Source organism: Nicotiana tomentosiformis, chromosome 3 (genome assembly GCF_000390325.3).
Source record: "Nicotiana tomentosiformis chromosome 3, ASM39032v3, whole genome shotgun sequence".
Classification (NCBI taxonomy): domain Eukaryota; kingdom Viridiplantae; phylum Streptophyta; class Magnoliopsida; order Solanales; family Solanaceae; genus Nicotiana; species Nicotiana tomentosiformis.
This window is the reverse complement of record NC_090814.1, coordinates 295,463-418,934: the sequence shown is the minus strand read 5'-3', so window position 1 is coordinate 418,934 and position 123,472 is coordinate 295,463. Positions and strand designations below refer to the sequence as shown.

Sequence of the window (123,472 nt, the reverse complement as noted above, 5' to 3'; positions counted from 1 at the left end):
GAGGGTCTTTCGGAAACAGCCTCTCTACCCCCTTGGAGTAGGGGTAAGGTCTGCGTACACACTACCCTCCTCAGGCCTCACTAGTGGGATTTAACTGGGTTGTTATTGTTGTTGTTGTTGTTGTTGTCCTCTTTCTTATTCGAAAGATAGTGCTTAAAAGCAACATACATTTGCGTTAATTCATTTGTTCATTTACATATTAAATTTATTTAGGGCATATACTTCTACATAATATTAATTTTATACTACCAAAGTGTAACGACCTAACCAGCCGTTTTTTCCTCTAGAACTCTGTTCCCCTAAATAAGACTCCCCGTATGTGCTTTTACTGTTCTATGACTTACGGGGATGCTAGTTCAGGAATTTGAAGGGTTCGGGTTGAAATCGGAACACTTGGTTTCTTAGTTTGACTTTAAAAGGGTAAGCTTGACTTCGATCAACATTTTGAGTAAACGACCCCGGAATCGGGATTTGACGGTTCCAATAAGTTCGTATGATGATTTTGGACTTGGGCGTAAGTTCGAATCGGGTTTTGGACGACCCGGGAGCGTTTCAGCGCTTAATAGTGAAAGCTAGCTATTTGAAGGTTTAAAGTTCTTCAAATTTGGTTTGGAGTAGGTTTTGGAGTAATCGAGGTCCGTTTGGAATTCTGCGCTTGGGAATAGTTCCGTATGGTAATTTAATACTTGCACGCAAAATTTGGTGTAATTCCGAATAATTTAAGTATGTTTCGGCACGTTTGGAGTAAGCTTGAAGAACTTGAAGTTTCTAAGTTGAATCAATTTGGTTTGGGGGTATGATTCTTAGTTTTAATGTTGTTTTATGCGTTCCGAGGGTTTGAGCGAGTCCGTTTTATAATTTTAAACTTGTTGGTATGTTCGGGCGGGGACCCGGGGGCTTCGGGTGTTAATCGGACGAGGCTCAGACCAAGTTTGGACTTAGGAGCAGCAGCTGAAGCTTCCAGCTTCTGGTGCAATCGCACCTGCGCTTGGCTAGCCACAGGTGCGAGCTCGCAGAAGCGAGACACAAGCCGCAGAAGCGGACAAGCATAGGGCAACCCAGTGATCGCAAGAGCGATCCAGGAACCGTACTTGCGAAGGCGCAGGTGCGAAGAATGACATCGCAGAAGCGGCTCAAGCCGCAGGAGCGACACACTTGCCGCAGAAGCGGAAACCCCGTACGCAGAACCGGCCCTCGCTGGGCTTGAGGAACTCCGCAGAAGCGGACATTGCACCGCAGGTGCGGTACTGCAAATGCGGCTCTTCTTTCGCAGGTGCGAAAAACCTGCTAGGCAGAATGTTTTAAAACGGGGTTCAGCCATTTTTGAGCCCATTTTCTTCATTCTTGGGTGATTTTGGAGCTTCTTGAGACGGGTATTCACCTAGCAACTTGGAGGTAAGTTAATTCTACCTATTGTGAGTTAAATACATAGATTATGGATAGATTTTAACATGTAAATTAGTGAAAATTATGGGTTTAGATGAAAAACCTAGGTTTTGATAAAAATGAGATTTTAACCACTAAAATGGTTATGGAATGAGATAAAAATTGTATATTTGAGTTTTTAAGGTTATGGGTGACGATTTCCTCCGTAAATTTCCGAAATCTGGGTACGTGGGTCCGGGGTAAATTTTAGGAATTCTATCAATTTGGGTTAGGTAATTAATCTAATAATTTAATTTCGGATTGTTGAGCATGTATTGATTAAATTATATAATATTTGATTAGTTTCAGATTTTTCGGCACCAAATTGAGGCTTTAGCGCGAAATAGCGACCGAGAAGTGAGCTTTGAGATGAGGTAAGTCTCTTATCTAACCTTGTAAGAGGGAATTTATCCCATAGGTATTGTAAATAAATATTTGTTTCTAACTGTGGGGGCTACGTACGTACGAGGTGACGAGAGTCCGTGCGTAGCTACTAGTTATGCTTATGTCCGGGTAATTTTAGGACTCAATGCATGAATTATTTGAAATTTTTGCACCATACTTGTTAAATTAAAATACCTAAATTATATTAGAACTTGTTAGAGAAATTGTGAAAGGCAGTTAGTGAAATTTGTATTACTTTGTATATAAATCCTTAATCACGTTAAGTCAAATGCTTATAAAGTATCCTTCTCTTCTTGTAGAGCGGACCGAATGCCTCGACAGTAGATAGATGCATCTATGGATCGTGTTGCACGTCCCTCGGCAGTGTACACGTCACTCTGGATCGGGCCGTACAACCTCGGCATCAATCGTGCTTAATAATAATACTTGATATCTTGATATTTTGTTGTGGCTTGTAAGATTACAGCCTTTAAAAGGAATGACTTATTTGGATATTTTATAATTGTGAAAGAATTATTTGCTCTTGCTTGTTGAGAAGATTTAAATTTATTTACACGTCCAGTATTTATTTAAGATTTTATTTGAATAATTATTGACCCATAGTGAGTGTCGAAGTCGACCTCTCGTCACTACTTCTTCGAGATTAGACTTGATACTTACTGGATACACATTGTTTACGTACTCGTGCTATACTTGTTGCACTTTTTGTGCAGGATCTGAGATAGGTGCATCAAGCGGTCCTACCGGTGCGCATCCCCGATATCCCGAGGCCTAGTGATGAGCTGCTTTTTCTGAGCCGTTCCGCAACACCTAGTGTCTCTCTTCGTATTCGTATTCTGTCTATTTTATGTTTAGATGGTATTTAGAATGTTTTATTTATTTAAACCTTTTATTTTCTTGAATCTTGCAAATAAAGAAAGTTTAATTGCTCGGAAACTTATTAAAAGAGGAATAATATGTCTAATTCACTAGTTGGCTTGCGTAGCGGTGATGTTGGGCGCCATCACAACCTATAGGTGAAATTGGGTCATGACAACATGATATCAGAGCACTAGGTTCACGTAGGTCTCACCAGTTTTGAGCAGGCCTAATAGAGTCTTGCGGATCGGTACAGAGACGTCTGTACTTATCTTCAAGAGGCTATAGGGTGTTAGAAAACTACCTTTCTTCATCTCCTATCGTGCAGTTGATGTGGTACTAAGTATCTTTCTCTTATTTTCTCACAGATGGTGAGAACGCACTCTACGGAGGTTCTAGACCAGGGAAGAGCTGCTCCCCCAGTTGCTAGAGGAAGAGGCAGAGGCTGAGGGAGGGCTCCAGCATGTGGTAGGGGACGAGGATGTCCCAGGGTTGCTCCAGCTATGCCACTAGTGGATCTAGCAGAGGATCATATCGTTGAGAAGCAGGGCGAGGTGCCTGCGGCAGAGCCAGCTCTGGTGGATTTCATGTCCGCACCGGGATTCTAGGAGGGCATGGGCCGTATGCTGCGGTTCATGGATACTATGACTCAGGCCGGTTTATTTTCGGCAGACCCAACCAAATCTTAGGCAGGAGGGGGAGCACAAACCCCTACCGCGCAGGCTCATGGGCATGCAACTGCTGTATATCAGACTCAGGGCGCATTACCCGTAGGAGGAGCCCAGCCAGTAGCAGCAGCTACACCTGAGCCCAGATCAGCTGCGGCCGGCGAGCCGCAGAAGCTATTTGACAGATGGACCAGGCTACATCCTCCTGTTTTTGGGGGTGAGCGACATGAGGATACCCAGGACTTCATTGATCAGTGCAGGAACAGACTGCACAACATGAGGATATTAGAGTCCCATGGGGTAGACTTTGCTACTTTTCAGCTGGAAGGAAGGGCCCGTAGATGGTGGTAGTCCTATCTTCTTGGCAGACCAGTAGATTCTCCTCCTATGACTTAGGACAGGGTTCACCTGTATCTTCCTGGATAGGTATATTTCACTCTCCCAGAGGGAAGAGTTGCGGTTTTAGTTCGAGCAGCTCCAGCAGGGTCAGGTGTCAGTGACCGACTATGAGGCGAGATTCTCCGAGTTGTCTCGCCATGCACTTATGATACTTTCTACTGATGCAGAGAGAGCACGGAGGTTTGTTGCAGGTTTGCACACTGGTATTCAGGCTACTATGGTCTGGGAGGTTGAGATGGGGACTTCTTACGAGTTGGTTGTGGAGATAGCTCGAAGGATCGAGGGTGTGCGTTAGCGTAGCCGAGAGCAGGCTACGAGGGATACGCGGTTTCGATATTCGGGAGAGTTCATAGGTGCTCCGGCTGGGGGTAGAGTCAGTTCATGAGAGGTTAGTCCAGCAAGCCCCCATACCCAGCACCACCGCCTCATCGGGGTGCTCCAGTGCGACCTTCTTTCAGTGCTATGCCAGAGAGTTCTTACCGCTCTCCAGCTATTCAGGGTTCCTCCGATGGGTATTCAGGTCATCAGGGCCAGACTTTAGGTCAGCAGCCCACCGTACCGAGAGGTTGTTCCGAGTGCGAAGATCTCAGTCATGTGCGGAGGTTATGCCCCAGGCTTCAGGGTAGGGTAGTGCAGTAGGGTCAGCAACCTATGATTACAACACCAGTTGCTCCACCAGCCGTACGGCTGCCTAGAGGCGGAGGACATATGAGTAGGGGCCGTCCTAGAGGTGGAGGCCAGCCAGGTGGAGGCCAATCAGGTGATGCTTCAGCTCGGTTCTATGCTTTTCCGGCCAGACCAGATGTAGAGGCCTCAGATGCCGTGATCATATGTATTATTTCTGCCAGCGATAGAGATGCCTCAGTATTATTTAATCCAGGGTCTACATATTCATATGTGTCATCTCTATTTTCTCATTTCCTGGGTGTTTCTCGTGAGTCCTTGGATACTCTTGTTTATGTGTCCTCTCCTGTGGGTGATTCTGTTATTGTGGATCGGATCTACCGGTCCTGCATTATTACTTTCTGTGGTTATAAAACTAGAGCAGATCTTCTACTTCTTGAGATGACCGACTTTAAGATTATCCTAGGCATAGACTGGTTATCTCTGTATCATGTCATCCTATATTGCCATGCCAAGACTGTTACCTTGGCGATGCCAGAGCTGCCTAGGTTGGAGTGGAAGGGTTCATCTGTCAGTGCATCTAATCAGGTTATTTCCTTTATGAAGGCTCGACACATGATCGAGAAGGGTTGTTTGGCTTATCTGGCATATGTACGGGACACTACTGCAGAGACTCTGGCGATTGATTCAGTGCCTGTAGTCCAGAAGTTCTCCAATGTATTTCCTTTAGATTTTCCAAGCATGCCACCAAATCGTGATATTGATTTCTGTATCGACTTGGCTCCGGATACCCAGCCTATATCTATCCCACCGTAGCACATAGCTCCAAAAGAGTTAAAGGAGTTAAAAGAGCAGCCTGAGAAGTTACTAGCAAAAGGGTTCATCAGACCGAGTGTGTCGCCTTGGGGTGCACCGATATTATTTGTGAAAAAAAAGGATGGAACTATGCGGATGTGTATTGATTATCGCTAATTGAACAAAGTTACCATTAAGAATAAGTACCCGTTACCGCTTATTGATGATTTGTTTGACCAGTTGTAGGGTGCTAGGGTGTTCTCTAAATCGACTTGAGATCGGGGTACCATCAGTTGAAGATTCGAGATTCGGATGTTCCGAAGACTGCTTTTCGGACTAGGTATGGCCATTATAAGTTTCTGGTAATGTCCTTCGGTTTGACTAATGCCTCAGCGGCGTTTATGGATTTGATGAACAGGATGTTCAGGCCACATATTGATTCGTCTGTCATTGTCTTCATTGATGACATTTTGATCTACTCGCGCAGCAAGGAGGAGCACGAGCAACATATGAGAGTTGTGCTTCAGACCTTGCGGGAACAAAAACTATATGCTAAGTTCTCCAAGTGTGAGTTTTGGCTAGACTCTGTAGCATTCTTGGGGCATATTGTATCGGGCGAGGGTATTAAAGTTGATCCCAAAAAGATCGAGGCAGTTCAGAGTTGGAATCGTCCTACTACGACGACTGAGATCAGGAGTTTCCTGGGGTTAGCAGGTTATTATCGTCGGTTTCTGGAAGGCTTTTCATCTATTGCAGCACCTTTAACTAGGTTAACCTAGAAGGGTGATCCATTCCGATGGTCCGATGATTGTGAGGTGAGCTTTCAGAAGCTCAAGACGGCATTGACTTCAACACCGGTGTTAGTGTTGCCTTCCGGTTCAGGGATGTATACTGTTTATTGCGATGTTTCACGCGTTGGTTTGGGATGTGTATTGATGCAGGAGGGGCGAGTTATTGCATATGCTTCACGTCAGCTGAAGAACCACGAGAAGAATTACCCGGTACATGATTTAGAGTTGGTTGCGATTGTTCACGCTCTTAAAATCTGGAGGCATTATCTTTATGGGGTGTCTTGTGAGGTTTACACTGATCATCGCAGCTTGCAGCATTTGTTCAAACATAGGAATATAAATTTGAGGTAGCGCAGGTGGCTTGAGTTATCAAAAGATTATGATATTACTATCCTTTATCATTTGGGCCAAGCAAACATAGTTGTAGACGCCTTGAGCAGAAAGGCGGAGAGTATGGGTAGTTTAGCCTTCATTACAGTAGAGGAGAGGCCATTAGCTTTGGACATTCAGTCCTTGGCTAACAGACTTGTAAGGCTGGATATTTCAGAGCCCAGGCGAGTTCTTGCATATGTTGCTGCCCAGTCTTCACTATTTGAGCGTATCAAGGCTCGCCAGTTTGATGATCCACACTTGTCGGTTCTTTGAGAGACGGTACTACGGGGTGGTTCCAAGGAGGTTACTATCGGCGAAGATGGTGTTCTGTGACTCCAGGGTCGTCTATGTGTTCTAATGTGGATGGGCTGAGGGAAAAGATCCTAGAGGAGGCACACAGTTCTCGTTATTCTATTCATCCAGGTACTACGAAGATGTATCGCGACCTGAGGCAACATTATTGGTGGCGGCAGATGAAGAAGGACATAGTTGAGTATGTAGCTAGGTGCCTAAATTGCCAGCAAGTTAAGTACGAGCACCAAAGGCCAGGTGGATTACTTCAGCAGATGATTATACCGGAGTGGAAATGGGAGCGCATTACTATGGACTTCGTAGTTGGGTTGCCGCGGACCTTGCGAAAGTTTGATGCGGTTTGGGTCATTGTCGACAGGTTGACCAAGTCGGCACACTTCATTCCGGTTGTGACTACGTATACTTCAGAGAGGTTGGCCCAGATTTATATTCAGGATATAGTTCAGTTGCATGGTGTGCCCATTTTCATCATATCAGATAGAGCCCCTTAGTTTACTTCACATTTCTGGAGAGCAGTACAGAGTGAATTGGGGACCCGTGTAGAGCTCAGCACAATCTTTCATTCGCAGACCGACGGGCAGTCAGAACGGACAGTTCAAATCTTGGAGTATATGCTCAGGGCATGTGTGATTGACTTCAGAGGTCAGTGGGATCGTTTCTTGCCTTTGGCTGAGTTTGCTTATAATAACAATTACCAATCCAGCATTGAGATGGCTCCATTTAAGGCTTTATATGGTCGGCGATGTCGTTCGCCCATAGGATGGTTTGAGCCCGGTGAGGCTAAGTTATATGGTACTGATTTGGTGAAGATTGCCTTGGAAAAGGTATATTTGATTCAGGAGCGACTTTGTACAACACAGTCCAGACAGAAGAGTTACGCGGATCAGAAAGTGCGTGATTTATCATTTATGGTGGGCGAGAAAGTTCTCTTGAAGATTTCACTGATGAAGGGAATCATGAGGTTCGGGAAGAAGGGCAAGTTGAGCCCAAGGTTTATAGGCCCATTTGAGGTGTTGAGACGAGTTGGGGAGGTTGCTTACGAGCTTGCCTTGCCTCCCAGTCAATCGGGAGTTCATCCAGTTTTCCATGTATCTATGCTCCGGAAGTATCATGCCGACCTGTCGCATGTGTTAGACTTCAGCACGGTTCAGCTAGATGAGAGCTTGGGTTATGAGGAGGAGCCAATTGCCATTGTTGATAGAGAGGTTCACCAATTGAGGTTCAAGAGGATTTCCGCGGTAAAAGTTTAGTGGCAGGGCCAACCAGTCAAGGAAGTGACTTGGGAGGCCGAGGAGGACATGCAGAGCAAATATCCACACTTATTTAGCACTCCAGGTATGATTCTAAACCCATTCGAGGATGAATATTTGTTTAAGAGGTGGAGAATGTAACGATCCAACCGGATGTTTTGCCTTCTAGAACCACGTTCCCCTAAATAAGACTCTCTGTATGTGCTTTTACTGTTTTATGACTTGCTGGGATGGCTAGTTCTAGTATTTGAAGGGTTCGGGTTGAAATCAGAACACTTGGTTCCTTAGTTTGGCTTTAAAAGGGTAAGTTTGACTTCGATCAACGTTTTGAGTAAACGACCTCAGAATCGGGATTTGACGGTTCTAATAGGTTCATATGATGATTTTGGACTTGGGCGTATGTTCGAATCAGGTTTTGGACGACCCGGGAGCGTTTCAGCGCTTAATATTGAAAGTTGGCTATTTGAAGGTTTAAAGTTCTTCAAATTTGGTTTGAAGTAGGTTTTGGAGTAATCGAGATCCCTTTGGAATTCCGGGCCTGGGAATAGTTCTGTATGGTGATTTAAGACTTGCACGCAAAATTTGGTGTTATTCCGAGTAATTTAAGTATGTTTCGGCACGTTCGGAGTAAGCTTGAAGAAGTTGAAGTTTCTAAGTTGAATCAATTTGGTTTGGGGTATGATTCTTAGTTTTGATGTTGTTTTATGCGTTCCGAGGGTTCGAGCGAGTCCGTTTTATGATTTCAAACTTGTTATTATGTTCGGGCGGGGCCCCGAGGGACTCGGGTGTTAATCGGACGAGGCTCGGACCAAGTTTGGACTTAGGAGCAGCAGCTGAAGCTTCCATCTTCTGGTGCAATCACACCTGCGCTTGGCCAGCCACAAGTGCGAGCTCGTAGAAGCGAGACACAAGTCGCAGAAGCGGACAAGCATACGGCTGCCCTGTGACCGTAGGAGCCAGCCAGGGACCGCAACTGCGAATGCGCAGGTGCGAAGAATGCCATCACAGAAGCGGCTCAAGCCGAAGGAGCGACACACTCGCCGCAGAAGCGGAAACCCTGTCCGCAGAAGCGGCCCTCGCTGGGCTTGAGGAACTCCGCAGAAGCGGACATTGCACCGCAGGTGCGGTACCGCAAATGCTGCTCTTCTTTCGCAGGTGCGAAAAACCTGCTGGGCAGAATGTTTTAAAACGGGGCTCAACCATTTTTGAGCCCATTTTCTTCATTCTTGGGCGATGTTGGAGCTTTTTGAGAGGGGTGTTCACCTAACAATTTGGAAGTAAGTTAATTCTACCTATTGTGAGTTAAATACATAGATTATGGGTAGATCTTAACATGTAAATTAGTAAAAATTATGGGTTTAGATGAAAAACCTAGGTTTTGATAAAAATGAGATTTTAACCACAAAAATGGTTATGGAATGGGATGAAAATTGTATATTTGAGTTCTTAAGGTTATGGGTGACGATTTTCTCTGAAAATTTCCGAAATTCGAGCACGTGGACCCGGGGTAAATTTTAGAAATTTTATCAATTTGGGTTAGGTAATTAATCTAATAATTTAATTTCAAATTGTTGAGCATGTATTGATTAAATTATATGATATTTGACTAGTTTCAGATTTTTTGGCACCAAATTGAGGCTTTAGCGCGAAATAGCGATCGAGAAGTGATCTTTGAGATACGGTAAGTCTCTTGTCTAACTTTGTAAGAGGAAATTTACCCCATAGGTATTGTAAATAAATATTTGTTTCTAATTGTGGGGGCTACGTACGTACGAGGTGACAAGAGTCCGTGCGTAACTACTAGTTATGCTTATGTCCGGGTAGTTTTAGGACTCAATGCATGAATTATTTGGAATTTTTGCACCATACTTATTAAATTAAAATGCCTAAATTATATTAGAACTTGTTAGAGAAATTGTGAAAGGTAGTTAATGAAATTTATATTACTTTATATATAAATCCTTAATCACGTTAAGTCAAATGCTTATAAAGTATCCTTCTCTTCCTGTGGAGCAGGGCGAATGCCTCGGCAGTAGATAGATGCATCTATGGATCGTGCCGCACGTCCCTTGGCAGTGTACACGTCACTTTGGATCGGGCCGTACGACCTCGGCATCTATCGTGCTTAATAATAATACTTGGTGTCTTGATATTTTGTTGTGGCTTGTAAGATTACAGCCTTTAAAAGGAATGACTTATTGGAAAATTTTATAATTGTGAAAGAATTATTTGCTTCTGCTTGTTGAGAAGATTTAAATTTATTTACACGTCCGATATTTATTTATGATTTTATTTGTATAATTATTGACCCATAGTGAGTGTCGAAGTCGATCTCTCGTCACTACATTTTCAAGATTAGACTTGATACTTACTGGGTATATGTTGTTTACGTACTCATGCTACACTTGCTGTACTTTTTGTGCAGGATCTGAGACAGGTAAATCAGGCGGTCCTACCGGTGCGTATCCTCGATATCCCGAGGCCTAGTGGTGAGCTACTTTTCCTTAGCCGTTCCGCAACACCTAGTGTCTCTCTTCGTATTCGTATTTTGTCTATTTTATGTTTAGACAGTATTTAGAATTTTGTATAATCTACTAGATGCTCATACACTTGTGACACCAGGTCTTGACACACACACACTAGTAGAATTGTGGTATTGAATTATTACTTTGGTTTTATTTATTTAAACTTTTTATTTTCTTGAATCTTGCAAATAAGGAAAGTTTAATTGCTAGAAAACTTATTAAAAGATGAATAATATGTCTAATTCACTAGTTGGCTTGCCTAGCGGTGATGTTGGGCGCAATCACGACCTATAAGTAAAATTGGGTCGTGACAGAAAGATGTTTATTAAAGTTTCATCTACTTAAGAAAGATCCAAAAGGAATATTAAAAATAATAAATAGATAATCAAATAAAATTAAAATTACATAAATTTCATCTTTAAAATATTATAACAAAAACAAAACGTTTAAATTACTAATAATCTTATATTTGAGAAAGAAAACTTATAAAAATGAAATACAAACGTTTTGATTAGCGGGGAAAAAAAAGATTGGCGCCTCTTGCCCTTACAATAAAAAAAATCAAAGAACAATGTTGGCAGCCAGAAAGTCTTTCAACCACACTTTTTCACTTATTTGGTAGAGCCCATAAAATTAATCTCCTATAACTAATTAATCTCACCCATATCCACGTAACAAAATAGTCGATTAGGATTCACAGGTAATAAATTACAAGAATTAATGCCAAACGTCATTTGTTTCACATTCTTTTTATTTCCACATGAATAAACACTACTATTGAGTTTATTGCTCTTTTCTCTGTAAATAAGGTTTTTTCCAACAGAAAATATATTTGGCCACACTAATAATGGTCCAAATGTCTAGAATGGGACATTATGGTAACTTCGCACGACTTTTGAGGGCATAATGGATAATTATGCATTTTTATTTTCCATCTCTACCGGTTAGTAGATTTTTATTTTAATTTAATTTTTTCAGACAATTCTCTCTCATTATTTTAATTGTATTACCTTCCCAAGGCTTCTTTCACATATACACATGCATGGCTACATCATTTTTCATAAAGAACTAAATGCACATACATATACTATACCAAATGAAATACATTGAAATATACACATAGTATACTAGAGGAAATACGTATAAAATTAAACTACTATACTCATCTTGCATTGGTCACTTTCTAACCCTAAACTCTTAAATATATAGTGCTTCACCTAAGAAGCTTTTCCAGCCCCCATTTTTCTATCTTTGTTTTCTCCTTCTTCATCTCTTATATTTCTTTTAGAGTTAAGGGTTAGATTAAGGAATGGGGGACGGAAAGAGGAATAATGCTTCGAAAGTCTATGTTGTATTTCGTGGTAAGAGGCCTGGATTATATAACTCTTGGCATCAGTGTGCTCCTATGGTTACTGGTGTCAAGGGTAGCATCTTCAAGGCTTTCAAATCGTATGATGAAGTCATAGCAGCGTTCAATGAGTTCAGAAAAAGTTGTCAAGCTGATAATATATCGGCATCAAAAGTGTATGTGGTATTTCGTAGTAAAGGGCCCGGATTATACAACTCTTGATGTGAGTGTGCTTCTATGGTTATAGGTTTCAAAGGAAGCATCTTCAAGTCTTACAAATCTTATGATGAAGCCATAGCAGCATTCAATGAATTCTACGAAGAAAATGCTGTCAGTGAAGAACTATCTTCAAGTTCGTTTGTAGATGAAAGTGGTATAAGGATTGAAGGTGACAATGGAGCAAGTGTTATTTCATCTGTGTTGTTAGCTGGAATGTTTGTAGGAATGAAGATATCAGAAAATTATTCAGTTTGATTATTAATAAAACTATTTTTTCCCTTATGAATTGAATATTTTGTCTATATTGTTGGATCTTAATTGAAAAGTTTAGTTCTAAGTGTCAAAGTGTTATCATCTACTGACTAGATGTTAAGTAGTTATAAGCGTTAGATTCATTTTGCACCTGTTTTAAACCTTACTACATCGATTCATGATATTCATCAGATTTTGGACACTGTCTGGAATGTTAGATGAACCTTTCACATTTGTTTGATTCTGAAAAATTGTAGTAATGTCAGATTTTGGACACTGTTTGATTCATCTCTAAAAAAATCCTTCTTTTGACAAGAACTTGGGAAGTTTGCTTCATAAGTACTTCTTCTATTCTCAACTATCTTCAATATTTTTACATATTTCTTGACAATACATTTTTCTACTGTCTAAGGTTGGTGTCATAAGTTCAATGTGCTGTCTTAATTTGACAAAATATTGACCACCTTTAGAGGACTTAATTAATCTTTACAAATGATACTCTTAGTTCTTTCATTGTATTAGGTATAGACGAACAATTACACTTTTGAAGACAATATGACTGTTTTGTTAACTTGAATCAAACGATCATTTAAGTAAAAAAAAAATGATTCAAAGACATAATAATATAGTTTCATTAATATGAGATTTCATAATATCACCAAAACATAATAAGATCAATAAAAATATCACCATAAGGGGTAGACAACTTCATAGACTATTAGAAAAATATCACCATAAGCAAAAGACAACTTGAGAGAAAACTTCATAATGCATGGACTACTCAATATTCTGGGTCACAGAGGGAGACATGGTGGTCTTGGAGGCAGATTTAGTGTCACTAGTAATAACAATAATAGAATTACTCTTAGCTCCAGTCTGGACGGATGGTGTGGGAATATCATCAAGCATGATATAAATTGAAGTTAGCGGATGCTCCTCCAACATGACACTTTTTATGTAATCAATGCTTGAGTCACGAACCGCCCTCTCAAGCAATTCATTAACCTCACACTTTAGCTTAGTAAAGTCACGCTTAAGATCTTGGTACAAAATATTATGACTAACGGGTGAACCATGGAGTGACTATTCAACAACTTTCTTGATCGGAGTCCTATCCATCGTTTTGCTTAGATGTAGTAGTAGTTTCAGTTTGTTTGTTTTATGTAGGGTTAGCATACGAGAAAAATATATAGGTAGAGTTAAAATACTACTCCACTTCCCAGTAGGACTTAAAGTCTCTTTGTAGAGACCCTATGCAACCATTACACTTCCTAGTAGCCACCTCCACTCCTCCATGCAGACATTACACTTTCCAGCAGCCACTTCCACTCCTCCATACATCCATTACACTTCCCAGTAGCCCTTTCCACTCCTCCATGCAACCATTACACTTCCAGTAGTCAAGTTCACTCCTGCATGCACTATTACACTCCTCCATGCAACGATCACTCTCATCCACGACTACAATTAATTATCGAAGCTTGTCTTTATCCATCCGCCTATACAGATTTTGTATAAATTTTTTTTAACTTCTGCCATATAGTGGCAGTGTCCTTTATAGGTTTTATCTCATAGTCTTAACCTTAGATTTATCAGACTTGAGTAATCCATGTAAAGGTTATTTGACCCTTGTTTAGGTTAAGGTTTAGGTTTAGGTTTAGGTTTTGGTTCTCTTTTGGTTTAGGTTCATTTAGGTTTAGGTTTAAGTTTTGGTTTTGGTGGTTGAATTCTAATTAATAACGGATCGGTCTCCAAAATTTTGTATTGTTAAATACAATTTTTGATTTTCCGTGTTGATTTTTCCACTTCTCTATGATCAAATTAATGTCGATTTTCAGACTTTTTTTTAAAGATAAGCTTCCCAATCTTGTTCTTGGTTGTAAAAGGATAGAAAAGAAGAGGGGGACTTGGCCTAAACGATGAATGCTAAATAATATCTTGGTTGTAGTTCTAGTTTAGTTATTTTTTGTACTAAATATATTAAATGATTTTCAGATTAAATAGGCCTTTTTTAATCCAGTAGTCTTCTTAAAATAAATAAATATAACAATAATCATTGAAAAAAATACAAACAATATTATAAGGAACAACCATATTAATCCAGAAACATGTTCTTATAATACTATTTTTATTCATTTGAAGTCACTACATATAACTAAAAGCACATATGACGAGCTAAGCATTAGGTGTTTCTTGCACTTCAACAAAGAAGATCAAAGCCCCTGATGTAGCCTCATCTAGTTCAAAGAGAAGAAAACTTCCTTTCTTCAGATTATTGTCGACAATAAATTATTTTTACCCCTTAACGAGTCTTCTCCGAACAACACCTGTGAGAGCCACAACCCACTCCTTCCCATTACATAGAAGTATTATTTTAACCAAAATAAGAGGAAGATAGTCACAGATACTCTTTGGAAGAAACTGCACGAACATAATGAAAAAAAGGGTTCAGGGTTCATTGCTAGCTGGGATAATCAATTGTTATCAAATCATGAAAATTTATATAAAAAACAATTTATCAGATCATCACTCTTAATGTACGATCTAGGCAAATTCATCCTAAACCATGGATAGAAATCATATTCTATCCATCCATTAGCATTCATGTTTAGAGTATCTATTTTGTTTGGAGAGTTGGAAATGTTGTTTAACACATTAGCTTGTGTTTAAGAGATATATAAAGAGTCAAACATTTTAATTTCCCTCCAATCGTATTTTTACTTTTTCCTTTGTTTCCTCCGAAAATTTTATTTGACATTTTAGTCCAAAAATGTCATCTTGTTTTCCCTCCTAATAAAGAAGCTAGAATACATTTTAGTCCTAAAATTTAATCATGTTTTTCCTCTTATTATGTAACGATCCGACCGGTCGTTTTGAGTATTTGCACTTCGCTTGGTTGTTTGAGGGCATGAGTAGCTCCGTATGATGTATTATGACTTATGTGAATCGTCGGTTTTAGTTTTCAGATTATTCGGAATTGATATGGAAGAAAGATTCTCAGCTAGAAGCTTTAAATTTAAAAGGTTTGACCAAGTTTGACTTTTTAGTATTTGACCCCGGATTGGATTTCTGATGGTTCCGTTAGCTCCGTTGGGTGATTTTGGACTTAGGAGCGCGTCCGGATAATGGTTTGGAGGTCCGTAGTAGAATTTGGCTGGCGAAAGTTGGAATTTTGGAAAGATTGACCGGGAGTGGACTTTTTGATATTGGGGTCGGATTCCGATTTCGAAAGTTAGAGCAGGTCCGTAATGTCAAATGTGACTTGTGTGCAAAATTTGAGGCCTATCAGACGTGATATGATAGTTTTAGGCATCGGTTGTGGAAGTTGAAGTTTTAAAGTTCAATGATTTCGAATTGAGGTGCGTTTCGTCGTTCTGATGTTGTTATGTGTGTTTTGAGGCCTCGAGTAGGTCCGTGTTATGTTATGAGACTTGTTGGTATATTTGGACGGGGTCCCGAGTGGCTCGGGTGAGTTTCGAACGAGGTTCGGACCATTTTCATTCTATGTTGCATTGCTGAGGATTTTCTGGTTCTGGTATGACCGCACCTGCGTAGTGTATAGCGCAGGTGCGGAAACGCAAAAGCGGCAGTGCCATCGCAGAAGCGAGAAAGGGATCTAGACGTGAGGATCACAGGTGCGGGTGTTTGGACGCACTTGCGCATCCGCAGATGCGGTTCAAGTGCACAGAAGCGCGATCGCAGAAGTGGCTTAAGGACCGCAGGTGCAAGGTTTTGCTGAGTGAGGCTGTTTTGCAGAAGCGAGGAATCACCGCAGAAGCGATGGTCGCAGATGCGACAATTTGACCGCAAATGCGGAAAGTGCTGGGCAGAATTATAAAAATTGAGGGTTTTGTTCTTTCTTCATATTTTGAGATGTGGAACTCGGATTAAGGCGATTTTTGAAGCAAATTTCATCACAAGGATTGGGGTAAGTGTTCTCTACTCAGCTTTGATTACATTTCATGAATCTATCTTCATTTTTTGCTATTGGTTGAGGAATTTAAAGAAAAATTGGGGGGTTTGGCCTAAAGTTTCATAATATGAATTTTTGAGTTTTGAACACCGATTTGGAGTTGGATTTGAGTGAAACTAGTATGGTTAGACTTGTAATTGAATGAGTTGTCAGATTTTGGGAGTTTTGTCAAGTTCCGAGGAGCGGGCCCGGGTGTATTTTTGGCCGGATTTGGGATTTGATTTAGGATTCGATCTTTATCATTTAGAATTGTTTCCTTGGGCTCTATTTGATATATTTGAGTTGATTTTGGTTAGTTTTGAGCCGATCGGAGGTCGCTACGCGCGTGATGGCATTCTTAGAGCATCGCTTGGCTTGCTCGGTATTGGAATTGGCTTGTTCGAGGTAAGTAACTCTTCTAATCTTGGAGCTGAGGGTATGAACCCTGAATATATTTATTATGTGAATCGTTGGGAGGTGACGCACATGCTAGGTGACGGGTGTGTGGGCGTGCACCATGTAAATTGTAACATAATTATTTCTGTGGAATTTTTGTTGTTAAATAGTCTTGGCATTTTCCATGCGGCTTTATGTGTTAAAGAAATTGAGCTGAAAAGCATATTAAAAATCATGTTGAGGCTATGTGCCAGTATTATTGGGACCCACAGAGGTCATATTGCTGTGAATTATTTATTTTAAATTAAAAATTCATACTCAGTCATATTCATGTCATTACATATCATATCTCAGTCTCTGTTGTTATTATTGATACATCATATTATCATTTTTGGGCTATTTTCATGACATTGTGAGCCCATGAGAGAGAGACTGGAGAGATTGATGACTGAGCGAGGCTGATGGCCTGATTGTAAGGATTATTATGTGGATCAGGGATGCCCGCCTGCAGCAGGCCTTATAGGCTTTATTATAGCACGTGAGTTGTCCATGCGGATCCAAATATTATTATAGCACGTGAGTTGTCTGTGCAGATCCAGATATTATTATAGCACGTGAGTTGTCTGTGCAACACGCGAGTTGCTCGTGCAGATTATAGCGCTTGAGCTTTAGGATCCCCTCATGAGTCTGAACACCCCCAGTGAGTGCAGGTACCTACTAAGTGTGAGTGCGAGTGCTGAGCGATTGGGAGGATTGAGTGACTGTGAGGACTGAGTGACTGGGAGGACTGAGTGAAATGATACTCTGAGAGTATGCATATGATTTTATCACTGAGTTGCATAGCATTGACATGCACACATGACATACAGGCATAGAGGTGTATTTTTCTCATGTTGTACAGTATCACATCATTCATAATTTCTCACACATGTTGACAGATGGGCATAGTGATACATTTGTTTTACACGGGTTATTTGGAAAGAAAATGAAACATTCCATTTATTTTTGAAAGGATTTGGGTAAATTATTTTTTTCAAACTTATTCATATTTTTGGAAATTTCGGTAAACGATTTGGGGTTTTCACTGATGTACTTGAAAGGAAGAACTATTTTTAGAAATCATGATTTAGATGAACATTTTATTTCTGAGTTACTTATTATATTATTTGCTTTACGTTGTTATGGACTATTGGTTTTGGACCCGACCTTGGTAAAAGCTCGTCACTGCGTTCAACATAAGGTTAAGTTTGTTACTTACTCAGTACATGGGGTCGGTTGTACCGATACTACACTTCTGCACATTGTGTGCAGATGTTGGTTGTTGTTGTTGCTATGCTCGATGGTTGCCGGATTTGAAGATGTATCTGCGTCCCTGTTGTAGCTGCCTCTTGTTCGTGGTAGCCTTAGATTTTTAAAAGCTCTGTTTATGTACTATTCAAACAGACTATGTATTTATTTTATTTCCGCTTGTAAACTCTATTCTTAGAAGCTCATGATTTGTACTACCAGTTCTTGGGGAATGTATAAGATTAATATCTTTATTTACTTAAATTATTTTAATAATTGCTATTGGAATTGGATAATTGAAAGTTGGATTACCTAGTGGGTTGGGTTAGGTGCCATCACGACTAGTTGAATTTTGGGTCATGACATATTATAATTAAGATTAACCAATAAAAATAAATAGAAATATATATTGACTATTATATAAACGGCCAATATGACCTTAATAAATGAAATTATATATTGGCTATGTATAACATAGGCCATATGACTATAACCTTAGTCAATGGACTTATGAATAACTATAGGCCGATACGTATGACCTTAATGAATGAATAAATAATCAATACTACTATGAATCACAATGATGTAATTAGCATAGGCTATATGACTATAACCTTAGTCAATTGACTTATATGGTTGCTATGAATAACTATAGGCTGATACATATGACCATAATGAATGAAATTATATATTGACTATTATATAAACGGTCAATATAAATATGAATCACAACGGTGTAATTAACATAGGCCATATGAATAAATCCTTAGTCAGTAGACTTATATGGTTGCTATAGGCCGATACGTATGACCTTAATGAATGAAATTATATATTGGCTATTATATAAATAATCAATATAACTATGAATCACAATGATGTAATTTGCATAAGCCATATGACTATAACCTTAGTCAATGGACTTATATGGTTGCTATGAATAACTATAGGCCGATACGTATGACCTTAATGAATGAAATTATATATTGGCTATTATATAAACGGTCCATATAACTATGAATCACAACAATGTAATTAACATAGGCCATATGAATAAATCCTTAGTCAATAGACTTATATGGTTGCTATAGGCCGATACGTATGACCTTAATGAATGAAATTATATATTGGCTATTATATAAACAGTCAAATAATTATGAATCGCAATGATGTAATTAGCATAGGTCATATGACTATAACCTTAGTCAATGGACTTATATAGTTGCTATGAATAACTATAGGCCGATACGTATGACCTTAATGAATAAAATTATATATTGGCTATTATATAAACGGTCAATATAACTATGAATCACAACAATGTAATTAACATAGGCCATATGAATAAATCCTTAGTCAATGGACTTATATGGTTGCTATGAATAACTATAGGCCGATACGTATGACCTTAGTGAATGAAATTATATATTGGCTATTATATAAACGGTCAATATAACTATGAATTACAACGATGTAATTAACATAGGCCATATGAATAAATCCTTAGTCAATGGACTTATATGGTTGCTATAGGCCAATATGTATGACATTAATGAATGAAATTATATATTGGCTATTATATAAACGGTCAATATAACTATGAATCACAACGATGTAATTAGCATAGGCCATATTACTATAACCCTAGTCAATGAACTTATATGGTTGCTATGAATAACTATAGGCCGATACGTATGACCTTAATAAATAAAATTATATATTGGCAATTATATAAACGGTCAATATAACTATGAATCACAATGTAATTAACATAGGCCATATGAATAAATTCTTAGTCAATAGCTATTGATTATTAAAAGGGGACTAAATATGCAAAATATATAACTTAATTCATTAATATTTCATAATCAAAATTGCTACTTAGGATTCAAATTTTGGATAAAAATGATGAAATTAGCATTAAAAATGATTTAATTAGCATTCAACCGATGAGATACAAAGCTGTTAAAAGTTGAACGATGGAAAAACTTAAGAGGGAAAATTAGCATTCAAAATTTTTGAAGGGAGTGTTTGAAATATTTTTTTGGACTGGGTTGGCCCCATTTATATATACTCATATACTCAAACCCTAAAGACCTAAAATACACTCACCTACAAACCCTAACTATGTACGCCTCTCCTCTACCAAACGAGCTCTATCTTACTCTTCTACTAATGATAATGAAGAAGATAATCATCCAACATTTGAAGTGGTTATGACTGATTCATACATCAACTACGATGATCTGGTAAATTATTATGTCCTTTAAACATATTTCTTTGAATTTTACGCTAACTTCTTGACTTAAATCCTAACTGAAATTCTTTTACATAATATACTTTTTTTTATACCTTAACTCCAGAAAAATATATGCATCAGTAGTGTATATATATTTTTTCTTGTTTCAGTTTCATATTTTCCAAAAACTTAATAGTAATGTTTTTTTCCTTCTATTTTCAGTATATTCCAAGAAAAATCTTCAAGCATCTTCCTCCAACAGTAGAAACCGCACTTCTTCACTATCGTGGCAAAGAGTGATTTGTATCTTTAAGCGTTAGTGATCGAAGAAGGTTCAAAGTAGGCTGAAAACTTTTTATTTTGGACAATTATGTCAAGCGAGGTTACATAGTCAAATTTGAGTTGGTTGATGCTGCACCACTGTATGTTATCTTCAAAGTTCAAGTGAAGGGAGAAGGAACTTCTGATAATCCGGTTGAAATTGATTAGTTTCTAGGATGTGTTTGTGTTGATTTATCCTTTTATTATCTTTTATTTTTATGTTACTTTAGTTATGGTAGTTGTGCTTTTGATTTTTTGTTGAACTATTGATGTTATAAAATTTCAATCTTCATCACATTGGTCTTCTTTACTATAACAATTTTTTTTAAAGTATTATTCAAAAAACCGAAATGGAATGAACATTATTGGAAGAGTAAATGCTTCATAGGGAAGTTAAATGGTTGGTATGTCATTAATGTGATAGTAAATATGGAGTTTGTATTCAAAGCAAATTTTACACTGATTTTACATTGATGCTAATTTCGAAAAAATTAGGTATTGTATTAAAATAACTTTGGTATCCGAAACTATTAAATACAATGCAACTAACACCAATACAACTTGAAAATCGAAGCAAGCAATTAAATACAATACTTCTACAATACATACACAACGATTGGGAAGAAGAAGAGCAACAGTTAATGCGTCCTCTTCTACTGGGAAGAAGAAGGGTCGCAGGTAAATTAATGAGAAGAAGAAGAGTCGTAGGTAGAACAATTAAGAGAGCAACACTGGATGAAATGCAATACGTGCATCAATACCTAGGGTAGGGTTGAAGGTAGAGGTTAAATATACGGTTACAAAATAGTGGTTGAATGTTGGTTAAATTTTCGGGAAAAAAATGGTTGAATGTAAGGGTTGAAGATAGGGTTTTAAATACCAAGATAGGGGTTGAAGGTAGGGTTTTAAGTTGCAAACTGGATTTTTTTTTGTTTTTAGTAATGTCAAGATGTGAGTATTTTAGTTCTTAGTTTTGTACTGATTTTAATCTTGTCAAGTCTTTCACTTTTGTACTAGTTGCAATGCAACGACCCGACCGGTTATTTTGCTTTCTAGGATACTGTTCCCCTAAATAAGACTTCCCGTACTTGCTTTTACTAATTTATGACTTGCGGGGATGGTTGGTTCAGGATTTGGAAGAGTTTGGGTTAAAATCGGAACACTTGGTTCCTTAAGGTTGGCTTAAATGGTCAAGTTTGACTTCGGTCAACATTTTGAGTAAACGACCTCGGAATCAGGATTTAACGGTTCCAATAGGTTCGTATGATGATTTCAGACTTGAACGTATGTTCCAATTGGGTTTTGGATGACCCAGAGCATTTTGGCGCCTAATAGTGAAAGTTCGTTCTGGAAGAACTTTGGAGTTCTTTAAATTTGGTTTAGAGCGGGTTTTGGTGATATCGAGGTCCAAACAGAATTCTGAGATCGGGAATAGTTCCGTAATATCATTTAAAACTTGCACTCAGAATTTGGTGTCATTCAGAGTAGTATAAGTACGTTTCGTCGCATTTGAAGTAAATTGAAGAACTTGAAGTTCAAGGTTTGATTCAATTTGGTTTCGGGGTATGATTCTTGGTTTCGTTGTTGTTTTTCGCGTTTCGAGAATTCGATCAAGTCCGTATTATGATTACAGACGTGTTACTGCCTTTGGACGGGGTCCCGAGTGGCTCGGGTGAGTTTCGGTCCCCTCGGAGCAATATGCAAGAAACAAGAAATGCCCTGTTCTGGTTTCCTTCTACGCGAACGTGAAAGGACCACCGCATTCACGTAGAAGGAGTTGGGACGGGGGGGGGGGGATGTGCTACACATTCACGATAGCTAGTGCACATTCGCGAAGGTCTGGGCCGGTGACCTTTGCGTTCGCGTGAGGCGACTCGTGTTCGCGTAGAGTAGCTGGGCTGGGGGCCGCTTTGTTCTTCGAGTTCGTGAAGCAACCCTCGAATTCACGAAGGGTAGGCCAAGCTAGCCTCTGCGTTCGCAAGACCTTGGTCACATTCACGATGAAGGGTCCTCGCGTTCGCGAAGAAGGGGAGCAGCTGGGCAGTGAGTTTAAAATCGGGACTTAGGCATTTTTGGGGGCATTTATTACACTCTTGGGCGATTTGGGAGCTCTTAAGGAGGGGATTTCGACCTAGCTTTGTGAGGTAAGTAATTTCTACCTAATGTGAGTTTAATACATAGTTTATGGGTAGATTATAACATGTAAATTAGTGAAAATTATGGGTTTAGAGGAAAACCTAGGTTTTTGATAAAAATGGAGTTTTACCACGAAAATGGTTATGGAACTTAATGAAAATCATATATTTATGTTTCTAAGGTTATGGGTAACAACTTTCTTCGAAAATTTTCGGAATCCGGGCACGTAGGCCCAGGGGTAAATTTTAGGAATCTTGCATTTAGAGTTGGGAAATTACCTAAATAGTAGGGATACAAACTTTTAAGCCTATATTGATTAGTTTCTACACTATTTTGATAGTTTTGGATTGCTCGGCACCAAATTGAGGGTTTGGGCATAAGCTTGGACCGGAAAGTAGGCCTTAAAATGAGGTAAGTCTCTTTTCTAACCTTGTAAGAGGAAAATTTTCCCATAGGTGAACTTAATTAATATATGGTTATTTGTAGGGGCTACGTACGCACGAAGTGACGAGAGTCCGTACATAGCTACTATTCTTATTATGTCCGGGTAGTTCTAGGCTTACACCATGCTTTGGTGGGTACCGTTATCTGAACATAATTGTTTATTTGCATTGAATGGAACTAAGTTGAGGATTTCAAGATTTCAAAGGTTTCAAGTAAATTAATATTTTGAAAAGAATTAAGAAAACTTACGTTATATTTATATTTAACCGCGTCGCAGGTATATTCCGCAAGCGGGGTGACTATTTTCACTACTCTCATGGGAGCGGGCCGTTCGCCTCGGCAGTTTAATAGATGCATCTATGGTTCACGCCGTTCGACCCTCGGCAGTGCACAATTTATATTTTTATGTTGGATCGGGCCGAACGTCCTCGGTAGAATTTATGTGTGATAATAGAAGTGGAAGCCCCTTTTTATAATTGGTATAAATTTACTGTTTTAGAGATCATTTGTTTAAAATAAAGGAAGTATTTTGGTTTCTTAGATATGATGGAAGAACGGTACAGTTATTTCTTATTCTGAGTTTATTGTTAGTTCTGTGTATCATACTTATTTAGAATCACATGTTATTATATTGTTGGCCCTAGTGAGTGTCGAAGTCGACCTCTCGTCACTACTTTTTTGAGGTTAGGCTAGATACTTACTGGGTACATATTTTTATGCACTCACGCTTCTGTACTTGATTGTACAGGATTTGAGGCAGGTGCATCTGGCCACCAGTCCGGCACGTAGACTAATTTTCCAGCTCGAGACTTCCCGGTGAGCTGTCCTTTTGAGCTGTTCTACAGCAGCTGGAGTCTCTCTTATGTTCTTTTATTTTTTGTCTATTTCCTTTCAGACAGTAGGCTAGCATTGTTTTGTATATTCTACTAGATTGCCCACATACTTGTGACACCAGGTTTTGGCATACACACTAGTAGACTTATGATTTTGGTTTGCTCATATGATTACGATTATTACTAATTGCTTTCATTTATTTATGTTAAAATTGAAAAATCCTAAATCTTTTTTTAAATAAGGAAAAAGCTATCGTTTACAAATTTATCTAAGCGGGAAATCACTAGTTGATCAGTGTTGGCTTGCCTAACAACAGTGTTGGGCTCCATCACGGCCTATAATGTAATTGGGTCGTGACAACATGGTATCAGAGCACTAGGTTCACGTTGGTCTCATAAGTTATGGGCAGGCCTAGTAGAGTCTTGCGGATCGGTGTGGAGACGTCCGTACTTATCTTCGAGAGGCTATAGGGTGTTAGGAAACTACTCTTTATTCATATCCTAACGTGCAGTTGATGGTATACTAAGTTTCCTTCTTCTATTCTCTCACAGATAGTGAGGACGCGTACAACAGACGTTTCAGACCCGGGAGGAGCTTCTCCCCCTATTGCTAGAGGCCGAGGCAGAGGCTTGGGGAGGGCACCGGCCCGAGGTAGGGGACGAGGGCGTCCCAGAGCTGCCCCAGTAGCACCACCAGTAGATCCAGTGGAGGATGCCATCATGGAGGAGCAGGGCAAGGTGCATGTTCCTGAGCCAGCCCCGGTAGATTTCATGACAGCATCGGGCTTTCAGGAGGTCATGGGCCGTATGCTGCGGTTCATGGACACTATGACTCAGGCTGGTTTATTTCCAGCAGACCAGCCACATCTCAGGCAGGAGGGGGAGCACAGACCCCTACTGCTCAGGCTCCTGGGCACGTAACTGCAGTATATCAGACTCCGGGTACACTAACTGTGGGTGGGGCCCAGTCAGTTACTGCAGCAGCACATGAGCCTAGACCAGTTGTGGACGGCGATCCGCAGAAGCTACTGGACAGATGGATAGATGGGGGTGAGGGGCATGAGGACCCCCAGGACTTCATTGATCGGTGCATGGACAGACTGCACAACATAAGGATATTGGAGTCCCATGGAGTAGATTTCACCGCTTTCCAGTTGGAGGGCAGGGCCCGTAGATGGTGGCAGTCTTACCTTCTTGGCAGACCAGCGGGTTCTCCTCCCATGACATGGGATCAGTTTACACGGCTTCTATTGGACAAGTATATTCCACCCTTTCAGAGGGAAGAGTAGCGGTGTCAGTTTGAGCAGCTCGAGCAGGGTCAGAAGTCTGTGACCGATTATGAGGCGAGATTTTCTAAGTTGTCTCGCCATGCACTTATGATACTTCCTATGGACGTAGAGAGAGTGCAGATATTTGTTGCAGGGTTACACCCCAGTATTCAGGCTAGCATGGCCAGAGAGGTTGAGATGGGTATTGATTATCATCTAGTCATAGAGATTGCTCGGAGGATTGAGGGCTACCGCTAGAGGGGTAGAGAGCAGATGAAGCAGGACAAGAGGACCCAATTCTCGGGAGAGTTTAGAGGTGCCCCGACTAGGGGTGGAGGTCAGTTTGGGAGGGGTCAGCCTAGCAGGCCCATATATCCAGCACCACCACCACCTCCTCGGGGTGCTCCAACACGACCCTATTTTAGTGCTATGCCAAAGAGTTCTTATCGCTCACCAGTTCATCAGGGTTCCTCCAGTGCTTACTTCAATGTCATGCCAGAGAGTTTATACTGCCAGCCAGCCATCCAGGGTTCTTCTAGTGGGTATTTAGGCCATCAAGGTCAGACTTCAGGACAACAGTCTATGGCACCATAGGGTTGTTATCAGTGTGGGGATCTGGTTCACATGAAGAGATTTTGTCCCAGACTTTAGGGCACGGCAGTATAACAGGGTCATCAGCCTATGATTACAGCACCAACCGTCTGACCGCTTAGAGGCAGAGGACAGGTAGGTAGGGGCCATCCTATAGGTGGAGGCGAGGCATGGGGAGGTCAGCCAGCTATTCTTCAGCAAGGCAGAGGCCCGCCAGTCGGCGCTCCAGCTAGATTCTATGCTTTTTCGGCCAGACCAGATATAGTGGCCTCAGATACCATGATCACAAGTATTATTTCTGTATGCGGTAGGGATGCTTCGATATTATTTGATCCAGGGTCTACCTATTCAAATATGCCATCTCTGTTTGCTCATAACCTGGATATTCCTCGTGAGTCCTTGGGTACTCCTATTTATGTGTCCACTCATGTGGGCGATTTTGTGGTTGTGGATCAGGTCTACCGGTTCTATGTGGTTACATTCTGTGGTTACGAGACTAGAGCGGACCTTCTGTTACTTGATATGATCGACTTTGAGGTCATCCTGGGCATGGACTGGTTATCCCCATATCACACCATCCTTAATTGTCATGCCAAGACTGTTACTTTAGCGATGCCAGAGTTGCCGAGATTGGAGTGGAAGGGTTTCTCTATTAGTACATCTAGTAGGATTATCTCTTTTCTGAAGGCTCGACATCTGGTCGAGAAGGGTTGTCTGGCGTATCTAGCATATCTTCAGGATACCACCGTAGAGTCTTCGACGATTGATTCAGTGCCAGTAGTCCAAGAATTTGCCGATGTGTTTCCTTCTGACCTTCCAAGCATGCCGCCAGATCGTGATATTGATTTCTGTATTGATTTGGCTCCAGGTACCCAGCCTATATCTATCCCCCCGTACCGTATGGCTCCGAAAGAGCTGAAGGAGCTGAAGGAGCAGCTTGAGGAGTTATTGGCAAAGGGGTTTGTCAGACCAAGTGTATCACCTTAGGGTGAACCAGTATTATTTGTGAAGAAGAAAGATGGAACTATGCGGATGTGCATTGATTACCGCCAGTTGAACAAAGTTACCATCAAGAACAAGTACCCGTTGCCGCGTATTGATGATATGTTTGACCAGTTGCAGGGTGCCAGGGTGTTTTCTAAGACCGACTTGAGATCGGGGTAACATCAGTTGAAGATCCGGGACTCAAATGTTCCGACGACTGCCTTCCATATTAGATATGGACATTATGAGTTTCTAGTAATATCCTTTGGCTTGACTAATGCCCTAGCGACATTTATGGATCTGATGAACCGGGTGTTCAGGCCTTATATTAATTCCTTCGTTATTGTCTTCATTGATGCCATCTTGATTTACTCACGTAGCCTGGGGGACCACGAGCAACATTTGAGAGTGGTGCTTCAGACATTGCGAGAATAGAAGCTATATGCCAAGTTCTCCAAGTGTGAGTTTTAGCTAGAGTCAGTGGCATTCTTGGGGCATGTTGTATCAGGATAGGGTATTAAGGTGGATCCCAAGAAGATTGAGGCAGTTTAGAGTTGGCCTCATCCCACTTTGGTGACTGAGATCAGGAGTTTCCTGGGGTTAACAGGTTATTATCGTCGGTTTGTGCAGGGCTTTTCATCCATTGCGGCACCTTTGACTAGATTAACCCAGAAGGGTGCTCCATTCTGTTGGTCCGATAATTGTGAGGCGAGCTTTTAGAAGCTCAAGACAGCTTTGACCACAACACCAGTTCTAGTGTTGCCTTCCGGTTCGAGGATGTATACATTTATTGCGACGCTTCACGCGTTGGCTTGGGTTGTGTCTTGATGTAGGAGGGGCGAGTTATTGCATATGCTTCACGTCAGCTGAAGATTCATGAGAAGAATTACCCTGTGCACGATTTGGAGTTGACCGCGATTGTCCATGCTCTTAAGATATGGAGGCATTATTTGTATGGGGTATCATGTGCGGTTTATACTGATTATTGTAGCTTATAGCATTTGTTCAAGCAAAGGGATCTCAATTTGAGACAGCGTAGATGGCTTAAGTTACTGAAGGATTATGACATCACCATTCTTTATCATCCAGGCAAGGCAAATGTGGTCGCGGATGCCTTAAGCAGGAAGGCAGAGAGTATGGGTAGCTTGGCATTCATTTCAGCAGAGGAGAGGCCACTAGCTTTGGATATTCAGTCCTTGGCTAACAGACTTGTGAGGTTGGACATTTCAGAGCCCAACCGAGTTCTTGCATGTGTTATTGCCCAGTCTTCATTATTGGGGCAAATCAAGGCTCGATAGTTTGATGATCCGCATCTGGCAGTTCTCAGAGAGACGGTACTACAGGGTGGTGCCAAGGATATTTCTATTGGCGAGGATGGTGTTCTGCGAATCCAGGGTCACCTATGTGTTCCTAATGTCGATGGCTTAAGGGAGAGGATTCTAGAGGAGGCACACAGTTCTTGGTATTCTATTCATCCAGGTGCTACGAAGATGTATCGTGACTTGAGACAGCATTATTGGTGGCGGCGGATGAAGAATGACATAGTTGAGAATGTGGCTAGGTGCTTAAATTTCCTGTAGGTTAAGTATGAGCACTAGAGGCCAGGTGGCCTACTTCAGCAGATGACTATACCTGAGTGGAAATGGGAGCGCATTACTATGGACTTTGTAGTTGGATTGCCGCGGACCTTGCGGAAGTTTGATGCAGTTTGGGTCATTGTCGACAGGTTAACCAAGTCATCACACTTTATTTTGCGACTACCTATACTTCAGAGAAGTTGGCCCAGATTTATATTCGGGAGATAGTTTGGTTGAACGATGTGCCTGTTTCCATCATATCAGATAGAGGCCCTCAGTTCACTTCGTATTTCTGAAGAGCCGTACAGAGTGAGTTGGGGACCCGTGTAGAGCTCAGCACAGTATTTCATCCACAAACCGACGGGTAGCCAGAGCGGACAGTTCAGATATTGGAGGACATGCAAAGAGCATGTGTGATTGACTTTGGAGGACAGTGGGATCAGTTCTTGCCTTTGACCGAGTTTGCTTACAATAACAGTTATCAGTCCAGCATCGAGATGGCTCTATTTGAGGCTTTATATGGTCGGCGATGTCGTTCCATCATCGGATGGTTTGAGCCCGGTGATGCTAAGCTATATGGTACTGATTTGGTAAAGGATGCCTTGGAAAAGGTAAAGTTGAACCAGGAGCGACTTCGCACAGCACAGTCCAGACATAAGAGCTAAGCGGATCAGATTGTACGTGATGTATCATTTATGGTCGGCGAGAAGGTTCTCTTGAAAGTATCGCTGATGAAGGGTATTGTGAGATTCGGAAAGTAGGGCAAGTTGAGTCCAAGGTTTATAGGCCCATTTTAGGTGTTGAGGCGAGTTGGGGAGGTTGCTTATGAGCTTGCTTTACCCCCCAGCCTATCAGGGGTTTATCCAAATTTTCACGTGTTTATGCTCCGGAGATACCACGCTGACTTGTCACGTGTGCTAGACTTCAGCACTATTCAGCTAGATGAGAGCTTGGGTTATGAGGAGGAGCCAGTTGCTATCGTTGCTAGATAGGATCGCCAGTTGAGATCCAAGAGGATTTCCCCGGTAAAGATTCAGTGGAGGGGCTAACCAGTCGAGGAGGTGACCTGGGAGTCCGAGGAGGACATGCAGAGCAGATATCCACATTTATTCAGTACTTCAGGTATGAATCTAAACCCGTTCGAGGATGAACGTTTGTTTAAGAGGTGGAGAATGTAACGACCCGATCGATCATTTTGCTGTCTAGAACCCCGTTTCCCTAAATAGGACTTCTCGTACTTTCTTTCACTGATTTATGACTTGTGGGGATGGTTGGTTCGGGATTTGAAAGAGTTTGGGTTGAAATCGGAACACTTGGTTCCTTAAGGTTGGCTTAAAAGGCCAAGTTTGACTTCGGTCAACATTTTGAGTAAACGACCTCGGAATCGGGATATGACGGTTCCAATAGGTTCGTATGATAATTTTGGACTTGGGCGTATGTTCGTATTGGGTTTTGGATGACCCGGGAACGTTTTGGCGCCTAGTAGTGAAAGTTGGTTCTTGAATAACTTTGAAGTTCTTTAAATTTGGTTTAGAGAGGGTTTTGGTGATATCGAGGTCCAAATGGAATTCTGAGACCGGAAATAGTTCCGTAATGTCATTTAAGACTTGCACGCAAAATTTGGTGTCATTCCGAGTGGTATAAGTACGTTTCGTCGCATTGGAAGTAAATTGAAGAACTTGAAGTTCAAGGTTTGATTCAATTTGGTTTTGGGGTACGATTCTTGGTTTCGTTGTTGTTTTTCACATTTTGAGAATTTAAGCAAGTCCGTGTTATGATTACAGACCTGTTAGTGCCTTTGGACGGGGTCCCGAGTAGCTCGGTTGATTTTCGGACCCCTCGGAGCCAGTTCTGGTTTCCTTCTAGGCGAGCGCGAAGGGACCACCGCGTTCGCGTAGAAGGAGTTGGGGTTGGGGGGGAAATGTGCTACGCGTTTGCGATAGCTAGTCCGCATTCACGAAGGTCTGGGGCCGGTGACCTTCGCGTTTACGGGAGGCGACTCGCGTTCGCGTAGAGTAGCTGGGCTGGGCTGGGGGCCGCTTTGTTCTTCGCATTCGCGAAGGGTAGGCCAAGCCAGCCTCAGTGTTCGCGAGACCTTGGTCGCATTCGTGATGAAAGGTCTTCAAAGGGCCTGAGTCAAATGCTTTCGCAAACGCGAGGCCCCTTTTGCGTTCGCGAAGAAGGGGAGCAGCTGGGCAGTAAGTTTAAAATCGGGACTTAGGCATTTTTGGGGGCATTTATTACACTCTTGGGCAATTTGGGAGCTCTTAAGGAGAGGATTTCGACCTAGCTCTGTGAGGTAAGTAATTTCTACCTAATGTGAGTTTAATACATAGTTTATGGGTAGATTATAACATGTAAATAAGTGAAAATCATGGGTTTAGAGGAAAACCTAGGTTTTTGATAAAAATGGAGCTTTACCACGAAAATGGTTATGGAACTTAATGAAAATCATATATTTATGTTTCTAAGGTTATGGGTAACAACTTTTTTCGAAAATTTTCGGAATCCGGGCACGTGGGCCCGGGGGTAAATTTTAGGAATCTTGCAGTTAGAGTTGGGAAATTACCTAAATAGTAGGGATACAAACTTTTAAGCCTATATTGATTAGTTTCTACACTATTTGGATAGTTTTGGATTGCTCCGCACCAAATTGAGGGTTTGGGCATAAGCTTGGACCGGAAAGTAGGCCTTAAAACGAGGTAAGTCTCTTTTCTAACCTTGTAAGAGGGAAATTTCCCCATAGGTGAACTTAATTAATATATGGTTATTTGTGGGGGCTACGTACGCACGAAGTGACGAGAGTCCGTACGTAGCTACTATTCTTGTTATGTCCGGGTAGTTCTAGGCTTGCACCATGCTTTGGTGGGTACCGTTATCCGAACATAATTATTTAATTGCATTGAATGGAACTAAGTTTAGGATTTCATGATTTCAAAGGTTTCAAGTAAATTAATATTTTGAAAAGAATTAAGAAAACTTACATTATATTTATATTTAACCGCGTCGCATGTATATTCCGCGAGCGGGGTGACTATTTCCATTACTCTCATGGGAGCGGGCCGTTCGCCTCGGCAGTTTAATAGATGCATCTATGGTTCGCGCCGTTCGACCCTCGGCAGTACACAGTTTACATTTTTATGTTGGATCGAGCCGAACGTCCTCGGTGGAATTTGTGTGTGATAATAGAAGTGGAAGCCCCCTTTTATAATTGGTATAAATTTACTGTTTTAGAGATCATTTGTTTAAAATAAAGGAAGTATTTTGGTTTCTTAGATATGATGGAAGAACGGTACATTTATTTCTTGTTTTGAGTTTATTGTTAGTTCTGTGTATCATACTTATTTAGAATCACATGTTATTATATTGTTGGCCCTAGTGAGTGTCGAAGTCGACCTCTCGTCACTACTTTTTTGAGGTTAGGCTAGATACTTACTGGGTACATATTTTTATGCACTCACGCTTCTGTACTTGATTGAACAGGATTTGAGGCAGGTGCATCTGGCCACCAGTCCGACGCGTAGACTAATTTTTCAGCTCGAGACTTCCTGGTGAGCTGTCCTTTTGAGCAGTTCTGCAGCAGCTGGAGTCTCTCTTATGTTCTTTTATTTTCTGTCTATTTCCTTTCAGACAGTAGGCTAGCATTATTTTGTATATTCTACTAGATTGCCCACATACTTGTGACACCAGGTCTTGGCACACACACTAGTAGACTTATAGTTTTGGTTTGCTCATATGATTAAGATTAGTACTAATTGCTTCCATTTATGTTAAAATTGAAAAATACTAAATCTTTTTTTTTAAATAAGGAAAAAGCTATCGTTTACAAACTTATCTAAGCGGAAAATCACTAGTTGATTAGTGTTGGCTTGCCTAAAAATGGTGTTGGGCGCAATCACGGCCTATAATGGAATTGGGTCATGACATGCAACTAGTCACATTTTGTTAGTCTAGTCCTCCAAATTCAAAGCAAGTAATAATAAAATGAAGCATTTAACAATGACAATTATAATACCACACGTTTAAACTCATTACAAAACAAAGTCAATAAATTCAAAACAAATCTATCTCAAATAAAATTAAATAAGTTCCAAACTTAAATAATCTCAAACTAAACGGTCAAGTGTTCCACTTCCCAGTTTGCTTCATTGTTTAGATCAAGCAAGCTACTCTGTGGTGGTACTGTTGCATCATTTAGCTGTAATTAGAGTAAAGAAGACTAATAAGTATAAGCAATGTATTTACGTAAAAAAAAATAATTAATCAAATTTGTTATACTTTACCTCAATTCCTTTCGCTAGTCGAGGAGTTCCACCACTTCTACCACCATCTCTACCACGACCTCTACCACGGCCTCTACCACGACCTCTACCACGGTCTCTACTACGACCTCTACCACGGCCTCTACCACCACTTCTACCACCACCTCTACCCATCCTATTACCTCTAACTCCACTTCCACCACCCATTTGTGAACTTCTAAAGTATGAATCTATTCGCCCTCTATATCTATTCAACCTTGGACGTCCACAAGAAGCTACGTATCTAGGATCTCTTATATTTCTTCCTTCACTCTCACCCTCACCCTCACCCTTATCCCCACCCCCACCCCCACCCTCACCCACACCATCATGTATATCTTCCAATTCCCAATTTGGAACTATCATATCATCATCCTAATTCAAAAGGTCATGCTCCAATCTGTTCAAATCATACTAATATATTGCCTCATCACTTCAGTGTCTAATGCAATATCACAAATCTATTCAAAATGCTTTAATAGTTCTCTATACATCATATATTCAGAAGTCATACGTGGGTAACCTCCTAGAAAGAAACGTTTCAAGTATGGACGAACAACATCTCTTTTCCACCTTTTCAATATATACCTCTCAATAACGTTTTCAATCCTCTTATGAGACAACACCTTAAGTATATGACAACATAGAATACCTCTTGTTTCAAACCAATTGCAACTGCAACTTAGATATTCGCCAATTGGTGTATATTCAACCGTGAAGACAAATGGATCTCTAGTGTTAAAACTCCTGAGCGAATAATCTGTTACAATGTATTTCTGTCACGACCCAAAATCCTAACATGTCGTGATGGCGCCTATCGATGGTACTAGGAAAGCCGATTCTCAAAAATACTTTCAATGTTTCACAAAAGATAAGTCAAAAGCTTTTACATGACAGAGTTTTCATAAAAACAAGAGTTAAACTCAAAATACAGTGCGGAAAAATAGCCCCAAACAACGGGTGTCACCAAATCATGAGCATCTAAACAACCAGTCTAAGAAATAGTGTCTACAAGAGTCTGTGTCAAAATATCAATACAGAAAAGAAAAGATAACAAGGAAGGAGAGACAAGGACTTCGAACGCCGGCAGCTACATCGTGAATCTTCGATACTCAACCACGCACGAGATCAACGTCCTCCGTGACCGGTAACACCTGGATCTGCACACGAAGTGCAGGGTGTAGCGTGAGTACAACCAACTCAGTAAGTAACAATAATAATTAAGGAATTGAAAAGTAGTGACGAGCTATACAAATACAGTTCATTTCAGTAATTTCAGCAATGAAAGTAGACATGTTTTAAATTCCGGCAATTTAAGTCAAGTCAGTAACATATTACCAAGTTCAGGTAAAACCGAATACAATATTTTCCAGAAGTTTCAGAACAATGATATAAATCATCTAAGTGCAGCAACAAATAAAAGAAGTACAACCTCTTATGGCAACAGTCCCTCAAGCTCTCTCAATAGCTCAACACTCGGCTATCAGCCCTCAATACTCACACACAATAGGTACCTGCGCTCACTGGGGGTGTACAGACTTCGGAGGGGCTCCTACAACCCAAGCGCTATAATCTGCACGGACAACTCACGTGCTGTACGGACAACTCACGTGCTATAGTATCATATCAAGATCCGCACGGGCAACTCACGTACTACAGTATCATAACAGAATTCGCACGGGCAACTCACGTGCTATAGTATAAATATCATGATCCGCACGGACAACTCACGTGCTATGGTATCAATACCTCACAAATGGGCCCTTGTCCTCACTCATTCATCAAGCTCTCTAGTCTCACGACCCTCAGTAGTAAAGGGGAATTAGCCCAAAACTGAATAATATAATGTATCAACAGGGAATAACAGAGACTGAGGTATAATATGCAAGTAATACTACGACTGAGTACAAGTAACAATAAGCAGGAAGGTTCAACAGGTATCACGACCATTGGGATCTTTACAACACCAACACATAGCCTAAGCATGATTTCTAGCATGATTAACTATCAAATTTCTATACCACAGAAAGGGCACATAGATAACAACAAGCTTATTCAACTTTCCAATTTCACGGAATGGACCAAGTCCTAATTCCCACGGTGCACGCCCACACGCCCGTCACCTAGTATGTGTGTCACCTCCAAAATACTCATATAATACAATAATCCGGGGTTTCATACCCTCAGGACCAGATTTAAAACTGTTACTTACCTCAAACCGCGCAAAACTCTACTCCAAAGTGACTTTTCCTCTCGAATCGATCTCCAAACGCCCCAAATCTAGCCACAAGCAGTACAATACAATTAATATAGGCTAAAGGAATCAATTCCATAAGAAAAACATGAAATTATAAGCCAAAATCCGAAATTGGCTCAAACCGGCCCCGGGCCCACATCTTGAAATCCGAAAAAAGTCACAAAACCTGAAAGCCCATTCATTCACGAGTCTAACCATACCAAATTTACCAAAATCCGACGCCATTTGGTCATCCAAATCGCCAAAATTCACTCTCCAATTCTCTAGCCCTAAACCCCCAAATTTCACCTCAAAAACTCACCAACTAGGTGTAAAATAAGTGGGGAAACATCATTATTGAAGATAAATGGATACAAGGAGTTTACCTCTGTAATCACTTCAAAATCACTCTCAAAAACCTCCAAAATCCGAGCTCAAAGTGGTGAAAATGGTGAAAAATCTCGAAGTCCCGTATTTATATGTTCTGCCCAGGCCTTTCGCACCTGCGGCCTCTTATCCGCACATGCGGAACCGCTTCTGCGGCTAGAACCCCGCATCTGCGGAAACCACTTAACTATCTGACTCCGCTTCTGCGAGCGCTGGACCGCATCTGCGAACATCACAGGTGTGGAAAATGCCATTGCACCTGCGGAAACAACCGCATCTGCGCCTCTTCTGCTCGCATCTGCGACCACGCAGGTGCGGGAGAATCTTTGCACCTGCGGTCCCTGCTCACCTCTCCCTTGGCCGCTTCTGCGACACTTGCCCCGCTTCTGGGGACTCGCACCTGCGGTTCCACTCCACAGGTGCGGTTACACTAGTAGCAGCAACACTTCAACTGCTTAACCAACTCAAAAATCAAGTGCGTGAATCTCCCGAAATCAACCCGAGGCCCCCGGGACCTCAACCAAACATACCAACAAGTACTAAATCCCGATACGAACTTAGTCGAGGCCTTCAATTACCTCAAACGACATCAAAAACACGAATTACACACGGATTTAAGTCTAATGAACTTCGAAACTTCCAAATTCTACAAACGACGCCAAAACCTGTCAAATCACGTTCGATTGACCTTAAATTTTGCACACAAGTCATAAATGATACCAGGAACCTACTCTAACCTACGGAAATCTAATCTGACCCCGATATCAAAAAGTCCGCTCCCGGTCAAACTTGCCAAAATTCTAATTTTTTCCATTTCAAGCCTAATTCTATTACAGACCTCCAAATCACATTCCGAACGCGCTCCTAAGTCCTAAATTACCTAATTGAGCTAACGGAACCATCAAAATTCAAATCCGAGGTCGTTTTTCACATAAGTCGACATTCGGTCGACTTTTTTAACTTAAACTTTCAATTAAGAGACTAAGTGTCTCAATTCACTCTGAAATCACTCCGGACCCGAACCAACTAACCAGGTAAGTCATATAGCAGCTATAGAACACAAAAGAGGCAGAAAATGGGGAAATGGGGCTACAACTCTCGAAACAACTGGCCGGGTCGTTACATCCTCCCCCTCTTAAACAAACGTTCATCCTCGAACGAGTATAGAGGCATACCTGAAGTGGTGAAAAGATGAGGATAACTGCTGCGTATATCTTGCTCGGTCTCCCAAGTCGCCTCCTCGACCGACTGATCCCTCCACTAAACCTTCACAGAAGCAATATTCTTCGACCTCAACTTTCAAACATGTCTATCCAAGATCGCCACCGGCTCCTCAACATAAGATAAATCCTTGTCCAACTGGACTGAGCTGAAATCCAACACGTGAGACGGATCATCGTGATACTTCCGGAGCATAGAAACATGGAATACTGGATGAACTCCTGTTAGACTGGGAGGCAAGGCAAGCTAATAAGCAACCTCCCTAACAAGTCGCAACACCTCAAATAGGCCGATAAACCTCGGGCTCAACTTGCCCATCTTTCCGAACCTCATAACACCCTTCATGGGTGACACCCGGAGCAGGGCCCGCTCTCCAATCATGAATACAACATCGCGAACCTTTCGATTTGCATAACTCTTCTGTCTGGACTGAGTTGTGCATAGCTATCCCGAATCACCTTAACCTTCTCAGAGCATCCTGAACCAAGTTTGTACCCAATAATCTAGCCTCGCCCGGCTCGAACCAACCCACTGGAGACCTACACCGCCTACCATACAGAGCCTCATACGGTGCCATCTAGATGCTCGACTGATAACTGTTGTTGTAGGCAAACTCCGATAATGGTGAGGACTGATCCCACGAACCCCCAAACTCCATTATGCACGCGCGGAGCATATCCTCTAATATCTAAATAGTGCGCTCAAACTGTCCGTCCATTTGAGGGTGAAATGTTGTGCTCAACTCCACTCGAGTACACAACTCATGATGTACGACCCTCTAGAATCGTGATGTAAACTACGTGCCCCGGACAGAGATGATAGATACCGGTATACCATGAAGCCTGACGATCTCGCGGATATACACTCGAGCCAGCTGCTCGAAAGAATAGGTAGTCATCATAGGAATGAAATAAACTGATTTGGTCAGCCTGTCCACAATCACCCAAACTGCATCAAACTTCTGCTGAGTCCGTGGAAGCCCAACTATGAAATCCATAGTGGTCCGTTCCCACTTCCACTCCGGAATCTCTAACTTCTGAAGCAACCCACCTGGTCGTTGATGCTCATACTTCACCTGCTGGCAATTTAGACACCGAGCTACATAATTCACTATGTCCTTCTTCATTCTCCTCCACCAGTAATGTTGTCTCAAGTCCTGATACATCTTCGCAGCACATAGATGAATAGAATATCGCAAACTGTGAGCCTCCTAGAGAATCAACTCACGCAAACCATCTACATTGGGCACACATAGCCTGCGCTGCATCCTCAATGCACCATCATCCCCAATAGTGACCTCCTTAGCATCACCATGCTGGACCGTGTCCTTAAAGACAAGCAGGTGTGGGTCATTATACTGATGCTCCCTGATACGATGATAAAGAGAAGACCGAGAGACCACACAAGCCAATACTCGACTCGGCTAAGAAACATCCAATCTAACAAACTAACTGGCTAAGGCCTGAACATCCAATTCCAATGGCCTCTCTACTGCTGGAAGGTATGCTAAGCTCCCCAAACTCTCCGCCCGGCGACTTAAGGCATCGACCACCACATTGGCCTTCCCGAGATGGTACAAAATGGTGATATCATAGTCCTTAAGAAGCTCCAACTACCTCCGCTGACGCAAGTTAAGATCCTTCTGTTTGAACAGATGCTGCAAACTCCGGTGATCAGTGTAAATCTCACAATGGCCACCGTACAAATAGTGCCGCCAGATCTTCAAGGCACGAACAATAGCTGTTATCTCAAGGTCGTGGAAAGGATAGTTCTTTTCATTGGGCTTCAACTGGCATGAAGAATAAGCAATCACTCTGCCCTCCTACATCAGAACACACCCAATACCGATCCGAGAAGCATCACAATACACAGTGTAAGAACCAGAAGCTGATGGTAGAACTAGAACTGGAGCCGTGGTCAAAGCAGTCTTGAGCTTCTGAAAGCTCTCCTTGCACTCATACGACCAACTGAAAGGAGCACCCTTTTGGGTCAATTTGGTCAAGGGCGATGCGATAAATGAAAATCCCTCTACAAAATGACGGTAATAACCAGGCAAACAAAGAAAACTCTGAATCTCCGCGGCTGAGGATGGTCTTGGCCAACTCCGAACCACCTCTATCTTCTTCGGATCCACCTGAATACCCTCACTGGACACCACGTGCCCCAAGAACGCCACTGAACTGAGCCAAAACTCACACTTGGAGAACTTTTCATAAAGATTCTCCTCCCTTAACCACTGCAACACGATCCTCATATATTGGGCATGCTCCTCCTAGATACGAGAGTACACTAGGATATCATCAATGAATACAATAACGAATGAGTCAAGATAAGGCTGAAACACAATGTTCATCAGATGCATGAACGCTGCTAGGGCGTTGGTCAGCCCAAAAGACATCACAAGGAACTCATAACGGCCATATCGGGTCCTGAAAGATTTCTTAAGAATATTCGAGTCCCGAATCTTCAGCTGGTGATATCCTGACCGCAAATCAATCTTGGAGAACACCCTCGTCCCATGAAGCCGGTCAAATAGATCATCAATATGCGGCAAAGGATACTTGTTCTTGATTGTGACCTTCTTCAGCTGCCTGTAATCAATGCACATTCTCATAATACCATCCTTCTTATTCACAATAGAACTGGTGCACCCCAAGGTGACACGCTAGGCCGAATAAACCTCTTATCAAGGAGTTCCTGAAGCTGCTCCTTCAATTCTTTCAACTCCGCCGGTGCCATATGATACGGTGGAATAGAAATGGGCTGAGTGCCCGACACCAAATCAATACCGAAGTCAATATCCCTATCAGGCGGCATGCCCGACAGGTCTGCAGGAAATGCATCCGGAAAATCTCGCACCACCGGAACAGAATCAATAGCAGGGGTCTCTGCACTAACATCCCTCACAAAGGCCAGATAAGATAAACAAACCTTACTCAACCATTTGCTGAGCCTTCAAGTATGAAATCACTCTACTGGGACATAGTCTATAGAGCCGCTTCACTCAACCCTCGGCAACCCCAGCATCGCCAACGTCATGGTCTTCGTGTGATAATCTAGAACCACACGACATAGAGACAAACAATCCATACCCAAAATCACGTCAAAATCGACCATACTAAGAAATAAGAGATCCACTCTAGTCTCAGAACTCCCAATAGCCACCACACATGACCGATATACATGGTCCACAATAACAGTATCGCCCACCAGCATAGACACATGAACAGGTGAAACTAGAGACTCACGGGGCATATCCAGATAATGAGCAAAATACGAGGACACATATGAATAAGTGGAACCAGGGTCAAATAATACAAAGGCATCTCTGTGGCAAACTAAGACAATACCTATGATCACAGCATCCGAAGCAATGGCATCTGGTCTGGCAGGGAGAGCATAGAAACGGGCTTGGCAGCCCCCTAATCGGCTTCCCCCTCTAGGGCGACCCCTAGCTGACTGAGCCCCACCCCGAGCTGGCTGGGCGGGTGGTAAAGCTGTTGATGCTGGTGCCATCGATCGAGAACTCTACTGTGGAGTCCCACTTAACAACATAGGGAAATCTCTCTTAATATGACCAAAATCTCCGCACTCGAAACAACCCCTCCACTGATGGAACTGCTGCTCCTGATACCCCGAGGAACTATCCGTAGACACCTGAGCTGACAAGGCAGGGTGAGAACTCTGCGCTGGTAGTGCACTGAATGAAGACTGGCCCTACTGATAACTGTGTGAACCATGGCCAGATGATGTACCACGGTGAACTGAGCGAGCCGTCTGAGCATGTCTGAAAGGACGACCCCTACCGTGGTAGAATTGACCCCCAGAAGGAACACCGCTGAATCCACCCTATCCACGAGGCCTCTTGGCCTCCCTCTCAACCCGCTCCTGGCTGCGAACCATCTCAATCCAACGAGCAATGTCGACAACCTCATCAAAAGTAGCACCAGACACTCTCTCTCTAGTCATAAGCAATCGCAACTGAAAAGTGAGGCCATCTATGAACCTCCTGATCCTTTCCCTGTCGGTGGGAACCAACTAGACATCATGACGTACCAACTCTAAAAATCTCATCTCATGCTGCATCATGAATATATCACCCGGACAAAGCTGCTCGAACTGCCTGCACAGCTCCTCTCTGCGGGACTGAGGCACAAACTTCTCCAGGAAGAGAATGGAGAACTACTGCCAGGTAAGGGGTGCTGTGCCGACCGGCCTACGCCTCTCGTAAGCCTCCCACCAATTGAAGGCAACCCCAGAGAACTGAAAAGTAGTGAACGAGACCCCACTGGTCTCTAGAATACCTGTTGTACGGAGTATCCTCTAGCACTTATCCAAGAAGCCCTGTGCGTCCTCTCCCTTTGTACCACTGAAAGATGGAGGCTGGAGTCTCCCAAACCTCTCCAATCTACGCTGCTCATCATCAGGCATGACATGGACCACATAGTCCTGAGCGGCTGTAATAGGCTGGGCTGGTGGTACCCCCGGTGTCTGGAGTCCCTGTACCACCTGCTCTGGTGTGCGGGCGACGGGAGTCTGAGCACCTCCCCCAGCCTGAGAAGTGGCTGCTGTGGCCGGAACAGAGACCGCCTGAGTAAGACTGGTACACGCGGTCAGAATCTGAGCTAAGGCCTCCTGAAGGCCTGGAATCATAATGGGCACGGGTGATGCCTGAGCTGGTCCCACAGTCTCATCCACAACTAGAGCCTGCTCCTGAACTGGAGCAACTGGCGGATCTGCGGGTGCTACTCTAGCTGCTGTGCGAGCTGCACCTCTACCCCTACCGCGACTTTGGCCTCTCGCGGCCCTGATCGGTGGTACTGTTGGGTGCCATCCTGCCCCGTAGTACGCGTCCTTACCATCTGTGAGAGAATTAGAACAACAGAAATTTAGTTACCAGAATCAAAAGATTCGCATGACAAGAATTCAAGAAATGTGGAATTTCCTAAGGGTTTGGCGGCCTCTCGAAGATAAGTACAGACGTCTCCGTACCGATCCGCAAGACTCTACTAAATATGCTCATGACTCGTGAGACCTATGTAACCTAGGCTCTAATACCAACTTGTCACGACCCAAAATCCTAACCTGTTATGATGGTGCCTATCGATGGTACTAGGAAAGCCGGCTGCAGATCGTAGTATATAATACAGCTCACTTTAGTCACCGCTATAACCGCGCCTCTGCGACCACAAGGCCACTAAACATATATGTAGCTGCACAAATATGTGTAGCAAGTTTAGTATGAGTACGTAAATCAACGCGTACCCAGTAAGTATCCCGCCTAACCCCGAAGAAGTAGTGACGAGGGGTCGACTTCGACACTTACTATGGGCTATAAATAAGATATCAATGATATAATTAGGCATGGATTACATAGAACGGCTGTAAGCTCAATGTCATGAAATAAGTAAATAATTCTTTTGTTCATAAGAAATTTTCAAATTTATTTCCCATTATTTAAATAATTTATCTCAGGCCGAGGAGGCAAAATCATTTATTGTAAATTCCAAAGCAATCAAGTTCAATCATGCACAAATCATGCTGAGGTCGTACGGCCCGCTCCAACATAAATATTTAAACTGTGCACTGCCGAGGGTCGAACGTCACGAACCATAGATGCATCTATTTAATCTGCCGAGGCGTTCGACCCGCTCCACAAAAGAGAAAATACACATTAAACAATTAAATTCAAGATTTATTAAGGGAAATTATTCCAAAATTTTAAATTCTCATTTAACGGTCAAGTAAATGAGGTTTAACCTTTTTAAAGTTCCTTTACCAAGTTTCAATATGATTTAAGCAATTTAAATTAACAAGTAGGATGCAAGCATCACAATTATAACATGATCTGGGTCCTAGACTACCCGGACATAAACATATTAGTAGCTACTCACGGACTCTCGTCACCTCGTGCGTACGTAGCCCCCACAAATAGAAGCACATATTGAATTATTTCACCTATGGGGTTAATTCCCTCTTACAAGGTTAGAAAGGAGACTTACCTCGCTCCGAAGCTCAATAGCCGGCTCTCAAGCCTTTCTAACAACTCAAACCGATGCCCAACGCTCCAAAACTAGTATATAAATGTGCAAACCCATAAAAATATACTCTAATACTCACAACAATTCGATTTAAACAAATTCCCAACTCCGCTCGAAAAGTTGATAAAAATTACTCTCGGGCCCACGTGCCCGGATTCCGAAAATATTTGAAGATAAAATTTACCCATAACCACACGAACACAAATATATAATTTATTTCTAATTCCATGCCCAAATTCGTGATCAAATTCCAAAATTACTAATTCTAGGTTTTCTATCAAAATCCCACAATTTCTACTGATTTCCATGTTTGAATCCGTATAAAATCATGTACTTAGCTTATAATAAGTGAGAATCACTTACCTTGACATAGATGATGAAAATCTTCCTTCCAAGAGCTCCAAAATTGCCCAACCAAATGAAAAATGGAGGAAAATGGCCAAATCCCGACTTTAAAACAATCTGCCTAGGCCAGGACCTTCTTCGCATTCGCGATCAAAGCCTCGCGTTCGCTAAGGCTACAGACACTATTGCTTCGCTTTCGTGGTTGTAGCTCCGTGTTCGCGAAGGCCAAACTACTCCAGGCTCCCACTCCGCTTTCTTCTTCGCGTTCGCGACCCCTGTGTCGCGTTCGCGTAAGCTTCCTTAGGCAACCCTCCGCGTTTGCGACCTCCGCCTCGCGTTCGCAAAGGCCAAAAACCCAGTTGCCTCAAATTCCTCTTCGCGAATGCGGGACACCCTTCGCGTTCGCGATGAAGGAAACCAAATACCAGCAACAACAGTCCAAAACAGCCCGAAATGATCCGAAACCGTCTTGAAACACACCCGAGGCCTCCGGGACCCCGTCCAATCACACAAACCAGTCCCACAACATAACCCGGACCTGCTCGAGGCCTCAAATCACATCAAACAACATCAAAATCATGAATCACACCTCAATTCGAGCTTAATGAACTTTAAAACTTCAAACTTCTACATTCGGTGTCGAAACCTATCAAATCAATCCCGATTGACCTCAAATTTTGCACACAAGTCACATTTGACATTACGGACCTACTCCAACTTCTGGAATCAGAATCCGACCCCAATATCAAGAAGTCCACTCCCGGTCAAACTTCTCAAAATTAACCAAATTTCCAACTTTCGCCAAATATCCCCGAAATGACCTACGGGCCTCCAAATCCACATCCGGACACGCTCCCGATACTAGAATCACCATACGGAGCTATTCCCAAAATCAGAATCCCAAACGGAAATGCACTTCAACTCAAATTTAGGAAATTCTTCCAAAATGCCAACTTCCATAATATGCGTCGAAATGCTCCCGGGTCATCCAAAACCAGCTACGGGCATACGCCCAAGTCCAAAATCATTATACGAACCTGTTGGAACCTTCAAATCTCGATTCCGAGGTCGTTTATTCAAAAAGCACACTCTAGTTAATTCCTCCAACTTAAGACTTCTGAAATAAGAATTTTCTTTTCAAATTAACTCGGAACTTCCCGAAATTAAATTTTGACCATACTTACAAGTCATAATACCTGAAGTGAAGCTTCTCAGGGTCTCAAACCGCTGAATGATCGGCTATAGGTCAAAACGACCGGTCAGGTCGTTACAACAAGCTTATTCAACTTTTCAGTTTCACGGAATGGACCAAGTCCCAATTCCCACGGTGCATGCCCACACGCCCGTCACCTAGCATGTGCTTCACCTCAAAAATACTCACATAATACAATAATTTGGGGTTTCATACCCTCAGGACCAGATTTAAAACTGTTGCTTACCTCAAACCGTGCAAAACTCTACTCCAAAGTGCCTTTGCCTCTCGAGTCGGTCTTCAAACGCCCCGAATCTAGCCACAAGCAGTACAATACAATTAATATAGGCTAAAGGAATCAATTCCATAAGAAAAACACGAAATTATAAGCCAAAATCCGAAATTGGCTCAAACCGGTCCCCGGGCCCACGTCTCGAAATCTGATAAAAGTCACAAAACCTGAAAGCCCAATCACTCACGAGTCTAACCATACCAAATTTATCAAAATCCGACACTATTTGGTCATCAAAATCCCCAAATTTCACTCTCCAATTCTCTAGCCCTAAACCCCCAAATTTCACCTCAAAAACTCACCAACTAGGTGTAAAATCAGTGGGGAAACATCATTATTGAAAGATAAATGGACACAAGGAGCTTACCTCTGTAATCACTTCAAAATCACTCTCAAAAACCTCCAAAATCCGAGCTCAAAGTGGTGAAAATGGTGAAAAATCTCGAAGTCCCGTATTTATATGTTCTGCCCAGGCCTTTCGCACCTGCGGCCTCTTATCCGCACCTGCGGAACTACTTCTGCGGCTAGAACCCCGCATCTGCGGAAACCACTTAACTAGCTGACTCCGCTTTTGCGAGCGCTGGACCACATCTGCGAACATCGCAGGTGCGGAAAATGCCATTGCACCTGCGGAAACAACCGCATCTGCGCCTCTTCTGCTCGCATCTGCGACCACGCAGGTGCGGGAGAATCTTCGCACCTGCGGTACCTGCTCACCTATCCCTTGGCCGCTTATGGGGACTCGCACCTGCGGTGCCCACTCCATAGGTGTGGTTACACTAGTAGCAGCAGCACTTCAGCTTCTTAACCAACTCAAAAATCAAGTGCGTGAATCTCCCAAAATCAACCCGAGGCCTCCGGGTCATCAACCAAATATACCAACAAGTCTTAAATCCCGATATGAACTTAGTCGAGTCCTCCAATCACCTCAAACAACATAAAAACCATGAATTACACACAGATTCAAGCCTAATGAACTCAGAAACTTCCAAATTCTACAAACGACGCCGAAACCTATCAAATCACGTCCGATTGACCTCAAATTTTGCACATATGTCATAAATGACACCACAAACCTACTCTAACCTCCATGAATCCAATCTGACCCCGATATCAAAAATTCTGCTCCCGATCAAACTTGCCAAAATTCCAATTTTTGCCATTTCAAGCCTAATTCTATTACAGACCTCCAAATCACATTACGGACACGCTCCTAAGTACAAAATCACCTAACGGAGCTAACGGAACCATCAAAATTCAAATCTGAGGTCATTTTTCACATAAGTGATCCGGTCGACTTTTACAACTTAAGCTTTCAATTAAGAGACTAAGTATCTCAATTCATTCTGAAATCACTCAGGATCCAAACCAACTAACCCGGTAAGTCATATAGCAGCTATAGAATACAAAAAAGGCAGAAAATGGGAAAATGGGGCTACAACTTTCGAAACGACCGGCCGGTTCGTTACATCCTCCCCCTCTTAAACAAACGTTCATCCTCGAACGAGTATAGAGACATACTTGAAGTGGTGAAAAGATGAGGATAATTGTTGCGCATATCTTGCTCGGTTTCCCAAGTCGCCTCCTCGATCGGCTGACCCCTCCACTGAACCTTCATAGAAGCAATATTCTTCGACCTCAACTTTCGAACCTTCCTATCCAAGATCACCACCGGCTCCTCAACATAAGCTAAATCTTTGTCTAACTGGACTAAGCTGAAATCCAACACGTGAGACGAATCGCTGTGATACTTTCGGAGCATAGAAACATGGAATACTGGATGAAATCCTGCTAGACTGGGAGGCAAGGCAAGCTAATAAGAAACCTCCCCAACACATCGCAACACCTCAAATGGGCCGATAAACCTCCGGCTCAGCTTGCCCTTCTTTCCGAACCTCATAACACCCTTCATGGGTGACACCCGAAGGCAAGAACTGTTGTTGTACGCAAACTCCGCTAATGGCAAGAACTGATCCCACGAACCCCCAAACTCCATTATGCACGTGCGGAGCATATCCTCTAATATCTAAATAGTGCGCTCAAACTGTCCGTCCATTTGAGGGTGAAATGTTCTGCTCAACTCCACTCGAGTACACAACTCATGATGTACGACCCTCTAGAATCGTGATGTAAACTACGTGCCCCGGACAGAGATGATAGATACCGGTATACCATGAAGCCTGACGATCTCGCGGATATACACTCGAGCCAGCTGCTCGAAAGAATAGGTAGTCATCATAGGAATGAAATGAACTGATTTGGTCAGCCTGTCCACAATCACCCAAACTGCATCAAACTTCTGCTGAGTCCGTGGAAGCCCAACTATGAAATCCATAGTGGTCCGTTCCCACTTCCACTCCGGAATCTCTAACTTCTGAAGCAACCCACCTGGTCGTTGATGCTCATACTTCACCTGCTGGCAATTTAGACACCGAGCTACATAATTCACTATGTCCTTCTTCATTCTCCTCCACCAGTAATGTTGTCTCAAGTCCTGATACATCTTCGCAGCACATAGATGAATAGAATATCGCAAACTGTGAGCCTCCTAGAGAATCAACTCACGCAAACCATCTACATTGGGCACACATAGCCTGCGCTGCATCCTCAATGCACCATCATCCCCAATAGTGACCTCCTTAGCATCACCATGCTGGACCGTGTCCTTAAAGACAAGCAGGTGGGGGTCATCATACTGATGCTCCCTGATACGATGATAAAGAGAAGACCGAGAGACCACACAAGCCAATACTCGACTCGGCTAAGAAACATCCAATCTAACAAACTAACTGGCTAAGGCCTGAACATCCAATTCCAATGGCCTCTCTACTGCTGGAAGGTATGCTAAGCTCCCCAAACTCTCCGCCCGGTGACTTAAGGCATCGACCACCACATTGGCCTTCCCGAGATGGTACAAAATGGTGATATCATAGTCCTTAAGAAGCTCCAACTACCTCCGCTGACGCAAGTTAAGATCCTTCTGTTTGAACAGATGCTGCAAACTCCGGTGATCAGTGTAAATCTCACAATGGCCACCGTACAAATAGTGCCGCCAGATCTTCAAGGCACGAATAATAGCTGCTATCTCAAGGTCGTGGAAAGGATAGTTCTTTTCATTGGGCTTCAACTGGCGTGAAGAATAAGCAATCACTCTGCCCTCCTACATCAGAACACACCCAATACCGATCCGAGAAGCATCACAATACACAGTGTAAGAACCAGAAGCTGATGGTAGAACTAGAACTGGAGCCGTGGTCAAAGCAGTCTTGAGCTTCTGAAAGCTCTCCTTGCACTCATACGACCAACTGAAAGGAGCACCCTTTTGGGTCAATTTGGTCAAGGGCGATGCGATAAATGAAAATCCCTCTACAAAATGACGGTAATAACCAGGCAAACCAAGAAAACTCTGAATCTCCGCGGCTGAGGATGGTCTTGGCCAACTCCGAACCACCTCTATCTTCTTCGGATCCACCTGAATACCCTCACTGGACACCACGTTCCCCAAGAACGCCATTGAACTGAGCCAAAACTCACACTTGGAGAACTTTTCATAAAGATTTTACTCCCTTAACCACTGCAACACGATCCTCATATATTGGGCATGCTCCTCCTAGATACGAGAGTACACTAGGATATCATCAATGAATACAATAACGAATGAGTCAAGATAAGGCTGAAACACAATGTTCATCAGATGCATGAACGCTGCTAGGGCGTTGGTCAGCCCAAAAGACATCACAAGGAACTCATAACGGCCATATCGGGTCCTGAAAGATGTCTTAAGAATATCTGAGTCCCGAATCTACAGCTGGTGTTATCTTGACCACAAATCAATCTTGGAGAATACCCTCGTCCCCTGAAGCTGGTCAAATAGATCATCAATATGCGGCAAAGGATACTTGTTCTTGATTGTGACCTTCTTCAACTGCCTGTAATCAATGCACATTCTCATAGTACCATCCTTCTTGTTCACAATAGAACTAGTTCACCCCAAGGTGACACGCTAGGCCGAATAAATCCCTTATCAAGGAGTTCCTGAAGCTTCTCCTTCAATTCCTTCAATTCCACCGGTGCCATACGATACGGTGGAATAGAAATGGGTTGAGTGCCCGGCACCAAATTAATACCGAAGTCAATATCCCTGTCAGGTAGCATGCTCGGTAGGTCTGCAGGAAACACATCCGGAAAATCTCGCATCACCGGAACAAAATCAATAGCAAGGGTCTCTGTACTAACATCCCTCACAAAGGCAAGATAAGATAAACAACCCTTCTGAACCATCCACTGAGCCTTCAAGTATGAAATCACTCTACTAGGAACATAGTCTTAGAGCCGCTCCACTCAACCCTCAGCAACCCGGGCATCGCCAACGTCATGGTCTTCGCGTGACAATCTAGAACCGCACGACATGGAGACAACCGATCCATACCTAAAATCACGTCAAAATCGACCATACTAAGCAACAAGAGATCCACTCTTGTCTCCAGACTCCCAATAGCCACCACACATGACCGATATACACGGTCCATAATAACAGTATCGCCCACCGGGAACAGGTGAAACTAGAGACTCACGAGGCATATCCAGATAATGAGCAAAATACGAGGACACATATGAATAAGTGGAACCAGGGTCAAATAATACAAAGGCATCTCTGTGGAAAACTAAGACAATACCTGTGATCATAACATCCGAAGCAATGGCATCTCGTCTGGCAGGGAAAGCATAGAAACGGGCCTGGCCGCCCCCTGATCGGCCTCCCCCTCTAGGGTGACCCCTAGCTGACTGAGCCCCACCCCGAGCTGGCTGGGCGGGTAGTGAAGCTGCTGGTGCTGGTGCCATCGGCCGAGAACTCTACTGTGGAGTCCCACTCAACAACCTAGGATAATCACTCTTAATATGACCAAAATCTCCGCACTCGAAACAACCCCTCCATTAACGGAACTGCTACTCCTGATACCCCGAGGAACTACCCGTAGACACCTGAGCTGACGAGGTAGGGTGAGAACTCTACGTCGGTAGTGCACTGAACGAAGACTATCCCTGCTGATAACTGTGTGAACCATGGCTAGATAATGCACCACGGTGAACTGGACGAGTCATCTGAGCATGTTTGAAAGGACGACCCCTAATATGGTAGAACTGACCCCCAGAAGGAACACCATTGAATCCACCCTGTCCACGAGGCCTCTTGGCCTCCCTCTCAACCCGCTCCTGGCTGCGAACTATCTTAATCTGACGAGCAATGTTGACAACCTCATCAAAAGTAGCACCATACACACTCTCTCTCTAGTCATAAGCAATCGCAGCTAAAAAGTAAGGCCATCTATGAACCTTCTGATCCTCTCCCTGTCGATGGGAACCAACCAGACAGCATGACGGGCCAACTCCAAAAATCTCATCTCATACTGTATCACGAAAATATCACCCTGACAAAGCTGTTCGAACTGCCTGCGCAGCTCCTCTCTGCGGGACTGAGGCACAAACTTCTCTAGGAAGAGAACGGAGAACTGCTGCCAGGTAAGGGGTGCTGCGCCGACCGGCCTATGCCTCTCGTAAGCCTCCTACCAACTGAAGGCAGCCCCAGAGAATTGAAAAGTAGTGAACGAGACACCACTGGTCTCTAGAATACTTGGTGTACGGAGTATCCTCTGGCACTTATCCAAGAAGCCCTGTGCATCCTCTCCCTTTGTACCACTGAAATATGGAGGCTGAAGTCTCCCAAACCGCTCCAATCTATGCTGCTCATCATCACGCATAACTGGAACCACATAGTCCTGAGCAGCTGCAACAGGCTGGGCTGGTGGTATCCTCAGTGTCTGGAGTCCCTATACCACCTGCTCTGGTTTGCGGGCAGCGGGAGTCTGAGCATCTCCCCCGGCCTGAGAAGTGGCTACTGCTGCCGGAATAAAGACCGCCTAAGCTAGACTGGTACAATTAAGGAACTGAAAGGTAGTGACGAGCTATACAAATACAGTTTATTTCAGTAATTTCAGCAATGAAAGTAGACATGTTTTAAATTCCGGCAATTTAAGTCAAGTCAGTTACAAATTACCAAGTTCAGGTAAAACCAGATATAATATTTTCTAGAAGTTTCAGAACAATGATATAAATTATCTAAGTGCAGCAACAAATGAAAGAAGTGCAACCTCTCAGGGCAACAGTCCCTCAAGCTCTCTCAATAGATCAACACTCAGCTCTCAGCCCTCAATACTCACACTCAATAGGTACATGCGCTCACTGGGGGTGTACAGACTCCGAAGGGGTTCCTACAGCCCAAGCGCTATAATCCGCACGGACAACTCACATGCTACAGTATCATATCAGAATCCGTATGGGCAACTCACGTGTTGTAGTATAAATATCATGATCTTCACGGACTCACGTATTATGGTATCAATACCTCACAAATAGGCCCTCGGCCTTACTCGGTCATCAACCTCTCTAGTCTCACGACCCTCAGTAATAAAGGGGAATTATCCCAAAATCGAATGATATAATGTATCAACAGGAAATAACAGAAACTGAGGTATAATATGCAAGTAATACTACGACTGAGTACAAGTAGCAATAAGCGAGAAGGTTCAACAAGTATCACGGCCACTGGGGTCTTTACAACACCAACACATAGCCTAAGCATGATTTCTAGCATGATTCACTGTCAAATTTCTATAGCATAGAAAGGGCACATAGCTAACAACAAGCTTATTCAACTTTCCAGTTTCAGGAATGGACCAAGTCCCAATTCCCACGGTGCACGCCCACACGCCCGTCACCAAGCATGTGCGTCACCTCCAAAATACTCACATAATACAATAATTCGGGGTTTTATACTCTCAGGACCAGATTTAAAACTGTTACTTACCTCAAACCGCGCAAAACTCTACTCCAATTTGTCTTTGCCTCTCGTATCGGTGTCCAAACGCTCTGTATCTAGCCACAAGCAGTACAATACAATTAATATAGGCTAAAGGAATCAATTCCATAAGAAAACACTAAATTATAAGCCAAAATCCAAAATTGGCTCAAACCGGCCCCCGGGCCCACGTCTCAAAAGCTAACAAAAGTCACAAAACCTAAAAGACCATTCACTCATGAGTCTAACCATATCAAATTTATAAAAATCCAACACTATTTAGTCATCCAAATCCCCAAAATTCACTCTCCAATTCTCTAGCCATAAACCCCCAAATTTCACCTCAAAAACTCACCAACTAGGTGTAAAATCAGTGGGGAAACATCATTATTGAATATAAATGGACATAAGGAGCTTACCTCAGTAATCACTTCAAAATCCCTCTCAAAAACCTCCAAAATCCGAGCTCAAAGTGGTGAAAATGGTGAAAAATCTCGAAGTCCCGTATTTATATGTTCTGCCCAGACCTTTTGCACCTGCGGCCTCTTATCTGCACCTACAGAACTGCTTCTATGGCTAGAACCCCGCATCTGCAGAAACCACTTAACCAGCTGACTCCGCTTCTGCGAGCGCTGGACCGCATCTGCGAACATCGCACGTGCTGAAAATGCCATCGCACCTGAGGAAACAACTGCATCTACGCCTCTTTTGCTCGCCTCTGCGACCACGCAGGTGCAGGAGAATCTTCGCTCCTGCGGTCCCTACTAACCTCTCCCTTGGCCGCTTCTGCGACACTTGCCTCGCTTTTACGGACTCGCACCTGCGGTGCCCACTCCGCAGGTGCGGTTACACCAGTAGCAGCAACACTTCAGCTGCTTAACCAACTCAAAAATCAAGTCCGTGAATCTCCTGAAATCAACCCGAGGCCTCCGGGACCTCAACCAAACATACCAACAAGTCTTAAATCCCGATACAAACTTAGTCGAGTCCTCCAATCACCTCAAACAACATCAAAAATACGAATTACACACGGATTCAAGCCTGATGAACTTCGAAACTTCCAAATTCTACAAACGACGCCGAAACCTATCAAATCACATCCGATCGACCTCAAAATTTTGCATACAAGTCATAAATGACACCACGAACCTACTCTAACCTCCAGAAATCTAATCTGACCCCGATATCAAGAAGTCCGCTCCCGGTCAAACTTGTCAAAATTCCAAATTTTGCCATTACTAGTCTAATTCTATTACAGACCTCCAAATCACATTCCGGACGCGCTCCTAAGTCCAAAATCACCTAACGGAGCTAACAGAACCATAAAAATTTAAATACGAGGTCGTTTTTCACATAAGTCAACATCCGATCGACTTTTCCAACTTAAGCTTTCAATTAAGAGACTAAGTATCTCAATTCACTCTGAAATCACTCCGGACCCGAACCAACTAACCCGGTAAGTCATATAGCTGCTATAGAACACAAAAAAGGCAGATAATTAGGAAACGGGGCTACAACTCTCGAAATGACCGGCCAGGTCGTTACAATTTCTCTACTTCAGGGTTTGCTTGATGATCTTCAGGGGTGCTGATTTCATAATGGTACAGTTTCCTTAACTCTACTTTAAAAAATTCAAACACTTCACGAGTATAACATGCTTCCAAAAGTGGTCATTTAGGTATATAGGAACCCATTTTTCCTTCTCCAAATAAAGCTTATAAAACCAATCCCTTCCATCTAAGTTATATTTTGCAATATAATCAGTCCATCTTCTCTCAAACTCAGCAACGTTAATGCTATCAAGAACTATAAGCCTTAAATTCTGCCTTTGCAATCTTACCATCAAGAACTCCGCTTAACTTCATAGGCAACTTTGCGAATATATGCCACATACAATATCTATGTACCGTATTTGGCATTAATGCATTGATGACAGACATAATACTATCACATTGGTCAGTCATGATATCTAATGGATGAACATTGTTAAGAGCCCCAAGCCACATAGAGAGTACCATTTTGTAACTTGTTATATCCTCACTAGACATAAAAGCGCATCCCAAAAGTTTGGACTGCCTATGTTGATTGACACCAACAAATGAATCAAATGGCATATTGTATTGATTCACAAGGTATGTGGTATCAAGGCATATTACGTCATGGAACTCCTCATATGTAACCTTAGAGTGTGAATGAACCCATACGATATTACGAAGTCGATAAAAACTATCCACATCTACGGAGTAGTAAAATTCCCTATCTTTTTGCTGCATGTCACTGAAGAACTTGAGTAATGATTGTGCATCCCCTTCTTGCAATTGAAGCTTTCTACTCTCCAAAATAAAATTTCTACAGTCCTTTGGTGTACAACCCAGATTTTCGGGGCCACCAGCAAGTACTTCAATGACTCTTATATTTTTTGAGGGTCTTAAGCCAGCAATATCTTTGGCTATAAGAGCTCTCTTAAGAGACTTACTAAGCGATCTGTGTCCAGCCATCAATCGCGATAGTGCTGGTTCCAATTGATGATTATGTTTTTTAACCACCTTTGAAACACGCAATGAACCATTCTCCTTCAAAATTCCATTTATTCTAGCACGACAGTTCCTCCTCTTGGTAACATGCTTATTCCTTGGTTTCCTAGACCTATCACAACCATATTGCACATACCTTACAATATCATTACCTTTTTTGTTTGATGTTATTTTGAAAATGCAAAACCCTGATAATCTTGCATGTTCTTTGTAAAAATCAAACATAACATCCTTATTACTGAACCGCATTCCAGTAATTGGACCTATTACTAGATCTTCTTCATTTAACTCATTAGACATTTCCCTGTCCTCTCCAACTTCTTCCTCTTCCTCTTCCTCTAAATAATGGTTGTCATCATCATCATCATCAACATTTTCAACATGATCTTCTCCATCATTGAAGTTGTTGTCTGAATCAATGTTGACCCATTCATCTTCACTCATCAAACTGTCATCCGAATTCAACCCTAAAGATATGTATAATGCATTCCTTAGCTGCTCCGACCTAGTTTCTAGGCTGTTATTCGGGTTTAATGGCTCCAAACTAGTTTCTTGATTATAATTCATGTTTAGGTTAAGAAAAAGATGGTGAATTATGTGTTTAATGAAAGCTCTCTTATCATATGTGTATGGTATAACAAGGTTACTCGAATTTATATACTGTATAAATTTTCAAAAAATAATATACGTATACATACGAAGGCTTTTGATCTTCCCATCCGTATAAATTTTATTTAAAAAACCATACATAACAGTATACGTAAACATACGATGGATGAGGAAGTCAAGAGGCGTTTCTGGGAGGATTTGGATGAGATGGTGTGTGGTATCCCGCATACCGAGCAGCTTTTCATAGGAGGAGATTTTAACGGACACATTGGAGCGACGTCTGGGGGGTATGATGATGTGCATGGCTTTGGTTTTGGAGATAGAAACGGAGGAGGAACGTCTCTTCTGGACTTTGCTAGAGCATTTGATTTGGTGATAGCAAACTCGAGTTTCCCGAAGAAGAGGGAGCACTTGGTCATCTTCCGAAGTTCGATGGCCTAGACTCAGATTAATTATTTACTCTGCAGGAAGTCCGATATAGGTCTTTGCATGGATTGCAAGGTCATCCCGAGTGAGAACCTCTCGACCCTTCATAGGCTCCTGGTCATGGACCATAAGATCATGAGGAAGAGGAGGAAGAGGGCGATATATAGCCAACATATGATCAAGTGGGGAGCCTTGATGGAAGCTAAAGCGCAGGAGTTGGGGGTCAAGCTGGTGACTATGGGGGCTTGAAGGAGTAGTGGGGATGCAAGCGCTATGTGGACCACGACTGCGCAGTGCATTAGGGAAGCCGCGGGTGAGGTATTAGGGGTCTCAAAGGGTTACTCTGGTGGTCACAAGAGAGACCGGTGGTGGAATGGAGAAGTGCAAGGTAAAGTGGAAACCAAGAAAGCAGCATATCTGAAGCTAGTGGAAAGTGTAGACGAGGAGGAGAAGAGGGCGAATAGGGAGCATTATAAGTTGGCTAAGAAAGAGGCAAAACTAGCAGTTACGGCGGCCAAAAATGCAGCTTTTAGTCGTTTGTATGAGGAACTCGAGGGCCGAGGTAGGGATAAGAGGATGTTCAGGTTAGCCAAGGTGTGAGAAATAAAGGTGCGTGATTTGGACCAAGTGAAGTGCATCAAGGAAGGTAGAGTTTTGTTAGATGAGGGGCTTATCCGTCGGAGATGGCAGACCTACTTCCATAGTCTCTTGAATGAGGAGGGGGACATGAGCATTGTTCTAGGTGATTTGGAACACTCCGGGAGTCGTTGTGACTTTGGGTATTGTAGGCGGATTAGAGTTGATGAAGTTGAGGGGGCTATGCATAAGATAAGTAGGGGCAAAGCGACCGGGCCGTATGAAATCCTAGTGGAGTTTTGGAAGAGTGCGGGCAAGGAAGGCTTGGAGTGGCTCACTAGGTTATTTAATGTCATTTTTAGAATGAAGAAGATGCCCGAAAAGTGGAGGTGGAGCACGATGATTCCTGTATACAAGAACAAGGGTGATATCCAAAATTGCAATAACTATCGGGGTATCAAGCTGCTTAGCCATACTATGAAAGCCTCGGAGAGAGTGGTAGAGCTAAGGGTGAGGAAGAGGTTGTCTATTTCCAAGAACCAGTTTGGATTTATGCTGGGGCGTTCGACTACAGAAGCCATCCACCTTGTTAGGAGATTGATGGAGCAGTATAGGAAGAGAAAGAAGGACTTGCATATGGTTTTCTTCCACTTACAAAAGGCGTACGATAAAGTTTCGAGGGGGGTTTTGTGGAGATGTTTGGAGGCTAGAGGTGTACTTGTTGCCTATGTTAGGCTGATTAAGGACATGTATGATGGAGTAAAGACCCGAGTGAGGACGGTGGGTGAGGACTCGGACCATTTTCCGGTTATGATGGGGTTGCATCAGGGGTCGGCACTCATCCCTTTTTTGTTTGCTCTGGTGATGGACATACTAACGCGCCACATCCAAGGGGAGGTGCCGTGGTGCATGCTATTTGCAGATGATATTGTATTGATTGATGAGACACGAGATGGTGTGAACACGCAATTAGAGGTATGGAGGCAGACCCTGGAATCTAAAGGTTTTAAGTTGAGCAGGACCAAGTCAGAATACTTGGAGTGTAAGTTCAGTGGCGAGACTCGAGGGGGGGAAGGGGAGGTGAGGCTGGACTCGCAGGTCATCCCTAGGAGAGGGAGTTTTAAGTACCTTGGGTCTATTATTCAGGGGGATGGGTAGATTGATGAAGATGTCACACATCGTATTGGGACGGGATGAATGAAATGGAGACCCTATTCCGGTGTTTTATGTGACAAGAAGGTGTCACCGAAACTTAAGGGTGAGTTCTACAGAGTGGTGGTCAGACCAATATTGTTGTATAGGACTGAGTGTTGGCCAGTCAAGATCGCTCATATCTAGAAGATGAAGGTAGTAGAAATGAGAATATTGAGATGGATGTGCGGGCACACCAGGTTAGATAGGATCATAAATGAGGTTATTCGCGAGAAGGTGGGTGTGGCTCCTATTGAGGACAAGATGCGGGAAGCGCGGCTTAGGTGGTTTGGTCATGTGAGGAGGAGGAGCACAGACGCCCCGGTGAGGAGGTGTGAGAGGTTGGCATTGGAGGGCCTACGGAGAGGTAGAGGTAGGCCAAAGAAAATATGGGGATAGGTTATTAGGCAAGACATGGCGCAGCTTCAGCTGACCGAGGACATGACCCTTGAAAGGAAGGTATGGATTAGGGTAGTAGAGTAGGTAGTCTAGAGTGTTCATAACAGTAGTATTGGCACACAGTCTCGCTTTCTGTGGGCAGTATATTTTTATGACTAACCGTTATTTTCTTTTATTGTGGAGTACCTTATTACCTTGTTATTTTTATTCTGCTTTTATATGCCTTTTTGGTACTGTCCCTTCTTGTCTATATTTTCATTAATGTGGTACTTATGCTTTCCTGAGCCGAGGGTCTATTGAAAACAACCTCTCTATCCTCACAAGATAGGGGTAAGGTCTGCGTACACACTACCCTCCCCAGACCCCACGGTGTGGGATAACACTGGGTATGTTATTGTTGTAGTATACGTAAACATACGAAGGCTTTTGACCTTCCCATGAGAGAATGATGATTTTATGGGATCAATGGTTTGGGATAATCAATAGCTATTAGCTTGTTTGGGAGGGAAATATTTTGGAGAGAAAATGGTTGTTAAGCCAAATATAAAAGGTATTCTACGGGTGTGACCATAGTTGGGCCATTATGAGTGTGGCCAAATAGCAGAGTTCTTTTGCCAAATGGGATATATTACGTCTTTAAATATGTGAATCAACAAAATGTCGAAAAATTGGTACTAGTATAATTTTGTTAAATGAGAAATCTATTTAGCCAAACTCCATTTAATCTCACTCTAAACGAAGAGGTTCATGGTAACTTTTATTGTTTTCAGATATATGTTTTGCCAATAAATTAAATAGCCATAAGAAGGAAGAGAGGAAAAGAAACCTTTGGTCTACTCGCATTTAATTCTAGTCGATCGTTGCAGTTTTCTTGGTTCATTAATCAAATACAATTACAAACAAACAGTCATTAACCTTATGGAACAAAACAAAATCTTTCACTATGCTTACAAACAAACGAATAAAAAGCTCTACCAAAACTAAAAACAATAGTAGTGAAAAAATTGTTTCTTTTGCTTTTGCAGAAGCAGTTGAAGGCAACAATGATCTTCTTACAACTATTTTACTCCTCCTCTCACCAAAGCCACTCTTCAAATGCAAACTTGTTTGTAAAAGATGGCAATCTCTAATCTCTGATCCCAAATTTGTTTCCTTTTGGAGGCTTAAAACTCCTTCTTTGGGTAGCCTTTTTGTCAATAGATTTTGGCGCAAAGACAACAAGAGTTTTAAGTACTATATTTCTTTTACTGATAATGGATTAATCTACTCTGAAGCTTCTCTCAAAGGTTTACAAAATCCTTATGGCGAAGGTGTTGTGATTTTGAATTCTTGTGGTGGTTTACTTGTTTGTCGCACCGTGAAAAAGGAAAGAACTATAAACCCTATATGCAAATACTATGTCTGTAATCCGACTACATAGATATGGTGATGCTGCTGATTTTCTACACATGACTTTGGCTTTCGATTATTCTGCATCGTCTCATTTTAAAGTTATTCATGTAAGTTCTGATCGTCGTCTTAGCTCTTCTGACGAGAATTTTTGAGATGGAAATATATTCTTCAGAGACTAATTTGAGATATCTTAAATCTCTCAAATGCGCTTTTACGTGAAGTTTCTTTTAGAAACCACAGCCAAAAGCACATGAAAAAAATTGAAAACCTTTATATAAAGAAAACAATAAAAAATAGACTTTACCTAAAGCAAAAGTTTTATACAATTCGTATGGGTAAATGTACATTTATTCTCTCTTATTTTGACACATTTGATTCTATTCTTATGAATTTGAGTAATATAGACGCAGAAATTAAAGATGAGGATCAAGCCGTGTTACTGCTTTGTTCTCTACCCTCATCTTTTAAGCATATAAGAGATACTATGCTTTATGCAAAGGATAATACCTCTTATAAGGATATTAAATTTATCTTAAAATATAAAAAAAAAACAGGTAGATAGTGATATTACTGAGGAAGCTAGTGGAACTCAAGCAGAATTTGGCTTGTTTGTTAGAGGTAAATCCGACTTAACATCCAGATACAATAATTTAGAGTGTCGCTATTGTCATAAGAAATGTCACATTATCTCTGAATGCTATAAGCTGAAAAATAAAGAAAAGCATAAGGAAAAGAAAAATGAGCACAAAGATACTGACACTGCCGAAGCTAGTATAGCAAGTGATGAGATTCATGGAATTATAATATTTTATCAATTGAAACTAGTTTCAGATTTGACAATGAGTGAATTTTAGATTCCGGTTGTTCGTATCATATGTATCCTAGCAGGGACTTGTTCAGTTGAAGGTAGAGTTGTCCAATTGGGTAACAGTGCTACTTTGTAATATTATTGGCAAACGTACAATTCAGATCATGATGGACGATGGTGTGGTGAGAACTCTCACCAATGTTAGATATGTTCATGAGTTGAAGAAAAATCTCATCTCTTTGGGCACTTTAGAATCTCTTGGGTGCAAATTCACTGGTGAAGGTGGAGTTCTGAAATTTTTTGAAGGTGTTCTTGTGATCATAAAAGCACACAGATCTGATTTGTTGTATACTTTATTGGGATCTACTGTTATAAGCACTACAACAGTTTCGGTATCAGACAACTTGTCTGATTTTGATGGCATTAAATTTTGACATAAGCCCATTGAGACTTTTCTGGAGGTAGAGTAAAATAACTATATTATCCAATTTAGACCAAGGTTGAGATTTATAAGATACAACCTAAATTTGTCCATGGCTAATCTTGGAACCAAAGTACTCAAACTTTGAGCCAAAGTATTCTAACTTTGAGCCAAAGAATAAAAGTATTTTTTAATTCGTTTTTTCTTTACTTGGGGACCAAGAACTTTGCTCTAAAAATATGAGTCATCTTACTTCATTTAAATTATCCCATATTTTGATTAGAAACTCATTTAGAGTATTCTTGTGATAGAGAATTTTGATATATTCTATAGAATTAGTGTTGGGAAACACTTTATATGAACCTCTTCTTTGTGAGTGATTGTAGAGAGGTTATTCTCTTGGGATATATTTTGGAATAATTGGAGTTTTATCTCTATTTTTGTACTCTCTTTTATGTCCATGTTGTTATAATAAAATTGTTGTTCTCCACTTGTGGACGTAGGTCACCTTGACCGAACCACGTTAAATTTTATGTCTTCTTTATCTTCTTTAATTATCGTTATTATCAACTTGTATGGTCTTTGTTATTGTCATTATAATATTATTTTGCTAAATTCCGTACTACCTGATTTCCGATTCTAACACTTATATATGTGTCTAAAGAGCAATTGGTAACTATTTAGCCAATAATTGACATTGGCACATATAGTCTAGAAAAATTGACACTAGGTGATTCTTATAGTTTTTCCTTCTTCATATTTTTCTCTACCCACCCAAGATATCCTCCATTAAGCCCTCATTAACCCATAAAATTTCAAGGTAGTTATAGTCGTAAAAGATGCAAGTCGTTTGAAAGTTTCTTTTGGGCACATTTTCCAATATTATCACGTTATGTACTACTGCATATCACACACAGATTTTCGAGGATATACAGATATATATACATGATATACATATGACACATGAATATACAAGGATGATATACACGATAATTCAGGGGATATGCTGATATACATTTTTTGAATCATGGAAAGTCAGTGTATATAACATATACAGAGATATACATGTGACACACAGATATAGTGGAAGCCATACAGGGGATATACACTTGTCGAATTATGGCAGATATATGAATTTCCAGTGCACAACTTCTTGTTTTGTTATCACCACTAACGTTCTTTTTTTTAATCCTATAATAATGGATATAACCAAATATCCATTGTATTTGGTTATAATGGATTGGTAATTATATAAACAACGTTTTTTTATCCTATAAAACGTTGCGGAGATTTGAGGAATTTTTCTCAAATCAGATTATGGTAGAAAACAAAAATGAGTCCCAATACACAAAACAGGTGTGTATTCCAGTTCGAGTCTTAGGAGACCAAGAAATCTCGGCTTCTTCTTCCTTCAGTGCAATCTTTGATTTTGCTGTTTAAATATTCATCACTATGGATAGTAATTGATGCTTCTGTTTCTAACATCTTTCTTTCTCTTTTCTTTTTGGCAAGTACTACTGTATACGGTCAAAATCGAGTGAAACGACCCAGTTAGTCGCTTTGAGAATTTAAGTCTCGTTCGACGGCATAAGGTCCTGAGCAGCTTCGTATTATGTGTATTGACTTGCGTGCGTGGCAGCGGATATTTGTTTTTGATAGTGGCCTTATTCAACTGCCGATAATCTATACACATCCGCATAGAGCCATCTTTCTTCTTTACAAATAATACTGGTGCACCCCAGGGCGAGACACTGGGTCTAATGAATCCCTGATCAAGCAAGTCTTGTATCTGCTCTTTCAATTCTTTTAACTCTGGCGGGGCCATACGGTATGGTGGAATAGAAATGGGCTGAGTGCTCGGAGCCAAATCAATACAGAAGTCAATATCTCTGTCGGGTGGCATCCCCGGCAAATCTGCAGGAAATACTTCTGGAAATTCACGAACAACTGATACTGAGTCCATAGAAGGGACATCCGCACTGGGATCGCGAATATAAGCCAAATAGGCTAGACACCCTTTCTCTACCATACGCCGAGCTTTCATATAAGAAATAACCCTGCTGGCAGAATTGCTAGAAGTTCCTTTCCACTCTAACTGAGGTAACCCCGGCATAGCTAGGGTCACTGTCTTGGCATGACAGTCTAATATAGCATGGTAAGGAGACAGACAATCCATACCCAGGATGACATCAAAACCTACCATATCAAGAATTTAATTACCGGGTGATTCGGAGTGATTTGGGACACTTAGTCCCTAAAACGGAAGCTTAAGTCTTAGGATTTTGACCGTAGTCGGAACTGTGTGGAGACGACTCCGGAATAGAGTTTTGTCGGTTCCGTTAGCTCCGTTGGGTGATTTTGGACTTAGGGGTGTGTCCGGATTGTGTTTTGGAGGTCTGTAGCTCATTTAGGCTTGAGATGGCGAAAATTGAATTTTTGAAAATTTTGACCGGAAGTGGACTTTTTAATATCGGGGTCGGAATGCGATTCCGGGAGTTTGGAACGGCTCCGTTATGTTATTTGGGACTTGCCTGGAAAATTTGACGTCATTCCGGTTTGGTTAGATTGGTTTCGGCACGAGTTTTCGAAGTTGGAAGTTCATAAATTCGATTCGTGGTGCGATTTGTATTTTCGGTATTGTTTGATGTGATTTGAGACCTCGAGTGAGTCCGTGTTAGGTTATGAAACTTGTTGGTATGTTTGGACGGGATCCCAGGGGCCTCGGGTGTGTTTCGGATGGGAGTTGGGGAATATGTTAATTGCAGGAATGGGATGCCTTGTAACTTGCATCCCACTAGTGCTCTCTATGGATTGGGTTACACTCCTGATCACGTGGTTTATCATGAGCTGATCTTGACAACAAAAGAGTACATGCAGTGTGTGACAGCTGTGGAGCCTCACTGGTTGGCAGAGTTTGGGCCCAATGTTTTTCTCCGTGAAAGATTCTGACACGTCAATGCAGGAACATAAAAAGAAACAGAAAGAAGAGAAAACTGCCATGGAGGAAGAAATGGAAAAGTTGAGGATGGTCCAGGCTGAGGCTGAAAGAAGAAGCAAGGAGAAGGAGAGGGAAAAGAGAGCAAAAGAGCAGCAACAAGTTTCAATGCCTGGTTTGAAGAAAGGCTCAACTACTTATCTACGACCTAAGAGGCTCGGTCTGTAAATACACTATTTGCTGTAGTTAGATATCTGGTGAGATAATTTGTGCCCGCAAGTGAAACACATGCAATTCAGTCCAATTCTTACTCATCCTCAAGTTAATTTGGAGGATGGAGACACGAGATTTGGAGAATGAAAAAATCCAAATGAAGTCAACAAATGTCTGTACAAGTTCTTCCATTTAGCAATTATCTTTACTCCTTTTAACCCTGAATTTGACAAATGCATGTATAAGGTTCGTCATATAGCAATTATTTTTGCTCCTTTTGACCTTTAACATTGAGTTTTATAACTATTTTTAGCAGACTGATTAGCAGGGAATATATGTTGCATGGTGTTAAGATTACAGGATGTGCTATTGGTGTTGTATTAACTTCTTATCTGGAGAGGAATAAAAAGGAATTCTACAATGATTCACTTTGTTTATCATAATCAATTGTAACGGGAAAGAACTTTTTTTTTACCCTAGATGCAGATAGAACCATTTATGTTTGTGGAAATATGTCCTTCATGCCTTGTGTTAGGACCCAAATCTTTGACATCGGACGTGGCGCGACTGTGGCAAGGATTGGGTGTGATGGCCTTGCCATTGGTCTATACAGGACAATGGATGAGAAATATTGTCAAGTGAACAAGTATTGGCCAAGGTCTTGAGAGAGGCAAGACAGGCTTGGCAAAAGCTTGATGAGGCAGTGTGGGCAAGTTTGGGCGGCATGGCACGGCATGCGCGCCAAAGACAAAGGTACGGGCAGTTCAAGTTGTGGGAGCGCCAAGTACAAGCAAGCTAAATCAGGACGACACAGAATGATGGCAAAGGGTTTCAATAGCTAAGGCAAGACTATGTGAGACAAAATACAAGCAATGGCACAGGTGAAACAAGTGTTGACAAAGACAAAGCAGAAATGCGGCTAAGGCATTGACGCAGAGCAATGTCAAAATCAGCCAAGGCTGGGCACAATGCCAGCCTTGGGGCGTGCAATAGCTGACCAAGAAAAGGGCACATGCCAAGCACATGCCAAAACAGTGAAACATTGTATTTTTGTAATGACTTGTATCCATGTTTGTTTAGTACTTGTAGCTAATGTCATTTCGTGTAAGATAATGACCTATGTAGTTGGGGGATGTCAACTACAAGATAGGATCAGATTTAGCAATGCTGTGTGTAAGGCCTGGTTCAGTGGGAGGTGGGACTAGTGCTCTACCAGAGGGCTAAGTGCTCCACCAGAGAGCTAAGTGCTCCACCAAGAAGGCTGAGTGCTCCACAAAACAGAGTAAGTACTGAAGAGGGCCATTTCATGGGTAAGTACCCCATTAAATAGTTAAGTACTTATTTAGTGCTTTGACTGGGCAAAACACAAGGATGGAATTGCCCCTTTGTAAGTTGTCCCTTCAAATCTGTCAGTGGCAGCCCCTATATCTATATATATGGGGGCATTTCGTGAAGAAGAGAATCAAGACTAAGATTAGTCTTAGATTAAGAGAGATCAGATAGAAGAACAGGGTCTTCCACAAAGAAGAGGGTCTTCAAGATCTGATAAGGAGTTCAAAATGTGATCCTTCCATAGAAAAATGAGGGTCACATGCGAGGCTTCCAAAGAAGAAGAGGGTCTTCAAAGAAGAAGAGGGTCTCCGAGCAGAAGGAGAGGGTCTTCGAATGAAGAAGAGGGTCTCCAAGACGAACAAGTACTAAGGCTGGGCATGGGCAGGTCTTAGTGTATCAAGATCGGTTTGTGATCTTGACTAAGTGTGCTATGAATGACTTGTGTTTATAGCAAAGAAAGGGAAACAAGATAGAAAGGCGATGCTTTCTAAGTGTTTCCAAATGTGAGCTAAGGCTAGGTGTTGAGCAGGTCTTAGTTTGCAAGATCGATATGTGATCTGTGCAAAATAGGAAACAAGAGGGAAACGTGAGTGTTTTTAAGTATTTCCGAAAATGGGCTAAGGCTAGGCGTTGAGCTGGTCTTAGTTTGCAAGATCAACTTGTGATCTGCGCAAAATAGGAAACAAGAGGGAAATGTGAGGGTTTCTAAGTATTTCCAAAACGGGGGCTAAGGCTAGGCTTTGTGCAGGTCTTAGTGAGCAAAGATCGGCTTGTGATCTTTGCAAAGTGGGAAACAAGAGGGAAACGTGAGTGTTTCTAAATATTTCCAAAACGAGGGCTAAGGCTAGGCTTTGTGCAGGTCTTAGTGAGCAAAGATCGACTCGTGATCTTTGCAAAGTGGGAAAACAAGAGAGAAACGTGAGTGTTTCTAAGTGTTTTCAAAAGTGGGCTAAGGATGGGCGTAGACAGGTCTTAGTAGCTATGAACGACTTGTGTTCATAGCAAAGTGAAAAACAAGAGAGAAACGTGAGGGTTTCTAAGTGTTTCCGAAAGTGGGCTAAGGCTGGGGCGATGGCAGGTATTAGTGTGACAAGATCTATTTGTGATGTTGGCCGGACGAAGTGGGCTGTGAACGGTTTGTGTTCATGGCAAAGAGAGGTCCTTTATATATTTTCAGACTAATACAAAGGTTGGGTTTTTTCCGTATCTGATGGTGTTCTTTTTATGTTGCTGCCAAATTTTGTGTGAAGCCAAACTTGATGAAAAGTTGGCTAAGTGTTGGAAAAGGCTGAGTAACTTGAGTGTCAGGTTGCTGCCGCGCAATGTCAATCAGGTGCGAAAAATTGGCCCAAATTGACCGTGTGACACCTTGCTTGATTAAGAAAAATGACGCATAATGTGTACTTGTAACAAGCTTACTCTTCTCCTGTAAAAGAGAAAAAGCTTGAGCTCTACTCCTTTTCACCTTTTAGGCGACATAGTGAAGTGCTTGAGGTTGTTCAGGTTGCCGAAAGAGGAATGCTGCTGGCAAGTTCGGTGGGTGATATAATGTTTATAGATTGAGCAGTAAGTGATATGGTGTAAAGTGTAAACATAGAAATGTAAAGTTACATATCTCAGATTCTCAGTAAGAAATTCAAGTTGTTTTTCTTCAAAATGTATTTCCAACAAACTTTCTTTACATGGTTAACCCGGAAAGCCGAAGATCTAAATGAGTGAACAGTCGTTTAGTTGGTTCAAAACTTGTGATACTACTCCTTTTAAATTGTGACTTATTAATCATTGTATTGCTCCTAGAAAGAACCAAAAAAACTTCCACAGTTGAAACACTGAAAAAATAAGCTCATCGTAGACTTTCCGTAAAAAATCAAGTTATACGTGTCCATTAAAAATGTAGAGAATGTCTAAGATATCAAGTGTAGTTTAGCATCTTTTGACGGGTAATTACCTATTCCTTAATCCTGAGTAACTTACACAATAAGGTAATAACTACAATTGACTTCTAAGTAAACTGGCAATGTAAAATACTTTAATCAGTACATATAAATTAGGAACTCGGACAGAAATGCCCTAGCAGCATGACTTAATTACCCAACCTGCCCCTAAATACTCAAATTCTAGTCGCTGCTCTGTAATTGTCCCATATTTTGCTACTCCCAAATTACCTCCTATTTCTTTGTCTACTGCATAAGGAGTACTTCCTACCTATGTGTGCCATTTTCTTCTCTTCTTTTGCATTTTCCTCCGTAGCTTAGGAACAAAACAGGAAGAGGAGTAAGTAAGTACTATATAATAATTGGACATAAAAATGTTAAACTACTTACGAACTCATTATATTAAATATTGAAGTTTTTTCATCTTTAAATAAGACATTGAAATATTAGCTTGAAGGTGTATTTTATGTGAAATATTGACTTTCTCTTAGAATTTTCAACTTTTACAAATTTTTTTTAATTTTATTAAAACTCAAATTCAAAGATAATTTTAGCACGTTCATTTCCTCCTATTTTGAACTGTTGTTTTCTGTCATCTGATTTCCTTCATCGTCCGTGTTCTCGCGTTCGCGTAGTGTTATTTTGGAGGATGAAATATTTCCTCTTCGCGTTCACGTTAGCGTTCAAGCTCTCGCGTTCGCGAAGGTCTGTCTTTTTCCTTCTTCGCGTTCGCATCCTTCCTTCCGCGTTCGCGTAGTAGAAACCAGGCCCTGAGCGTTGGTGATCATTTACCCTTCGCGTTCACGTGTCCTCTCCGCGTTCGCATAGGTTCCTGTCCCTTGTGCTTCGCGTTCGCGTCCCTTTGCTCGCGTTCGCGAAGGGTCTTCTGGCAGCCTTCACTTTTCTTCTTCGCGAACGCGATTACCCTTTCGCATTCGCGATGCTTTAAGACCTGGGCAGAATAAATAGTACTCTATTCCGAGGGTTTGCCATTTTTACCATTTTTGGAGTTCTAGAGCTCGGTTTTGAGCGATTCTTTGTGGGTTTTTCAAGCAAATCGATTGGGTAAGTGTTCTTCACCTAATTTAATATATATTTTATGATTTTATCTTTATTTTTATCATTTAATTTGTGTTTTGAGTTGAGAAAAATGGAGGTTTTTGAAGAAAATTTTCAAAATAAAAAATCATGATTTGAGGGACGAATTGGTATCGGAATTTGATAATTTTAGTATGGTTGAACTCGTATCGGAATGGGTGTTCGGGTTTTGTAAAATTTGTCGGGTTCCGAGGTGCGGGTCCGGGGGTCGACTTTTGGACTGATTTTTAGATTTTGATAAAGATTGATACTTTATGATCCGAAATAGTCTCTTATGAGTTTTATTTGTGCTTTGAAATTATTTTGATTAGATTTGAGCCACCCAAAGGTCATTTCACCCAAGAAGTTCATTTCTGAGCATTCGGTCTGTCTTCTTTGAGGTAAGTATATTGCCTAACTTCGTGTAGGGGAACTACCCCTTAGGACTTGAGTCTTCTATGCTAATTATAGTCCGTGTACGCAAGGTGACGAGTATGTGCCCGGACTTATTTGTGGAAAAATTGGCCTTTCAGGGATTCTTAGGTTCTTGAATTCATTGAATATGCAGTTGTTCTCGTTATGATTACGTTTCTAAATTTTCAGTTTTACTTCTACCTGCTTTAATTGGAATTTATTGCTTCATGATCTACTCTTGTTGTTCATTTGATTCATATGTGCCTTAACTGAAATTGTTAACTCTTCTATTGCTGTGTTGTCTTTTCCCTTACTGCCTATCTTTATCTGAAATTATAATTATCTCTTCTGTAATTGTACATCCTTAATTGAGGCAAATGATTATCCTTATACTGCTTATCCTTAATTGGAGTTGTTGTATCTCTCTCTTAATTGCCCAACCTTAAAAGAAGTTAGATATCCTATATTTTAGTTGACTTGTCCTTCTTTGGAATTATTCGTCTTGTGTTAGCTCCCTCGTTGTCGAACTGTACACTATGGCCCGTTGTTACATGATATTTCCTTTCTTGTTGAGCTATTCTTATTATGACTAGCGTTCTCTATTGTGGCTACTCCTTGTGAATTAGTTCCTCCGTTTTCTTGAGTTCTGAAATTTCTGAGTTGACGTATTTGTCGTATCCTTGTATTATTGTCATTGTTGCTGTTGTACTTATTGTGATGATGCACGAGGTTTCTGCCATGCGGTTGTGGTTATTGTGATACATGCGGTTTCTGCCGTGCGGTTGTTGTTATGGGGTTGCACGAGATTTCTGTCGTGCCATTGTTACTATTGATATTTGCACATGCGGCGTGACAAGGCGGGATATATATATATATATATATATATATATATATATATATATATATATATATATATATGTGTGTGTGTGTGTGTGTGTGTGTGTGTGTGTGTGTGTGTGTATGTGTGTGTGTGTTGGGAGGGTTACGCATGTGACGAGACAAGGTGGGAATATTGTTATGCACGTGTGGCGAGACAAGACGAGCACTTACTTTATTATTGCACACGTGGAGAGACAAGGTGGGTTGTGTCAGGGATTGATTTGTGATGATTCGTGATGGCCTGGGGGCATTCTTGTTATTGATATTGTGCTGTGGTACACTTACCTGTGGGAGCTTTATCTTGTGAAAGCTATGAGAAAATATTCTACGTGCTGTCCGTTCTTTTTCCTTATGCTTATTTGCTGGTATGGACTATGTTAGGACACTTGCACAATCATACACGTAGTTAAGCACTCTTATCGGATAAGAGGTGTTCTTGATATTGTTGAGCATAGATGCTCACCCTTGTTTACTTGCCTTCTATGTGAGAATGGATCTATTGGCACGTGAGTCGTCAGTGCGGTTATGAGGTGTTATGAGGGCACAGGATGACAAGTGTTAGGGTTCAGGTATTGAGACCCATGAGTTGTGATTTGTCCGAGGTTCGGTACCTCGTGGAGTTTGCTGACTAAAACCTTATGTAAAAGCGGTTGTAGTTGCTGAGTTATTACTTGTCCCTGCTGTATTTGTGATTCCAGATTTAGGTTGTGTTCCATTCACTTTTCTGTGTCATTTTTATGGTATTTCGCTGATACTTGTTATTTCCTTTCTTATTGCCATTACTGTATTGTAAGCCATATTGTATGGTCTTTATGTAGATATTATATTTCTGTTGTTCATATACTTTTACTTGTTCAGTTTATTAGACCAGTGGGTGTCTTGACTGTTCTTAGTCATTACTCCACCGAGATTAGTCTTGATACTTACTGGACACCGCTGTGGTGTGCTCATTCTACACTTTTGCACATTTTTATGCAGATTCAGGTATTTGTTCGTTAGCAGCTGTGCGGGTCGTTGCTGTGGAGACTCAAGGTAAACCTGCTGCTGCGTTCGCAGGCTTCGGAGTGACCTTCAAGTTTTCGTTTTGCACTGTTTATTTTTATTTCTGGACAGTTATATTTAGAAGTTTTCTAGCAAACACTCTGTAGAGCTTATGACTTGTACTGTCGGTTTTGGGAATTGTAAATTTTAAGAGAATTCTATTTTAAATTGGCAGATATTATTTAAATAATATTGTTGTTTCAATTAATATTAGGCTTACCTCGTCCCTAAGACTAGGTGCCATCACGATACCCAAATGGAGGAAAAATTGGGTCGTGACACCGAGTTTGCCCTTTGTATGACTAATCGAGATTGTAACATGATAGACCAAGGTTCAACCTCGTATAATATCGAGCCATGATGCGAAGTTAGGTTGCCGAGCTCGTGACCCAGAGACCGATCAAGATCAAGATCGGCCAAGATCGAGATCGAGAAAAATAGAGACCGATCAAGATCGAGATCGTCCAAGATCGATATCGAGCAAAATAGAGATCGAGCGAGATCAAAAAAAGCTTATTGAGCCAAAAAAAGAAAAGCCGGAATATCCGCAATTGGGCGAGAATCTCGGCGAAATGCCCAGCGCATATCAAGGAGAGACCAATTAATTAACCTATCATGAGATTCCTTATTGTATTTATAATTATATTAAGAGTAGGACTTCTCTACTATATAAAGGGGTTCTGATCATTTGTAGAGGGGCATGACATTCACGCAATACAAAGCTATATACTGTGTTCTTTCAGTTTTCAATATTTGGTTACTCTGTTCATACACTAGCAGAATCATATATGACAACTACTCTCTCCATTCACTTTCACTTGTCCACTATTGACTTTGCACACCCTTAAGAAATAATAAATAAAGTGCATAATTTACCATGATACCGATATTAACTAATGTATAGTTTTAATGGATTTAGAAAATGATTTGAAAAGAGTAATTAATGCTAAGGGCAAAACAGAAAAAATAAATTATTTTTCTCTTGATATACGAAAAGTGACAAGTAAAAATAAAAATTTATTTTTAGAATACTTGACAATTAAAAGTGAACGGAGGGAGTAATAGAAAGAATTTAGATTCAACTCCTCTTTCTTATTCGAAAGATGGTGCTTAAAAAGCAGCATACATTTGCGTTAATTTATTTGTTAATTTACATATTAAGTTTATTCAAGGTATATACTTCTACATAATATTAATTTTATACTACCAAAGATGTTTATTAAAGTTTCATCTAATTAAGAAAGACCCAAAGGAGTATTAAAAATAATAAAATATATACTCAAATAAAATTAAAATTACATAAATTTCATCTTTAAAATATTATAACAAAAATAAAACATTTAAATTACTAATAATCATATATTTGAGAAAGAAAACTTATAAAAATAAAATACAAACGTTTTGATTAGCGGAAAAAAGAAAAGAAAAAAGATTGGCGCCTCTTGCCCTTACAATAAAAAAGCGAAGAACAATGTTGGCAGCCAGAAAGTCTTTCAACCACAGTTTTCTACTTATTTGGTAGAGCCCATAAAATTAATCTCCTATAACTAATTAATCTCACCCATATCCAGGTAACAGAATAGTCGATTAGGATTCACAGGTAATAAATTACAAGAATTAATGCCTAACGTCATTTGTTTCACATTCTTTTTATTTCCACATGAATAAACACTACTATTGAGTTTATGCTCCTTTCTCTGTAAATAAGGTTTTTGCCAACGAAAAATATATTTGGCCACACTAATAATTGTCCAAATGTCCAGAATGGGGGCATTATGGTAACTTCGCACGGCTTTTGAGGGCATAATGGATAATTGTGCATTTTAGTTTTTCATCTCTACCATTTAGCATATTTTTATTTTTATTCAATTTTTTCAAACAACTTTCTCTCATTATTTTAATTGTATTACCTTCCCAAGGCTTCTTTGACATATATACATGCATGGCTACATCATTTTCCATAAAGCACTCAATGCATATATACACATACTATACCAAACGAAATACATTAAAATATACACATAGTATACTAGAGAAAATACATATAAAATTAAACTATTATACTCATCTTGCATTGATCACTTCCTAACCCTAAACTCTTAAATATATAGTGCTTCACTTAAGAAGCTTTTCCAGCCCATTTTTCTATCTTTGTTTTCTCCTTCTTCATCTCTTATCTTTTTTTTAGAGTTCAAGGTTAGATTAAGGAATGAGGGAAGGGAATGTGAATAATGCTTCGAAAGTCTATGTTGTATTTCGTGATAAGAGGCATGGATTATACAACTCTTGCCATCAGTATGCTCCTATGGTTACTGGTGTCAAGGGTAGCATCTTCAAGGCTTTCAAATAGTATGATGAAGCCATAGTAGCGTTCAATGAGTTCAGAAAAAGCTGTCAAGCTGATAATATATCGGCATCGAAGGTGTATGTGGTATTTCTTGGTAAAAAGGCCCGGATTATACAACTCTTGGTGTGAGTGTGCTCCTATGGTTATAGGTTTCAAAGGAAGCATCTTCAAGTCTTACAAATCTTATGATGAAGCCATAGCAGCATTCAATGAATTCTAAGAAGAAAATGGTAAGAGTGAAGAACCATCTTCAAGTTTGTTTATAGATGAAAGTGGTGTAGGGCTTGAAGGTGACAATGGAGCAAGTGTTATTTCATCTGTGTTGTTAGCTAGAATATTTGTAGGAATGAAGATATCAGAAAATTATTCAGTTTGTGTCACGACCCAAAAGCTGCATATCGTGATAGCGCATATCCCAATACTAGGCAAGCTGATAACCTCAATAAATCACAATAATATTTTAACTTTGAAAATATAATATTTAGATTTAATAGAAAAATCTCACAAATACTGATACAAATACACTCCCAAAACCCGGTGTCACTGAGTACATGAGCGTCTAAATGATAACATAGCGTGAATGATAAAATACTGTCTGAAAATATAGAATAGTACAATGAATGAAAGGAAAGAGAGCCAAGGTCTGTGGACGCCAAGCAGCTACCTTGATAGTCTCCAACAGATAAAACTTCGAAATCTAGCAATCGCCGTATCCGGAAGTACCTGGATCTGCACACGAAGTGCAGAATGTAGTATGAGTATAACCGACCCCATGTACTCAATAAGTAACAAGACTAACCTTTGGGTTGAAAGTAGTGACGAGCTCAATAGGTACAGTCCAATATAAAATTAATAGTACAAAAATCTAGGCATGCTTTCAAGTTCAGCAATTAAACTTATTATAAGAAATATAGATCAAATCTAATTGTGACGAGGAATATGACATCTCTATGTCTACATGTCAATGTACTTACTGTATGTGATGCAACTCAGTAGAAACCTCGTGTACTCACAATCTCAAAATACTCAATCACTCAATATTGTATATGGCCAATCCAGACCAGGGACGATCCATCCCATATATATATACACATCAACTGACAGTCAGTCACTCAGTACTATTAAAGGCCAATCCAGCCCAGGGGAAGATCCATCCCCAAATATAAATGATTCAGACAAGATCCATGTCTAGGGAAGATCCATCCCTCAATATAAATGCTTCGGGCAAAATCCATGCTCAGGGAAGATTCATCCCTCAATATAAAATACTTCGAGCAAGATCCATGCCCAGGGAAGATTCATTCCTCAATATAAAATCAATCGCCTCACTGTGGGGGGTGCAAACTCCGGAGGGGCTCCTTCAGTCCAAGCGCTATAATATCCAGATCCAGGCATAAATAAATAAAATATGCTCTGGCGTGCAGCCCGATCCCATAAATATCACTCAAAATCTCCAGTCTCTCGGGCTCTTAATGACATGAAAATCAACCCGACATGATAATATGATGTATCAATAAATGACAACAGAGACTGGGATATGATATACAATGATAGATGCGACTGAGTACAAAATTGTAAATTTAAACAAGTAATTCAATAGCAATAAGACCTCTGTGGGTCCCAAAATATCGACACATAGCCTGAACATGATCTTTAACATGAGTCTCAGCTCAATTTCCTCTAACACGTGGAGGATATGTGGGTGATGACATGATTATTTGATTATGCAACTCCACGGAATCAATTAAGTAACAATTTCTATGGTGCATGCCCACACGCCCCTCACCTAGCATGTGTGTCACCTCCAAACAATTCATATAATACGAAATTCAGGGATACATACCCTCAGAACCAAGTCTAGAAGTGTTACTTATCTCAAATCGTGAAACTGTTTATTCCAATATGTCTTTGCCTCACGAATTGGCCACCGAAAGCCTCGTATCTAGTCACAATTAATTCGATACAATCAACACAAATTAAAGGAATCAATTCCATATGAAAATACTAAATTTCCAATAAAATCTGAAATTCAACTCAAAAAATCATCAGTGGGGCCCACGTCTCGGAACCCGACAAAATTTACAAAATATGAATGATCATTCAACCACGAGTCCAACCATACTAAATTTATCAAATTCCGACATGAACTCGACCCTCAAATCTTCAATTTAACCTTAAGGGTTTTCACAATTTTTCCAACTTAAAACACCAATTAAATGCTAAAAATAATAATAGATTCGGGTAATTTGACAAAAATTGAGTTAAGAACTCTTACCCCGATGTTTGCTTGAAATTTTCCCAAAAATCGTCTCTCTTCGATCTACAAATCGTCAAAAATGGTATAGAACTTAAGTTCTGCTGCCCAGTCATTTACTCTACGCGATCGCGAAGCAAAAATTTTCCACTGCCAAATTTAACCTTACGCGATCGCGTATATCTGCATGCGATCGCGAAGCATTGTCTCCACAAACCTACGCGTCGCAGACTCTCCCACACGATCATGAAGAATAACTTCGCGTAATCCACTGCTACTTCACTTCTCCTGTGCGAACGCGACCATCATCACGCATTCGCGATGCCCAGATTCTCCAGCTTTTGCGATCGCGTGCCTCCACTGGCGATCTCATAGAATAATTTCCCCAGTTTTCGCAATTGGCCTACGCGATCGCGAACCCTTTCATGCGATTGCGTACAAGGAAACCAGATACAGACATTAGAAAACTTCAGCACATCCCCAAGTCCAAAAATTGATCCGTTAATCACCTGAAACTCACCCGAGGCCACCGGGACTTCAACAAAATACACCAACAAGTCCTAAAATATCATACGAACTTAGTCGATACCTCAAATCACTTCAAACAATGCTAAAACCATGAATCGCACGCCAATTCAACCTTAATGAAAACTAACAAATGCAAACTTTTATATTCGGTGCCGAAACCTATCAAATCAAGTTCGATTGACCTCAAATTTTGTACACAAGTCATAAATGACATAACAAACCTATTCCAAATTTTCAAAATCGAATTCCAAGCCAGATATCAAAAAGTTAACTCTCGGTCAAACTTTTAATTTCCCATTTTCGCCATTTCAAGCCTAATTTAACTACGAACTTTCAAATAATTTTTCGGACACACTCCTAAGTCCAAAATACCATACGGAGCTATTGGAATCATCAAAACTCTATTCCGGAGTTGTTTACACATAAGTTATTATCCGGTCAACTATTTCAACTAAATTAAATATTAGAACTAAGTGTTCCAATTCATTCTGAAACCTCCCCGACAAGTCACATAATTATAATTGAACATAGGATAAGCAGTAAATGGGAGAACGAGACTGTAATACTCAAAACGACCGGTCGGGTCGTTACATTCTCCCTATCTTAAACAAATATTCGCCCTCGAACGAGTTTAGAATTATACTTGGAGTCTCAAATAAGTGTGGATATTTGCTCCGCATCTCCCGCTCAGTCGCCTAGGTAGCTTCTCCGATTGGCTGGCCTCTCCACTGCACTTTCACTGAAGCTATGTTCTTTGATCTCAACTTTCGAACCTGCCGGTCCAAAATGGCTACCGACTCCACATCATAAGTCAAATTACCATCCAACTCCACTGTACTGAAATCTAAAATATGAGACGGATCTCCGACATACTTCCGGAGCATAGATACATGAAACACTAGATGAACACCTGATAGACTAGGCGATAATGCAAGTTCATAAGCCACATCTCCAATCCTTTTACGTATTTCAAAAGGTCCAATATACCTAGGAATCAACTTACCCTTCTTTTCGTACCTCATAATACCCTTCATAGGCAAAACTTAGAGTAGTACCTTCTCTCCTACTATGTAAGCAACATCGCGAACCTTCCGGTCGGCATAACTTTTCTGTCTAGACTGCGTAGTGTGAAGTCGATCCTGAATCAATTTAACGTTCTCCAAAGCATCCTGAACCAAATCAGTAGCCAATAACCTAGCCTCACCCGGCTCAAACGAACCCACCGGAGATCGACACCGTCTCCCATACAAAGCCTCATACGGAGCCATCTGAATGTTCGATTGGTAGCTGTTGTTATAGGCAAACTCTGCAAGCGGAAGAAGCTGATCCCAAGAACCCCCCAAAATCTATAACACAAGCGCGTAGCATATCTTCCAATATCTGAATCGAGCACTCGGTCCGTCCGTCTGAGGGTGAAATGGTGTACTCAACTGAACATGTGTGCCTAATTCTCGTTGCACTGCTCTCCAAAACTGTGATGTAAACTGCGTGCCCCGATATGAAATGATGAACACTGGCACACCGTGAAGGCAAACAATCTCGCGGATATAAATCTCAGTCAACCGCTCCGAAGAATAAGTAGTACCAACTGGAATAAAATGCGTGAACTTGGTCAACCGATCCACAATTACCCAAACAACATCAAACTTCCTCAAAGTTAGTGGGAGTCCAACTACGATGTCTATGGTAATACGTTCCCATTTCCACTCCAGAATTTCAAGTCTCTGAAGCAATCCGCCCGGTCTTTGATGCTCGTACTTCACCTGCTGACAATTTAAACACCGAGCTACAAACCCCACTATATCTTTCTTCATCCTTCTCCACCAATAGTATTGTCTCAAGTCCTGATACATCTTAGCGGCACCCGGATGCATGGAATACCGTGAACTGTGGGCTTCTTCAAGAATCAACTCACGCAGTCCATCTATATTTGGCACACAAATCCAACCCTGCATCCTCAACATCCCATTATATCCAATAGTAACATCTTTGGAATCGTCGTGCTGAATTGTGTCTTTCAGGACAAGCAAATGGGGATCATCATACTGACGCTCTCTGATGCGGTCATATAAGGAAGACCGAGAAACCACACAAGCTAGAACCCGACTGGGCTCCAAAATATCTAATCTCACGAACTGATTGGCCAAGGCCTGAACATCAACTGTAAGAGGCCTCTCACCAACAAGAATGAATGCAAGGATACCCATACTCACCGCCTTTCTACTCAAGGCATCGGCCGCCACATTGGCCTTCCCGGGGTGATACAGAATAGTAATATCATAGTACTTTAACAACTCCAACCATCCCCGCTGCCTCAAATTTAGATCCTTCTGTTTGAATAAGTGTTGAAGACTCCGATGATCCATAAATACTTCACAGGACACACCGTAGAGATAGTGCCTCCAAATCATTAATGCATGAACAATGGTTGCCAACTCTAAATCATGAACAAGATAGTTCTTTTCATGTGGCTTCAACTGGTGTGAAGCATAAGCAATCACTCTACCCTCTTGCATTAAGACACACCCAATACCGATCCGAGAAGCATCGTAATACACTGTATAATATCCTGAAGCTGAAGGAATAACTAGAACCGGAGTTGTGGTCAAGGCAGCCTTGAGCTTCTAGAAGCTCTCTTCACACTCATCCGACCACCTGAATGGAGCACCTTTCTGGGTCAATTTAGTCATAGGCGCCGCAATAAACGAGAAGCCCTCCACAAAGCAACGATAATACCGGCCAAGCCGAGAAAACTCCGAATCTCAGTAGCTGAAGATGGCCTGGGACAACTCTGAACTGCCTCTATCTTCTTCGGATCCACCTTAATTCCCTCACTGGACACTATGTGTCCCAAAAATGCCATCGAACTAAGCCAGGACTCACACTTAGAGAATTTGGCATAAAGTTTCTCCTCCCTCAGCCTCTGCAGTACAATACTCAAATGTTGTGTATGTTCTTCCTAGTTACGTGAGTACACCAGGATATCATCAATAAATACTACGACAAACAAATCAAAATATGGCTGGAATATACTATTCATCAAGTGCATAAATGTTGCTGGGGCGTTGGTCAGCCCAAAAGACATCACGAAAAATTCATAGAGACTAGAACGGGTCCTGAATGCCGTCTTTAGAATATCCAAATCCCGAATTTTCAACTGGTGATACCTAGATCTCAAATTAATTTTGGAGAACACCTTCGCTCCCTGAAGCTGGTCAAATAAATCATCAATACAAGGCAAAGGATACTTGTTCTTGACTGTAACTTTGTTCAACTGCCTGTAGTCGATGCGCATACGCATAGTACCATTATTATTTTTCACAAACAGGACTGGTGCACCCCAAGGCGACACACTAGGCCTAATAAACCCCTCATCAAGAAGTTCCTAAAGTTGTTCTTTTAATTCTTTCAACTCAGCTGGTGCCATACGATACGGAGGGATAGAAATGGGCTGAATGGCCGGCACCTAGTCAATACCAAAATTAATATCCTTGTCGGGTGGTATACCCAGTAGGTCTGCAAGAAATACATCCGAAAAGTATCGCACTACCGGTACAGAGTCAATAGTAGGAATGTCTGCATCAACATCTCTCATAAAGGCCAAATATGACAAACACCTCTTCCCAACCATCCGTTGGGCCTTCAAATAAGAAATTACTCTGCTGGGAACATAATCTAGAGAACCTCTCCATTCGATCCTCGGCAATCCCAGTATCGCTAACGTCACAGTTTTTGTGTGACAGTCCAGAATTACATGACATGGAGACAACCAATCCATACCCAAGATTACATCGAAATCAACCATACTAAGCAATAAAAGATCAACTCTAGTCCCCAGTCCTCTAATAGTTACCACACACGACTGATACACACGGTCCACAATAATAGTATCGCCCACCGGCGTAGATACACGAACAGGTGAAACTAAGGACTTACGGGGCATATCCAGATAACGAGCAAAATATGATAATACATACGAATATGTGGAACCAGGGTCAAATAATATAGAAGCTTCCCTGTGGCATACTGAGACAATACATGCGATTACTGCATCTGAAGCAACGACATCTGGCCTGGCAGGAATAGCATAGAATCGGGCCTGACCGCCACCTGATCGGCCTTCCCCTCTTGGGCCGACCCCTAGCTGCCTGAGCCCCACCCTGAGCTGGCTGGGCGAGTACTGAAGCAACTGGTGCTGAAGTCGTAGTCTGGCTCATCTGCCGAGCTGAACCTCCCGTAAGGCTGGGGCAATATCTCTTTATGTGACCCAAATCTCCACACTCAAAATAACCCTTCACTGAAAATCTCGGCAAGTACTAAGGTGGACCCCGAGAACCATAATAACTCCTGATGAACCTGGTACAGATGAACCCTGAACTGATGGTGCCCCGAGATGAACTCTGAGCTGGAAGTGCACTAAGAGAAGATTGACTCGGTCGATCACTGTATAAACCATGGCTAGTTAATGCGCCACGATGAGCTGGACGAGCCATCTGAGCTGGCCTATAAGGTCGACCCCTGCTGTGATAGGGTTCTCCCCCAAAAGGAACCCCGCTAGAATTACTCGGACCACGAGACCTCTTGGCCTCCCTCTCCTCACGCTCTTGAATACGGACCATTTCTAGCTGTCGAGCACTGTCAACCACCTCGTCGAATTTAGCACCTACTACATTCCCCACAGTCATAACAAAACGTAATTGATGGTTAAGGCCATTAATAAACCTCCTGATCTTCTCCTCTCAGTGGAAACCAACCAAACTGCATGACGAGACAATTCTGAAAACCGCATCTCATACTGGGTCTCGGACATGTCCTCCTGATGTAAATACTTGAATTGCCTGCACAGTTCCTCTCTGCAAGTCTATGGCACAAACTTCTCCAGAAATAATACGGAGAACTCATGCCATGATAATGGTGCTGCACTAATTGATCTGCTCCTCTCATAAGTCTCCCACCATCTGAAGGTTGCTCCGATCAGCTGAAAAGTAGTAAATGAGACCCCACTGGTCTCCAGAATACCCATTGTACGAAGCATCCACTGGCATCTATCCAAGAAATCCTAAGCAACCTCTGACTCAGTTCCACTGAAAGTTGGAGGATGGAGTCTCCCAAATTTCTCTAATCTCTTCTGCTCCTCGTCATTCATAATAGGACCCACTTGGTCCTGAGCAGCTGCAACCGGCTGGACTGGTAGTACCCCAGGTTTGAAGTCCCTGCACTACCTGCTCTGGAGTACAGGTGACATAGGTATGAGTACCTCACCCGTCCTGAGTAGTGGTTGGTGTGGCCTGAGCCGAAACCACCTGAGCAAGGCCAGCGCAAACAATCAATATCTGGGCTAAAGCCTTCTAAAGGCCAGGAATCAATATTGGAACAGTTGGTGCCTGAGCTGCTCCCGCCGGCTCAACTATATCTAGAACCCGCTCCTGAGCTGGAGCAACTAGTGGTTCTACAGGTGTTGCTCTAACTGTTGTGCGAGCTACACCTCGACCTCTACCATGGCCTCGACCTTTCGTGGCCCTAACTGGTGACACTAGTGGTTGGCCGTCCGATCCGGTAGTACGTATCCACACCATCTGTGAGAGAATAAAATAACAGAAATTTAGTTTCTAAAATCAATAAATTCGCACGACAGATTACAAGAAAGTTAAATTTTCCTAGGGGTTCGGCAGCCTCTCGAAGATAAGTACTGACGTCTCCCTACCAATTCGCAAGACTCTACTAAACATGCTCAAGACTCGTGAGACCTATGTAACCTAGGCTCTGATACCAACTTATCATAACCCAAAATTCGCATGTCGTGATAGTGCCTATCTCAATACTAGGCAAGCTGATAACCTCAATAAAACTTCGAAATCTAGCAATCGCCGTATCCGGAAGTACCTAGATCTACACACGAAGTGCAGAGTGTAGTATGAGTACAACCGACCCCATATACTCAATAAGTAACAAGACTAACCTTTGGGCTGAAAGTAGTGATGAGTTCAATAGGTACAGTCCAATATAAAATTAATAGTACAAAAATCTAGGCATGTTTTCAAGTTTAGCAATTAAACTTAATATAAGAAATATAGATCAAATCTAATTGTTACGAGTAATATGACATCTCTATGTCTACATGTCAATGTACTTACTGTATGTGATGCAACTCAGTAGAAACCTCGTGTACTCACAATCACTCAATACTGTATATGGCCAATCCAGACCAGGGACGATCCATCCCATATATATATATATACATCAACTGACAGTCAGTCACTCAGTACTGTTTAAGGCCAATCCAGCCCAGGGGAAGATCCATCCCCAAATATAAATGATTCAGACAAGATCCATGTCCAGGGAAGATTCATCCCTCAATATAAATGCTACGGGCAAAATCCATGCCCAGGGAAGATCCATCCCTCAATATAAAATGCTTCGGGCAAGATCCATGCCCAGGGAAGATTCATCCCTCAATATAAAATAAATCGCCTCACTGTGGGGGGTGCAGACTCCGGAGGGGCTCCTTCAGCCCAAGCGCTATAATATCCATATCCAGGCATAAATAAATAAAATATGCTCTGGCGTGCAGCCCGATCCCATAAATATCACTCAAAATCTCTAGTCTCTCGGGCTCTTAATGACATAAAAATCAACCTGACATGATGATATGATGTATCAATGAATGACAACAGAGACTGGGATATGATATACAATGATAGATGTGACTGAGTACAAAATTATAAATTTAAACAAGTAATTCAATAGCAATAAGACCTCTGCGGGTCCCAAATTATCGGCACGTATCCTGGACATGATCTTTAATATGAGTCTCAGCTCAATTTTCTCTAACACGTGGAGGATATGTGGGTAATGGCATGATTATTTGATTATGCAACTCCACGAAATCAATTAAGTCACAATTTATTTGGTACACGCCGACACGCCCGTCACCTCCAAACAATTCATATAACACAATATTCAGGGATTCATACCCTCAAAACCAAATTTTGAAGTATTACTTACCTCAAACCGTGAAACTTTTTATTTCAATATGCCTTTGCCTCGCGAATTGGCCTCCGAAAGCCTCGTATCTAGTCACAATTAATTTGATACGGTCAACACAAATTATAGGAATCAATTCCATATGAAAATACTAAATTTCCAATAAAATCCAAAATTCAACTCAAAAATCGTCAGTGGGGACCACGTCTCGTAACCCGACAAAAGTTATAAAATATGAACGCCCATTCAACTACGAGTCCAACCATACCAAATTTATCAAATTCCGACATGAACTCGACCCTCAAATCTTCAAATTAACCTTAAGGGTTTTCACAATTTTTCCAACTTAAAACACCAATTAAATGCTAAAAATAATAATAGATTCGAGTAATTTGACCAAAATTGAGTTAAGAACTCTTAACCCGATATTTTTCTTGAAAATATTCCAAAAATCGCCTCTCCCCGAGCTCCAAATCGTCAAAAATGGAAAATGAGATGAAGTAGTCTCATTTTCAGAACTTAAGTTCTGCTGCCCAGTCATTTACTCTACGCGGTCGCGGACAAATTCACCACTGCCAAATATAAACCTTACACGATTGCGGATAACTACACGCGATCGCGAAGCATTGGCTCCACAAACCTACGCGATCGCAGACTAGCTTACACGATCGCGAAGAATAACTTCGTGTGATCCACTGCTGCTTCACTTCTCTTGTGCGAACGTGGCCCTCATCACGCGTTCGCGATGCCCAGATTCTCCGGCTTTCGCGATCGGGTGCCTCCATTGGTGATAACATAGAACAATTTCCCCATCTGTCCCAATTGGCCTACGCGATAGCGAACCCTTTCATGCGATCGCGTACAAGGAAACCAGATACAGACACCAGAAAATTTCACCACATCCCCAAGTCCAAATATTGATCCGTTAACCACTCGAAACTCAAACGAGGCCCCCGAGACTTCAACCAAATATACAAACAAGTCCTAAAATATCATAAGAACTTAGTCAAGACCTCAAATCACTTCAAGCAATGCTAAAACCATGAATCGCACCCCAATTCAAGCCTAATAAAAACTAACAAATTCCAACTTCTACATTCGGTGTCGAAACCTATCAAATCAAGTCCGATTGACCTCAAATTTTGTACACAACTCATAAATGATATAACAGACCTATTTCAAATTTTCAGAATTGGATTCCGACCCCGATATCAAAAAGTCAACTCCCGGTCAAACTTCCAAACTTTCAATTTCTTATTTTCACCATTTCAAGCCTAATTTAACTACGGACTTCCAAATAATTTTTCGGACACATTCCTAAGTCCAAAATCACCATACGAAGATATTGAAACCATCAAAACTCTATTCCAGAGTCATTTACACATAAGTTAACATCCGATCAACTATTTCAACTTAAGCTTTAAATATTAGAACTAAGTGTTCCAATTCATTCTGAAACCTCCCTGACAAGTCACATAATTATAATTGAACCTTTTATTATCTTTTATTTTCATGTTGCTTTAGTTATAGTAGTTATGCTTTTGATTTTCTGTTGAACTATTGATGTTATGAAATTTCAATCTTCATCACATTGGTCTTCTTTACTATAACAATTTTTGTTAATTATCAATTTAAAACCCGAAATGGAATAAACATTGATCATGTATTGGAAGAGTAAATATTTCATAGGGAAGTTAAATTGTTGGTATATCATTTATGTAATAGTAAATAAGGAGTTTGTATTCAAAACAAATTTTACATTGATGCTAATTCCGAAAAAATTAGGTATTGTATTAAAACAATTTTGGTATCTGAAACCATTAAATACAATGCAAATAACACCAATATAACTTGAAAATTGAAGCAAGCAATTAAATACAATACTTCTACAATGCATACACCAATTAGTTAGAAGAAGAGCAACAGTTAATGCATCCTCTTCAATTGGGAAGAAGAAAGATCGTAGGTAAATTAATTGGAAGAAGAAGAGTCGCAGGTAGAACAATTAAGAGAAAAACATGGGATGAAATGCAATGCATATATCAATACCTAGGGTAGGGTTGAAGGTAGGGTCACAAAATAGTGGTTGAATGTTGGTTAAATTTTCAAGAAAAAAAAGGTTGAATGTAAGGGTTGAAGGTAGGGTTTTAAATACCAAGATAGGGGTTGAAGGTAGGGTTTTAAGTTGCAAACTGTATTCTTTTATTTTTAGTAATGTCAAGATGTGAGTATTTTAGTTCTTAGTTTTGTACTGATTTTAATCTTGTCAAGTCTTTTATTTCTGTACTAGTTGCAACTAGTCACATTTGGTTAGTCTAGTCCTCCAAATTCAAAGCAAGTAACAATAAAATGAAGCATTTAACAATGATAATTATAATACCACACGTTTAAACTCATTACAAAATAAAGTCTTCCACTTCCCAGTTTGCTTCATTGTTTAGATCAGGCAAGCTACTTTGTGATGGTACTGTTGCATATCTTACTGTAGTTAGAGTAAAGAAGGCTAATAAGTATAAGCAATGTATTTACGTTAAAAAAATAATTAATCAAATTTGTTATACTTTACCTCAATTCTTTCCGCTAGCCGAGGAGTTCCACCACTTCTACCACCACCTCTACCACGGCCTCTACCACGACCTCTACCACCACTTCTACCACCACCTCTACCCCTCATATTACCTCTAACTCCACTTCCACCACCCGTTTGTGAACTTCTAAAGTATGAATCGATTTGCCCTCTATATTTATTCAACCTTGGACATACACGAGAAGCTACGTATCTAGGATCTCTTATATTTCTTACTTCACCATCACCCTTACCCTCACCCCCATCCCCACCCCCACCCTCATCCACACCATCATGTATATCTTCCAATTCCCAATTTGGAACTATCATATCATCCCAATTCAAAAGGTCATGCTCCAATCTATTCAAATCATACTTAATATATTGCCTCATCACTTCAGTGTCCAATGCAATATCACAAACCAGTTCAAAATGCTTTAATAGTTCTCTGTACATCATGTATTCAGAAGTCATATGCGGGTAACCTCCTAGAAAGAAACGTTTCAAGTGCGGACGAACAACATCTCTTCTCCACCTTTTCAATATATACCTCTCATTAACGTTTTCAATCCTCTTATGAGACAACACCTTAAGTATATGGCAGCATATAATACCTCTTGTTTCAAATCACTTGCAGATGAAACTTAGATATTCGCCAATAGGTATATATTCAACCATGAAGACAAATGGATCTCTAGTGTTAAAACTCCTGAGCGAATAATCTGTTATAATGTATTTCTCCACTCCAGGGTTTGCTTGATGATCTTCAGGGGTGTTGATTTCACAATGGTACAGTTTCCTTAACTGTATTTGAAAAAATTCAAACACTTCACGAGTATAACATGCTTGAAGTTTTTCCTCCCATGCGAATTCAGACAAACATTTTGGTTCAAAGCACATTGAGCTATATTCAGCTTCCAATTCTTTCTCGAAATTAACTCTTATGGCTAACTCATATTGCTGAACAAATATCTTCAAAGTGATTTGGCGGGTGATAAATCCATTAAAAAAAGCATGCGTTCCTTCACTCCTTTGTGTGGACAACATCATAGCTCAAAAGTGGTCATTTAGGTATACAGGAACCTATTTTTCCTTCTCTAAATAAAGCTTATAAAACCAATCCCTTCCATCTAAGTTATATTTTGCAATATAATCGGTCCATCTTCTCTCAAACTCAATAACGTTAATTCTATCAAGGACTAAAGCCTTAAATTCTATCTTTGCAATCTTACCATCAAGAACTCCGCTTAACTTCATAGGCAACTTTGCGAATATGTGCCATATACAATATCTATGTACCGTATTTGGCATCAATGCATTGATGGCAGCCTTAATACTATCATATTGGTCAGTCATGATATCTAATGGATGAACATTGTTAAGAGCCCCAAGCCATATAGAGAGTACCACTTTGTAACTTGTTATATCCTCATTAGACATATGAGCGCATCCCAAAAGTATGGATTGCCTATGCTGATTGGACACCAACAAATGAAGCAAATGGAATATTGTATCGATTCACAAGGTATGTGGTATCAAGGCATATTACATCATGGAACTCCTCATATGCAACCTTAGAGTGTGAATGAACCCATTTTAAAGAGTGTGAAGAACTTGAGTAATGATTATGCGTCCCCTTCTTGCAATTGAAGCTTTCCCCTCTTTAAAATATAATTTCTACGGTCCTTTGGTGTACAACCCAAATTTTTGAGGCCTCCAGCAAGTACGTCAGCGACTCTTATATTTTTTGAGGGTCTTAAGCCAGCAATATCTTTAGCTATAAGAGTTCTCTTAATAGAATTACTAAGCGATCTGTGTCCAGCCATCAATCGCGATAGTGCTGGTTCCAATTAATGATTATATTTTTAACCACCTTTGAAACACGCCATAAACCATTCTCCTTCAAAATTCCATTTATTCTAGCATGCCAACTCCTCCTCTTGGTAACATGCTTATTCCTTAGTTTCCTAGACCTATCACAACCATATTGCACATACCTTACAATATCACCACCTTTTTTGTTTGATGTTCTTTTGACAATGCAAAACCTTTATAATCTTGCATGTTCTTTGTAAAAAGCAAATATAACATCCTTATTACTGAACCGCATTCCAGTAATTGGACCTATTATTAGATCTTCTTCATTTAACTCATTAGACATTTCCCTGTCCTTTCCACCTTCTCCCTCTTCCTCTAAATAATGGTCGTCGTCATCATCATCATCATCAGCAGCAGCAGCATCGTCAACATGATCGTTTGAATCAATGTTGACCCACTCATCTTCATTCATCAAACCCGAATTCAACCCTAAAGATATGTATAATGCATTCCTTAGTTGCTCTGACCTAGTTTCTAGGCTGTTATTCTGGTTTAATGGCTCCAAACTAGTTTCTTGATTAGCATTCATATTTAGGTTAAGGAAATGATGGTGAATTATGTGTTTAATGAAAGCTCTCTTATCATATGTGTATGGTATAACAAGGTTACTCGAATTTATATACCGTATAAATTTTCGAAATACAATATACGTATACATACGAAGGCTTTTGATCTTCCCATCCGTATAAATTTTATTTTTAAAAAATATATATAACAGTATACGTATACATACGAAGGCTTTTGAGAGAATGATGGTTTTATAGGATCAATGTTTTGGGATAATCAATAGTCATTAGCTTGTTTGGGAGGGAAATATTTTGGAGGAAAATAATGGATGTTAAGCCAAATATGAAATCAGGGGTTTTAAGGGTATTTCACGGGTATGGCCATCGTTGGGCCATTATGAGTGTGACCAAATAGCAGAGTTCTTTTGCCAAATGGAATATATTACGTCTTTAAATATGTGAATCAACAAAATGTCGAATAATTGGTACTAGTATAAGTTTGTTAAATGAGAAATCTATTTAACAAAACTCCATTTAATCTCACTGTAAACGAAAAGGTTGATGGTAACTTTTATTGTTTTCAAATATATGTTTTGCCAATAAATTAAATAGCCATAAGAAGGAAGAGAGGAAAAGAAACCTTTGGTCTCCTCGCATTTAATTCTAGTCGATCGTTGCAGTTTTCTTGGTTCATTAATCAAAGACAATTATTGTTACCTCTTCCTTTATTATCCAATTATAAATAGTCATTAACCTTATTGGAACTAAACAAAATCTTTCATTATGCTTACAAACAAACGAATAAAAAGCTCTACCAAAACTAAAAACTATAGTGGTGAAAAAATTGTTTATTTTGCTTCTGCAGAAGCAGTTGAAGGCAACAATGATATTCTTACAACTATTTTACTCCTCCTCTCACCAAAGCCACTGTTCAAATGCAAACTTGTTTGTAAAAGATGGCAATCTCTAATCTCTGATCCTAAATTTGTTTCCTTTTGGAGGCTTAAAACTCCTTCTTTGGGTAGCCTTTTTGTCAATAGATTTTGGCGCAAAGACAACAAGAGTTTTAAGTACTTCTATATTTCTTTTACTGATAATGGATTAATCCACTCTGACGCTTCTCTCAAAGGTTTGCAAAATCCTTATGGCGAAGGTGTTGTGATTTTGAATTCTTGTGGTGGTTTACTTGTTTGTCGCACCGTGAAAAAGGAAAGAACTATAAACCCTATATGCAAATACTATGTCTGTAATCCGACTACAAACCAATTTATTTCTCTTCCTGAAATAACATATATACATACTGAACATAGATATGGTGATGCTGCTGATTTTCTACACGACTTTGGCTTTCGATTATTCTGTATCGTCTCTTTTTAAAGTTATTCATGTAAGTTCTGATCGTCGTCTTAGCTCTTCTGACGAGAATTTTGAGATGGGAATATATTCTTCAGAGACTAATTTGTGGAGGAATTTGACATGTCAAATTTCAAAATCAGCTGTAAGAAGCGTGGACTTTAACAATGAGGTTTTCGTAAATAGAGCAATATTTTGGCCAGCATATAAATCTGAGACTTCTATCTATTTTGATCTTGATACAGAGAGCCTTCATCCGTATCCAATGCCGTCTAAAAGAAGGGAAGCTATGTATTTTGGAAGCTTGAAAGACCGTCTATATTACATTCGCTCAAAAAGGGGTTATCGCTTAGATAATTTTGAATTTGAAAAAGACTATTCCTCTTGGTGCTGCAAGTATCAGATATATTAATTTTCTCTCTCTTATATGTGGAGATGAAAATCGGTACTTGGTCATATGCACACAGCCCGCGGCCATGGTTTTGTCTATCAACTTGGAGGATAGTTCTTGTACAAACTTGTGTAAGTTGCTATTGCGTGTTTATGATATGAAGGAGCTATCCAAAACTTGTGGATTATTTGTCTGAAAATCCATTTTGGGTAGGAAACAAACGGGACATACAACATGCAATGGTACAAGTGGTGGGTTTTAATTAACACATTTTGTTCTTTTTTTTGTATTGATCTTTAATCCTTGTTCTAAGAAGCACTTTTCAAGGTAAGATGTACTTTGTGATGTTGGTTACTACATACAAAATGATTTTGATATTTTGAATCAGATTCATGAAACTGATTTTTTTTCCAACCAGTTTCTAGTTTCTCAACTAGGCCAATATTTCACTATTTTGTATGGACAAGAAACTCCAGCAAAAGTGACATGTCGTCTCCTGTAACAACAAAACATATTGCTTCACCTATAATTTTTAGGGCACCTTTGATCATTCTCATACCTGAAAGGGGAAAAAGATACCTTAACACTTATATATAAAAAATGAAGCATAATATAAGAAGTTAAATAGAATAATATATCGCAACCATAAAATATCAGATAGTTAATTATAAGATAAATGGTCAGAAGTGCAGTACATAGAATCTGAAAAAATTTGTAGGTAGATCTATTTATCGAAGGAAAAGAACAGAATTTAACAATTAGAAGGGGGGATAAAGAGCAGGAGTGCACAAAATACTGTGTCATGGACATTATAAATCCAACTTGTTACCAAGACGGAATGAGTAGCTATTGCTATCTGGACAGTATTGTGATTTTTTTGGTTCAATGTACTATATATTCTAAGTCTTAAAATAATAGTTTCTGAATTTCCAGCTATTGTGGTCATTTAACGCATAAGGTGATACTGCAGTAAATTTAATCATTTAAGGAGCATGACTTTGCATTTGAATTAGTAGCAAGTCTCTCTACTGAGTCGTTTTTTCGACTTGGATCACCTTTCATGCTTTTGGTCAAGAAAATATGGTCTAGCTTACAAATATCATTCAAAAGTAACTGCTCTTTTAAGAAAAATCAAGTTAACCTACTTATGAACATCAGTAAAAAGTAGCGGAAGTACTACTTTAAAGGTTTCTTCTTTCATTACTTAGAGGTAAGTATAACTATTTGTGAACTGCAGTGTGTATACTCTTATACTTGGTAGTATTATAAATAAGACAGGTTATAAATTTTCAATTGCTAACCATTTTCAATTACAAAGTTCACCATTTTTAAACTTATCTTTTTGTCGTTGTTCATTTCTCCTTTTGATAAGCATTGAGACCTGTTTACACTTGTTCTATTGTAAAAGTGAACGTTTAAATCAGACAATCTTGCTCTTTTCTGCGAATGCATACCGTTTCTTTCAGTCCAGATTGAATAGTAGTGTCAACATCAGTCAACTTGTCAAAGATCTTCATTTCAACTCCATCATGGCACGTGGATGAGTCCTTTACCTTCTTCTTTTTCCTTTTCTGATGGGCAGTATTAGTTCTCAAAGATTGGTCCTCTAACGCTTCTGCTAAAGCCGCCTTTATTATTGGTCTATGTTCTGTGGAGTTCTCCGGAATTGCAACATCCCTATGATTAAACCCGGTGGAACCCTGACAGCTATCCGGTTTTTTCACTTTATTCGCAATAGTCCCACACTGCGATGTTTCGTCAAGTGCATCATTGTTCCTATTCCCACATTGAGCGTCCTGCACACTAGAGATTTCAGCACTCGCCCCACCCATCCTACATTTCTTCTTTCCAAATTTTGACATCTTATTACTGGGTTCAGCACTGGCATTTTTCGATTTCATGTTTATATGCTCTCGTTCTCCTTCATTACTATCATTTCCAACAATCTTAAATTCAGAATCATCATTATCTATGCCATGCTTTGAAGTGTGGGTATCTGTGACTACACCTTTTATGCGACGCTTCTTAGCCACAGGACCAGCTCCGAGATAAAGTTGCTGCAATTCATCCATAGTCTTGAATTCACCAATGACCTTCGCAACGTTCTTCTGTTTCACGATGGAGGCTGATGTCAAGTTTCCATGAGCTATGTGAGGTTCATTAGTATCAAAACCCTTCTCTTTAGCCATTTCATTGAACGAATGACTGTCAGCCTCAGTTTGCGCATATGTGATGCAAAGTAACCCTTGGTCACAGCTAGAAGCATCAACCGAAAGGAACCAGCCATTTTTTATACCCTCAAAAACACTTCTGACAAGCATAGTATCGGACAGGTGATAGTAATGTCCTCTCCGTTTCACCTTTTTAGGAATAACAAAAGGCGTCGATCGTCATGGTTTTACAAGAATATATAGATATATAAAGATAGACAAAAAAAACAGTGAGTTGGAGGATTAGCAACAGACCTTCACTGAAGAAATCTTCAATTCTTTCATCTCAGGAAAGCACCTTAAATGTTCAAACACAACCTTTTCTGCTTAACACAAACACGTCGCATCAGGCAACTCAACTCTTTTGTAACTTAATCATTCGGTGATTGAGAATCTAAAATCACTTATAAGCAAATTAGTACCAACAATGCGAAATTTATACTCGGGATACAAAATGGATTTAAGTTGCATACACCGACAATTTTTTAAAAAAATTAACACCAAATTTAACATGTGATAACAGGTCAGTTACCATTCTTACAAGATTAACAATTAATATTATCAAGAGATTAACTTGTGATTACCTAATAAGTGACCAATTGTGTTAATATTTTTACACATTCAGTGCATAGAACTTAAACTAATACAAAATTAACCAACAATTTTTACCTTTTTGACATACCCAACATACAAGCAGTGAGTGCAAATGCACCCAATGTCTCGACATTTTTTTTAATAATTTTACTAACAGAGCATCCAGGGATGAAAATGTATAAAACAGCAACCAGTAAAAAATTAAAAAATACGTACTATATATAATTGAGAAAAGGGGAAAATTACTTTTGAGATCGAAGACAGAATCAGAGTCGGAGACAATTAAAGCCAAGTGAGTATCAAAGTTGGTATCTATGAAAACCGTGCTGGACGACGTCGCAGGTTCAACTGCCGGCGCTCCATTGGAATCGGTTTCTTCGCGATGACGTTTCACCATTGAATGTGCCGCGAAGCACGACGGCTGAAGAGCTCCGGAGAAGCTGACGAACAGAAGCAGAAACGGCCAAGGGTTTTAGCTCTGTTGTGGCAATTATATGAAATGAAGGGTTTAGTGGTTTACCGCCCAATTGAAGAGGTATTTTTTCGGGGAAGTTAACTCATATACCTTTTTATAAAACTCACTTGATATACCTAAGTTTAGAAATTACGTCAAATATCCCAAAAATATTACATGTTATACCTCCTTATATTCTAAAACGTATCATAATATTCTATTTTAGAATACAATCCAAATCTAATTTACCACATTATTCTAATTTGGAATACAATATCCAAACGGAATATACCTGTAACAACTACAATATTCAAACCAAACATACCACAATATTCTAATTTGGAATACAATATCCGAATAGAATATACTTTAATATTTTAATTTAAAATATAATATTCAAACCAAACATACTACATCATTCTAATTTGTAATACAATATCCAAATCAAACATACGATAATTTTCTAATTTGGAATACAATATTCAAAGTAAACATGCTACAATATTTTAATTTGGAATACAATATCCAAACTAAACATACCACAATATTCTATTTTGGAATACAGTAGGTATATACGATAAAATAAAATTATAAAGTAGGTATATAGGGTAAAATAAATTTATAAAGTAGGTATACAAGGTAAAATAAATTTTTTAATTGTATATGGTGTTAACTGGTATTTTCAATGGGCATATCGCGTAGATTACCCTTTTTTTGCCGCCAACTATAATGGACCTTCTCTTGCTTTTTCCAAAAGCCCAAAATCAATTGGGATCTTTACACAAATAGCGTGTCTAATTTACTAGAGAAAATGACCCTCTATAGCCCCTCAAAATTTTAATAGCCCATATTTTCCCCCATTGATCCGAAATGTCCTTCCGGCCCCAACATATTACATCTAATAATCCGAAATATCTATTTTGTATAGTGACAGTCAATTTTGTATATTACTTGTATAGTGATAGTCTATTTTGTATAGTGACAGTCTATTTTGTATATTTTTTTGTATAGTGACAGTCTATTGTATATAAATTGTACAGTGACAGTCTATTTTGTATATATTTTGTATAGTGACAGTCTATTGTATATCAATTGTATAGTGAAAGTCTATTTAGTATATTTTTTGTATAGTGACAACCTATTTTGTAAACAGTCTATTTAGTATATTTTTTGTATAATGACAGTTAATTTAGTATATTTTTTGTATAGTGACAGTCTATTTTATATATATTTTGAATAGTGGCAGACTATTGTATATAAATTGTACGGTGACAGTCTATTTTGTATGTTTTGTATAGTGACAATATATTTTGTATAGTGACAGTCTATTATATATAAATTGTATAGTGACAGTCTATTTAGTATATTTTTTATATAATGACAATCTATTTTGTATAGTGAAGATTATGCATTTTTCAAATTAATGATGCAACCATGTTTTGCACACGTTGATGCTCACCACAGAGTTCAACTAATATAATATATGTTATTTTCATACTCGACTCCTCTATTTATGGCATTTCTTGAAAGAAAATGACACCAAACACCACACTTGCATTTTAGCGATTGATAGTTCTTTTTTTTTTTTTTTACATAAAGGATTTTCGCCATGCAAAGAAATGCTTTTAAATATATCTCTTTGGAAAGAGGGCAGGTTCGTGATAGTGAAAGATAAATTTAACAAATGGTCATATAATTATGATTTTTTATCAAAGTCATACAACTATGTTTTCTCACGTAAAATTCATAAAAATTGCTAGTAACTCACATAAAAAAACATAATGACCGAAAACTATAACTTTTCGATAGTATTCTTTTATTTTTCAGTCTAACAAATAATTACCAAATTAAAATAGGAATGACCCAACCTAATATAAATATACATTTTGAGTTTTTATACAGTATACATTGATTATAATACATACATATATATATATATATATATATATATATATATATATATATATATATATATATATATATACACACACACACACACACACAAAATTTTAACTGTGAGAATTTTTCGGTCTTTGGGTTATTTTTGGTGAGCCAATAAAAGAAGAGATGGAATTGTAAAAGAGAAGTTAATGTGATCGATAATGGCTAAGGCCGCCAATGAGGAAGAGTTATAGGTCCTTTGATTTTTCTATATTAGGTGCATCAAAATAGTAATTTCTTATTGCAAATTTATCTTTACTATTTTTCGAAATGTTTTCATTTATTTTTATCTAAAATCAACTAATTGTATTCTAAAAATCAGGCAACTATATATATATATATATACACACACATAATTTTAGCTATGAGAATTTTCCGATTTTTGGGTTATTTTTGGTGAGCCAATAAAAGAAGAGATGGAATTGTAAAAGAGAAGTTAATGTGATCGATAATGGCTAAGGCCGCCAATTAGGAAGAGTTATAGGTTCTTTGATTTTTCTATGTTAGGTGCATCAAAATAGTAATTTCTCATTTCAAATTTATCTTTATTATTTTTCGAAATGCTTTCATTTGTTTTTATCTAAAATCAACTAATTATATTTCTAAAAATCAGGCAGTTTTTTTTTGCTGGTTAGAAGGAAAGGACTAGTGAAGGAGGGACAAAAGGGCGCTTAAAATTATTTGTTGGTTAGCATATGTTATTTGTTTTTGGCTAAAAATTATAATGTAAAACTATGGGCCATCGACTGATATATGTTTTGGCCGAGTGGCCACTTATGTCAGAAGCTCAATTTACTACTCCCTCCGTTTCAATTTAGATTAGGTAGTTTGACTCGGCACTGAGTTTAAAAAAAAAAGACTTTTGAAACTTATAGTTTTATAAGCTTAAGGGGTAAAAGTTTTATAGGGCCACGATATTTTTGTGGTTATAAAAGCTTCTCATTAAGGGTAAAATGAAGAGTTTAAAGTTGAATTATTTCCAAATTTAGAAATATGACATTTATTTTGGAACAGACTAAAAAGGAAGTACCTCATCTAATTTGAAACGGAGGAAGTATTATTTTTCTTAGCTATTATACATAGATTATAAACTATTATGCACAGTTATACACATAAATATTTGTATTTTAAGCGGTTGGTGAGCAAATATTTTGATTAATTCTTCAAACAATTTAGAGTTAATTACCAAAAAGATCTTGTCCTCTCCGAATTTACACTTATAGTAAGATATGGCCTAAATTTCTCCATGGCTAATCTTGGAGCCAAAGTACTCAAACTTTAAGCCAAAGTATTCTAGCTTGGAGCCAAAGAATAAAAGTATTTTCTTTTTCTTCTCTTTTTCTTTACTTGGGGACCAAGAGCTTTACCCTATAAATATGATTCATCTTACTTCATTTGAATCATCCCATATTTTGATTAGAAACTCATTTAAAGTATTCTTGTGATAGAGAGTTTTGTTATAGTCCATAGAGTTAGTGATGGAAAACACTTTAAGTGAACCTCTTCTTTGTGAGTGATTGTAGTGAGGTTATTCTCTTGGGATATATTTTGGGATAATTAGAGTTTTATCTCTAATTTTGTACTCTCTTTTGTGTGCCTGTTGCTATAGTGAAATTGTTCCTCTCTGCTTGTGGACTTAGGTCACCTTGACCGAACCACGTTAAATTTTGTGTCTTCTTTATCTTCTTTAATTATAATTATTATCAACTTGTATTGTCTTTGTTATTATCATTATAACATTGTTTGGAGAAATTTCGCACTACCTGATTTCTTATCCTAACAAATTGGTATGAGAGACAGATCTAACCGGGTTAATTTCAGTAGCCAATATGACTTTAACAAAGACTTATGTTGAGAAAAGGAAAGGAAAAAAAGTCGGATAAAATAACGGACGAGGACTTTGCCGTCATAGAAAAAAAGGCAAAATCAAGTATTATCTTAAATCTCTCAAATGCAGTTTTAGAGACCACAACCAAAGGTATAGTGAAGTTTATGTAGAAACCACAACCAAAGGTATATGGAAAAAATTGAAAACTTTTATATGAAGAAAATAATGGAAAATAGACTTTACCGGAAGCAGAAGCTTTATACAATTCATATGGGTGAAGGTACCTCTATTCTCTCTCATCTTGACACATTTGATTCCATTATTATGGATTTGAGTAATATAGACGCAGAAATTAAAGATGGAGATCAAGCCGTGTTACTACTTAGTTCTCTACTCTCATCTTTTAAGCATATAAGAGATACTATGCTTTATGCAAAGGATAATACCTCTTGTAAGGATATTAAATCAATCTTAAAATATTAAAAAATAGATAAATAGTGATATTACTGGGGAAGCTAGTGGAACTCAAGCAGAATTTAACTTGTTTGTTAGGGGTAAATCCGACTTAACATCTAGATACAATAATTTAGAGTGTCCCTATTGTCATAAGAAATGTCACATTATCTCTGAATAAGCTGAAACTAGTTATTGTAACGACCCAGCCGGTCGTTTTAAAAATTTCAACCCCCTTTTCCCCATTTACTGCTCAATTTATGCCTCAAAATTTATTTATAACTTATCGGGTTAGTTGGTTCGGGTCCGAAAGGATTTCGGAGTGAAATGAGACACTTAGTCTCATAATTTAAAACTTAAGTTGAAAAAGTTGACCGGATATTTACTTATGTGTAAATGATCTCGGAATTGAATTCTGATGATTTCAATAGCTCCGTATGGTAATTTTGGACTTAGGAGCGTGTCCGAAAAATTATTTGGAGGTCCGCAATAGAATTAGGCTTGAAATGGCGAAAGTTGAATATTTGAAAAGTTCGACCGGGGAGTTGACTTTTTGATATCGGGGTCGAAATCCAATTCTGAAAATTTTAATATGTCCGTTATGTCATTTATGACTTGTGTGCGAAATTTGAGGCCAATCGGACGTGATTTAATAGGTTTTGGCGTTGTTTGTGAAAACTTAAAATTTCAAAGTTCATTAGGCTTGAATTGGGATATGATTCGTATTTTTAGTGTTGTTGGATGTGATTTGAAGGCTGGACTATGTTCGTATCATGTTGTAGGACTTGTTGGCATGTTTGGTTGAGGTCCCGTGGGAGGGGGCGCTCAGATGAATTTTGGGGGATTAACGGATTATTTTTGGCCTTGGTGAGATTGCTGATATCTGATGCTGCCTTCTTCTGGTTTCCTTATATGCGATCACATAGGTCCATCCGCGATCACGTAAGCTTAATTGGGGCAGGGATATTTTTGTTCTATGCGATCGCATGGGGAGAATCGCGATCGCGTAGCTGGGAAGAGAGAACGCATCGCGAACGCGTGGGAAAAGCCGCGTTCGCAAAGAGGAGGTGAGGCAGCTGGGGTTCGCGAGCATTGTCCTATGCGAACGCGTGGGCTGTCCGCGATCGCGTAGGCCTGGGAAGCTCATGCTTCACGTTCGCGTGTGTTACGATGCGGTCGCGTAGAGAAGTTTTGGGGGCAGTGTATTTTGGTCTTCGCGATCGCATAACCTTGTACGCGATCGCATAGGGTTATCTTGGCAATGGAGATGTTATGCTTCGCGATCGCGGGACTTGGTCCGCGATCGCATAGAAGAAATGACTGGGCAGAGAGTCCCATTTTCCATTTTTGACGGATTGGAGCTCGGGAAGAGGCGATTTTTGGGAGATTTTCAGAGGAAACAACGGAGGTAAGTGTTCTTAACTCAATATTGGTTAAATTACTCGAATCCATGGTTGTTTTTAACATTTAATTGTGAATTAAGTTGGAAAATTGTGCAAAACCCTCTTGATTTAATTTGAAGATTTGAGGGTCGAGTTGATGTCGGCTTTGAGTAAAATTTATATGATTGGACTCGTGGTTGAATGGGCGTTCATATTTTGTAACTTTTGTCGAGTTCCGAGACGTGGGAACCCACATACGATTTTTTAGTGTAATTTCGGATTTTATGGGAAAACATTAGAATTTTGATATGGAATTAATTCTTATAATTGTGTAGACTGAATCAAATTTATTGTTGCTAGATTCAAGCCGTTCAGGAGTTGATACGCGCAGAATGAGATTTCCGGAGCATTGTTTAGCTTGCTCGGTATTGGATTCGTCTTGATCGAGGTAAGTAGCTCTTTTAATCTTGGAGCTGAGGGTATGAACCCTGCATATAAGTATTATGTGAATTGTTGGGAAGTGACGCACATGCTAGGTGACGGGCGTGTGGGCGTGCACCACAGAAATTGTGAAATAATTATTCCCGTGAAATTTTGTAGACAAATAATCTTGGCATTTTCTATATAGTTTTATGTGCTAAAGAAATTGAGTTGAGAATCATATTAAAAATCATGTTGAGGCTATATGCCAGTATTGTTAGGACCCACAAAGGTCATATTGCTGTGAATTATTTATTTTAAATTGAAAATTATACTTAGTCATATTCATGTCATTACATATCATATATCAGTCTCTGTTATTATTTATTGATACGTCATATCATCATTTTTGGGCTATTTTCATAACATTATGAGCCCTTGAGAGAGACTGGAGAGATTGATGACTGAGTGAGGCCGAGGGCCTGATTGTGGGGATTATTATGTGGACCGGGGCTACCCCCTGCAGCAGGCCTTATAGGCTTTATTATAGCACGTGAGTTGTCCGTGCGGATCCAGATATTATTATAGCACGTGAGTCGTCCGTGCAGCATGTGAGTTGGCCGTGCGGATCCAGATATTATTATAACACGTGAGTTGTCTGCAGCACGTGAGTTGGCCGTGCGGATCTAGATATTATTATAGCACGTGAGTTGTCCGTGCAGCACGTGAGTTGTCCGTGCAGATTATAGCGCTTGGGCTGAAGGAGCCCCTCCGGAGTTTGTACACACCCCCAGTGAGTGCAAGTACCTACTGAGTACGAGTGCTGAGTGACTAGGAGGACTGAGTGAAATGATACTCTGAGAGTATGCATATGATTTTATCACTGAGTTGCATCGCATTGACATGCACACATGACATACAGGCATAGAGATGTATTTTCCTCATGATGTACAGTATCACATCATTCATGATTTCTCACACATGTTGACAGATGAGCATAGTGATGTATTTGTTTTACACGGGTTATCTGGAAAAGAAAATGAAACATCTCATTTATTATTAAAAGGATTTTGGGAAAATTATTGCTTTAAAACTTATTCATAGTTTTGGAAATTTCGGTAAACGATTTGGGTTTTTCACTGATGTACTTGAAAGGGAAGAACTATTTTTAGAAATCATGATTTAGCTAAATATTTTATTTCTAAGTTACTTCTTATATTATTGGCTTTACGTTGTTATGGACTGTAGTGAACTATTGGTTTTGGACCCGACCTTGGTAAAAGCTCGTCACTGCTTTCAACCTAAGATTAGGTTTGTTACTTACTCAGTACATGGGGTCGGTTGTACTGATACTACACTTCTGCACATTACGTGCGGATGTTGGCTGTTGTTGTTACTGTGCTTGATGGTTGCCGGATTTGAAGATGTACCTGCGTTCCTGTTATAGCTGCCTCTTGTTTATGGTAGCCTTAGATTTATAAAAGCTCTGTTTATGTACTATTCAAACAGACTATGTATTTATTTCATCTCCACTTTGTAAACTCTATTCTTAGAAGCTCATGATTTCTATTACCAGTTCTCAAAAAATGTATAAGATTAAGATCTTTATTTACTTAAATTGCTTTAAACAATTATTATTAGAATTGGATAGTTGAAAGTTGGCTTACCTAACGGGTTGGGCTAGGTGCCATCACGACTAGTTGGACTTTGGGTCATGATAAGGTGGTATCAGAGCTCTAGATTCATAGGTTCTACAAGTCATGAGCAAGTGTCTAGTAGAGTCTTGCGGATCGGTATGATGACGTCCATACTTATGTTCGAGAGGCTACAGGGCATTTAGGGTAATTTTCCATCTTTCTTTCCTTATCGTGCGGAATTGATTCAGTTTGAGACATAACTCTTTGAATTCCTTCCACGTATTCGTATGCGCACATGAGCGCTCGGTATCTGCTATGTATTGCCGGCTTGTGATTTCAGGGATGATGTGCGATATTTGTATTCTATGTTTTGGTGATGGGCCAGTCTGGAGGACTTGAGGCCATGGTTAGACCGCAGTTTAACCTCGGTAGCTTCAGTTATAACTTGTACATTTGGACTCATATGTCCGGTAATGTCCATACAGGTGGAATGTGTGGATCGATAAGCGGTGGAATGGCCTTGTGATGAGTACGATGTAACTGCAGGATGTGTTAAGACGCATTGAATGTGACGAGAAGTGTTTCCGTAAAATGTAAAGGAAAGGTCATTGGGTGCTTGATTTTCGTTTTGATGTGACGTACAATCTCGAGTATGAATATTTTGAAGGATCTTTTACATTGTTAAATTTTGGGACAAATTAAATTCTCATGTCTGGTTAATGAGTTTGGACTAAGATAGACTAAGTGATTGCATAGTAATTGTGACTGCAAAAAGATATAACAAGATGCCAATTTGAGGCTAAGGAGGTGGGTTCTCTCCTGGAGAGTAATCTACATAGGTATGTTCCTTATATGTGAGTGGAGAGTTTCTTTTCTGCCAGTTGGGTGTATGTGTGGAGATTTGAATTTGAATTTAGTTGAGAAAGTTGACGTGAGTGTCAAGAGAATAATTGCAAGCTTAGCGGATGATTTGGGGTATTTTTTTTTTTATGGTTGGCATTGCATGAGTTTGAGAAGAAGTTTCATTGAACTGACAGTGGCATTATGACAGTAATAGAGTATGAGTATTGTGAGTTATGAAGTATTTTAATCTACGGCTTTGAGCCAAGTGGGGGAGTCTGCTATGGACAAATCAATTCATTGGTATGTGTCAAATTTTTGTTTTGGTCTGAAGTATACTTGGAAATCAGTGATGACGTGCAGAGGTGGAGTTCAAAAATGACTCGAATAAAGAAATTCTTGGTTACGGGTTATATTGCACTTATGAGTATATGAAAATCGTGGGATGAGTGAGTTGTTGATTGTGACTGATATAGTGCACACAGAGTATGAATTTGATAGGTGGTATTAAAGTAGAGTTACTTCTTTGAGTGTTGTTGTGCTAATGGGGCGTCTGTTTGCCCATTTGGGCGGTGTAATGTGGATTTGAACAAAGGGGGTGACTCTCGAGAAAGTTCTAATGGATTCGAGATTAATATGTAACAATTGAGAATTTTTGGCGGATTTGTTTATGGCTAAAATCTGAGATTTAAGTTGGATAGTGTCGAGACTTGTGGTATTTTTGTATATCATTATGGATTTTATATGTCGGTATTAGGAAGGTGAATGAAATGGCCTTGGACTCAAATAAGGTATTTTCAGAGGTGGTGTTTCGGTTGTGGTATTTATAGGGTAATTATGATGTGGTGAGGCTCTACCGATGTTTTGGTGGCAATATTCTTGGGTTTGGTGACCTACGTGGTTTGGTCGAGTTAGAGGAATTTAGTTCTAATAGATGTGGTGTGTTGTGCGGGATTAGGATTTACATGTACAAGGTGACAGTTCAGTCTTAAAGAGAAGGTAACGAATATTGGACAACATGGTCAGTTTCAAATATTTCGATGAATGTTATAACTGCTCGGTAATTTCTGATAAGGGTGCGCATTTCAGAAGGCGCGTTGTGTTTTGACTTACGAATATTCATCGGTATTGCAGTACTCACCTGGTTGATAGACTGCTGATATTCAAATTATTGCTATGTGGCACTGAAGAATTATTAAAGTATTCCTCATGGGATTATCGTGAATGGAAGATGTGTTAGTCATTTTAGTGGTGGAGTTGGGATCAGTTACGGTGATTCATGTGTTCGATGAATTTGGAGACTGGGAGTTCTCAGAAGTATATTGTTTTGGGGTTGCGACCTATTTGAGGTGACTATTTTATTTAAAACTCGATGGAGGCACTAGTTGCGTTAATTATTTGTGATAACTATGCGCTATGAGTACGCATATATGTGAGGTTTGAGCCCATGTGCGATCATTAGAGCAAGTATTCATACTCGGAAGAATGCTTAGGCTATTATATGCCTAGAGTTGACTGTTAAGCATAAAGTTATAACGTTTCCCGTATTCGTACCTTTGTTGAGAACTATCTGGGCTATACTTGAGGTTACAAAGAAGATGATTCCATAAATAAATAGGGTAGTTACTATTTTGCGTTAAAAATTACCGATTTGAAGTGTGATAACAAATTTTGCACATGATTACACTATGGCGTGCTATTTCTACTAGTCCAGGAGTATGAGAATCTTATTTTATTATCATATACAAGTGTACTTATTTAATTGCTCCTGTATGATATGCTGGGACTGGAGGCCGATGACCATGCCGAGCGATTCATATTATTGGCACGTGAGTTGTCCGTGCCGTGTATGGGAATTCTATTTCTATAATAATTTATCTGATCTATTAATTTCCTTCATCTACAATTGTGCACATACACCTACGGTTATCCTCTTCACAAAATTTGAGGAGTTGGTTGTAACATTGCGGTTGTGGTGGTGCTTGTTGAACTTGCAATACGGTTCTTTTCCTTGAGACCTCTCCCATATTTGGGTACACAGATTGCGCAGTTGTGGCTTGAGTTATATTGATGTGACGTGTCTGTGGGATAGTTGTGTTTAATAATATTAGGTTATTGGACCTAGATGGGTACTATCAGACTTGATTATGGTATATTCGGGAGGATAATATTAAAAGTTGGCTTAGGAGAGGATTATGGTTCTAGTTGGGGCGAGAGAGCTCCATGGCTAGTTGATCTGATGAGTGGTTATGAGTTTTTGATTGTTTCTTTCATCATTGGCAGTGTACGAAGGTTTCGGAATGAGGTGCTGTTGAATGTGAGGTTTTATACTAGTACTTGGTTGGTTTTGAGTAGTTACTGTGATTGAAAATAGTGTTGCGAGCATGCGAGTTGTGTAGTATGTTATGTAATTATATCTGGGGTTATGGTCATGGCTCGATGCAGCTTGTTCAGACTTATACAATGTGTAACTGTGAGATTCAGGTCTTGAAAAGAAATTCTGAGGGTTGGGAATTGAATCCCAAGGTTTTTAGGCCAAGATTAAATTAATGATTTTTGTTGTATTGTGTTGTCAAGCCTATATGGAATAGGGTGACGTGTGTTCACCCCCGGGTACGTGCGTGGTAAGATGGATAGTGATTTGATGGCTTGGAAACAACTCTTGGCACGTTCGAGGACGAACGTATGTTTAAGTGAGGGAGAATGTAACGACCCAGCCGGTCGTTTTGAGAATTTCAACCCCCTTTCCCCCATTTACTGCTCAATTTATGCCTCACAATTTATTTATGACTTATCGGGTTAGTTGGTTTGGGTCTGGAAAGATTTCGGAGTGAAATGAGACACTTAGTCTCATAATTAAAAACTTAAGTTAGAAAAGTTGACCGGATATTCACCTATATGTAAACGACCTCGGAATTGAATTCAGATGATTCCAATAGCTCACTACGGTGATTTTGGACTTTGGAGTGTGTCCGAAAAATTATTTGGAGGTCCGTAGTGGAATTAGGTTTGAAATGGCGAAAGTTGAATTTTTGAAAAGTTTGACCGGGGAGTTGACTTTTTGATATCGGGTCGAAATCCGATTCGGAAAATTTTAATAGGTCTGTTATATCATTTATGACTTGTGTGCAAAATTTGAGGTCAATCGGACGTGATTATAGGTTTCGACGTTGTTTGTGGAAACTTGAAATTTCAAAGTTCATTAGGCTTGAATTGGGGTATGATTCGTGTTTTTAGTGTTGTTGGATGTGATTTGAAGGCTCGACTATGTTCGTATCATATTTTAGGACTTGTTGGTATGTTTGGTTGAGGTCTCGGGTGTTACACCCCGAACTTTAATATTAGGATATCTGTTTAGGAGGGAAAAGTTTACATGTTTCTACCAACCCTTTTTATTTTAAAATAAAAATTCTAATGCATTTAAATTAGAAACTGAATGCTGCAAATTAGTTTTCTATAAATGGTAGATAAATTGGGAATCGAAAATCAATTTGCAATTGATGTTATCCTTTTATGGTCTGTTGAGAGTATATTTTAACGATGACCACTTTGAGTGGTTCGATTAAGATTGTCATTATTTTATATTGGATGCTCAAATTAATAACCTTAGTTCCAATTTGATGTTACACGTGCTGAATGGATACATGTTAGTTAAACTTCTTATTTTTGAAGATTTGTGGCTATGTTATTGTAAGACCCCATAATTTTAACAACCTTGATACCGTCATATACATTTGATATGATATTTTGAGTGGAATATTTTTGTAAAAAGTTTGAAAAATATGATTTTATATAGTTATTAATATTACTACTTTCGAATATGCTTTAAATTTTACACATATATAATATGAGGAAGTTTATGAGATATTCTTTATTGTAAAGATAGAAATTATTTTCTCACAAGAAAAGAAGGTTATCTTTTTACCATTTTAAGAATTAAGCGTACGAAAATTTGTACTCTTTATATGAGATTAGAAAAATTAGAAGTTGAGAAAATATATGTATTTTTACATGGATGTTTTAAATAATAGTATATGTATTTATTTTATATGGTACCACATGACCATGATAGTAAGTTATATAAAGTATGTTAAAAGTGAGTAGTATTTTAAGTAAGTTGAGATAATTCTTAATTATGTGAATAATTAGGGTTACTTAATGATTTTGGTGGTAAGATTAACTAGGAAATTAAAATCTTTGGGATAAATATTAACGTGACAGCCTTACCTTATGGGAATAGTGACTCTTTAAGTCATTATGTTATGTGGCAAGCTTAGAGATGTGATATTTGGCAAAGTCTTTAAGAACGTAAGTTATTTCATTTAATAAAGAAGAGTCCACTGTTTGCCTAGCTAATGTGTATTCTTCCTTTCCTCATCTTCACTAAAGTCTTGGTTCACTTGTAGAATAATGTCACGACCCGAAATTCACTAGTCGTGATGGCACCTAACCCATCCCGCTAGGTAAGCCAATTAACGATTTTCTATTTTCAATTAATTTAATAACACAATTTAACAAAGGAGTTATCAAAGTCTTATACATCCCCAAGGACTGGTAGTACAAATCATGAGCTTCTAAGAATAGAATTTACAAGCTGATATGAAGTAAATACATCTTCTGTTTGAAAAGTACATAAACAGAATTTTTATAAACCTAGAGCTACCATGAACAAGGGGCAGCTACAACAGGAACGCAGATACATCTTCAATCCCGGCAACCATAGAACACAACAACAACAACAACCAATATCTGCACGCAATGTGGAGAAGCGTAGTATCAGTACAACCGATCCCATGTACTGAGTAAGTATCTTGTCTAACCTCGTCGGAGTAGTGAAGAGGCTTTAGTTAAAAGATGCTCATTGATAAAACCTGTAATGTAACTAACAATAAAATTATACTACAATACAACAGAGTAGAGCACACAAAACGATTATACAAAGCAATAACGGAGTACTAAAGGAAAACACAATTCAACAGGTATCAAAATCTCACCCAACCCTTTCCTGAGAGAGAAAGACAATAAATCACAATAATCACGTCAAAACTTTCATAATGTGAAAAGTATACCCAAGACATCAAATTCAATGGCACGACAACACCCTTCGTGCATTTATCTCATCCTCCCCAATTATGCATAAAGCAGTACCAGCCAAATGGCAGAAATGCCTATAACAGAAATGACAGAGTGGGAAATACGCAAATAACTATAGAGGACGAGAGTGTACATGAGAACATCAGTAACAGACTGAACAGAAAGCATATAGGTAATGACAATGATTAGGAAAAAGGAATGTAATTTCGACTAACTAGCAAGGTTAAGGCATGAAGACAAATATGACAAATAAGGAAGCGGACACATGATCTTTATAAGTTAGCAAGTAGGGACATGAACGACTAGTATGGAAGAAGACCTACACTTAAGTGCAACAAAACAGATGGCATGGATGAAATCCTAACAGCAGGAAATAGGCATGATATTAGCAAGTTTATGAAAATGGAAGGCATGATAGCATGACAACAAGGTGATAGAGGATGAAGACAGAACAGTAATGACATATCACATAAGAACCATGAACACGACAATAACAACTCCAGGTAAAGACATAAAGGTATCTGCAAGAAAGAAATATCACAACATAATGCATGTCTCTCGTCCTCACTTGCACGGAAACACCCTTCGTGCCATGAACTCACCATAACATGAAAGCGTAATAATATAAATATAATGGCATGACATCACCCTTCGTGCTTTTACTCATATAGAATGGCACGGCATCACCCTTCGTGCTTTAATCACAATGATATGGCACGACATCACCCTTCGTTCTTTTAACTCTCAAATAATATGGCACGACATCACCCTTCGTGCTTTACACTCTCCCTCACATGATAATGCATAAACAAAGGCACGGCATTACCTTTCGTGCTTTACACTCTTCCTTATCAAGCATATGTATATCAATGACAAACAAGGCAGGAAGCATAAATAACGCCAAGGGAAGTGTTTAAACGAATATTTCAAATGAATCCCAATCACAACTTTCCAAGCCAACAATAGTTCAATAAACCCACAAGAACCTTTTTATTCAAGTATTCCAACAAATTTCACAAATGATCTACAACACAAGTATAGAATCTAGTATCTCAAGAATATCGGCCGTAGCAATATATTAATGATTATGCATATTGATGACCGAATTAAACACACCAATGTATTCTTAGAATTTCCATCAAATTTGATCAAGTTATAATAAGCTAAGTATTAGTTTCTAACATTTAATACTATGTTCTTAGTATCTAGGAGCCATGTAAAGCATGAAGCAAGAAGATCACGTGATTCTGCAAGACGCAGTTTATAACATATTTTACCCCCGAGCATGGTTACCCTGGCACATGCATATATGCTCGTCACATCATATATGTATCACCCCCGCATGTAGCAAATAATGTCAAATAGTAGAAAAAATTCCCTCAACAAAGTTAGGCAAAACACTTACCTCAAAGAAGGCAAACTGATACTCAAAATGAACTCCTCGGGTGATATGACCTCCGGGCGGCTCAAATCTAATCAAAATAACTTCAAAGCACAAATAAAACTCGTAAGAGACTATTCCGGATCATAAAGTCTCAATCTTTAACAAAGTCTAAAAATTGACCCAAAAGTCGACCCCCGGGACCGCACCTCGGAACCCGACAAATACAAAATACGGCCACCCATTCAAGTACGAGTCCAACCATACTAGTTTCACTCAAATCCGACTCCAATTCGATGTTCAAAACTCAAAAATTCATATTATGAACTTTAGGCCAAAATCTCCAATTTCCTCTATAAAATTCATAATCCAATTACCAAAAACGAGGGTAGATTCGTGATATAAGATCAAAAATGAGTAGAGAACACTTACCCTAGTCCACAAGATGAAAATTGATCCAAGAATCGCCTCAATCCGGGCTTGGAAATGTTAAAATGAAGTCAAAATCGCGATTTTTAATAGAACACTGCCCAGGTCTTTTATGCATCGCGAACGCGGAAGAACTATCGCGTTCGCGAAGAAGAAAAAAAAGCTGCCCAGAATACCCTTTGCGAATGCAAAAAAGGGGACGCGAACGTAATGAACAAGGGACAGGACTTAAGCGAACGCGTAAGAGACACGCGAATGCGAAGAGGAAAATGATCACTAGTGCCCGAGGCCTGGTTTGCACTTCGCGAACGCGACATATGGAATGCGAACCCGAAGAAGGAGGTGGCAGAACTTCACGAACGCAAGAGGATAGCTGTGAACGTGAAGAGGAAATTTTCTACCCTCCAAAATAACACTACGCGAATGCGAGTGCAAGGACGTGAACGCGATGAAGGAAAACCAGATGACAGATTCAGTAGTTCAAAATAGGAGGAAAATGTACCGTAGCCCACCCGGAACACACCCGAGGCCCCTGGGACCCCCATCCAAACATACCAACAAGTCCCATAACATAACACAGACCTACTCGAGGCCTGAAAACACACAAATCAACATCGGAACGACGAATCACATCTCAATTCGAATTCAATGAACTTGAAACTTCAAACTTCCATAACCGATGCCGAAACCTATCAAATCACGTCCGATTGACCTCAAATTTTGCATACAAGTCACATTTGACATTACAGAACTGCTCCAACTTCCGAAATCGGATTCTGACCCCGATATCAAAAAGTCCACTTCCGGTGAAACTTCTCAAAAAACCTTTAAATTTTTAACTTTTGCCAAATGACTCCAAAATGACCTACGAACCTCCAAATCCATTTTCGGACGCGCTCCCAATACCAGAATCACCATACGGATCTATTCTCAAAATTGGAATGCCAAACAGACATCGATAACATTGAAATGCACTTCAGCCCAAATATGATAAATTTCTTCCAAAAATGCTAACTTCCACAATAGGCGCCAAAATGCTCTCAGGTTATCCAAAACCCAATCCGAACATACGCCCAAGTCTGAAATCATCATACGAACCTACTGGAACCTTCAAATCCCGATTCCGAGATCGTTTACCCAAAAATTCAACCTTAGTCAATTCTTCCAACTTAGAGCTTGAATCTTGAAGTTCATCCTTCCAAGTCGATTCCGGATAACTTGAAAACCAACACCGATGATTTACGCAAGTCATAACACATCATGCGAAGATGCGCGAGCTCTCAAAACTCCGAGCGAAATGCAGATTCTCAAAACGACCTGTCGGGTCATTACAAATAAAGAAAGCTACTTCTTTGTTCTTTGATTCAAGAAATAGTCTCAAGTTTATGGATAACTCTAAATCTGGTTCGTAGTAAACTAATTATTTGATACTCTTGCACATTAGATGATGCATAAACTCATTATGAAGTATTTGACATAGAGGAGATACTGGAATTGGAGCTGAATGGTTTCATATTCGAAAACCCATCTTTTGATCCTATTCTAAATTGTTCTGATATTCACTAAATTCTCAATCATGACCATATATTCACCTAGAAAATGTAGTAGGATTCTTTACCTTTGCTCTGTTAACTATACCTGGAAGACTTCTGTATAATTTATGATCTATAATCAAAGCAACTATGGGGCATACCAGCACTGGCAGTGTATGTTTCACTAAGCCACTTTCACCTTGAGACTTTTAACCGCTAGCTGGAGGTTTTCATAGCTTAAAGCACTCCACCTTGTCAATATAGCGTGAGATTTTTGCAAATTTTAGGGAGTACGGTGTAATCTTTCTCAAGAGAATCGGCTCAGGTATGTCAAGGCTGTCCCTTCTTTTCTTTTGGCATGATCCAAGTAACGATACATAAACGTAATACTATTCCATAAGTGGTTCTACTCTTAGCAGTTTAGGATGTCTATGTTATTATTCCTGTAAAGTTATATTTAAGTATGTCTAAGTACATTCCTAAGTCCCAATTGAGGTATATGATAGAGATGTTAATGTTTATTATATAGTGATACATGCATCTTTATGCATTTACCACCGTGTTACGGCCGGTCGGGCAGTTACCACCGGTTGGCAGTTATGTATCATTATTTACCACCGGTGGGACAGACATGGATATTCATTTACCACCGAGTTACGACCGGTTGGGCAGTTACATATTTACCATCGAGCTATGGCCGGTTGGGCAGTTACATATTTACCACCGAGCTACGGCCGGTCGGGCAGTTACCACTGATCAGTTGGGCAGTCATGCATCATACGATATGGATAATAGTCTCAAAGAGAAGCATTATATATATGTAAGCATAATAAGTATGCATATACGGTGCCACTTCAGAGATTCAGGTTGATTCTTTTATGTCTTTAATTAATGTTGACTTACTGTTATGTTTCAGTTTTGCCTTACATACTCAGTATATTATTCATACTGACGTCCTTTTATTGGGGACATTGCATTCATGCCTGCAGGTATAGATAATCAGTTTGACGAGCCCTCATAGTAGACGAGATTGGCATTTAGCAAAGGATCGGTAAGACTCCACTTCATTCGGAGTGCAGCCGAGTCTATGAGTCATCATGTCAGAGTTTTTCTACAGACTTATGGGTAGGCCGGTACCATGTCCCATTTGATGTTAAATAATCTTAGAGGCTTTATAGACAGAGGTTCATTTTGTATAGTATGTCAGAGGCCTTGACGGCCCATATGTATTCATATTTTATGAAAGATGGTTCATTAATACATCGTTTGCCCACTTATAGTTATGCATTACAAGTTGTGTTCATGTTGGCTCATGATAGTTAGAAGAAACAAAAATGAGTTACAGAGTGGTTCACTCAGGCCAGTACGGCACGGGGTGCCAGCCACGCCTCCCCAGGTTTGGGGCGTGACAAGTGGTATCCGAGCGGGTCGTGTCCTAGGGAGTCTACAAAGCCATGCTTAGTAGAGTCTCACTTATGGGTGTGTTGCACGCCACATTTATAATTGAGAGGCTATAGGGAATTTAGGAAATGTTACCCTTCTTTTGTTTCCAAATCGTGCCATAGAGCTGAGTCGTAAGAAATCTATATGAAGCTTTCGCTAGATTTTGTATGCACCAGAGGTGCTATCACAATAGAGCTTTAAGGCGTAGATGTAATTTCTACCTATGTGAAAAGGAGGTTATGAAAGCGACAGAAGATACGATGCGAGATTGAAAAGTAAGTAAGGTAAAGTAAAGGTGAAGAAGATGTGAGATACTCAAGTACAAAAGGTTGTGAATAGCCGAGACTTCGGATATAGTTTGGGTTTTAGTTTAGTTTACAGAGGAGACCCTAGTGAAAATTTTGTAAATCTCTAGGAGTTAACATTCGAGGATGAATGTTTCTAAATGGGGGAAGGATGTTACACCCGTACTTTAATATTAGGATATCTGTTTAGGAGGGAAAAGTTTACATGTTTCTGCCAAACCTTTCTATTTTAAAATAAAATTTCTAATGCATTTAAATTAGAAACTGAATGCTGCAAATTAGTTTTGTATAATGGTAGATAAATCGGGAATCGAAAATCAATTTGCAATTGATGTTATCCTTTTTTGGTCTGTTGAGAGTATATTTTAATGATGACCACTTTGAGTGGTTCGATTAAGATTGTCATTATTTTATATTGGATGCTCAAATTAATAATCTTAGTTCCAATTTGATGTTACACGTACTGAATGCATACATGTTAGTTAAACTTCTTATTTTTGAAGATTTGTGACTATGTTATTGTAAGACCCCGTAATATTAACAACCTTGATGCCGTCATATACATTTGATATGATATTTTGAGTGGAATACTTTTGTAAAAGGTTTGAAAATTATGATTTTATATAGTTATTAATATTACTACTTTCGCATATGCTTTAAATTTTACACATATATAATATGAGGAAGTTTATGAGATATTCTTTGTTGTAAAGATAGAAATTATTTTCTCACAAGAAAAGAGGGTTATCTTTTTACCATTTTAAGAATTAAGCGTACGAAAATTTGTACTCTTTATATGAGATTAGGAAAATTAGAAGTTGAGAAAATATATGTATTTTTACATGGATGTTTTAAATAATAGTGTATGTACATGACCATGATAGTAAGTTATATAAAGTGTGTTAAAAGTGAGTAGTATTTTAAGTAAGTTGAGATAATTCTTAATTATGTGAATAATTAGGGTTACTTAATGATTTTAGTGGTAAAATTAACTAGGAAATTAAAATCTTTGGGATAAAGATTAACATGGCAGCCTTACCTTATGGGAATAGTGACTCTTAAAGTCATTACGTTATGTGGAAAGCTTAGAGATGTGATAATTGGCAAAGTCTTTAAGAACGTACGTTATTTCATTTAATAAAGAAGAGTCCACTGTTTGCCTAGCTAATGTGTATTCTCCTTTTCCTCATTTTCACTAAAGTCTTGGTTCACTTGTAGAATAAGGAAAGCTACTTCTTTGTTCTTTGATTCAAGAAATAGTCTCAAGTTTATGGACAACTCTAGATCTGGTTCGTAGTAAACTAATTATTTGATACTATTGCACATTAGATGATTCATAAACTCATTATGAAGTATTTGACACAGAGGGGATACTGGAATTGGAGCTGAATAGTTTCATATTCGAAAACCCACCTTTTGATCCTATTCTAAATTGTTCTGATGTTCACTAAATTCTCAATCATGACCATATATTCACCTAGCAAATGTAGTAGGATTCTTTACATTTGCTCTATTCACTATACCTGGAAGACTTCTGTATAATTTATGATCTATAACCAAAGCAACTATGGGGCATACCAGCACTGGTAGTGTATGTTTCACTAATCCACTTTCACCTTGAGACTTTCAACCGCTAGCTGGAGTTTTTCATAGCTTAAAGCACTCTACCTTGTCAATATAGCATGAGATTTTTGCAAATTTTAGGGAGTACGGTATAATCTTTCTCAAGAGAATTGGCTTGGGTATATCAAGGCTATCCCTTCTTTTCTTTTGGCATAATCCAAATAATGATACGTAGACGTAATACTATTCCATAAGTGGTTCTACTCTTAGCAGTTAAAGATGTCTATGTTATTTATTCCTGTAAAGTTATATTTAAGTATGTCTAAGTACGTTCCTAAGTCCCTATTGAGGTATATGATAGAGATGTTAATGTTTATAATATAGTGGTACATTCATCTTTATGCATTTACCACCGTGCTACGGCCGGTCCGGCAGTTACCACTGGTTGGGCAACTATGTATCATTATTTATCGCCGGTTGGGCAGATATGCATATTTATTTATCACCGAGCTATGGCCGGTTGGGCAGTTACATATTTACCACCGAGATACGGCCGGCCGGGCAGTCATGCATTTACCACCGAGCTACGGCCGGTTGGGCAGTTACATATTTACCACCGAGCTACGATCGATCGAGCAGTTACCACTGATCAGTTGGGCAGTCATGCATCATACGATATGGATAATAGTCTCAAAGAGAAGCATTGTATATATGTAAGTATAATAAGTATGCATATACTATGGCACTTCAGAGATTCAGGTTGATTCTTATATGACTTTAATTAATGTTGACTTACTGTTATGTTTCAGTTCTGCCTTACATACTCAGTACATTATTCGTACTGACGTCCTTTTGTTGGGGACACTGCATTCATGCCTGCAGGTATAGATAATCTGTTTGACGAGCCTTCATAGTAGATGAGATTGGCATTCAGCAAAGGATCGGTAAGACTCCACTTCATTCGAAGTGCATTGTTTAGCTTGCTCGACATTGGATTCGTCTTGATCGAGGTAAGAAACTCTTCTAATCTTGGAGCTGAGGGTATGAACCCTGAATATAAGTATTATGTGAATTGTTGGGAGGTGACACACATGCTAGATGACGGGCGTGTAGGCGTGCACCATAGAAATTGTGACATAATTGTTCCCGTGGAATTTTGTAGACAAATAATCTTGGCATTTTCTATATAGTTTTATGTGCTAAAGAAATTGAGCTGAGAATCATATTAAAAATCATGTTGAGGCTATGTGCCAGTATTGTTGGGACCCACAGAGGTCATATAGCTGTGAATTATTTGTTTTAAATTGAAAATTATACTCAGTCATATTCATGTCATTACATATCATATATCAGTCTCTGTTATTATTATTGATACATCATATCATCATTTTTGGGCTATTTTCATGACATTGTGAGCCCTTGAGAGAGAGACTGGAGAGATTGATGAATGATTGAGGCCAAGGGCCTGATTGTGAGGATTATTATGTGGATCGAGGCTGCCCGCCTGCAGCATTCCTTATAGACTTTATTATAGCACGTGAGTTGTCCGTGCAGCACGTGAGTTGTCCGTGTGGATCCAGATATTATTATAGCACGTGAGTTGTCTGCGCAACACGTGAGTTGTCCGTGCAACACGTGAGTTGGCCGTGTGGATCCAGATATTATTATAGCACGTGAGTTGTCCGTGCAGCATGTGAGTTGGCCGTGCAGATCTAGATATTATTATAGCACGTGAGTTGTCCATGCAACACGTGAGTTGTCTGTGCAGATTATAGCGCTTTGGATGAAGGAGCCCCTCCGGAGTATGTACACACCCCAAGTGAACGCAGGTACCTACTGAGTGCGAGTGCCGAGTGTGAGTGCTGAGTGACTGGGAGGACTAAGTGAAATGATACTCTGAGAGTATGCATATGATTTTATTACTGAGTTGCATCGCATTGACATGTACACATGACATACAGGCACAGAGATGTAATTTCCTCATGTTGTACAGTATCACATCATTCATGATTTCTCACACATGTTGACAGATGGGCATAATGATGCATTTGTTTTACACAGGTTATCTGGAAAAGAAAATAAAACATCTCATTTATTATTGAAAGGATTTTGGGAAAATTATTGCTTTCAAACTTATTCATATTTTTGGAAATTTCGGTAAACGATTTGGGTTTTTCACCGATGTACTTGAAAGGGAAGAACTATTTTTAGAAATCATGATTTAGCTGAGTATTTTATTTTTGAGTTACTTCTTATATTATTGGCTTTATGTTGTTATGGACTGTGGTGAACTATTGGTTTTGGACCCGACCTTGGTAAAAGCTCGTCACTTCTTTCAACCTAAGGTTAGGTTTGTTACTTACTCAGTACATGGGGTCGATTGAACTGATACTACACTTCTGCACATTGCGTGCAGATGTTGGCTGCTGTTGTTGCTGTGCTCGATGGTTGCTGGATTTGAAGATGTACCTGCGTTCCTGTTGTAGCTGCCTCTTGTTCATGGTAGCCTTAGATTTATAAAAGCTTTGTTTATGTACTATTCAAACAGACTATGTATTTATTTCATCTCCGCTTTGTAAACTCTATTCTTAGAAGCTCATGATTTGTACTACCAGTTCTTGAGAAATGTATAAGATTAAGATCTTTATTTACTTAAATTGCTTTAAACAATTATTATTGGAATTGGGTAGTTGAAAGTTGGCTTACCTAACGGGTTGGGTTAGGTGCCATCACGGCTAGTTGGACTTTGAGTCGTGACAGTTATGGTATAATCCGACTTATGCTATACGTTGAAAAATAAAGAAAAGCATAAGGAAAAGAAAAATGAGCATAAAGATACTGACACCGCCGAAGTTAGTGTAGCAACTGATGAGATTGATGGAACTATAATATTTAGCAACTGAAACTAGTTTCAGATTTGACAATGAGTTGATTTTAGATTCTGGTTGTTCGTATCATATGTGTCCTAGCAGAGACTTGTTTTCTACATATTATTCAGTTGAAGGTGGAGTTGTCCAATTGGGTAACAGTGCTACTCTGTAGCTTTATTGGCAAAGGTACAATTTAGATCATAATGGATGATGGTGTGGTGAGAACTCTCGGATAGTGTACAATTCGGATCATAAGCTAGTGTACAATTCGGATATTCAAATTATTGCTATGTGGCACGGAAGAATTATGAAAGTATTCCTCATAGGATTATCGTGAATGGAAGATGTGTTAGTCATTTTTGTGTTGGAGTTGGGATCAGTTACGGTGATTCATGTGTTCGATGAATTTGGATACTGAGAGTTCTCAGAAGTATATTGTTTTGGGGTTGCGACCTATTTGAGGTGACTATTTTATTTAAAACTCGGTGAAGACACTAGTTGCATTATTTATTTGTAATAGCTATGCGCTATAAGTGTGTATATGTCACGCCCCAAAACCGAGGAGCGCGACTGGCGCTCAACCGAGTGAACCCGACTGAGCAAGCCTGTTAGATTTTCTTCTACCCAAACTCATCCACGAATGGAGATAATACGTATTTTTATTAATTAGACAAAAAGGTGTTCATGTACACAATACCAATTCATTACCAATAGTTCCATTATTTTTAACATCTTAAATAGAACAAGTAATACACCCACAACATAACGTAGTTTATCTTTCCCAACACTAATACACAACCCACACTATGTCTACGGAGCCTCTATAGATAAATAAGAGTACAATGATAATGCCGGCAACAAGGCCCCGGCTATACCTCAAACCGAATACACAAAGTACAAATGATACATGACCTCAGGATGAAGTGGGGCTCACCAAGTCAGCTGGGAAGAAGTGTGCTGCTATCATTGATCAATACCTCCTACTGTGGAACCTCCTGCATCCATTTAAAGATGCAGCGCCCCCAGCAAAAGGGACGTTAGTACCATCGAATAGTACTAGTATGAAAACCAAACACCAATTTAAGAATTTAGAAATACAGTATGAATATGATGAATCAGGGTGACAATAGCATGCTATAGCTAACCATTTAAACCATCGCAAGCTTATTAAGAGCTATCAATATCATATATAGGATTTAAGATGAGATCCTCTGTAACCATCTTAACACAAAGCGGCCCCGCCGCCTCACCCGATGTATGTAGGTGGTGGTGTAAGTACAATACAACAACTCTACTCAAGCGGTCCCGACGCCTCAGCCCAATATATGCGGGTGGATGTATAACCACAGTACCAAGAACCTACACAAAGCGGCTATACCGCCTCACGCCAATGTATGCGGGTGGAAATGCATCAACGATACCAATACCAACACAAAGCGGCTATGCCGCCTTACCCCAATGTATGCGGGTGGAAATGCATCAACGATACCAATACCAAGACAAAGCGGCTATGCCGCCTCACCCCAATGTATGCGGGTGGAAATGCATCAATGATACCAATACCAACACAAAGCGGCTATGCCACCTCACCCTAATATATATATGTGGGTGGTGGTGCCACAACAATACCAAAAATATACACAAAGCGGTCGTACCGCCTCACCCCAATGTATGCGGGTGGAGGTGCAGTCCCACAATATCATAATCCCTACACAAAGTGGTCATGCCGCCTCACCCCAAAATATACGGGTGGAGGTGTATCACAATCACAATCTCTACACAACTTGGCATAATAACTTTCACATAATCACGACTTGAAATTATAACATGTGGATACACAATCCATAGTTTGGATCACATCCTCAATTTGTAATGCAATATGATAAGAGCATTTGAAACACGAATTGAACATATATCTTTATCACAAAACTTATCGGAGTACTCGATTTGTAATCAACATCTTGGAATTTACAAGGATAGTCGGAATTCTAATTCTTAAAGAAGAGTTTAGCCAACATACCTCTCTTGAGCTTCCTTACACTCTAAATGTTCCGAAATTCTTAGCAACTTCAATCTATTGTAGAAATATAACAAGTTGAACCAAAATTAGGACGATGATCATGGTTCTAGCTCATTTGAGCATTTTATCAAATACTAGGTGTGCATAAGGTTTCAAAGTCCTTTTATGGAGAATTCAATCATCCCACAACCCAATCCTTACCATGCTTAGTTCAACAATCTTCCTACACCCCTTGATATCACATGCATGTGAAATAAGCAACTCTCATGCCCAAACATTATCTTGTTAATTATCCATTTTCAGATAATTTTGAAATTAGGGATTAGGGTGTAGAATCTTACCTCTAGGATGAAGACCTAGTGAGTTTCTCTTCTTAATCTTCCAAAACTTGAGCAAGACTTGAAGAATTAATTATTGAGGAACACCTTCTCACTCTAGGGCACTCTCTCTCACTCTAAAATATCAGATTATAGCTCAAAAATGACCCAAAACGTGTATTTAACGAAGTAGGGTCGGGTTTTAAAAACCCAAAATGAAGCTCCGAAACAGGTTCTACGGTCGCATATGCGACCGCATAGTGGTTATGCGGACCGCATATCAGTCGCATAATTGGTGTCCAAAACGACCAAAATCTGCATGTGTCTGCAGTCTCTATGCGGTCCACATAACAGTTCTGCGGTCGCATAGTGCACCGCATAATAGTTATGCGGTCGCATAGTCTACCGCACAATTTCTTCCCACTGGCCCAATTAACTGCTTCACTCCGCGGCCATTATGCGGTCCGCAGAGTGATTCTGCGATCGCATAATGGTCCGCAAAAATGTATTTCATTGCCAAATATTTTTCTTTACTTTCCGGTGCATTGTTCAACCCAAAAAGTTCGAGCCGCAGCTCGCAAACTCGCTGCGAAGAATTTATAAAATCCTCAAACACGTAAGCCCAAATCGGCACCACGAAACATTATTTTTCCTTTGCAAATTTTACTGGGCTTTACACTTAAGTACTTTGAAATTATTCCTGGGTGTTACATTCTCCCCCGCTTAGGATCATTCATCCTCGAATGAAGGTAAAATCTGTCATTAGCATCTTATGCAACTCAGTTTGTTTTATACCACACACTAGCAGCCCCAAATTTGACTAACTCCCTAAATTTCAAAAAGTTTCGCCAGAATTTCCCTTATAATTAGGCCTATCCACCTGTCAGAGAGCCCCAAAAACACATCCTAAAAATATATACATAATCCAACGACGTAACATAATACAAAAAAATACCAACTGTGGCCTCATAAGCAATATATTTCCAGAAAGGAACGCCCTTAACGCCAATTGTTCAAATGATACAAAATTCATAAAAAGTAAGTCTTATAATTTTCCTGGATCACAACTTTATAAATACATGGTCATTCAAACAAATAAGGATACTTTTTCTTCATTTCTTCCTCGGCCTCCCAAGTAGCCTCTTCAACCTGTTGGTTTCACCACAACACTTTCACGGATGCAATTTCTTTGTTTCTCAACTTTCGGACTTGCCGATCAATAATAGAAACTGGAATCTCTTCATAAGTCAATTCCTCATTAACCTCAATAGTCTCAACCAGAACAATGAGTGTCATGACCCAAACTAACCCCTGTCGTGATGGCACCTATTGTGGAACTAGGCAAGCCGACTCATTTTCAAACAAACCGATATTTTTATTTCAAAGATAATTTCAAGGCTATTTAGCGTAAAATAAAAAACCTTCATAAAGGAGTTCAAATCAAAACAAAAGTGCGGAAAAGAAAAGCCCGACATCGGGGTGTCACTAGTCATGAGCATCTACTACAATCTGTCTAACAATATCAAGGATAACTCAGCCTGGAAAATAGCTAAATACAACTAAAGGAAGATAAGAGGGAGAAAAGCAGGGGCTGCGATCGCCAAGCAGCTACCTTGCTATCTCTAAGAAAACAAAAATCTGCAACCAGCATAATCAACAATCGCTACCGTGTCCAGCTACACCTGGATCTGCACACAAGGTGCAGGGAGTAACGTAAGTATGCCAACTCAGTAAGTAACAACAATAAATAAAGACTGAGCAGTAGTGACGAGAAATAAAACATATAACGTTCATATCACAAAAATTCAGTAAAGTACAACATGCTTTAAAAATCAGTGTTTGAATCAAATCATCTCGTTTAAACCCGGTTCCAGTAAAAATCACTTAAAGATATTTTTCAACAGTTTTTCAAACAAAGGCTCAATGCAAAGGTGAGCAAAAATGATAAAATCATAAACAGCCCCTCGGGAAAAGCATCACTCATATACAGCCCCTCGGGTAAACCTCACAGTCACTCATGCCACTCGGGCATACCTCACAACCGCTCTTGCCACTCGGGCATACCTCACAATCACTCATGCCTCACAGTCACTCAGCACTCAGCACTCGGCACTCGGCACTCGCACTCAGTAGGTACCTGCGCTCACTGGGGGTGTGTACAGACTCCGGAGGGGCTCCTTCAGCCCAAGCGCTATATCAAGCCAAATCATGGCATAAGTCACTCACGCCCTCGGCCTATATCGAACATGCTGTGGCGTGCAGCCCGATCCCATAAATATCCTCACAAATCAGGCCCTCGGCCTCACTCAGTCATAAACCTCTCAAGCCACTCAGGCATTTCAGTAAAAACAGGGCATTCGGCCCAAAACAACATTTATATGCATCAAAATAGAGTCATAAAACTGAGTTATGCAGTAAACAAGTATAACCATGACTGAGTATAGATTTTCAATCAAAAACAGTGAGAGGATAGTAAGAAAAGGCCCCTAAGGGTCCAAACAACACTGGCACAAGGCCCAAAATATGGCATTCAACCCAATTTACAGAAACTCTTTCTAAAACATGTAAGTATCATATAGTTTCAAAAAAATATGAAACTTCACAATTGCTACGAGACGAACCAAGTCACAATCCCCAACAGTGCACGCCCACACGCCCGTCACCTAGCATGTGCGTCACTTCAAAATAGTAAAATGATACGAAAATTCGGGGTTTCATACCCTCGGGACTAGATTTACAATCGTTACTTACCTCAAATCGGTGAAATCTCTACCCCGCAATGCTCTTGACTCTGGACTCGGCCTCCAAATGCTCCAAATCTATTCACAATCAGTACAATACCATCAATATATGCTAATGGAATGAATTCCACCAGAAAAACTATCAAATTAGCCCAAAACCCGAAATTGGCTCAAACCCGCCCCCGGGCCCACGTCTCAAAATCCGACAAAATTTACAAAACTAGAAAGTACATTCACTCAAGAGTCTAACCATACCAAATTCATTAAAATCCGACATCGTTTGATTCTTCAAATCCTTAAATTACTTCTCCAAAAATCCCAAGCCCTAACCCCTCATTTTCACTAATTACATGATTAAACAACGGAAAATCACCATATATATGAGTATTAGGGCTCAAGCAACTTACCTCACTGATAGCCCTTGAATCACCCTTCAAAGATCACTCCAAAAGCTCCAAAAACCGACTTGAAAAATGGTGGAAATGAACCAAATTCGCGAAGGGTTCTATTTATGGTTTCTGCCTAGGCTTTTCGCACCTGCGGATAATTCCTCGCTTCTGCGCCACCGCACCTGCATTCCAAACAACCGCACCTTCGCAAGTCATTTAAACACCCAGACTCCGCACCTACGCTCCATTTCCACATCTGCGACCACGCAGGTGCAGAAAATACCTCGCACCTGCGGCCACTACCTGACTTTCTCACTTCCGCTTCTGCGTCACCTATCCGCATCTGCGAACTCGCAGATGTGACCTATCCTACGTGCCTGCGGACCCAGCCTACCTCGACATTGTCTGCACCTGCGACCTCTTGTGCGCTTCTATGGCCTCGAAGGTGTGGGAACTTCCAGCTCCTCCAACCTCGCATCTGTGACATCCCGCTCACTTCTGCGGGCTCGCACCTGCGATGAGTCATCCGCAGGTGCGATTATGACAGCTGAGTTCCAATTTCAGCAATCCTCCAATATCCAAACTTGTTCCTTTAATCACCCGAAATCACCCCGAGGCCCTCGGGACCTCAACAAAAAATACCAACAAGTTATATATCAGTATACAAACTTAGTCGAACCTTTGAATCACTAAAAACAACATCAAACCACCAAATTATCCTAAGATTCAAGCCTAAGAACTTCTAAACTTCCAAATTCGACATCCGATGCCGAAACCAATCAAACCACGTCCAAATGATCTCAAATTTTGCACACACGTCAAAAATGACACTACGAACCTACTCCAACTTCCGAAATTCCATTCTGACCCCGATATCAAATTTTCCACTGCCAACCAAAAATCGCCAAATTTCCAATTTTGCCAATTCAAGCCTAATTCTACCACGGACCTCCAAATCACATTTCGGACGCACTCCTAAGTCCAAAATCACCTGACGAAGCTAACGAAACCATCAGAATTCAAATCCGAGATCGTTTACATATAGGTCAACATCCGGTTGACTTTTCCAACTTAAGGTTCTAACTAAGCGACTAAGTGTCTCATTCCACTCCGAAACCACTCTGGACCCGAACCAACTAACCCGGTATATCATAATATAGCTTAAGAGCATAAAGGAAACAGAAATGGGGGAAATGGGGCTATAACTCCCGAAACGACCGGCCGGGTCATTACATCCTCCCCATCTTAAACAATCGTTCGTCCTCGAACGGGTCTAGAAACATACATGGAGTCTCAAATAGGCATGGATATCTGCTCCGCATCTCCCGCTCGGACTCCCAGGTGGCCTCCTCCAAAGGCTGACCTCTCCACTGCACCTTCATTGAAGCTATATCCTTTAACCTCAACCTTCGAACCAGCCGATCTAAAATAGCCACCGGCTCCATATCATAAGTCATATCACCCTCCAACTGAACCGTGCTGAAATCCAAAATATGGGACGGATCTCCAATATACTTTCGGAGCATGGAAACATGAAACACTGGGTGCACACTCGACAAGCTGGGTGGCAAGGCAAGCTTATAATCCACCTCCCCAATCCTCTGAAGCACCTCAACAGGTCCAATGAACCGGGGGCTCAACTTGCCCCTTTTCCCAAACCTCATAACACCCTTCATGGGTGATACCTTTAGCAAAACCTTCTCCCCAACCATGAAAGATACATCACGGACCTCCCTGTCCGCATAGCTCTTCTACTTAGACTGCGCCGTGCGAAGACGCTCCTGAATCAATTTCACCTTATTTAATGCATCCTGGACCAAGTCCGTACCCAAGAGCCTAGCCTCACCCAACTCAAACCATCCAACTGGAGATCTACACCTCCTCCCATATAAAACCTCGTACGGAGCCATATGAATACTCGACTGATAACTGTTGTTATATGCAAACTCCGCGAGTGGTAGAAACTGGTCCCATGAACCCCCAAAGTCAATGACACAAGCACGCAACATGTCCTCCAATATCTGAATAGTGTGCTGGACTGCCCATCCGTCTGAGGGCGAAAAGTTGTGCTCAACTCACCCTGAGTACCCAACTCTCGCTGCACGGCCCTCCAAAACTGTGATGTGAACTGAGTACCCCTATCTGAAATGATGGAAACTGGGACACCATGCAGGCGAACAATCTCTCAGATGTAAATCTCAGACAACCGCTCTGAAGTATAAGTAGTACTAACTGGAATGAAGTGTGCGGACTTGGTCAGCTGATCCACAATAAGCCAAATAGCATCGAACTTCCTCGAAGTCCATGGGAGCCCAACTACAAAGTCCATGGTGATCCGCTCCCACTTCCACTCCGGAATGTCTAATCTCTGAAGCAAGCCACCCGGTCTCTAATGCTCAGACTTAACCTGCTGACAGTTGAGACACCGAGCTACAAACCCAACTATATCCCTCTTCATCCGCCTCCACCAATAGTGTTGTCTCAAATCCTGGTACACCTTCGTGGCACCAGGATGGATGGAATACCGCGAGCTATGGGCCTCCTCAAGAATCAACTCTCGAAGCCTATCTATATTAGGCACACATATCCGGCCCTGCATCCTCAACATGCCGTCATCACCAATAGTCACATACCTAGTATCACCTCTCCGAACCCTATCCTGAAGAACGAGCAAGTGGGGGTCATCATACTGACGCTCCCTGATACGATCATAAAGAGAAGACCTGGAGACCACGCAAGCCAATACCCGACTAGGCTCCGAAATGTCCAATCTCACAAGCTGGCCTGCTAAGGCCTGAACATCCAATGCCAAAGGTCTCTCTGCTGCTGGAAGATACGCTAAACTCCCCAAACTCTTCACCCGGTGACTCAAAGCATCGGCCACCACATTGGCCTTCCCCGGATGGTATAAAATAGTGATATCATAGTCCTTAAGAATCTCCACCCATCTCCGCTGATGCAAATTAAGATCCTTCTGCTTAAACAGATGCCATAGACTCCGGTGATCATTATAGATCTCACAATGAACCCCATACAAATAATGACGCCAAATCTTCAAGGCGTGAACAATGGCTACCAACTCAAGGTCATGGACAGGATAGTTCTTCTCATGGGTCTTCAACTGGCGTGAGGCGTAGGCAATCACCCTACCCTCCTGTATCAAAACACACCCAATGCCTATCCTCGAGGCATCACAATACACGGTGTAAGAACTTGAAGCTGATGGCAAAACTAACACTGGAGCTGTGGTCAAAGCAGTCTTGAGTTTTTGAAAGCTCTCCTCACATTTATCCGACCACCTGAATGGAGCACTCTTTTGGGTTAATTTAGTCAAGGGCGATGCAATAGATGAAAATCCCTCCACAAAGCGACAGTAATAACCCGCCAAACCAAGAAAGCTCCTAATCTCCGTGGCTGAGGACAGTCTAGGCCAACTCTGCACCACCTCTATCTTCTTCAGATCCACCTGAATACCCTCACTAGACACCATGTGTCCCAAGAA

The 123,472-nt window shown here is 40.2% G+C and overlaps 5 protein-coding genes across 6 annotated transcripts; 2 read left to right on the top strand and 3 right to left on the bottom strand.

Moving 5' to 3' along the window:
* Positions 1-26,319: 26,319 nt before the first annotated feature.
* On the top strand, positions 26,320-26,694 carry LOC138906926 (uncharacterized). Its single transcript, XM_070196590.1, has one exon. It carries the CDS (start codon positions 26,320-26,322, stop codon positions 26,692-26,694), a length of 375 nt encoding a protein of 124 aa, XP_070052691.1.
* Positions 26,695-52,938: 26,244 nt separating this feature from the next.
* Positions 52,939-54,240, bottom strand: LOC104091083 (protein FAR-RED IMPAIRED RESPONSE 1-like). Its single transcript, XM_009596338.1, has one exon. The coding sequence runs from the start codon at positions 54,238-54,240 to the stop codon at positions 52,939-52,941; it is 1,302 nt and encodes a 433-aa protein (XP_009594633.1).
* Positions 54,241-84,626: 30,386 nt separating this feature from the next.
* On the bottom strand, positions 84,627-85,439 carry LOC138906925 (protein FAR-RED IMPAIRED RESPONSE 1-like). The gene is made up of 2 exons (XM_070196589.1): positions 85,117-85,439; positions 84,627-85,029 (listed from the first exon to the last, which is right to left on the bottom strand). Exons 1-2 carry the CDS (start codon positions 85,437-85,439, stop codon positions 84,627-84,629), a joined length of 726 nt encoding a protein of 241 aa, XP_070052690.1.
* A 1,450-nt stretch (positions 85,440-86,889) lies between these two features.
* On the top strand, positions 86,890-88,148 carry LOC117275487 (F-box protein At5g07610-like). Its single transcript, XM_033654757.2, has 3 exons — positions 86,890-86,947; positions 87,249-87,629; positions 87,763-88,148. Exons 1-3 carry the CDS (start codon positions 86,890-86,892, stop codon positions 88,146-88,148), a joined length of 825 nt encoding a protein of 274 aa, XP_033510648.2.
* Positions 88,149-88,383: 235 nt separating this feature from the next.
* LOC104091079 (uncharacterized) lies at positions 88,384-91,467 on the bottom strand. 2 transcript variants are annotated; one of them, XM_009596334.4, is made up of 4 exons: positions 91,178-91,467; positions 90,593-90,660; positions 89,582-90,487; positions 88,384-88,686 (listed from the first exon to the last, which is right to left on the bottom strand). In XM_009596334.4, exons 1-4 carry the CDS (start codon positions 91,326-91,328, stop codon positions 88,681-88,683), a joined length of 1,131 nt encoding a protein of 376 aa, XP_009594629.1. In that variant the 5' UTR covers positions 91,329-91,467; the 3' UTR covers positions 88,384-88,680. The 2 variants fall into 2 exon arrangements, with proteins under 2 accessions (XP_009594629.1, XP_009594628.1); XM_009596333.4 differs by lacking the exon at positions 88,384-88,686 and having other exon boundaries at positions 89,391-90,487.
* Between the last annotated feature and the right edge of the window lie 32,005 nt (positions 91,468-123,472).

What these genes read in the sequence shown, in the direction of transcription:
- LOC138906926 (XM_070196590.1), top strand. Translation starts at nt 26,320, where the DNA reads ATGCCAGAGTTGCCGAGATTGGAGTGGAAGGGTTTCTCTATTAGTACA.
- LOC104091083 (XM_009596338.1), bottom strand. Translation starts at nt 54,240, where the DNA reads ATGAATTATAATCAAGAAACTAGTTTGGAGCCATTAAACCCGAATAAC.
- LOC138906925 (XM_070196589.1), bottom strand. Translation starts at nt 85,439, where the DNA reads ATGTCTAATGAGGATATAACAAGTTACAAAGTGGTACTCTCTATATGG. An exon ending in AACTTAGATGGAAGGGATTG is followed by an intron (nt 85,030 to 85,116) that starts GTTTTATAAGCT and finishes GTCCACACAAAG; the next exon opens with GAGTGAAGGAACGCATGCTT.
- LOC117275487 (XM_033654757.2), top strand. Translation starts at nt 86,890, where the DNA reads ATGAGAAATCTATTTAACAAAACTCCATTTAATCTCACTGTAAACGAA. An exon ending in TGTAAACGAAAAGGTTGATG is followed by an intron (nt 86,948 to 87,248) that starts GTAACTTTTATT and finishes TTGCTTCTGCAG; the next exon opens with AAGCAGTTGAAGGCAACAAT. An exon ending in TATATGCAAATACTATGTCT is followed by an intron (nt 87,630 to 87,762) that starts GTAATCCGACTA and finishes CTCTTTTTAAAG; the next exon opens with TTATTCATGTAAGTTCTGAT.
- LOC104091079 (XM_009596333.4), bottom strand. Translation starts at nt 91,328, where the DNA reads ATGGTGAAACGTCATCGCGAAGAAACCGATTCCAATGGAGCGCCGGCA. An exon ending in TTCTGTCTTCGATCTCAAAA is followed by an intron (nt 90,661 to 91,177) that starts GTAATTTTCCCC and finishes TGTGTTAAGCAG; the next exon opens with AAAAGGTTGTGTTTGAACAT. An exon ending in TGAAGATTTCTTCAGTGAAG is followed by an intron (nt 90,488 to 90,592) that starts GTCTGTTGCTAA and finishes ATTCCTAAAAAG; the next exon opens with GTGAAACGGAGAGGACATTA.